General features: G+C 44.6%; 2 protein-coding genes and 1 non-coding gene across 3 annotated transcripts; all 3 read left to right on the forward strand.

Annotated features, from left to right (window-relative positions):
- The first annotated feature begins 6,357 nt into the window (after positions 1–6,357).
- LOC126106199 (speckle-type POZ protein-like) lies at positions 6,358–63,153 on the forward strand. The gene is made up of 4 exons (XM_049912433.1): positions 6,358–6,438; positions 49,622–49,791; positions 49,918–49,965; positions 62,624–63,153. Exons 2-4 carry the CDS (start codon positions 49,704–49,706, stop codon positions 63,151–63,153), a joined length of 666 nt encoding a protein of 221 aa, XP_049768390.1. The 5' UTR covers positions 6,358–6,438; positions 49,622–49,703.
- Positions 35,594–35,667, forward strand: Trnat-ugu (transfer RNA threonine (anticodon UGU)). The gene has a single exon. It is a non-coding gene; the product is annotated as a tRNA-Thr (tRNA).
- A 20,327-nt stretch (positions 63,154–83,480) lies between the features above and the next one.
- LOC126106707 (ankyrin repeat domain-containing protein 23-like) lies at positions 83,481–91,699 on the forward strand. The gene is made up of 2 exons (XM_049913087.1): positions 83,481–83,576; positions 91,189–91,699. Exon 2 carries the CDS (start codon positions 91,256–91,258, stop codon positions 91,685–91,687), a length of 432 nt encoding a protein of 143 aa, XP_049769044.1. The 5' UTR covers positions 83,481–83,576; positions 91,189–91,255; the 3' UTR covers positions 91,688–91,699.
- Positions 91,700–144,179: the final 52,480 nt, after the last annotated feature.

The raw sequence follows: 144,179 nt of genomic DNA on the forward strand, positions 1-144,179 counted from the left end.
GCAGGCGAGCAGACGCTCCACTCCGTGTCCTGCGCACCGCCTCAATCGAACTTATCACCCGTAGTTCCACCGCACCTAATCGTGTTTGTCATCACCGGCGCCACCGCTCCTTATTCGGTTCAGTATCCTCCACGTCTTCTACTTTGCGCTGATTCCACTGGGCACTTCCTGTGTAGTTGGGTAATCAGCTGGTGGTTCTTCTATTATCGTCGTCAAGAACCTTTTACGGGATTTCAGTTGCCCGGGTTTACACTCAGTGCCAAAGAGGGGATGACGATCGTCAATAGTTTGCCTGAGCCTCTCAGTGAATTCATGTGATGTTCTCCGAGAGTTGGGATTCGCAAACCCGGCAGCTCTATATAGTTTTGGTATGGAAGTAGGTTTAATGCATCCTGTTGGTAATCGACATGTTTCATTAAGACTTATGTCGACTCCTTTGCATGGGTTGATTTGGACCATACTGGGCAGGCATATTCGGCTGTAGAGAAGCACTGGGCTTGGGCGGTGGTTCTTAATATGGAAGGTTCAGCACCCCATTTACTTTCAGCTAGTTTCCGCAGAATGTTATTACTGGCAGTTAGCTTTTGTTGCATCTTTTCGCAATGGTACGCGTATGTCAGAGATCTGTCGAGCACCACACCCAGGTAAGTTGGTTCGTCGGTGTGATCCCGTGTGGTATTCTTCCAAGAGAAGTTAAGTTTGGGATTGATTAGCTTGCCACGATCGAAGATGGAAGGCGCTCAGTTTTGTTTTGTACGGATTTGGCTTAAGAAAGTTGTTTTTATAATACTCTGACATTTCTATAAGAGCTTTCTCCAGCTTCTGTTCTACATCCTCAAAGGCCTTCCCTGTGCTGTAATTGCCAGGTCATCCTCATACAGAAAATGTTTTGTGTGTTTAGGCGTCGGTTCGCCGTTGGTCTACAGATTAAATAGGGAGGGCGCCAAAACGCTTCCTTGGGCCAGGCCATTTTTCTGGTTTCACCATCTGCTCTTCTACCCATTGAAGACAGCATAAAATTGTCTATTTTCTAATTTTTTTTTTTTTGGTCATCAGTCTACTGACTGGTTTGATGCGGCCCGCCACGAATTCCTTTCCTGTGCTAACCTCTTCATCTCAGAGTAGCACTTGCAAACTACGTCCTCAGTTATTTGCTTGACGTATTCCAATCTCTGTCTTCCTCTACAGTTTTTGCCCTCTACAGCTCCCTCTAGTACCATGGAAGTCATTCCCTCATGTCTTAGCAGATGTCCTATCATCCTGTCCCTTCTCCTTATCAGTGTTTTCCACATATTCCTTTCCTCTCCGATTCTGCGTAGTACCTCCTCATTCCTTACCTTACCGGTCCACCTAATTTTCAACATTCGTCTATAGCACCACATCTCAAATGCTTCGATTCTCTTCTGTTCCGGTTTTCCCACAGTCCATGTTTCACTACCATACAATGCTGTACTCCAGACGTACATCCTCAGAAATTTCTTCCTCAAATTAAGGCCGGTATTTGATATTAGTAGACTTCTCTTGGCCAGAAATGCCTTTTTTGCCATAGCTAGTCTGCTTTTGATGTCCTCGTTGCTCCGTCCGTCATTGGTTATTTTACTGCCTAGGTAGCAGAATTCCTTAACTTCATTGACTTCGTGACCATCAATCCTGATGTTAAGTTTCTCGCTGTTCTCATTTCTACTACTTCTCATTACCTTCGTCTTTCTCCGATTTACTCTCAAATCATACTGTGTACTCATTAGACTGTTCATTCCGTTCAGCAGATCATTTAATTCTTCTTCACTTTCACTCTGGATAGCATTGTCACCAGCGAATCGTATCATTGATATCCTTTCACCTTGTATTTTAATTCCACTCCTGAACCTTTCTTTTATTTCCATCATTGCTTCCTCGATGTACAGATTGAAGAGTGGGGGCGAAAGGCTACAGCCTTGTCTTACACCCTTCTCGATACGAGCACTTCGTTCTTGATCGTCCACTCTTATTATTCCCTCTTGGTTGTTGTACATATTGTATATGACCCGTCTCTCCCTATAGCTTACCCCTACTTTTTTCAGAATCTCGAACAGCTTGCACCATTTTATATTGTCGAACGCTTTTTCCAGGTCGACAAATCCTATGAAAGTGTCTTTCTTTAGCCTTGCTTCCATTATTAGCCGTAACGTCAGAATTGCCTCTCTCGTCCCTTTACTTTTCCTAAAGCCAAACTGATCGTCACCTAGCGCATTCTCAATTTTCTTTTCCATTTTCTAATAGGGACTCGATAAACTTAACAAATCGACAGACTCTCAGTTCATTGTAGAGCTTCTGGAGCAGCAGGTTGTGGTTATTGTATGATACGCAGAGCTAAGGTCGACCAGTTATCTTTTTATTTTCGTATCCCTCTTCTATGTGTTCTGTTAAGCACAGAATTCGGCTAGCACATGATTTTCCAGATCTAAAACCAGCTTGTTAAGGAATAAGTTTCATCTCATACGATTTATAATAAGTATCTCATACAGTTTGTAAAGATGACACAGGAGAGATATTGGGCGATATTTCTTTGGTGAATCATGTGCCTTCCCGGGTTTCGAGAGTGCCACTATCCTCGCCTACCTCCACATCTTGGGGATCTTACATGTTTCGCGCCATTGATTGAAGGGTCGCAGGATCCAGTTCTTTGTACCTGGTCCAAACCGTTTGATCTGCTTCGTGCGCATGTCATACGTCCCGGCTGCTTTGCCGCTTTTCATTTTGCTGAGACCGTTGTTGAATTCCTTCACTGGAAAGGGTGTTAAAATCCTATTAGTTTCTGATTCTAATGTCCTGTTAATATTTACTTTCTGTTGTTTTGTATTAGCCTTTCCATTCAGGAGAAGTTGATGAGCCACTCGATTAGGTGTTACCGCTACAGACTGTTGGGACCATTTGGGTCTCCGTCAAGTTTTTTTTTTTTTTTAATAAGATTCCAGGCTATTTTGCTGCTATGTGTCATATCCATCCTCTCCAGGGTCTCCATCCATCTATTTTTCCGAGCTTCACTTAGCATTTCCATCAAAGCCGTACCACATGTTATTGTTTCTTGACTAAAGGGGTGCTTTTGGTGTAGTTCCTCGCACTTGGCTAGGAGATGCCTGGAGTCCTGTGAGAGACCTGGGATACACTGCTCTCGGCAGCCTCCCGTGATATATGTTGTCTGGAGATTTTCTGTAGCATTTGCACAGATGCCTGATAGTTCTCTGGGGTTAGCTTTACCCACTTCCCCTGCGAAAGTTTCCCAATTGGCCTTTTTAAAAGTAAATCTTCTGCGAAACGGTACTGTAGTGGTCTTGACTGCTGTATACACCTGGTCTATGCTGTCTTCGAGGTGTAGGTTGATATACTACTTTACTACAGCAGTGTTTTATGTTTGAGCTGGCAATGCAGTTGGCGGCCGCGGTGGCCGAGCGGTTCTAGGCGCTTCAGTCCGGAACCGCGTGACTGCTACGGTCGCAGCTTCGAATCCAGCCTCGGGCACGGATGTGTGTGCCGTCCTTAGGTTAGTTAGGTTTAAGTAGTTCTAAGTTCTAGGGGACTGATGACCTCAGATGTTAAGTCCCATAGTGCTCAGAGCCATTTGAACCATTTTTTTGGTAATGCAGTTGTCGGGGTTTATCCACATTTCCATATTTTCTTGTAAAGGAGGGGGGGGGAGTTTTTAATCGTGGAGGACACTGAGGTTTCTTGTTTCTGTCCATTCCTCCAACAGGTGTCCGTTCTCATCTATTCCACTGTGTCCATAAGTGTTGCAGTCGCAGTTAATATCTCCTGCAATGATTTTGGTGTTTTAGTTTGCGAAGTTTTTTGGGGGCGTGAAAGCAAACATTTTTCCTGGAGGTTTATACGCGGATATTACCGTAAAGTTTCCAATTTCAGCTGTTAGTATTTCGATATCATTGGCTGTAGACTTTGCGACAGAAGTCGCCGTCATCTCAGCTCTGACGAATACGGCACTGCCGTGATGAGGATGTGGTGCTTCCACAGCTAGTGGCATTCCTTGTATTTCAGATGTTTTTGCTTCTGCGGCTCTGTGCGTTCGTAGGATGCATGACACATCCCATTTATGAGTCTGGCAGTGTTCCGATAAGATGTCTTGTTTGTTGTTTGTAATACCCTCGACGTTTAGGCTTACAGTCGTCAGGATTGGCTCTGAGAAGTGCCTATTTGTTATCTTCTTCCAAGCTGCCGGTGACGGAAGGATTGGCCGTTCCAGGGGACGCCGGCATGCTATAATCTGATGCTGCTGCTGTAGCGTGCTCTCGCGAACGCTCCTTCCTTGTCCCCCTAATCTTCTGACGACTTTACTAGTAGGTAAACGACAGCATCATCTGCAAACGACGTAACACGGCTGCTCAGATTTGTCCCAAATCGTTTAGACAGATAAGGAAGAGGACAGGGCCTATAACACTACCTTGGGGAACGCCGGAAATCAATTCTGTTTTACTAGGTGACTTTCCGTCAGTTACTACGAACTGTGACCACTCTGATAGGAAATCACGAATGCAGTCACATAGCTAGGCGATATTCCATAACCACTTAATTTCACTACAAGCCGCTTGCGTGGTACAGTGTCAAAAGCTATCTGGAAATCTAGAAATAAGGAAACAATTTGTAATCCCTTGTCAATAGCTCTCAACACTTCGTGTGGGTAAATAGCTAGTTGTGTTTCACAAGAACGATGTCTTCTCAATCCGTGTTGGCTGTGTGTCAATAGACCGTTCTATTCGAGGAAATGCATTATGTTCGAATACGTGTTCCAAAAGTCCTGTTGCATATCGACCTTAATGATGTGCTCGCATTTATTACAGAGAGTAAAAATATTGTCCAATCTTTGTGAATTTCCTTACGGTCGTGCAGCGACGATACTTTCCCGTAGCCAATAACACCGTCAGAGTCTGATATCATACTGTATGTTGCCCGACCTGTCCGATAAATCGTATAGTATGACAAACGTGTGGTTCCTGAAGAGGGGCAGCAGCCTTTTCAGTAGTTGCAAGGGCAACAGTCTGGATGATTGACTGATCTGGCCTTGTAACAATAACCAAAACGGCCTTGCTGTGCTGGTACTGCGAACGGCTGAAAGCAAGGGGAAACTACGGCCGTAATTTTTCCCGAGGGCATGCAGCTTTACTGTATGATTAAATAAAAACGTTGAGGTTCGCCGATGACATTGTAATTCTGTCAGAGACAGCAAAGGACTTGGAAGAGCAGTTGAACGGAATGGACAGTGTCTTGAAGGGAGGATATAAGATGAACATCAACAAAAACAAAACGCGGATAATGGAATGTAGTCGAATGAAGTCGGGTGATGTTGAGGGTATTAGATTAGGAAATGAGACACTTAAAGTAGTAAAGGAGTTTTGCTATTTGGGGAGCAAAATAACTGATGATGGTCGAAGTAGAGAGGATATAAAATGTAGACTGGCAATGGCAAGGAAAGCGTTTCTGAAGAAGAGAAATTTGTTAACATCGAGTATAGATTTAAGTGTCAGGAAGACATTTCTGAAAGTATTTGTATGGAGTGTAGCCATGTATGGAAGTGAAACATGGACGGTAAATAGTTTGGATAAGAAGAGAATAGAAGCTTTCGAAATGTGGTGCTACAGAAGAATGCTGAAGATTAGATGGGTAGATCACATAACTAATGAGGAAGTATTGAATAGGATTGGGGAGAAGAGAAGTTTGTGGCACAACTTGACCAGAAGAAGGGATCAGTTGGTAGGACATGTTCTGAGGCATCAAGGGATCACCAATTTAGTATTGGAGGGCAGCGTGGAGGGTAAAAATCGTAGGGGAGACCAAGAGATGAATACACTAAGCAGATTCAGAAGGATGTAGGTTGCAGTAGGTACTGGGAGATGAAGAAGCTTGCACAGGAAGAGTAGCATGGAGAGCTGCATCAAACCAGTCTCAGGACTGAAGACCATAACAACAACAATATTCAGAAAGTTAGCGCCTGCATTAACCTCCATTTGGACATACTCACTGTACTCATAGAACCAGCCAGATGTTTGCGAAGACACTCCACGCGGCAGTTTCTCGTCTAGTATTCGACGGTGTTGCGGAGTCTGGGAGGCGCCCACTAAGTCCAGGAAGGCGGGCAATCACTAATCGTCCACCTGCACCTGTTGTCTGCAACAAGGCACGCGCTCACGGGGTCACGAATACTTGACTCGTAACGCAACGTTCTGTCGTGGGAAGTTCCCGTTCGGCTGAGCGCTGCGCGCTGCCAACTTTACGCCTCGCTCATTCGCTCATTTTCCTCCAGCATTCGCAGAACGGAAGTCGCGTGCGGCTGGATCTGCGGCCTCGCCCGTTGTAGAGCAGGCGTAGCAGGGACGAGACGTGCCACAGCAGTGGAGTGTAGTGCTGTGTGTTCCAGCGGCAGAGCGGGCCGGCCGTGCGAGTACACCGCAGGTAGGGGCGCAGTATGCCTTCCCCGTTGCTAAGCGCACGCTTTTCACGTGACAAAGAAATATGATCGAATATTCGTCAAATTTCTTTGACAAAGATCTTTGATGTGGCGCTTAAAAGGGGTATTACACTGTCGTCATATTTTTCGTCAAATGTCAAGATGGCGGACGGCAACTTGTTATAGTCTGTCTGTAAACTCAAGAGCGAGCAGCGCTTTTGGTGGGGGAAGTGGCCTTTCCCGGAACAACCCTGCCACTGGCCTACAGGGCAACCCAAAATCAGTTGCCCGTTACCTATCTAGTGGTGTAGTTCGGTGTGCAGTGATATACGTCGCTTCTGTTCGTGGGATCTTAGTTGCCAATCTCAGTCAGCTGACTTTGTGTATTCGCTGATATACTTCAGTATCCGGAAGTGATGGATAATCACCCTGCATTGCATGAAAATGTGCAGAATACGAAGGAGATATTTGCGCAGAACGATCGTTCGATCGTCTCTAACGTTATTACAGCTTGTGTTAAGGAGGCTACACAAAAAGAGCTGTTGGCTAATATTACCAGTCCCAATCAAAGGGCTGCAGTTTATGCAAACGTCAGCCTCGTCAAAATAGGACGCATAAGGAAGGAACGCGAAAACAAGGCGCATGGTTCACTGGAATTGCCGCGAAGAAAAACTAATAATTTAGGGAGGAAACCCATCGTTATAGACAGTTTCACAAAATCGGTCATTCGACAAACGATGGAGGACTTTTACATAAACCAAAAAATAATGGCCACATTGCGGAAATTACTCACTGGCGTGAAACAAAAAATACATTTTCCTTGCAGAAAGATGTTTTACACAAGACATTGCGTGAAATGGGATTTACCTGGAAATACTTTTCAGACATGTTTACGAAGACAATGACAAAAAAAAGCAGTGCGAAACGAACTAATACAACACACGTAATTATAAATTTCTGGTTACTTTTTAAACACTCTTCGTGTTGCAAGAATTGTTAAGTTTTAATGCTGCCCTTCAAAGAAAACTTCTACCATTCAGTAGAAACATAAAGTAAGAACAAGCCTTAAATCCTACAGACTGATTGCTCTATATCTGGTTCGTCTTACGAATAGAGGAACATACATTCATATGAATAGGCATTCGGTTCTATGTTTGTAGCAGAATCCTGACTTCCGTTCTTATGTTAATATTATTTATAATGTTTTGTTTCGAAGAAGCTATCGTCTTTTGTTTTCCTTATACTCTTAACGCATTTGTCTAAAAATAAACGCAGACGGGACGTATCTGTACACGGCTTCGTGACAGATTTAAAGCGCGCGCCGCGGCAGGGACTGTACTACGTCACAGCCTGTAGAAGCGCCCTGTGACGTAGCAGGGTAGGCAGAGTGGGGACTAGCGCGCTTGCCTTTACAGTTCACCGACAGACTATATTATGCGCTGTAGTTTCTAGTACCACAATGGCATTGTGTATGTATTTGGAAGAAAAGCGGCGGAAAAAAAGCAAACATCTTGGATTCCGTTGAGACAGTAAAAGCATTCAGCAAAATTTGTTACGACAGCTACAACTGGAGGACGTCAAGTCATTATATATATATATATATATATATATATATATATATATATATATATATATATACACTCCTGGAAATTGAAATAAGAACACCGTGAATTCATTGTCCCAGGAAGGGGAAACTTTATTGACACATTCCTGGGGTCAGATACATCACATGATCACACTGACAGAACCACAGGCACATAGACACAGGCAACAGAGCATGCACAATGTCGGCACTAGTACAGTGTATATCCACCTTTCGCAGCAATGCAGGCTGCTATTCTCCCATGGAGACGATCGTAGAGATGCTGGATGTAGTCCTGTGGAACGGCTTGCCATGCCATTTCCACCTGGCGCCTCAGTTGGACCAGCGTTCGTGCTGGACGTGCAGACCGCGTGAGACGACGCTTCATCCAGTCCCAAACATGCTCAATAGGGGACAGATCCGGAGATCTTGCTGGCCAGGGTAGTTGACTTACACCTTCTAGAGCACGTTGGGTGGCACGGGATACATGCGGACGTGCATTGTCCTGTTGGAACAGCAAGTTCCCTTGCCGGTCTAGGAATGGTAGAACGATGGGTTCGATGACGGTCTGGATGTACCGTGCACTATTCAGTGTCCCCTCGACGATCACCAGTGGTGTACGGCCAGTGTAGGAGATCGCTCCCCACACATGATGCCGGGTGTTGGCCCTGTGTGCCTCGGTCGTATGCAGTCCTAATTGTGGCGCTCACCTGCACGGCGCCAAACACGCATACGACCATCATTGGCACCAAGGCAGAAGCGACTCTCATCGCTGAAGACGACACGTCTCCATTCGTCCCTCCATTCACGCCTGTCGCGACACCACCGGAGGCGGGCTGCACGATGTTGGGGCGTGAGCGGAAGACGGCCTAACGGTGTGCGGGACCGTAGCCCAGCTTCATGGAGACGGTTGCGAATGGTCCTCGCCGATACCCCAGGAGCAACAGTGTCCCTAATTTGCTGGGAAGTGGCGGTGCGGTCCCCTACGGCACTGCGTAGGATCCTACGGTCTTGGCGTGCATCCGTGCGTCGCTGCGGTCCGGTCCCAGGTCGACGGGCACGTGCACCTTCCGCCGACCACTGGCGACAACATCGATGTACTGTGGAGACCTCACGCCCCACGTGTTGAGCAATTCGGCGGTACGTCCACCCGGCCTCCCGCATGCCCACTATACGCCCTCGCTCAAAGTCCGTCAACTGCACATACGGTTCACGTCCACGCTGTCGCGGCATGCTACCAGTGTTAAAGACTGCGATGGAGCTCCGTATGCCACGGCAAACTGGCTGACACTGACGGCGGCGGTGCACAAATGCTGCGCAGCTAGCGCCATTCGACGGCCAACACCGCGGTTCCTGGTGTGTCCGCTGTGCCGTGCATGTGATCATTGCTTGTACAGCCCTCTCGCAGTGTCCGGAGCAAGTATGGTGGGTCTGACACACCGGTGTTAATGTGTTCTTTTTTCCATTTCCAGGAGTGTATTTCGAAGAAAAGCGGCGGAAAAAAAGCAAACATACATGGATCAAGCCATAGGTATTCCGTCGAGACAGTAAAAGCATTCAGTAAAATTTGTTACGACAGCTGCAAGTGGAGGACGTCAAATTACTTACGAATGGATGAGAGTGCATTTCAGTATTTGCTCTATAAAGTGGCTTCTCATATTACAAAACAGAATTCTCTTTTCAGAAATGCTATATGTACAGCAGACAGGCAAATTGTGACTCTGTGATTTCTTGATACACTAGAGCACAGCACTCGAATATCACCTTGCACATTCACAAAAATAATTCCGGAAACATGTGATTTATAAAGCACTGAAGAGAGACTATGTGAAGGTAAATAAATGTTTCGTACATGATTCATTTTTGAATAATTTAATTAACAGAATTAGTCTTCCAATTTCAACGGCCTTACCGCAGTGGTAACACCGGTTGCCGTCAGATCACCGAAGTTGAGCGCTGTCGGGCTGGGCTAGCACTTGGATGGGTGACCCTGCGGTCTGCCCAGCGCTGTTGGCAAGCGGGGTGCTCTCAGCCCTTGTGAGGCAAACTGAGGAGCTACTCGGTTGAGCAGTAGCGGCTCCGGTCTCGTAAAATGACAGACGGCCGGGAGAGCGCTGGTCTGATCACATCCCCCTCCATATCCGCATCCAATGGCGGCTGTGTTTTGAGGATGACACGGCGGCCGGTCGGTACCCTTGGGCCTTCATGGCCTGTTCCGGTGGAGTTTAGTTGGTATTCCAACAACTACAAAATTAATAGAAGTACGAAACAGATGAAGCACTTTTCAACTTGTGGCATCCAGGGTTCAAAGATAGACAAAGTGGAATGGTAAGCTATGAAAGAATTTTTTATGTTAGAGTGTGACCACATCGTCTATTCTGGCCTGCTGAAAAGCTGGATGTTTCGAGATGTAGAGATGGATGGCTGTTGTGGTGTCACCGCCAGACACCACACTTGCTAGGTGGTAGCCTTTTAAATCGGCCGCGGTCCGCTAGTATACGACGGACCCGCGTGTCGCCACTGTCAGTGATTGCAGACCGAGCGCCGCCACACGGCAGGTCTAGAGAGACTTCCTAGCACTCGCCCCAGTTGTACAGCCGACTTTGCTAGCGAAGCTACACTGACAAATACGTTCTCATTTGCCGAGACGATAGTTAGCATAGCCTTCAGCTACGTCATTTGCTACGACCTAGCAAGGCGCCATTACCAGTGTATATCGAGATTGCACTTATGTATCAACAAGGGCGATGTTCTCCAATTATGGAATAAAGTTAAGTATTACTTCAACTACGTACTTTATTTGCTACTATAATTTCCGTTAACTGTTCCAGACCTCACGCCAGTCTGCGTGAGCTTAACGCGTGCCTTTCGGCATCCTCGCATAGTGACTTGGCTGTCTTGCCAAGTCACAACAGCTGTAACTAAGTAAGTGAAAAAAGAAAGGAGCCGAAGGAACACAGCAACTTTGAAGCTATGTTTACAAAGACACTACAGAGCCGTCAAATAGCTGTGGCGACGCGAGCGCGCCAGGTGGTTGCATTTCACAGTGAACAGAAGACTTATCATCAAATTTACAGCGCGGCCCTAGATTTGATCGCATTTACTTGACAACAGGCGTGATTTGAAAATGGTTCAAATGGCTCTGAGCACTACGGGACTTAACTGCTGTGGTCATCAGTCCCCCAGAACTTAGAACTACTTAAACCTAATTAACCTAAGGACATCACACACATCCATGCTCGAGGCAGGATTCGAACCTGCCCTCGTAGCGGTCGCGCGGTTCCAGACTGTAGCGCCTAGAACAGCTCGGCCACTCCGGCAGGCGCGATTTGACAAAGTTCCCTATTACACCATGAAATTTGTTTGACGTAAATATTTGACATATCAATTTTGACAAAGAAATATGATAGTGTAAGGCTAGGCGCAAATTGAGACGCGTATAGCCCGTATGACGTGACACGACACTACTGCGCGACACGCACGTGCCCCACAAGTCGCGCGGGTGCAGCGCATATTGCGACGCGTACGCCATACTTCGCACGCGCCGACTGGCGACGCTCTGCACTGACAGAACCGAAGCGCGCGCAACCTGTTATCTTTCTCAAACGATTTTACAGAAACTATTCACCGAAAATATTTGATTTTTGCGTTACTTGTAGCGTTATATGTCAACTTCGAGGCGGAGTGACCATCATCTCGCTAATGACGATTCTTATTGTGATGTACACATTTTAGTAAGATGCTACGCAAAACTCAAAAAGTTTGCAACGAAAATTAGGGGTCGCTATGATTTTGCGTTTGGTGCGTATTACACCATATGTTGCTGCGTATGAAATTTAGCTAACATGCTGAATTTTTGTTTAGTCTTGGGAGACGGTCTCTATCTGCCTCCGATCTCGAGAAATTGGATCCCATGTAGCGCGCTCACTTCCGATCTCACGCCCGCGAGAATGAAATACTCGCAACATCTCTCGTATCTCCTAAACCGCTCGAGACATCGAAACGAAAGTTTCGTGAATGATAGTGTTTTGCCAATTCTTAAACATACGGAACTTTCTTATCTATGGCGATATATCAGTACTTATGCTTCCCTTTTTATTTATTTCACTCCAGTGGCTGTACTTATTTGAGAGTTATCGACAGCTAGCGAAACAAGAGCTTCCTAGTATGAAAATAAACATGAAATTTCTTCTTTTATGTTACTGCAAACCGACACTACGAGGTTTTTCGTAAGCTATTGAGCTCTGTGATTGCCAATTACTTGTTTAATGAGGCACTCTATTTCAGAATTTTTTCGCAATAGCTGCTGTGAGATGAGTTTGGGCAAATTACACTGTGTTTTGACAAAGGAAGGACAATTAACCCAGCCACCAAGAGAAACGTGGCCGCTACTCACAAACGGCGATGCTTCTTCGAATGAGAAAAGGTTAACAACTCACACAAAAATAGATTGCCAATTCTGTTGGAATTTTGGTGGAATCCCCGTAACTCATAGTATTTTTAACACAGAGCGACTGGAAAGATTTTATTCCTTCTCTTGATCTGAGCCGTTATTAAAATAATGACGAGCGTTCCTTCAGGCGGAATGATAGGCACATGCCAGATAGTGGTTACCCACTCACGGCTTGCCAAACTGACAATGTATGATCGCGAATAAAGTAGTTGTTATTGAGAAAAATAAACAATTGATCTGTCGCACAACACAATGGTCAATGTATTGTCAGCAGCGGAGGATAATGCGCGCGACAGGAATGCACAAGCTAGCCGTGTGTGCCTTGTGAGTTGGGAGTTCGAAAAACGTTGTCATGAACGTAGATCTGCCTTTGTCAGCAGTACATTTCAACAAATTAAATATATCTAATCATAACACACCTTTAGGATATTCCTACTTTCGCAATAACACCTACCATTTTCTTCATTTGTGTAGCATGTTGTATAATTAGTTTATTAATGCTGATAATGTGCATGCAACAATTGATATGCTTTTTCTCATCACGATGAACCAATTAAAACATTGTTATTTATGACTGCTTTTCGACTGTTTCTAGCTTGCAGTGGAAATGTGATGTTCACATGCATGTAGTACAGTTGTTCGTATTACATTGCCCGCATCTCGTGGTCGTGCAGTAGCGTTCTCGCTTCCCACGCCCGGGTTCCCGGGTTCGATTCCCGGCGGGGTCAGGGATTTTCTCTGCCTCGTGATGGCTGGGTGTTGTGTGCTGTCCTTACGTTAGTTAGGTTTAAGTAGTTCTAGGGGACTGATGACCATAGATTTTAAGTCCCATAGTGCTCAGAGCCATTTTGTTCGTATTACATTATTACATCCATATCCAAGTAATCACAGTAAGACTTCTATACTTCAGATCTTGGACGCTTTTTACGAGGAGCACAAAGGGATCACACCTGTGGAGATTATCCCTTTTGTAAATTTTTGTAACAGATCGTACAGATACGCCAGCATACTAGGCAGCGAGAAGATAACCTTGTTTTACTTTCCTGCCTTGCTTCTTAAACACATGTTTTTATAATATTCCTTGCATCCTTATTCATTACCCTCTGTCCCTTCCTGCAATCTAACAACATCACGGGGGCATATGATACAATTCCAGCGGCCAATGGCTCACCAGTTATTGAAGTATGCATTTTTCTTGACAAGAAAAACAAAACAAAACTATACAGATATAAATAACAGAAAAGTATAATGTACTAACGAAGAAAGCTGGCCGGCCGAGTGGCCGAGCGGTTCTAGGCGCTACAGTCTGGAACCGCGCGACCGCTACGGTCGCAGGTTCGAATCCTGCCTCGGGCATGGATGTGTGTGATGTCCTTAGGTTAGTTAGGTTTAAGTAGTTCTAAGTTCTAGGGGACTTATGACCTAAGCAGTTGAGTCCCATAGTGCTCAGAGCCGTTTGAACCATACTACACTACCCAAAGGCAATAAAATTTAGTACACAGTAAGGCAAAATTTATCGTTTGGGTAATACTAAATGCCCGTTGGGCATTTTGATCACAACAGCCGTACATCAACACGATATCGACCTTTTCCGCAATTGGTAAACGGTCCGTTTTAACACGGGTAATGTATCAGGAAGCAAATACCGTCCGCACTGGCGGAATGTTACGTGATACCACGTAGTTATACGTTTGTGACTATATGCGCCGTTCCGATGTGAGCATATGGCCGGGCTACTTTTCCGCTCACCTCCTCAAATTTCCCACGGTGCTAGCGAGGCACGCGTGACGCGCGGCGCGAGAAACTGTGCCTCAACCACAACGCCGCGCAACCTGGCGCAGGCGCGTGTCGCGTCCCAGTCGCGTCGCGTCGCAATTTGCGCGGTCCTATTTGAACCATTGAAGTTACAAAAATGCGCGCTGCGCTGCGTCGCGCCACACGCGCTATACGCGTCTCTACCTGCACATTTGAATGAGGGAGTATCCTCGACTGGAAGTGAAGTGCTAGCGCACGAGGCGCTTCTCCTTCTGGCATGACGTTTTCGGTAGGGAAATACTTGACGTGTGGTTCTGCTTGACTTTTGGCTTTGTGCTTGCTTTTTTTTTTTTTTTTTTTTTTTTAAATGAAAAAAAGATGAAAGAATAGAGAGAGGGACAGTTAGAGGAATGGAAGACGAACGGCCTAAATGACTGGCCGGTGGTTATAGTGGGTCTCCGCTACGCCTATGGTTGCCTGGAGTGTGATCATTTCTGGACTTGGAGCTGTGATTTCATACTTTTCCTGACATATATGTCACCGGGAAGCTTCTTCCGTCTCCTACCCGACCGGGCCTCCTCCCACACCCACGATTCTATGACGTCAACCAGGTTGTCCCATTGGGACGGCGTGAATATTGGGTATGAGTTGATGATGGCTAACTCTTCGTCCGTGGCTGCTTCCGCTAGTATGGTACGCCATCTATATGACTGTAGGTCAAGCGGTTGATGGGGGAGGGGTGGCTTAGGCTGGCCGGGTGGGGAGTAGGGGTATGGGAGGTGTGATTTGGGGTACGACCCGCTCTTCAGTGACGAGGCAGTGTACTTGAGGATTTCCTGCACATCGTCGGTTCTTGGGAATGGAAGCCGCACCTTCCTCTTCTTCTTTGGTTGTTCGGCTTGCGAGCAGTCAGGAGGCGCGGTTGCACCCTTGCTTGTGGCTGCCCCCTGGGAGGGGGGCCGCCCAGGCGACACTTCCTCTGTTTCCATGGGCGCGACCTCCAGCATTGCTGCAGGAGGGGGAGCGGTGGTTTGCGTGGCCGCGTCGACCCCCATCGGACGTCTCACGGCGGGGATGACGGCGGGAACTGGCGACTTCTTCTTGACAGCCCGCAGCTCGTCGCTCAGCTGCTGGAGCTGGCGATGCACAGCTGCGAGCTCGTCCTTCAGTGCGGCCCTTTCGGCCGCGAAGGCGGCTTGGAAGCCGGCCAGAACTTCGTCGGTGGTAGCCTCACGTCGGCGCGGATCGCACCCCTCGCTGGAGCGGGGGGGCGGGGCGGCCGTCGAGGCGCTTGGCGTCACCGCAGGGCGTGGTGCGGCGAGTGGACGGCGTGATTCGCGGAGGTAGCCGCAGCTACGCGAGTTGGCGGCGTGTGGACCGCCGCAGTTCGCGCAGCTGCATGCCACCCCACGAGGTTTCGTGCAGCTGCGGGTGTCGTGAGCCGCCGCGCACTTTAAGCACGCGACGGCGTTCTTACACCCGCGCGCGGTGTGCCCCAGCTGCTGGCAGTTGTAGCACTGGAGCATCGTCTCGTCCCGCTGTGTTCTTCTACGCCTTGACTGCCGTTGGCGGCCGCCGGTGAAGCCCAACGCCTTGATCAGGACTTCTAATGCGGCGGCAATCTGCTTCACAGCCATGGCGTTGCGTGCGCTGAGACGATCTGCGTCGCAGCGAGTCCGGCAGCGGAATGCGCGGCCTATACGCGTCTCAATTTGCGCCTCGCCTTTTATACCGCCCCAAAGACCATGTAAAGAATAACTAGACTCACTGATGGCGCTGCAGTCGCGGGATAATTTGAACCTTCCGCTGGACGCCATTATAGTGGTTGTAGTCTGATGTGTTGTCTAGTATTGTTGTTTATGAAGACCCTGATTCAACGTTGTATATTTGTTGGGGCGTACACACAGTATCTGTTACTCGTAATTCGACTGTCTGTACGTTCCAATCAAAAGAAGTACAATGGTGAAGAGTTGTGCAGCGATTAATTGTACAATTAAATTCGAGAAAGGAACGAATATTACATTTCACCGGTATGTGAATATTGTAAGTTGTTTTGTATGTCAGTGCACTTGCTTAATAAATGTTTTTGGAACACGGTATTAGCATTATGGCTGTGCATCTATTTCCAGGTTTCCTTTCTCAAAACCACAGCTGTTACAAAAATGGTTACACGCTGTCAGGAGGCAAGATTTCCGACCGACAGAATACCATTTTATATGTTCTGATCATTTTGAAGAAAGTTCGCTGATCGATAGTGTTTTCATGGTCTAGATTAGGTTGAAACTTGATAATTTGGTCGTGAGTTGCCAAAGCACTATGCCATATATAACGCACTTCTCGTTATAAAATCTATGGCAAGGTAGAGTCAGAAAATATCTATTAATATAGTGGGCAAATCTTCGAGTATTTTGACGCATTTTGCGTACATCTATCGTAAATGAACTACGAAAAATGCTAGGGGTCCAGTACATAAGTTTTAGCTACGGCAGATTCCATATAGTACGTAAGATAAATTCATAAACAGTGACTAGTTGCTGTTTGTTCATAAATTAAAAAGTATATTGTAGTAACGTATTTAAATGAGGCATTATGTTTGCGACCTAACTCAAGGGAAGGCATTTTATAACCAAAAGCGATGTATAAACATTCGAACTCCGCGCGTCAGTTTACCACTCTAATGGCCGCCGGCCAGCTATTCAATTTGTCCGCTCTTCACTGTCGACCACTCGTGCCGGCCTTACTAACGGAGCAGGGTGGTTAGCTAGAAGCGGCGACTCAACGGCCCGTTACGCCTCACAAGGGAACCTCCCCATCGCACTCCCTTCAGATTTAGTTATAAATTGACACAGTGGATAGGCCTTGAAAAACTGAACGCAGATCAACCGAGAAAACAGGAAGAAGTTGTGTGGAACTATGAAAAAATAAGCAAAACATACAAACTGAGTAGTCCATGCGCAAGATAGGAAACATTAAGGACAGCGTAAGCTAAGGAGCGGCCTGGCCCCGTGGTTAGAGTGAGGAACTGAGGAACGAGAGGTCCATGGTTCGAGTCCTCCCTGGAGTGAAATTTTACTTTCTTTATTTTCACAAAGTTACGATCTGACCGTTCATTCATTGACGTCTCTGTTCACTGTAATAAGTTTAGTGTCTGTGTTTTGCGTCTCTGTTCACTGTAATAAGTTTAGTGTCTGTGTTTTGCGACCGCACCGCAAAACCGTGCGATTAGTAGACGAAAGGACGTGCCTCTCCAATAGGAACCGAAAACATTTGATCGCAAGTTCATAGGTCAACCGATTCCTCCACAGGAAAACACGTCTGATATAGAATGAGATTTTCACTCTGCAGCGGTGTGTGCGCTGATATGAAACTTCCTGGCAGATTAAAACTGTGTGCCCGACCGAGACTCGAACTCGGGACCTTTGCCTTTCGCGGGCAAGTGCTGGTAGAGCACTTTGCCCGCGAAAGGCAAAGGTCCCGAGTTCGGGTCTCGGTCGGGCACACAGTTTTAATCTGCCAGGAAGTTTCACGCCTGATATATTCTATACGACACTGGTGACGGCATGTGCGTCACATGACAGGAATATGTTGTCGACCCACCTGACTTGTACACTTGGCGAATGGGTAAAAAGATTCTTCTACCTTGCCCGATTTAGGTTTTCTTGATGTGATAATCACTCCCAAAAAAGTGATGAAAACATAAGAGTTTGTAACATAAACTGCAACAAATGAATGCAACACTTTTACAGTCGCACAGTTTTCCCTGTGCTCTGTCAAAACATATGTTTTTTTACGTTTTCAAATGTTTCCGTGTGTAGACCGTCAAATCCTGCATATGTCCAAGCAAATCTGAACATGTCCTGGAATTTTGGAGAGCGAAGTTTATTATGTGTGAGTGCCTGAACTTTGATAAGTGTCTGAAAATAAAAAATTAAACTTTTCACTCGAGAGAAAATTTGAACCAAGGACCTCTCGATCCGCACCTGCTCACGCTAACCACGGGACCACGGCGTTCGTAAGCCGACACGCTCCTTAATATTGCCTATGTTGCGCATGGACTACTCAGTTTGTATATTTTGCTTATTTTTTCATAGTTCCACACAACTTCTTCCTGTTTTCTCGATTGATCTGTGTTCAGTTTCTCATGGCCTATCCCTGTGAAAACTCAGAACTAAATCTGAGGGGGGTGCGATGGGGAGGTTCCCTTGTCAGAGCACGACAGGCAGCGAGCGAGTGCCTGTCGGCTCGTCTCCAGGGTCTGTGAGTGGCCGGCTGTACAGGTGTTAGCTTCCAGCTGTGTGTGTGTATGTGTGTGCTACCCTCCAGTCTCGCCTCATTACGTCATGTCTGTTCGGTCATTATACATTCGTGAAAATCAAACAACAGGACGTGCTTGGTTTTTTGGTTCTTTCAAAATGTGATCCCACTGCGAACGTGGATGCGAGGGTGAGACAGGTCGTCCGGTTCTGCAGAACTACAGCCATCTTTGGCGAGTAGCAGTGATGAACTTTTCTCAGTCATCTAATGCGTTCGTGCAAGTACAAGATGGCGAACAGAAAACGTGTCGAAACCTTGCTACGAATGTAAACATACAATGTATTACGCGACATACACTCCTGGAAATTGAAATAAGAACACCGTGAATTCATTGTCCCAGGAAGGGGAAACTTTATTGACACATTCCTTGGGTCAGATACATCACATGATCACACTGACAGAACCACAGGCACATAGACACAGGCAACAGAGCATGCACAATGTCGGCACTAGTACAGTGTATATCCACCTTTCGCAGCAATGCAGGCTGCTATTCTCCCATGGAGACGATCGTAGAGATGCTGGATGTAGTCCTGTGGAACGGCTTGCCATGCCATTTCCACCTGGCGCCTCAGTTGGACCAGCGTTCGTGCTGGACGTGCAGACCGCGTGAGACGACGCTTCATCCAGTCCCAAACAAGCTCAATGGGGGACAGATCCGGAGATCTTGCTGGCCAGGGTAGTTGACTTACACCTTCTAGAGCACGTTGGGTGGCACGGGATACATGCGGACGTGCATTGTCCTGTTGGAACAGCAAGTTCCCTTGCCGGTCTAGGAATGGTAGAACGATGGGTTCGATGACGGTTTGGATGTACCGTGCACTATTCAGTGTCCCCTCGATTATCACCAGTGGTGTACGGCCAGTGTAGGAGATCGCTCCCCATACATGATGCCGGGTGTTGGCCCTGTATGCCTCGGTCGTATGCAGTCCTGATTGTGGCGCTCACCTGCACGGCGCCAAACACGCATACGACCATCATTGGCACCAAGGCAGAAGCGACTCTCATCGCTGAAGACGACACGTCTCCATTCGTCCCTCCATTCACGCCTGTCGCGACACCACTGGAGGCGGGCTGCAAGATGTTGGGGCGTGAGCGGAAGACGGCCTAACGGTGTGCGGGACCGTAGCCCAGCTTCATGGAGACGGTTGCGAATGGTCCTCGCCGATACCCCAGGAGCAACAGTGTCCCTAATTTGCTGGGAAGTGGCGGTGCGGTGCCCTACGGCACTGCGTAGGATCCTACGGTCTTGGCGTGCATCCGTGCGTCGCTGCGGTCCGGTTCCAGGTCGACGGGCACGTGCACCTTCCGCCGACCACTGGCGACAACATCGATGTACTGTGGAGACCTCACGCCCCACGTGTTGAGCAATTCGGCGGTACGTCCACGCGGCCTCCCGCATGCCCACTATACGCCCTCGCTCAAAGTCCGTCAACTGCACATACGGTTCACGTCCACGCTGTCGCGGCATGCTACCAGTGTCAAAGACTGCGATGGAGCTCCGTATGCCACGGCAAACTGGCTGACACTGACGGCGGCGGTGCACAAATGCTGCGCAGCTAGCGCCATTCGACGGCCAACACCGCGGTTCCTGGTGTGTCCGCTGTGCCGTGCGTGTGATCATTGCTTGTACAGCCCTCTCGCAGTCTCCGGAGCAAGTATGGTGGGTCTGACACACCGGTGTCAATGTGTTCTTTTTTCCATTTCCAGGAGTTAGTTACTGTACTTAGAATTTATGTAGCGCATTTAAATTAATTTGTAGAGTTTCGATTTAATAAGGTACCCACTGACAGCTCTACATGTAGTACACCTTAGGCCGTAAACTGCTGCATAACTAATGCTGTCTGATACTGAAAATAATTCTGAATCTGAAAGGCCATTAAGCCCCGGTAAAAGTAAAAAGCCAGCAGCGAACATGGCATTCTAGAACACAAGAAGTCTTTTTGAAAATCTTTGTTGGAGGCACAGTACGTTCACAAATATCATTTATTAACTATTGGTAACTCCTTTCACCTGTGGCAAGTAATTCGAGGTGCTGTTTTCAGTCATTATTTTCTTCTCGCTTCTCGAGTAATTTTCACTAATGCATTCTGTTTTTTTGACATAATTTCATATTTTATAGTCCCACGTCGGTTTCCGATCACGAAGTTGTTATTTTTTCATTACTCATCATACTTATTATACTTCGAAATTTTGTAATGCGTCCAGCATAATTCGTGGAGTGTGCTTTTAAGAGTGTAGCCACTGACTGATGTAGGTCAGCTACACGTCAGGTCGTAAGGTGCTGAACAGAAAGTATCGCTCACATGTGGCAACAGTCTGTCGTCGGTAATGGTAAGGTAGCGGACTGTGATTCTTTAGTGCTTATCGAGTCACGATAATCTGTATTCCGCTTTCCAGTGCGTTTAACTAGATTGTTAATGGAACGTAAGTAATACCTAGTTATTGTGAAACTAATATAAAACCATTCTTTAATTTCTCATGCGTGTAAACATTTCTTAATGAGAAAATTTTCAACGTATTTGCAGCCTTTTGACACTGCTACCACGAAGTCTGCCGTCACAGTTATGGGGGAAGCTCTCAATATCGTGGCGGGCCTTCTTTCGCCCGGCGTAGTGCAGCAACTCTGCGTGGCATTCTCTCAACGAGTCGCTGGAAGTTCCCTTCAGAAACATTGTGCCACGCTGCCTCTATTGTTGTTGTTGTGGTCTTCAGTCCTGAGACTGGTTTGATGCAGCTCTCCATGCTACTCTATCCTGTGCAAGCTTCTTCATCTCCCAGTATCTACTGCAACCTATATCCTTCTGAATCTGCTTAGTGTATTCATCTCTTGGTCTCCCTCTGCGATTTTTACCCTCCACACTGCCCTCCAATGCTAAATTTGTGATCCCTTGATGCCTCAAAACATGTCCTACCAACCGATCCCTTCTTCTAGTCAAGTTGTGCCACAAACTTCTCTTCCCCCCAATCCTATTCAATACCTCCTCATTAGTTACGTGATCTACCCACCTTATCCTCAGCATTCTTCTGTAGCACCACATTTCGAAAGCTTCTATTCTCTTCTTGTCCAAACTAGTTATCATCCATGTTTCACTTCCATACATGGCTACACTCCATACAAATACTTTCAGAAACGACTTCCTGACACTTAAATCTATACTCGATGTTAACAAATTCCTCTTCTTCAGAAACGCTTTCCTTGCCATTGCCAGTCTTCATTTTATATCCTCTCTACTTCGACCATCATCGGTTATTTTATTCCCTAAATAGCAAAACTCCTTTACTACTTTAAGTGTCTCATTTCCTAATCTAATTCCCTCAGCATCACCCGACTTAATTTGACTACATTCCATTATCCTCGTTTTGCTTTTGTTGATGTTCATCTTATATCCTCCTTTCAAGACACTGTCCATTCCGTTCAACTGCTCTTCCAAGTCCTTTGCTGTCTCTGACAGAATTACAATGTCATCGGCGAACCTCAAAGTTTTTACTTCTTCTCCATGAATTTTAATACCTACTCCGAATTTTTCTTTTGTTTCCTTTACTACTTGCTCAATATACAGATTGAATAACATGCCTCTATAGCTGCCCATAATTGCGAAGGTGTTGCCGGCCCGGTTTTTGTATACGAACTGACCTCACGGTTGTGTGCTCTAAATGATCGACGGGATTCGTGTCGGGCGATCTGCGTGGCTAAATCATTCTCTCCAATTGTCCAGAATGTTCTCCAAACCAATCGCGAACAGTTGAGGCTAGGTGACGTGAATATGAAGTCAAATGACTGGGTGCAAATGGCCTCCAATTAGTCAAACAACCATTTTCAGTCAATAGGTGGTCATCTGGGCCACAGTATCCAGCCCAAGTAAACACAGCGCACACCATTACGGGAACACAAGCAGCTTGCACAGTGCCTTGTTGACAAGTTGGGTGCATGACTTCTTGGGGGGTCTGCACCACACTCGAACCCTACCATCAACTCTGAAAATCGGGACTCAGCTGAGCAGCCCACAGTTTTCCAGTCGTCTGGGATCCAACCGATACGGTCACGAGCCCAGGAGAGGCGTTGCAGGCAAAGGCACTCGCCACAGCCCATTAGGCTACAGCCACACTTGCGTTTTTTGAAGCTGGACGCTCAGCGTCAAAAGACGCCACAGTTGCAGGCAGGCTGGAGAAGGCCGGTAGTGGCCACACACTGCGTCTTTTTCTGCCAACATCCGACGGGAAGGCGCATCCTCAAGGTCAGACGCTAGTCGAATGGGCCGGGGCCCCTTCCCTGCGTCAAAAGATGCTTCTCACGCTGCGTTCCCACGTGAACTCAGTAGTAACTTTGCGGTGTGTCAACACAAAGTACTGTGTTTCATTACGGTTTTTTAGATGTGTGAGATGGAAATAATTGAACTTGATAGCGAACATGCACAGCCGTCCAGAATTACATCTGAAAGTGACCAGCAATCATCTCCACAAGCAGCATACCTACAATGATCTTCGAGAAAAAATCAGAAGATTCAATCCTGTCGTTTTATGCATTGTAAAGAAATAATACAATAAGTAATAAAACTTCACTTACCTCAGAGTAATTGGTAGTTTTTCTTCAGCTCTTACACAATCACATAGTCGAGTGTTTCTTACAGTAATAGCATTCGACACGTTAAACAGCAGAGTTTCGTATGACTTAACAGACATCCTGTAGCGCTCAAAAAAACTTTTTAGGGTTTTCTGTAAGTTTGTTGTGTAGCGGATTGAATGTTGCCCTCTTTTATCTGTCCTCAATTATTGGATCAGTCCAAAAACGTCTTTTATTTTTGTCTACGTCGTCTCCGTCGAATCAGTAACAATGCAGCACATATTACTGTTGCAGATTGTTTACTTAATCCATTAATTTCGCAATGCTGCGATGTCACTCAGGAAGGTCTGAAACGCTACTGCTCGCCATATATGGCCACTTTCACGTCTTTGGTCGCTAGGACGCGTTGCGCTGAAAGAAGCTATAGACACGGTCGAATGTGGCCACCACCAGGTGACTTTTGAAGGTGCTTTGTTTAGACGCTGAGCGTCCAGCTTCAAAAAACGCAAGTGTGGCCGTAGCCTTAACGCCAAGTTTCGCCGCACCCTCCTAACGGATACGTTCTACGCACGTTCCACATTGATTTGTGTGGTTACTTCACGCAGTGTTGCTTGTCTGTTAGCACTGACAACTCTGTGCAAACGCCGCTGCTCTCGGTCGTTAAGTTAAGGCCATCGGCCACTGTGTTGTCCGTCATGGGAGATCGTGCCTAAAATGTGGTAGTCTCGGCACATTCTTGTCACTCTGGATCTCGGAATATTGAATTTCCCAACTATTTCCGGAACGGAATTTCCTGTGCAACTAGCTCCAACTGCCAATCAGCGTTCGAAGCCTATTAACTCACGTTGTGCGGCTGTAATCACGTTGGGAATCTCTTTATATCAATCCCTTGCGTACACATGACAGCTTCGGCAGTCCGCAGCTCGTGGTCGTGCGGTAGCGTTCTCGCTTCCCGCGCCTGGGTTCCTGGGTTCGATTCCCGGCGGGGTCAGGGATTTTCTCTGCCTCGTGATGACTGGGTGTTGTGTGATGTCCTTAGGTTAGTTAGGTTTAAGTAGTTCTAAGTTCTAGGAGACTGATGGCCATGGATGTTAAGTCCCATAGTGCTCAGAGCCATTTGAACCATTTGAACAGCTTCGGCAACACCCCGCCCTCTTACGCAATGCGCACGCGAGACTACCGCCACCTGTGTGTGTGCATAGGGCTGTCCCGTGACTTTTCTGTAACGTAAAATGAATTGTGAAACCGGCAGTGTAGCTTATGCCGTTCTGAAAAGCGAACACCAACACTGCAAGTGCTTCAAGCAGCGTCATAAAACGCGGTGGCTGTAAGTACGGGAGCTGCGGGGAAATCTGCTGCCGTTGCGAAACATGGGTCTGCCAGCAGGAAGCGCAAGGCCTCCAGGAGACGTCCCTGCGTGTCGCCGCAGGCCGGGGCTTCCCCGTGGAGCTGACGCAGTGCGGCCAGCCAGACGAAACTGGCTGCCCGGATGTTAACAGGGGGGTGGGGTGGGGGGGGGGAGGCGATGAGCAGCAGTGAGGCTGGCGCAACAGCGGTGCGCACAGTGGACTCTGCCTGAAGTATCCTCCGCTACGTCCCGCAAAGTAGTCTGAGCAGTGGACATGTGCGTGCTTGTTTATTATTGGGACATGTACCACCACACTATTGATTGTTTTTGTTTACTTTTTATTTACACGTCAAGTTCCGTAGGACCAAATTGAGGAGCGAATCTCCAAGGTCATGGAACCTGTCAGTACACGAAATTGTAACATAAAAGTCATAAGAGATAAAAATAAAATGTTAATGAACCCAAAAAAAGTCGAGCCATAAGTTTACGTACACGCAATCAACAATACAACAAGAATCAGCTTAATTTTTCAGGGAACTCCTCAACGGAATAAAAGGAGTGGCCCATGGGGAAATTCTTCAGTTTCGATTTGGAAGCGCGTGCATTACTGCTAAGATTTTTCAATTCTTGTGGTAGCTTATTGAAAATGGATACAGCATTATACCGCACACCTTTCTCCACAAGAGTTAAGGAAGTCCGATCCAAATGCAGGTTTGATTTCTGACGAGTATTAGCTGAGTGAAAGCTGCTTATTCTTGGCAATAGACTGTTATTGTTAACAAGAAATGACAGTAAAGAATATATATATACGAGAGGCGAATGACAAAATACCCAGTCAAGTGAACAGGGGTCTACAAGAGGTTCGCGAACTTACACCACTTATTTCCCGAACCGTCCATTTCTGAGCCAAAAATGCCATTTTAGTATGGGAAGATTTACCCCAATATATATAATACCACACGACATAAGGGAATAAAAATAAGCAAAGTAGACTAATTTTCGTGTCGAACTATCACTTACTTTGAACTCTTTAGTTTCACTGATCATATGCCCATTCTGTGAAATTAAAACGTCAGGTTTTGTTAAACTGTGTGTTAGAAACTGTAAAAATGCGGTTCTGAGCTGCCGATGTCTAGAAGCCAGGCTTCGTCCACTCTTGTCTGGCGTCACCCATCTGCGCCTGCTTATGGGAATCGATTCTTAATCTCCAGCTACAACCTTTGCCCCCACGATTCCCCCCTCCATTACCAAATTGACGATTCCTCGCCGCGTGCTCTAAAGCGCCTTGCGCCTTGCCACTGTTCGCGCGACCCCCCCCCCCCCCCCCCCCGCGCCCCCACCCACTCCCCCAACCACCGGTTCGAGTCCTCCCTCGGGCGTTGCTGTGGTGTGTGTGTTGCGTGTAAGTCTAGGGAGCGATGACCTCAGCAGTTTCGTCCCATAGGAACTTACCACAAATTCCAGAAACGATTCCTCAGGATATGTCCTGTCAACAGATGCCTTCCTTTGGTCAAGTTGTGCCACAAATCACTTCTTTCCGCAGTATTACTCAGAACTTGCGCAGTTTTTTTTTTCGATCCACCCGTCCAATATTCGACGCTCTTCTGTAGCATCACGTTCTCTTCTTGTGTGGCCTGTTTCGTCATCCACGTCTCACTTCCATACAGTCGTACTTTCTATCCACGTTCCTTCGGAAAAGACTTCCTAACACTAATTTATATTCAGTGTTACTAAATTTCACATCTTTCCGAAATGCTTTCCTCCCTGTTGCCAGTCTGCCTTTTACGAGCTTTCCGCGTGGACTTGCGTCACTTATTTTGTAGCCCAAATAAAAAAGCCTCGTCCGCTACTTTTATTACCGCACTTTCTAATACAATGCTCTAAGCACTCCTTTATTTCACTCGACTACATTCCATAATCGTTGTTTTACGTTTGTTGTCGTTCACTTATAGCCGTTTCGCAATACTCTATGCATTTCATCCAATTAATCTTCCACGATCTTTGCTGTCTCTGAGAATAATTACAACGTCATAGGCAAACCGCAAAGTTTTATTGCTTCTATCTGAACTTTTATTCCCCTTCCAAATTTCTCCTAGGTTCCATCGCAGTTTCCTCACTGTACAGATGTAATAATATCGGCGATGGGCTACGACCTGCTCTCGCTCAGTTCCGTACTATCCGCTTCTCTTTCACATCCTCCAACATTTGTTAAGTGCACTCTGATTTCCGTACATGTTGTAGATAACATTTGACTCACTTCTTTTACCAGTAATGCCATTACAATTTTAAATGGTATGTTCCAATGACCTGGAAGGCGTCGCTCGTTCAGCGACCTACAGCACGCTACTGCAAATGCATTTGCTTACTGTGTGTACAATCGTAGTGCTATGACATCGCTAAGCGATTTCTGTTGCTTCTCTGTCCAGTAGCCACCTACTACATTACCAGCAATTAAGTCATCCGTGCGACGGTTTAAACGAGGAATCGCAATACGAAACTTCTGGCAGATTAAAACTGTGAGCCGGACCGAGACTCGAACTCGGGACCGTTGCCTTTCGCGGGCAAGTGCTCTACCAACTGAGATACCTAAGCACGACTCACGCCCCCTCCTCACAGCTTTACTTCTGCCAGTACCTCGTCTCCTACCTTCCAAACGTAGAAGCTCTCCTGCGAACCTTGCAGAACTAGCAGGCAATGGCAAAGGTCCCGAGTTCGAATCTCGGTCCGGCACACAGTTTTAATCTGCCAGGAAGTTTGATATTAGCGCTCACTCCGCTGCAGAGTGAAAATCTAATTCTGGCTGTGGCTAAGCCATGTCTCCGCAATATCCTTTCTTTCAGGAGTGCTAGTTCTGCAAGGTTCGCAGGAGAGCTTCTGTTAAGTTTGGAAGGTAGGAGACGAGGTACTGGCAGAAGTAAAGCTGTGAGGACGGGGCATGAGTCTTGCTTGGGTAGCTCAGTTGGTAGGGCTCTTGCCCGCGAAAGGCAAAGGTCGCGAGTTCGAGTCTCGGTCCGGCACACCGTTTTAATCTGCCAGGAAGTTTCATATCAGCGCACACTCCACTGTAGAGTGAAAATCTCATTCTGGTAATCGCAGTACGTATTTCTTCAATGAAACAACTTCGGGAAATCTTTTAGTATTTCGCCCATATCTCTGTCATTCTTCATTTCGCTGCACATATTGTCGCACAATGTCCGGAGAGATGGCTTGGCTCCGTTTACTGATTTGACATAAAACGAAACCATCTGAGGATTCTGCGTCCGAATTCGTTGAAACTGTAGAATCATACAGCTCCTTCTTTTTCTTCTTCTTCTTCTTCTTCATCTTCTTCTTTTTCTTCTTCTTCTTCTTGCTTTCAGCGATCACAGGCCCTGTAGAACACGCGTTGTATCAACGATCTGCTCGCACCTTCTTCTGTCTCTCGCTATTTCTCTCCACCCTGCGGAAGTTACTAATGCTGCGACGCCATTCTCTACGTCACCTTTCCACCGCGTGCGAGGTCGGCCCAGTGGTCTTGTTGCTTGGAAAATGCCCTCAAATGCCTTCTTAGGAATTCTGTTGGTTTCAGTTCTAGCCACACGCCCAGCCCATTGCAGTCTCCTACTTTTTAATTTCTGGACGCAGTGGGTTGCTTCATCAACTGATAAATTTCAGTTTTCTTTCGAACTCTCCAGATGTCGTTCTCAAACACAGGTCCCCAGATTTTTCTCAACACCATTCTTTTGGAAACATTCAGTTCTTATCTCTCTTTCTTGGTAATTGGTAAGCTTTGTATGTGTTCACCTTTGTCGTGATTGACAAAGCTTTACATTTGACTGAGCTGCTCACAACGTACAGACATCTCGATCCTGAGGCTAGTCTCTCCTTTTATCCAGTGTTGTGACATTTTTACTGCTGAAGTGCGATCCAAGATATTTATTTAATCCGATGAACTTTTCTGAATCTAGAATCGCGTTAAATTTCAAAGTCTGGATTAGGTTTACGACTCGACATATTTCCTTATATTCTCTTTTCTCTTGGTTTATCAAAAGTCCCATCTTGCTGGCACTGTGCCTCTGAGATCTGTACAGGTGCTTGACCTCTTCTTCTGTTTCTGAGTATGACTACATCATCTGTGTATTCCAGGAGTCGATTCATTTACTAAGTGGGATGCTAACAACTGCTTATCTGCTCTTTCTAGAAAGAATACTCTCCTAGCCTTCTTTACTGACTTTTTAACTTTCGTAACCATAGTCGTAATGACAACATCATGATCACTAATCCCTGTCTCAACACTGACACCGTCGATGAGGTCTGGTCTGTTGGTGGCTACCAGAGCTAAAATATTTCCATTACGCATCGGCTGTCTATTTAGCTGCTCAAGACAGTTTTCGGATAATGTGTTCAAAAGTAATTCACACGACAGCTTGTCTGTACCACCTGTAATGAAATTATAGACATCCCAGTCTATACTAGGTAGGTTGAAGTCGCCTCCGACTAATATAGCGTGATCCGGGTACTTCTGCGATACAGAGTGTAGACTCCCTTTGAGTGATTCTAGAAGTCACGGTGGAACCTGGTGGCCGGTAGTAACATCCAACAATTAACTTTATTTCTCCTAGCCCTGTTAAACGTGTCCAGATAACTTCACAGTCACACTTTTACTTCGGCCTCAGTAGACACAATATTTTTGTCAACTCCAATGAAGACATCATCTCCTACGGTGTCTAATCTGTCTTTCCGATACACGTTCCAACCCTCACTAAATATTTCAGAACTTCTTAGTTTTCAGCCAGGTCTCAGTCCCGAGAATAAATTGCGCACCACACGCTTCCTGGAGGGCAGTAAATTCAGGAACTTTATTCCGAACACTCTGAAAATGTACTGCTAATATCTTGATAGCTGAAGTGTCTTTACACTGAGCGCGTCCTGATTTCCCTGCCTGCATGTCGACTGGTGAGTGTTCATCAGGACACCTCGTACTACTGCCTAGCCTAAAAAAAACCCCATGTGCACGCCACAAGTACTCTGCTACCCGAGTAGCCGCTTCCTTTGTGTAGTGCGCCCCTGAGCTATCTAGGGGCGTCCTACAATTCCCCACCCAATAGCGCAAGTCTAGAAATCTGCAGCCAAGACCGTCACAGATTCGATGAAGCCTCTGGTTGAGACCCTCCACTCGGCTCCAAACCAATGGATCCCGATCCACTCTGAGAACGATGCTGCAAATAGAGAGCTCTGCTTGCACCCCGCGTGCGAGGCCAGCTGTCTTCAGCAAATCCGCCAGCCGCCTGTACGAACTGAGGATCGCCTCAGAATCCAAGCGACAGGCATCATTGGTGCCGACGTGAGCAACTACTTGCAGACGACTGCACCCCGTACACTCGATAGCCGCAGGCAAAGCCGCCTCCACATCTCGGATGAGGCCCCCCGGCAGACAAACCGAGTGCACGTTGGAATTCTTTCCAGCCCTGTACGCTATTTCCCTAAGGGGCTCCATCACCCGCCTAACGTTGGAGCTCCCAATAACCAGCAAGCCTTTGCCCCCGTGTGCCTGCTCGGGCCCTGCTGAAGGAGCGGCAACCTGCCCACTGACAGAACGAACGGGCGAGACCAGCCGGCCAGCCTCCACATTGACCCTCCTCCTCGAGCGACGCGAACGCGTTGCAGTCCGCCACTCACCCTGAGGTGAGGGCGGCCCCAACGCGCCGGGTACACTAGGAGGTGCCTCGGCGGCTGAGTCAGCGGACGCAGCATGCGACACCTGGGGTGTTTCAAGCGACGCACCAGACCCTCCGCCGTCGCTGCACCTCGAGGCAGCAGCCTGAAGGCGGCTGACCGTGGCCAACAGCACGCTCAGCTGCTCGCGAACCGCGGCCAGTTCCTCCTGCGCCCGCACACAGCACGCACACGCCCTATCCATCCTACTGCTAATATCTGGACGTATCTCTTGCGGCAAATAAAACAGCAATATGCGACTGCACAGTTGCGTCACCAGCGCCAGATTGAGCTGCGATATATGAACAATTACTTACGAACTAAGCAATCAAATGACCACGACTACGCCACTATACAGATATTACAATGCGATCGTACCCCTGTCTTAGTACAAATTGTGGTGTCACCGCCAGACACCACCCTTGCTAGGTGGTAGCCTTTAAATCGGCCGCGGTCCGTTAGTATACGTCGGACCCGCGTGTCGCCACTATCAGTGATTGCAGACCGAGCGCCGCCACACGGCAGGTCTAGAGACACTTCCTAGCACTCGCCCCAGTTGTACAGCCGACTTTGCTAGCGATGGTTCACTGACTACATACGCTCTCATTTGCCGAGACGATAGTTTAGCATTGCCTTCAGCTACGTCATTTGCTACGACCTAGCAGGGCGCCATATTCAGTTACTATTCTGAACAGATAATATTGTGACTCATGTACCGTCAAGAGCGACGTTCATCATTAATGGATTAAAGTTAAATATGAAACTAATTACGTCCGCTTTCTGAATTCTAATTCCTTGTCATGTTCCAGACCTCACGTCAGTATAGTTCTTCCCTCCTAACGCCAGCCTGTGTGAGCTAAGACTCGTGCATTTCGGCCTCCTCTAGTAACACGGTGTTGGCTCTTCTGCCAACACAACACAAATGACAACCGCCTACGCGATGTTACACTCTACCGTTATTAAAATTTGATACTATCCCTTTCTAATTCTAAAATACGCAAAGATCCGAAAAATTTCGCCACACAAGCACACAAACACACAAAGCAATTTGACTTAAACCCGCGGAACTAATACGAAAAACGGAATATACGACTAATTTTTGCTACTGCTGCTCGCACACGTCACTCTGCAAGCACAGATGAAACTGCACGGGCCTCTGTCTCTGCTAACTGACTCTACGAAATAAACAGAAAGCACTGGCTGTCCAAAACAAACAACTGACTAACGACTCCATGAATTTATGCTTTACAGCTATCAATAAGCAATATACCTCCTCTCAAATACGAGAATACGCAAGGATTTTATGTAATTAAATATGCAAGCGCACAAACACTCGGAAAGAACTTAAGACTCAAACTACAAAACAAATATGAAAGCTAAATATACGACTCGCTACTGCACTGCTGCTGCACTCAAGCAACATGTTGACAAATTGATTCAGGACGATCGTCGTATCACTCAGAAAGAAACTGCAAGCGCAATCGACATTTCACAAGAACGTGTGGCTCACATTATTGCTTTGCTTGGCTCTAGGAAGATCTGTGCATGATGAGTACCCCAGATGCTGCTGACTCCTGAAATGAAAGCGCACAGACCAGGAACTCCTCTCGCGTTACGAGAATGAAGGTGACGCCTTTCTCCATTCAATTGTGGCAGGAGATGAAACGTGGGTACACCATTACGACCCGGAGACGAAACGTAAGTCTATGGAATATCGACACAAAGAGTCGCCCTAGAAAAAGAAATTCAGGACGTGGACCTCAGCTGGAAAAATCATGGCCACAGTGTTCTGGGACGCAGATGGTGTTATCCATGTTGATTTCCTTGATAGTGAATCAACAATAAATTCAGAGCCGTACATCACAAGACTGGGAACTCTGAAACGGCGGCTAACAAGTGTCCGAAAGGAAAGGGGAAATGTTTTCCTGCAGCATGACAATGCAGTGCCAAACCACACACTTCACGCGCCACCACAGCAGAAATTCAGAGACTGAATCTCACCTACGTACGGCATCCTCCATACAGTCAAAATTTAGCACCGTCTGCCTTCCATCGGTTCCCCATAATGAAAGACGATCAGCGGGAACATCATTATGCTTCTGATGAAGACGTACAGAGGACCGTGAGACTGTGGTTGCGAAAACAGAGTGTCGACTTCTTCCGTGACAGCTTAAGAAAACTTGTTCATCGTTGGCAGAAATGTATCCAGTTTGCTAGTGATTATGTGGTAAAGTAAATATTTGTAACTAAAGATCACATTCTAAGAATTATTTCTACGTTTGATTTATTAAAATATTCCCATCCAAACCCAACTAACGAAAGTGGACGCATTACTTTTCATACAACAGTCGTACTGTTACTTGGGATGCTAGCGCGTGAATATCGATACGTGATACATTATACAGGGCCGCATCTGGACCGACACAAGTCACTCACCCAACGAAAGATAGGATTTAGAAAAGAAGCTTCCCTGACCCACATGAAAGGTCACAGGGTCATAGCGCGACTGCCTTTAACGGTCAATTTCACAGAACAATGTCCACTTCTAAAATTCCGTACAACTCAGTAATTTTCTAAATAAGTTTACTGTACAAGAATACATCTACTCAGTCACGAAAATGAGGCATTTCGAACATGAGAGGTGTTTACGGCAAACTGAAGCCTCAGGGTGTACACAGAAATACACGTGGTGCACCTAGGTACGGGCTACTAAGTCCGTGGGAATGAAACACAAATTGGATGGTAAATAAAATAAAATTTAGCTCAAGCATGCCACGAAGCAGACAAAACATTTATACATACTCCACTAAGCTAACTAAAGCTGTACATCACGTGGCGGCACCGCTCGTCCACGCCAAGTTACAGCGGCACAGTAGATCTCGCCGAATAAACGGAATACTACTGAAATTAACACCGTTCACTGATTGAATTACACTACTGGCCATTAAAAATGCTACACCACGAAGATGACGTGCTACAGACGCGAAATTTAACTGACAGGAAGAAGATGCTGTGATATGCAAATGTTTAGCTTTTCAGAGCATTCACACAAGGTTGGCGCCGGTGGCGACACGTACAACGTACTGACATGACGAAAGTTTCCAACCGATTTCTCATGAACATACACCAGTTGACCGACGTTGCCTGGTGAAACGTTGTTACGATGCTTCGTGTAAGGAGGAGAAATGCGTACCATCACGTTTCCGACTTTCATAAAGGTCGGATTGTAGCCTATCGCGAATGTGGCTTCTCGTATCGCGATATTGCTGCTCGCGTTGGTCGATATCCAATGAGTGTTAGCAGAATATGGAATAGGTGGGTTCAGGAGGGTAATACGGAACGCCGTGCTGGATCCCAACGGCCTCGTATCACTAGCAGTCGAGATGACAGGCATCTTATCCGCATGGCTGTAACGGATCGTGTAGCCACGTCTCGATCCCTGAGTCAACAGATGGGGACGTTTGCAAGACAACAAACATCTGCACCAACAGTTCGACGACGTTTGCACTAGTATGGACTATCAGCTCGGAGACTGTGGCTGCAGTTACCCTTGACGCTGCATCACAGACAGGAGCACCTGCGATGGTATACTCGACGACGAACCTGGGTGCACGAATGGCAAAACGTCATTTTTTCGGATGAATCCAGGTTCTGTTTACAGCATCATGATGGTCGCATCCGTGTTTGGCGACATCGCGGTCAACGCGCATTGGAAGCGTGTATTCGTCATCGCCATACTGGAGTATCACCGAACGTGATGGTATGGGGTGCCATTGGTTACACGTCTGCCACCTCTTGTTTGCATTGATGGCACTTTGAACAGTGGACGTTACATTTCAAATGTGTTACGACCCGTGGCTCTACCCTTCATTCGATCCCTGCGAAACCCTACATTTCAGCAGGATAATGCACGACCGCATGTTGCAGGTCCTGTACGGGCCTTTCTGGATACAGAAAATGTTCGACTGCTGCACTGGCCAGCACATTCTCCAGATCTCTCCCATTTGAAAACATCTGGTCGATGGTGGGCGAGCAACTGGCTCGTCACAATACGCCGGTCACTACTCTTGATGAACTGTGGTATCGTGTTGAAGCTGCATGGGCAGCTTTACATGTACAAGCCATCCAACCTCTGTTTGACTCAATGCCCAGGCGTATCAAGGCCATTATTACGGCCAGAAGTGGTTGTTCTGGGTACTGATTTCCCAGGATCTATGCACCCAAATTGCGTGAAAATGTAATCACATGTCAGTTCTAGTATAATATATTAGTCCAATGAATACCCGTTTATCATCTGCATTTCTCCTTGGTGTAGCAATTTTAATGGCCAGTAGTGTAGTTATCGCTGCACGATTATCAGTAGCACGCACCAGAGTGACTGCCGGGAACTCAAACAAAGCTCTCACACATTTCAACTCAGCAAAAAGAGATGCTGCTCAGAGCATCCGGGCTCACCGGCGTCCTGGGGAAGACAATGCCTCGTCGTCCCTCCCCTCCGAGGTCAGCCGGCAGACGTGGCCGAGCGGTTCTAGGCGCTTCAGTCTGGAACCGCGTGACCGCTACGTTCGCAGGTTCGAATCCTGCCTCGGGCATGGATGTGTGTGGTGTCCGTAGGTTAGTTAGGTTTAATTAGTTCTAAGTTCTAGGCGACTGATGACCTCAGAAGTTAAGTCGCATAGTGCTCAGAGCCATTTGAACCATTTTGAACCCTCAGAGGGTCGCACACGGTGGCCGGAGGGGCTCAGGCAGCGTAAGCGGTTTATGCCTGTACCAACCTCACAGTGGCCACTAATGCCCCTCTCACCCAACGTAACAGTACTCGAAACTCTAGACTGTGGTTGGCTACACTGCTCTTAATATTCTTAGAACCGTGTAGCGGCTCACACGGAGCCGTTACAATTCTTTCCATATGGCTAGAACATCTTCCACCTGTGTCAACATTTTTCGAATTTTGTCTTTTATGAATAGTTTTTCACTTTGATAACCTCTCTGACTATTCTTTGTACACTGAAACAGCTTCTTTGAGTCGCTGTTCCTGCTTTCCACTTTTAGATTCCCAAATTCCAGTTACATATTTCCTTTCCTCTGTACGTTGAACTCTTCTGTCTCTGTCCTCACTGTCGATGTTACGCAGCCACAGCATCCTGGCTCCTTTCCTCCTTTTCACAGTTCTCTGACACTTTTCGTTGAACCATTTCCGTTTCTTAAGTTTCCTTCTTTTTCCCAAAGTTTTCTCTGCTGCATCTGTTATTACTGTCTTTATTCTTTCCCAAGCCTTACCAACACTAATTTCCTCTTCGTAGTTCTCTTAAAGAAGCAGAAAGTTCTGTTAGATCGTGAAATACCTCTGTAGGGTACATTACATATGTGGAATAGTGGACAGTTGGGAATGTGAGTCTCACGGGAAGCGTGCAAGGGATAAGTCCCTGCAGTCGCGCTATTCATCTGTGTCCTCGGTGGTTCAGATGGATAGAGCGTCTGCCATGTAAGCAGGAGATCCCGGGTTCGAGTCCCGGTCGGGGCACACATTTTCAGCTGTCCACATCGAGGTATATCAACAACACCTGTCAGCAGCTGAGTGTTTCAGTTAGTCATCATTAATTCAGTTTTATACTGACGGTGTGTGAAATATCGTATTTACGTATAAAAAAGCAATGTGTTTTAAGTTCAGTCTGGCCGGCTGTATGGCCTTTGTGTGAGTAGGTGAGAGAGAGACGGGAGGGGGGGGGGGGGGTCGCGCACCAGTGCTTTCGTACTGCTGTATGCGCATGCCAAATGATCCACCGATCTAACAATTTCTAGGAAGATTAACAAATTATTTAGAAACGAACTGAATAAGTAAACCCCGTAGCATTAATCATGCTGACTAACACAACAGGATTATAATTCGAATCTCACAAATTTTTGTTGGTAGTACCCAAATCTCTACAAAGGTTCCCGTGAGATCACCGAAGTTAAGCACTGTCGGCCGTGGTCGGCACTTGGATGGGTGACCATCCAGGCCGCCATGCGCTGTCGCCATTTTTCGGGGTGCACTCAGCCTCGTGATGCCAATTGAGGAGCTACTGGACCCAATAGTAGCGGCTTCGGTCAAGCATACCATCATAACGACCGGGAGAGCGGTGTGCTGACCACACGCCGCTCCTATCCGCATCCTCCGCTGAGGACGACACGGCGGTCGGATCGTCCCAGTAGGCCACTCGTGGCCTGAAGACGGAGTACCCAAATCTCAGTGCCTTAAGGCCTCATCTCAGTGCGGATTCAGATGAAAGTTATTAAGAAATAATCACGAATAAGGTCAGCGATAGAGCTTAAAAGGGGAACACATACTTGTGGAGCTTTTTTCTCAAAGCTCTAACTAGGAAAACATAGGCGCAAACATTGCAAATTCAGATGCACAAGCCGACCGCTGTGGGCAAGTGGTTCTAGGGGTTTCAGTCTGGAACCACACGGCTGCTACGGTCGCAGGTTCGAATCCTGCCTCGGGCTTGGATGTGTGTCATGTTCATAGGTTAGTTAGGTTTACGTAGATGTGTGTCATGTTCATAGGTTAGTTAGGTTTACGTAGTTGTAAGTCTAGGGAACTGATGACCTCAGATGTTAAGATCCATAGTGCTTAGATCCATTTGAACCATTTGAATCAGATGCACTTTTCATTCACTACACATGAACACGAAAAACTGTTCATTCCTCTTTGTGACGAACAAACCCGGACATAAGCGCAAACATTGCAAATTCAGATGCACAAGCCGACCGCTGTGGGCGAGTGGTTCTAGGGGTCTCAGTCTGGAACCACACGGCTGCTACGGTCGCAGGTTCGAATCCTGCCTCGGGCATGGATGTGTGTGATGTTCATAGGTTAGTTAGGTTTACGTAGTTGTAAGTCTAGGGGACTGATGACCTCAGATATTAAGATCCATAGTGCTTAGAGCCATTTGAACCATTTGAATCAGATGCACTTTTCTTTCACTACACACGAACACGAAAAACTGTTCATTCCTCTTTGTGACGAACAAACCCGGACATCAGTTGCGGCAAAACGATTCAAATTCACTGGTTCCTCTGAAAGTGCGAGGCTGACCTACGTTAAATTACGCCAAGACACACGTCCTGCATCCGACAAACCTGTGCGTTAACTCGCGCGGCCACCTCGCCACCGACATAATTCCTTCATAATTACCTCTCGTGAGCTCACCGGAACGACTCACCAGGAAAGAATGCTATTCAAAACGCAACGACAAAACACCAAGGGCCGATAGAAGCAAAATACATAAACCCCACGCTCGCACCACTTTGCGTTCTTGAATGCTTTTCATGTTTAATACTAATCAACTTTCAGAATTCTCACATATACAGGCAGAAACACATAATTTTCACCACAAATACTACGGAAATGCCTAGTGCTATTGGTGTGCGGTTTTTACGGAACGGATTGGTCGTCAGGGACTAGTACTGTTAGCCAATAAGCAGATTGTAAGAATACTTAGAAAGTATATTACTTGTGCAAACATAGACTTTTGAAATGGAACAATGCTTACTGACGTTAACAAACTAGAAGTAGGATAAATTAGAATGTCATAAGGGCTGGTTACATCATTATAGTGCGTCTGCGTATTTTGAAAAGTTCCCGCACTGACCCTTGTTACTGCCATTCTATCTGTGTAGTTGCTGGGTACGATGTTGTTACGAAGTGCATTCAAGTTCTAAGGCCTCCGATTTTTTTTCTAATTAAGTACTCACCCGAAATCGATGAAACTGGCGTTACTTCTCGATGTAATCGCCCTGCAGACGTACACATTTTTCACAACGCTGACGCCATGATTCTATGGCAGCGGCGAAGCCTTCTTTAGGAGTCTGTTTTGACCACTGGAAAATTGATGACGCAATAGCAGCACGGCTGGTGAATGTGCGGCCACGGAGAGTGTCTTTCATTGTTGGAAAAAGCCAAAAGTCACTAGGAGCCAGGTCAGGTGAGTAGGGAGCATGAGGAATCACTTCAAAGTTGTTATCACGAAGAAACTGTTGCGTAACGTTAGCTCGATGTGCGGGTGCGTTGTCTTGGTGAAACAGCACACCCGCAGCCCTTCCCGGACGTTTTTGTTGCAGTGCAGGAAGGAATTTGTTCTTCAAAACATTTTCGTAGGCTGCACCTGTTACCGTAGTGCCCTTTGGAACGCAATGGGTAAGGATTACGCCCTCGCTGTCCCATAACATGGACACCATCATTTTTTCAGCACTGGCGGTTACCCGAAATATTTTTGGTGGCGGTGAATCTGTGTGCTTCCATTGAGCTGACTGGCGCTTTGTTTCTGGATTGAAAAATGGCATCCACGTCTCATCCATTGTCACAACCGACGAAAAGAAAGTCCCATTCGTGCTGTCGTTGCGCGTCAACGTTGCTCGGCAACATGCCACACGGGCAGCCATGTGGTCGTCCGTCAGCATTCGTGGCACCCACCTGGATGACACTTTTCGCATTTTCAGGTCGTCATGCAGGATTGTGTGCACAGAACCCACAGAAATGCCAACTCTGGAGGCGATCTGTGCGACAGTCATTCGGCGATCCCCCAAAACAATACTCTCCACTTTCTCGATCGTGTCGTCAGACCGGCTTGTGCGAGCCCGAGGTTGTTTCGGTTTGTTGACACACGATGTTCTGCCTTCATTAAACTGTCGCACCCACGAACGCACTTTCTACACATCCATAACTCCATCACCACATGTCTACTTCAACTGTCGATGAATTTCAATTGGTTTCACACCATGCAAAATCAGAAAACGAATGATTGCACACTGTTCAAGTAAGGAAAAGGTCGCCATTTTAAGTATTTAAAACAGTTCTCATTCTCGCCACTGGCGGTAAAATTCCATCTGCCGTACGGTGCTGCCATCTCTGGGACGTATTGACAATGAACGCGGCCACATTTTAAAACAATGTGCATGTTTCTATCTCTTTCCAGTCTGGAGAAAAAAAATCGGAGGCCTTAGAACTTGAATGCACCTCGTATGTTCGCTTACAGTGTGCTTGTGCAGTGCGAGTTGCTGGTCAGTGTGTGGCAGCCCAAGCAGTATGTCGCGAGTGGACGATGGTATTAACCGACGCAGAAAAATGATGACGATGTTTGGTTTGTGGGGAGCTCAGCGGCGTGATTATCAGCGCCCGTACAAAGTTCCAATCTTTAAACAGTCCAGTCTCGCCACTTCCACGAATGATGATGAAATGATGAAGACAACACAAACATCCAGTCCCCGGGCGGAGAAAATGCCCAACCCGGCCGCGAATGGAATCCGGGGCCCCGTGGTCCAGAGGCAGCATCGCTAGCCATTATACCACGAGCTGAGACATTGCAGGAAAAGCCGACATGCTCGTGGTGTATGGAGAGCGTAGGGAGAATGCACTTCGTTCTTGTACATTGTGTCCGACAAGGTATCCCAACAGGCGTCAGCCATCTCGGTGATTATTCATCAACATCTTCAGCCAGTTCAGTGAAAGTGTAACACAAAGAAAGCGTACCAAAAGCAAAGAAGCGTCTACAAAAGGGGGAGAAATGAATGCAGTTGATGCTGTAGCTGCAGCTGTGCCGTCGCACCAGCAAGTGGCGCGAGTCAGGCAGCTCTCCTACGGACTCTCCTCCATGGACACGTAGCTTTCATCCCTGTCATCTCTCTCGATCAAGAGCTGCATGGAAACGATTATGGAAAATGTGTTAACTTCTGTACAAGAGCATTAAGACAGAATACTGCAGATGTATCGTAGATCTTAAAACTTCCTGGCAGATTAAAACTGTGTGCCCGACCGAGACTCGAACTCGGGACCTTTGCCTTACGCGGGCAAGTGCTCTACCATCTGAGCTACCGAAGCACGACTCACGCCCGGTACTCACAGCATTACTTCTGCCAGTACCTCGTCTCCTACCTTCCAAACTTTACAGAAGCTCTCCTGCGAACTTTGCAGAACTAGCACTCCTGAAAGAAAGGATACTGTGGAGACATGGCTTAGCCACAGCCTGGGGGATGTTTCAAGAATGAGATTTTCACTCTGCAGCGGAGTGTGCGCTGATATGAAACTTCCTGGCAGATTAAAACTGTGTGCCCGAGCGAGACTCGAACTCGGGACCTTTGCCTCATTCTCATTATCGTAGATCTTGTTTAGAGCCGAAGTCACATCTACCAATCACGACCAGGTAAACCGCCGAAACATGCACTATTGGTCTGTAGACAATCCCTGTTGGCTTTGTCAGGTGGAACGTCAGCGTGGTGAGGGATATTGAAGCATCAACTCATCGGCCTGTTTTTCATAGAAAGAACACTGAACATCCACAAGCGTCGCAGCCTCCTAAAAGACCATATTCCGCAGATGCTAGAAGACGTACCTCTGCAGACTAGCATGAAACTGTGGTACCAACATGGTGGCTGTTCCGTGCACGGTGCACAGAGTACTACAGCATGTCTTCATGAATTGTTCCCAAATCGTTGTGAATGGTGGTGCTTGTGGTTGTCGGTTTTCTGAATATTGTGAAGTTGTGTGTGTTGTTTGTTTTATGTATTGTGAGATCTAGAAAGTGTAGTGTGTTGTTAGTTTCTGTTTCTGTTTCACAACCTATCAAACCACCCATTGGCACATAAGGATGCAAACTTCAGATTCATTCTCCACAGATTAAACAGAACACCCATGAACAAACAGAACTACACACAAGAACTAAACACAATAAAACAAATAGCAGTAGAAAATGGTTATACCACCTATATGGTAGACAGGTTAAATCAAAAAATATGCAAGCAGTACAAAAATGAACATACCACACACACACAAATCCTCACTCAGCATAGAACAACACAAAACACAAACAATGACCACATACAAGACACAACAGAGCAACAACACACACACAAAACGAAATGGCACATACTCACCTACAATAACAAGATTGTTCACAGAATAGGCAACATATTAAAGAAGCAGGGACTCCAAATAGGATACAGGACAGAGAACACAACACAGAAAAAAATCAGAACACAAGAAACACGCATGGATTAATTTAACAGATCAGGAATATATGAACTCACATGCAACACTTGCCAATCATCTTACATAGGACAAATGTGCAGAAAAATCAAAACAAGATACTCAGAACATCTCAGAGCTTTAAAAAGCAACAGCTCCCATAGCACATTTGCTGACCACCTGGTAGCCAACAATCACCACCCAACCACAATAGAATCAGGCTTAAGAATACTAAAACCCAGCCACAGCCTATGCAACAAATTCGCCATTGAGGAAAACTTCCATATACAGAAGGCAATAGCATAAGGAAAACAGGTCTTACACGAATACACTACACTCTGTAAGGGCACACTATTTAACACATTAAAGGAACATTACAAATAAAAACAGCACAAACAGATAAAACAAAAGGAATACCATATAAAAGACAACACGCACACACACACACACACACACACAAAGATAAAATGCAAACAAAATTCAAATTTCGCGCCGAACTCTCTGGTGAACAAATGAATACTGACTGGGCTGGGACACACAACACACCGCAATCACACTGTGTTTTGGTGAAGTGTAAAGTGTTGTTACTACGTTATTTGTGGAAAATACTTGTTATAGTTACGTTTGCATCACAACACCTCAGCATGATGAGGAGAATGGAAGCGCTTGCTACACGAAAACGTAAGTAAAAACGAATATAGGCGCGAAAACGTCGCGACAAACTAAATTGCATTCTAGAAGAAAGCTTAACACCCATCATAAAACTTTCTCATCAACATCGTTTGGTTGCAGATGACAACCTACCTGTAGTAATCAACACACACGTGATCCAGAAAATTCATACACACCTAATGTAAAGGTATTCACAAAAAGAAACGATCTGTTGTTTGAATTAAAGATGCACATAATTTTATAATCATTTAACAAAAATGTTGATATTGCAGAATAAATAAAAACGAAAACCCACTGATGATGGCACAGTGGTGCCGAAACATGTTTGGGTATTGAGAAAAAAACGGTGTTTTGCATAGCTAGCGGACCTCACATCCAACAATTTTAACTGCAAACATGGGCAATACAAGGAGCTGCAAAACAAAATTATGAATAAAAAGTGTATGTATTCAAGAAAAATACGCTTTGTAAGTCATATTACAATCCGTTTACTGGCTAATAATACGAGCCCCTGATTACCAATGCGTTCTGTGGAAATCGCACATCAATAGCACTTTCGACTTCCGCAATATTTTCGGTGCGAGTTTTACGTGATTCGCTCTGTATGCCTGTAATTACAACAGTCTTACATTCGTCACGGTCATTTTGTGACCCCTGAATACATAAACGATCCAATGTAACATGAGATATTAATAAGAATGTAAATCATGCTCACATAATTTATTCGTAAGAAAAGTTATGCGAATAAGAGCGGCAAGCTTAAAAGGAGTACCCTCCCGCCCAACGTGTGCTATATCTTCTAGAGTTTACATAGCGTACACCACTTTTTATTCAGCGTTTTTACAAGTGCCCATTAGCGTAACCAGCAACCTGCGGTTGACTGGTGCGGGTTTCAGGCAGCCGGACTGCTTTCATCAGCCTGGCCCGCGGGACGAGTCCATGGGAGGGTGATGGAGCGGAGTGGGTAGGTGGTGGCGGTGGGAGGAGGGGGGTGAACGAGGCCCCCACACTCTACTCCGCCCGCGACGCGTTTTCCAATGTTCGGCATTCCACTGTTCGCGTTATTCTAGTCTGGCCTCTGTGTAATCCAGTCAGTAGACGTCAAACTGAAGCGAATTAGACTTTTTAAAACGAGGAAAGACATGATGCCTTATTTAGCATTACACAAATACCCCGCGCGTATGCTATCAGCTACCAACAGAATTTTTGGATAAATATTTAAAAATGTCGATAATAGTGTTTGTGGATATTACCAAACTTAAATTGAAACACACCTAATGATTTGCCTACGGTCAGCAATCGCAAAGTTATTCCTAATAGATTGACAACTACGATACCTGTCTCATTGTCGTATTTTGTTTTTCCATCCTCTTTCGTATGAACATTGGTAAATAATTCTTGTTCAGCGTGGACGTATTAGAATACTGTGACTTCAGAAACTGAAGATAATGTAGGACGAATTAGCTGCAACCAGTTGCTTTTAGAAACATTTATTTTTGGTTATCACATTCACGATGCCTGTCGTCCAGTCTTTTTTTTTTTTTTTTCTTTATTGATTTTCAATTCCCCCCGAAGGAGGCGGGCCAGCAGCAGCTTACTACGCTGCTCTACAGCCTACAGACTATTTTTTAAATAAAGGAAGGAGAAAGAAACAAGAAAAAACAGGCGATAAAATGGCGATTAAAAGTGAAACATGGCGTAAAATTGCGGAAAGTTAAAACAGAAAGCAAAGGGGGTGGCAATGTAGATAAAAGACACAGGAATCAGACAAGTAACACAGTAGACACACAGTTAAAAAAAAACATGGCGACAGTCTGGTTTCTGTTCGCAAGTAATAAAAGCACACCCAGCGACAGTATGATGGCTGTTCGCTACACGTCCCAAACGACACAACACGGAGCACGCACTGGAAAAACACACTGTAAAACACTGTACGAAAAAGGCGGCACAAAGATGGCACTCCCGACCCAAGGCAGATGGGGGGGGGGGGACGTGGAGTAGGGGGAAAAACAAGGAGGCAGGAGAGGAAAAAACGAAAAGGGGGGGGAAACCAAGGAGGGAGAGGACTAATAAAGGGGGAGAAGGGCAGACGCGAGAGGGAATGAGAGGAGGCAGAGGAGGGAAATGTAAAAGGACGCGGGGGAGAGAAGGGGGCAAAGAGAGGGGAGGTGGGGAAGAAAGAGGATGGAAGGGGGGCGAGGGAGCCCGGGAAAAGGACAGAGGAAAGGAGGGGGAGTGAGGATCAGAGTTGATAGGAGGGATAAATGGAGGGAGAGAGGGCATCATCCAGGAGGGGGAGTTGATGGAAGCCACCTTGGGAAAGGAGATGTAGGGTGTAGAGATGGAGGGTAGGGGGGACACAACGGTGAAGACGTGGCAGGGGGCGGGGATGGGAGAGGAGAGGAGCAACCAGGGGGTGAGGGGGTTCAAGACGGCGGGAGGTGTAGAGGATGCGGATATGTCCGAGGAATAGGAGCAGATGGGGGAAAGGAATGAGATCATAGAGGATCCGCGTGGGGGACGGGAGGCGTATACGGAAGGCGAGGCGGAGTGCATGACGCTCAAGTATTTGGAGGGACTTAATCGTCCAGTCTTTAGATGTTCCCATTTATTTACGTGTCGTGCACAACGTTGCTATTGTAAATTGTCGTAAGGGAAGAAAGAATATCTGCGACGCACAAAGAAATGTAAGCACTGGAAGATGATGTGAACATAAACTGAATCTACCCTCAAAAACGCGTCGTTTGAGACAGTTTCTTGGCGAGGGGTGTAGGGAAAGGGGTGCCGTTCATATCGAGTGCTTTGCACCGTGAACATAAACGTCACAGGTGCCAAGATTTTGACATTATGCACTTGGAGCGCTGCCGTCGCGCCACGTGACGAGACGACCCTAACAAGGGGAACTCCCGATCGCAACCCGCTCCGGGTTAGTGGTAAGGGGGCCCCGTGGACAGCCCGGCAAAAACTAAACGCAGATCAAGCATGAAAAGAGGAATAAGGTGTACTACTGGACTGTGAAAAAAAAGCAAAATAGAAATAGTGAGCGGTACAAGAACAAGAAGTGCAACACAGGGAAGGGATGTGTTGTGGTAGCCAGTATGGCATTCCAGCGTGTTTGGTCAGAGGGTCAGCTGCGCTCCGTAATAAAATTCACTGAGTGAATGGCTCAACAATGGACTTCAGCGGGTGTCATGGGACGTCTGCCCTGAACAGCCGCAACGAACAATGACCAACAAACTCAGCTCAAGAAGAAAGAAAGTGGTCACAGTATTGGCCTGCGACGCGGCCGTGCCGTGTTGGAAATTTGTGGTAAGTTGCTGAGGTCATCGGTCCCTTGGCTTACACACTACTTAATCTAACTTAAACTGGCTTACACTAAGGACAAAACACAAACCAATGCTCGAGGGAGGACTCGAACCTCCGACGGGAGGAGACACACAGAGCGTGGCAAGGTGCCCTAGACCACTCGGCTACCCCGCGCGACGTGGAAGATGCTCATAAGAAAATAACGCTCTCTAATTTTATCATTCACGATTATAAACTAACTGCTAAGAAGGAACAATAAAAATTGTTCGTCAATAATAGAAATCTCACGTGTTGGCTCCATCATTAATGGAACTGTGTGATAGTTGATGATCAAAATTAATTAATTGCGAACATTTTAATTGAAAGTGTGACTTGATCAACATTGAGCATTGAAAGGAGTGTTTTGCCCAATAAAAATAGAAAATGCTTGCCGTGTTCAAACCTCCCTCATGTCAACTTTTTTTTTTTTTTTTTTCACAGTTCGCTTTATTCAGATTTGTGTCTTGGTCGTGGCGTAACATTCGTCTGCTGCAGCGGGGTGTAAGGCAGGGACCTATAATGACAGTTGATTCTGCACAACTACTCTATTAGAAGCCAAAAGGAAGTGGCTTTCGAATGGGGACCGCAGACGTTTGGTGATGAGCCGAAGAGTCAACCGAATCCTCCACCGGAAAACACGTCTGGTGTGTCATACACGGCATTAATGGCAGCACGTGTGTCATATAATAGCAGTCTCTTATCGAAGCACCTAATTTGTATGACTGGTAAGTGAGTGGGATAGCCGTCCTTGCCCGGCATAGGTGTTCATATCAATGTGAATGTGATCGCTCCCAAGCAAATGATGAAAAGATCGTAATTTGTCACATCAGCTGCAACAAATGAACGCAAGAGCTTCACAATCACACGTTTCCTTGTGCTCTGTCAAAATATATGTTTTTAAAGTTTTCGAAGTTGCGTTCCGTTTTGGAAGTCTCGAGTGTTTAATTGCTTTGTCGTAACGCAGTTCGCACCCGTTCATTTATTGTTTTCATTTCTGTGAGCCGTTTGTCTGGTATTTCGCCTGCTCTCACTATTCATCACATTTACTTGTGACGATAATGTATTCTTACCGTATGATTTATAGTCTATGTACAACCAACGTATAGTATGACAACTGCCAAGACTCCAGAACGAGAACAAACTTTTCAATGACTGGACGGAAAGATCATAATTTTGTGAAAAAAAAAAATTATGTGGCACAACGGAGGTAAGAACATGGTTCGTCTGCATAGTACTCCAACACAGTAACCACTACACTACAATGCTGTTCCTGTTTCTGGTACAGTTTGTTCACGCAGAGTAGGTTCATCCCCAGCTGAAGTCGAATACACTACAGACTACGCGTCCGTACAGACGAACTGAACGTACACGGAGTGTAAGTCGGGCGAACGGGGTGGGCAAGTAGTCGGTCCACCTCCACCCGTCCAGCACTCGGGAAAACATGTATCCAGGTGCCTGAATGTGCAGGAGCACGATTGTGCATAAAACACAGCGTTTATGTGGTAGCTCGCCTGCTCTCACTATTCATCACATTTACTTGTGACGGTAACGTATTCTTACCATATGATTTATAGTCTATGTACAACCAACGCATAGTATGACAACTGCCAAAACTACAGAAAGAGAACAAGCTTTTCAATGACTGGACAGAGAGATCATAATTTTTTGAAAAAAAATTATGTGGCACAACGGAGTTAAGAACATGATTCGTCTGCATAGTACTGCAAACAGTAACCACTACACTACGATGCTGTTCCTGTTTCTGGTACAGTTTGTTCTCGCAGAGTCGGTTCATCCCCAGTTGAAGTCGAATACACTACAGACTCTACGCGTCCGCACAGACGAACTGAACGTACACGGGGTGTAAGTCGGGCGAACGGGGTGGGCAAGTAGTCGGTCCACCTCCACCCGTCCAGCGCTCGGGAAAACGTGCGTCCAAGTGCCTGAATGTGCAGGAGCACGATTGTGCATAAAATACAGCCTTCTAAATGCTCAGTCACTGCAGTACGCAAGAAATCTGTCTTGTCCTGTCCAGTAAGGCCCGCATCTCGTGGTCGTGCGGTAGCGTTCTCGCTTCCCACGCCCGGGTTCCCGGGTTCGATTCCCGGCGGGGTCAGGGATTTTCTCTGCCTCGTGATGACTGGGTGTTGTGTGTTGTCCTTAGGTTAGTTAGGTTTAAGTAGTTCTAAGTTCCAGGGGACTGATGACCATAGATGTTAAGTCCCATAGTGCTCAGAGCCATTTGAACTATTTTGTCCAGTAAGTTTAACTGAAAGTATGTAGGGTCGCAACAAATAGTCGCCAACAATGACTGCACAGATCTTAATGAAGAGCCTCCGTCGGCGAGCCGATTGGGCAGCTGCGCGGCTGATTTGTGTCCACTCACAGTGTATTAGTTTCGCGGATTCTGGATTCCGGCCCTTGTGAGCGTCGCTTCATCTGTGAATGAAACAACAACTGCCAAGTTTCTGCGCCACAGCACATTGCTGAAGGAACCACCGCCAGATCGACGCTTTCGTGTTAACATCCTCTGGTACTGTACATATTGACTTGTCACTGCTGCCTGATGCACGTGTGAAAACTGCCGTGTTTACAGAGGTGGCGATCAAAAATGTCTTTAGGTCTCGTAATCTGCGCAGTGGGTACTGCTCGTGGTACGAGTGACGCGCCTCCAATGCATTGCCAGCCGACAAACGGTGAATGCCGTGCGTGGTCGCGAGTTGTCGGTTGTAGGTTTCCAGGCTGCAAACGACGGCAACAGGACTTCCAAACCACGCCGTACACACCTTCGCTAATGGCTACGGATATCTTTACGTTCCTGGTGCTAGTGTGCCACTTCAGAGCTGACCGCTCGCCACAGTGACTAACCACGGACATGCCGTCAGCTACGTACACGAAGGGCGAACACTGGCTGTATACTTCCTGTGTGCGTGCTGAAGGATGTCAGGGCCCGTAACAGCAACGTGCTCGAATAACTCACAAGGCAACATTCCCATCGCACCTCCCTCAGATTTAGTTATAAGTTGGCACAGTGGATAGGCCTTGAAAAACTGAACACAGATCGATCGAGAAAACAGGAAGAAGTTGTGTGGAACTATGAAAAAATAAGCAAAATATACAAAGTGGGTCGTTCATGCGTAAGATAGGCAATATTAAGGGGAATGTGAGGCGATGAGCTCCGTGGTCTCGTGGTTAGCGTGAACAGCTGTGGAATGAGAGGTCCTTGGTTCAAATCTTTCCTTGCTCGAATATTTTAACTTTTTATTTTCAGTTTATGTGAAAAACTCTTATGTTTTCATCACTTTTTTTGGAGTGATTATTACATCCACAAGAAAACCTAAATCGGGCAAGGTAGAATAAACTTTTCACCCATTCGCCAAGTGTACTAGTTAGGTGGGTCGACAACATATTCCTGTCATGTGACGCACATGCTGTCACCAGTGTCGTATACAAAATATCAGACGTGTTTTCCTGTGGAGGAATCGGTTCACCTATGACCTTGCGATCAAATGTTTTCGGTTCCCATTAGAGAGGCACGTCCTTTCGTCAACTAATCACACGGTTTTGCGGTGCGGTCGCAAAACACAGACACTAAACTTATTACAGTGAACAGAGACATCAATGAATGAACGGACAGATCATAACTTTGCGAAAATAAAGAAAGCAAAATTTTCAGTGGAGGGCAGATTTGAACCTAGGACCTCTCTTTCCGCAGCTGTTCACGCTAACCACAGGACCACGGCGCTCCTCCCCTGACATTGCCCTTAATATTGCCTATCTTACGCATGGACGACCCAGTTTGTATATTTTGCTTATTTTTTCATAGTTCCACACAACTTCTTCCTGTTTTCTCGATTGATCTGTGTTCAGTTTTTCAAGGCCTATCCATTGTGCGAACTTATAAGTAAATCTGAGGGGGGTGCGATGGGGATGTTCCCTTGTCAGTAACTGTGTGTTTGGAAACCCATGTTGATACAGCCTTTTTTTTTATGAGGAGTCCATTCCTGAAGGTCTGCCATCGAGTTTTGAAACATAAGTCTTGTTGCAACCCTTGTTCACAGTACGAGGAGCCCTTAGCGGCTCGCCATCTCACAAGTGTTCATGACGTCGCCTTTCCGGCTTAGATCTTTTTTACTATGTGGCTTGTAAGTACTGCATCTTTTCGAGTCAGTACAAACTTTAATTTTATTAATGTACTATATACCTAATGTTTTAGTACAGTTAGTCTCATTCTGAAGACGACGCTCATAGTAGCGTCGAAACCAGGTCAATTTTGACTTAATATTTGTGACCGAGGGCTTATTTGTTACAATATAACACCCTGTATATTGTGCGGAACAAAGTCGGATAAATCTCTTCAAAAGATGTAATCCAAAAAATTTTCACTAGCTAATTGGCAAGAAAGCTTGTTGATTGAAAATTAGTTTTCTAACTATATACGTTCATAAAATTACAGGTAGTGCAACAGTGTGCACATTTGGTGAAGATATTTTGAGGGAAACGTTCTTTACGTGGCGTGATACCTGTGTCCTCGCATTATGAGCTGCACAAGCGTTACTTGGTTCATCCGCATTTTTGTGGCATTAGTCACAGTTACCAGCTACAGTGACGCAGACTCAATTTCAGGTAAAAATATTAGTTTTTTTTAAGTTGATATAAGTTAGGGTGTGATACTGAATAACAAATTGTATACGAAGTAATAAAATAAGTGTTCAGATTTTTCTTTCACGTTTCTGTGAATTTCTTTTTTAGGATCTGATCCTGAAGTCACAGTCTACCGTTCAAGAGCCGACAATCAAGGTAATATTTGCTTCCGTTATTCCTATAGACATTTCATGGTTCAGAACTCCATTTGATGACAACTGCTTTGTGTCGCGTGGGAGTCAAGCGATTATTATGAACTATCCTTGTAACATTTCTGATGTTTAGTCTTTCATTGCTTTTGGTATTATAGGCTACCAGATAGAATGCTATTTATTTAAGTGTTGCACGCATGTTTCATAGAGTCTTACAGCGATATTCGTAGCCTCGATTAGAAAAGTGTAAGTATAGTTTTCACATAAGGTTTTTATAACGCATCGGTAGCCATCCCAAGTGGAACACGTGCTGTGTTGTGCATTACATTTTATGTCGTTGTTGTGAGATGGCGTTCATCTTTGGAAAGCTAGCATTAAAGGTGACAGGGAACCAACTAACAAGCGACGTCTTTTGGCTCGAACGGGAATTTGTGTTTAAACATTTCCACACTCACCCGTCTCACGTTTCTATCCACTCCTGCGCCGGCGTGTGATCGTGTCGGTCTCGGTTTGTACACAACAGCGCTGGCAGTCTTCGAGGAAGGGAGAGGTAACACGCCAGTCGGTCAGTAGTTGACGTGTTTAGTATACGTGTCAGTATTGTCATCCATGTATAGCGAAATGACCGAAGCCTTTAATGTTGGGAAGGTTTTAAATATTGAACGTCCATTTCGAGGAAAAAAGGCAAACAAAAAACTGAGATAAAACAACACATGCTGTCCCAATTTGACATAGCAACGAATGGACACTGCGCCCATCAGTGCAAAAAGCAAGACAAGTTTAAGTGTTCTTTTGCTTCCGTAGTACGTCTCAAGAGAGAATACATAATGTACGGCAGACACGTCACCTTTGTCATCTCAGCCAGAGACCTACAGAATGACCAAGAGAATCGCCAAGCTGGGACCCGTTTTGTTGAAGAAGTAAACCATAAAACTGCAAGTTTACCGATACAGCCACACTGCATTTGGAACACTGATCAAAGTGAATTTGATTATCGACTTATTTCTGATGCGACAGTACCTAAAAAGGGCGTTGGTCGAGTCTGAAAACGTTGAAACCCGTAGTAATACAGTGGTTGTTGGATTTTCAATGAGTGGGCGCCTTCTCTGGATGATCTGGAAAACTGCAACAGATACATGTCTGGGACATGTTTTATCAGATTCACCAGATCAATAACAACAAAATAAATGGAAATCGTGCTTTACTTTAACCTTGTACAGTTTTTGCGATGGCTTGATACTAGCGAAGTTGCTAAGTTTCAAGCAAAATCTTTTATTAACCGTGCCTCGGTAACTAAACATTTGCGGACCTATGTTTATATTTAAATATTAACATATCTTCAGGAATCACGCTGTGTAATGAGAATTATAACCATACATCTTACAATAATTACAAGAAACAATGAGACCAGACAACTGAGGCTATGATGCCATAGCCAAGTCACTACAAGTTATGCCTATTCTTGCCCAAAAGTTCATTCCATGTCCTAATGCAGCATAGATAAAACTACACCAGGATAAATACCGTAAAATATTCTTGCGATGTGTCCTGCTGTGACACAGTGATCATATGGCTGATACAAATTCCCAAGTCTGAAAATGAAACATACATATGTATATTTAATCATTGTCATGGCGCAAACTCCCATGAGATAAACATAAACCTCACTGTAGTGTATCAAACACAGCAAGCTTCCATATGGAATACAGCACATAATTTTACTATGTTCCGCAAAAAGAAAGTCACTGTACTTTCATGTAGCATTGACAGACTACTAACTTGCTAACATTGCTCCATTTGCTTGGTAACCCATTGTGTCACTAGAGAGCATGAACATAGTATAGAAACACAAGAAACAAAATTGGACGTACACAATGTACAATATGGTGTAAGGCGCTGCAGTCATGGTCTGTGTGGCTGGTCCCGGCGGAGGTTCGAGTCCTCCCTCGGGCATGGGTGTGTGTGTCTGACCTTAGGATAATTTAGCTTAAGTAGTGTGTAAGCTTAGGGACTGATGACCTTAGCAGTTAAGTCCCATAAGATTTCACACACTTTTGAACATTTTGTAATGTACAATAACAGGCGCTATATGGCGCCCTCGTCAAAGCTTAACGAAACTAGTCTCTAGTTGAAACATAAACGCAGACTGTACACTGGTATACAATCCAAAACATTGCTATACATTGTTTACAGCTTTGAAATTAGGTAGCTCAGCATACTCGATAACATATGATAACAAAGAAACGAAGTTTCGTCTCAGTACACCATTAAAACAACCAGAATATTGTTGTACATACATTACAAAATGCCAGTCCCACGCTTACCATTAAGCCAAAGCCCAAAACCACCTCTGTCTCCTTAAACTTCTCTCTGGCTGGACATGGGGGTTGAACTCCTCTACTGTCCTCCACACCCACAAATCCTTGATCCGTCCCATCCTCTGCTATGCCATTCCCGTCTGGATATCCGCCCCCCTCCCCCAATTCTAAAGTCCCTGCAGATCCTTCAGCGCCATGCACACCACCTCGCCTTCCCTATACACCTCCCGTCCCCCCTGTGGATCCTCTATGACCTGATTCCTTTCCCCCGTCTGCTCCTTTTCCTCAATCATATCCACACCCTCTACAACTCCCGCCGACTTGATCCCCCTCATGCCCTGGTAGCTCCTTTCCAATCCCCGCCTGCTGCCGTGGCTTCACCGTTGTGTCCCCCCTACCCTCCATCTCTACACCCCTCATCTCCTTTCCCAAGGTGGATTCCGTCAAGTCCCCCTCCTGGATGATGCCCTCTCTCCCTCCATTTATCCTTCATATCAACTCTGATCACCTCCCCCTCCCTCCCTCTGTTCTTTTCCTGGGCTCCCTCTCTCATCCAGTTTTTTCCTGCCTACCCTCTCTTTGACTCCATTCTCTCCCCCCGAGTCCTTTTGACTTCCTATATATCCTCTCCCTCCATAAGTTCCCCATTTTTTCTTTTCCTCTCCTCCCCCCTTTTTCCCCCCTCATCTGTCCGGGTCCTCCCCCCTCCCCTCCCCATCTGCTGTCATGTCTCCTCTATAGCGCAGTTTTAAGTGAGTGTTCAGTGTTGTGTATCCCCTTTCAGTGTTGCAAACAGACACCATACTACCGCTAGGTGTGTTTTTAAACTCTAGCAAACAGAAACCAAACTCTCGCCGTGTCTTTTAACTGTGCCTGTCTAATTACTGTGTATTTTAATCAGCATCACCCACCCTTTGTTTCTAACTTTTAAATTTTCAACTTTTCGCCATGTTCCAGTTTTCAACAGTCTGTGTTTTATGGCCTGTTTTTATTGTTTTGATGTCTCCTCATTATGTCTTTAACTCTTCTGTAAGCTGGAGAGCGGCATATTACGCTGCTTCCAGCCCGTCCCCCCTCCCCTTCTGGGAGGAAATCGAAATTCAATAAAGGAAAAAAAAACTTCCCATTGAAATGTTGTTTCTTTCAGTCTTTCACACAGACAACTACAAAACAAATTAAAATCCTATTTACTAGAGATAATAGGTGTATCATGTCGAAACACTATGTATCGCAAGTGTAAAGGGGTAGATGTGTTGTGCCCTCCTCTTCCATCCAGTTCTGAGCTTTCTGCCAATTTGAGCTTCCCTTGTTCGTAGCAACTCGCCACCACTATCACTTCATCGAAGGCAGAGTACAACCCATGTTCGCAAACTGCTCATCTCTTTCGTGTCAGCCTTTCCCGTTTCCTGACCCAGCGCCCACTACCCTGTTCAGGACCTTTGCCGTCTTGTCTCCTGACGTGTCCAGCCTGAAGACAGGGATTCCTGTTACCCTTCCCCCCCCCCCCCCCTAAAGGTCCTTTACTGCTCCGCAGCACTATATGTGGACTACAGTGTACATTGTGCTATGTTTATATCTAACAAACACAAAACCTCAAACATCCTCTTATGTCCTATGTCTTAACACTCACGGATTTCCTGTCCTTGGTTCGTCTGCAACCTCCCATCTGCAACATCCTTTTCGCTTTTTTCTTTTGTTTCAGCCCACAACTCCTGGAATAACGTGTGGACGCGTTGTAAACGGTTTCAGACGTCCCACATGTACAGACGTCCCAGATGCACAATCGTCATCCTTGTCGACAGATGGATTTTTTACTGGTGACATAGTTTCCACAGTTTGATATGGCCCCTGATATCTTGCAAGATATTTATTTGCTATCCACTTCAGAGGATAGGAAGTCGACAGACGTGTACTGCGGCGTTCTTAATGCATAGCTCACTGTTTCTTCTTGTTTTTCTAGTGCCTCGGTATTAGCTCCGCACACCATGTTCCGTATTTCGCTTACACTCTTGCAAACTCTTTAGGGATTCTACTGTTTTACCCTTCTCGGCTTTTAACATGTCAAACGGTGACGGCATCTCATATTCTACCTCATACGGTGACAATCCTGCACTCGTAAGCTGCTTCGAGTTCTATTCTGAGACCACACACCTTAAACAGACATCCCAATCGGTATGCCGTGCGCCCACATAGTATCCTAACATTTTCCCTATAGCTCTATGAACCCTTTCCATTCCTCCATTAGCTTCAAGATATACATGACTGTTTGTCAACACAGCCAGCACAATTCTGAAAAAACCCGACATCAATTTGGTTGCCTGATCTGTCTTATCATCTCAGGTACTCCGAATTTCAGTATCCACTTGCGCCACTGTTTCTTCATGTTGGTTGGGCGTCATGACCATTTCCATGTATCTCGAAAAATGGTCTGTAATCTATACTAGATACTTGTACTCTGCAGGTCTTACGTTGAAAAAATCCCTCAGTCCTGATCAATTCGAACTGTCCTAATACTTACGGTAACCTCTGGAATGGTACTCTTGTCCGACACAAATCCACTCTCTGTGCACACTATATGCTATTCGGCACATATTGATCCACGTCCACCTTCCTATTTTCCCACCAGTTCCTCTCCCAGTACTCTCTTGGCAGAGCCGCATCCCCCACGACTGGCTCACAAGTGATCAAGCGTTTCCTGTAACCCTTCAAATCCCAACTGTGCTGGTACCACCACTCTCGGTTTCAGCTTAGTTTATGCGCATAACAACCCATCCTGCACACAAAACTGTGACTGTTTACGGAACTTTTTGTATTTGTCATCCATCTCCTGTACTGTCTGCCATGATTTGAGCTCATTACCTCTTATTTTCAATACAGCTACTTTCCTACACAATCCACCTGAGTTTCCATGTCACTTTCCTGGTTTATGTATGACCCCGAATTCGCACTTTATCGTACTGCTCACCTTGTCAACCTACTGGATGGATTTTTCGACCTTAGCAACCATTTCAACGCTGCATGATCCATTATCACCGAAACTTGTATCCATTGAGATAACACTTGAAGTAGGTGATTCCATATACATGACATAACATTTCGTTTTCCGTCATGGAGTAATTATTCCCTGCAGAGTTCGTTTGCTTTGATGACCCACCACACAACAGAATGCATGTTAGGACACAACACATAACAGAATTAATTCGTTATTGAAATTTGGAATCAATAAGAATGGACTCGCCGTCAAAGTATCTTTCACTTTCTTAAGAGTACACCGGAAATCCTCTGACCATACACACTTTGAATATTTCTTGAGCAATAATTGCGTTAATAGTCTGGCAATATCTGCAAATCCTTTTAAAAACATTCTATAATAATTTCTGATGCCAAGTCCCTTCACTGTTTTGGGTACAGGAAATCCACGTATGGCTTTTACTTATCTTGAGCCCATCTTAATCCCCCCTTTTACTAATTTTGTGACAAGGGTGGGCCATCTCCTCTAACACAAAATTACACTTCTCTGTACTCAACGTTAAATTTACTGCCCCTATCTCAGGACTGCCCCCCTTGGCCACTGTATGCACTACATCACGTCACTCGCAAAGACGGTTATATTATAAGGGTACACCGTGCGCACACATGGTTTCAGTGCTGAGAGAGCCCCGTCAAGCAGACTCTGGAATGTTGCAGGCTCGTCGCGTTTTCCATCCAAAAGGCATCCTCCTGAATTGATAATGTCCCCAAAGACGAAGAAAATGCTGTTTTAGGTCGGTCTTCCAGAGCCATTTCTAACTGATGGTAGCCGGTATTTGAGTCCATCGTCGAAAAATACTTGCACTGTCGTAAATAGTCTAAGGTTTCTGCGATGTTCGGGAAAGGGTATCCATCACAATGTTGGTATTCAAAGAACGACAATCGCAACAAAACCTATAGTTTCGTGATCCAGCTGTTGATTATTTGGGTGCAACGACAATTCTGCGCTCCCTCCCCCTATGGGCTATTGCTTCCCTTAATAGTCCCTTCCTTCAGATGCAGATAGATGAGATGCTCCAGAACTGGCTGCAGGTACCTCGGTACCCTGTATGTTTGCTGCAAACTGGTGATTCATTGCAAATTAGTATTTTGTGCTGCGTTGTATGCGCTGCTGGCAACAGCCCTTTCGGAAAAAATAAATGCGTAAATTCCAAGAGTCTCTCTAGGTGCTTCCCTTCAGGTTGTAATGCAGTTTCAGTGGCGTTTTACGATTGTTTTTTGAGCATCGCCACTCCATGATACCACATTAGCCAGTAACAAACCCTTCGTTAACTTAAACTTCCTGGCACTGTATTTATCTACGAATACAGAACATTTTCCCCATTTAGCTTTTGTACACTCACTTCTCATTGAGGAACCTGCCTGATCCAGTACTTCATCAACTTCCAGTGGTCCCAGACCATACACAACGTCTGTACCGATAAGTTAGACATAACAGTGTAGTAGAGTGGTTTGCCAGTAGCCTTAGGTACACGATTGTGTAAATCGAGCCGTAATGTGATTGTTCACGGTTTGAATGGTTTTTCATATCTAATGGACTCCCCTACTCTCCCCCCATGAACCATGGACGTTGCCGTTGATGGGGAGGCTTGCGTGCCTCAACGATACAGATAGCCGTACCGTAGGTGCAACCACAACGGAGGGGCCAGACAAACGTGTGGTTCCTGAAGAGGGGCAGCAGCCTTTTCATTAGTTGCAGGGGCAACAGTCTGGATGATTGATTGATCTGGCCTTGTAACGTTAACCAAAATGGCCTTGCTGTTCTGGTACTGCGAACGGCTGAAAGCAAGGGGAAACCACAGCCGTAATTTTTCCCGAGGACATGCAGCTTTACTGTATGATTAAATGACGATGGCGTCCTCTTGGGTAAAATATTCCGGAGGTAAAATAGTCCCCCATTCGGATCTCCAGGCGCTGACTACTCAAGAGGACGTCGTTATCAGGAGAAAGAAAATTGGCGTTCTACGGATCAGAGCGTGGAATGTCAGATCCCTTAATCGGGCAGGTAGGTTAGGAAATTTAAAAAGGGTAATGGATAGGTTAAAGTTAGATATAGTGGGAATTAGTGTAGTTCGGTGGCAGGAGGAACAAGACTTTTGGTCAGGTGAATACAGGATTATAAATACAAAATCAAATAGGGGTAATGCAGGAGTAGGTTTAATAATGAATAAAGAAATAGGATTATGGGTAATCTACTACAAACAACATAGTGAATGCATTATTGTGGCCAAGATAGACACGAAGCCCACTCCTACTACAGTAGTACAAGTTTATATGCCAACTAGCTCTGCAGATGACGAAGAAATTGATGAAAAGTATGATGAGATAAAATAAATTATTCAGGTAGTGAAGGGAGACGAAAATTTAATAGTCGTGGGAATTCGGAGGAGGAAAAGGGAGAGAAGGAAACATAGTAGGTGAATATGGATTGGGGTTAAGAAATGAAAGAGGAAGCCGCCTGGTAGAATTTTGCGCAGAGCATAACTTAATCATAGCTAACACTTGGTTCAAGAGTCATGAAAGAAAGTTGTATACATGGAAGAACCCTAGAGATACTAGAAGAAATCAGATAGATTATATAATGGTAAGACAGCGATTTAGGAACCAGGTTTTAAATTGTACGACATTTCCAGGGGTAGATGTGGACTCTGACCACAATCTATTGGTTATGTAGATTAAAACTGAAGAAACTGCAAAAAGGTGGGAATGTAAGGAGATGGGACCCGGATAAACTGAAAGAACCAGAGGTTGTACAGGGTTTTAGGGAGAGCATAAGGAAACAATTGACAGGAATGGGAGAAAGAAATACAGAAGAAGAAGAATGGATAGCTTTGAGGTATGAAATAGTGAAGGCAGCAGAGGATCAAATAGGTAAAAAGACGAAGGTTAGTAGAAATCCTTGGGTAACAGAAGAAATAATGAATTTAATTGATGAAAGGAGAAATATAAAAATGCAGTAAATAAAGCAGGCAAAAGGAATACAAACATTTCAAAAACGAGATCGACAGAAAGTGAAAAATGGCTAAGGAGGGATGGCTAAAAGACAAATGTAAGGATGTAGAGGCTTATCTCACTAGGGTTAAGACAGATACTGCCTACAGGAAAATTAAAGAGACCTTTAGAGAAAGAAGAACCACTTGCAAGAATATCAAGAACGTTGATCGAAACCCAGTTCTAAGCAAAGAAGGGAAAGCAGAAAGGTAGAAGGAGTGTATAGAGGGTCCATACAAGGGCGATGTACTTGAAGACAATATTATGGAAATGGAAGAGGATGTGGATGAAGATGAAATGGGAGATATGATTCTGCGTGAAGAGTTTGACAGAGCACTGAACGACCTGAGTCGAAAAAAGGCCCCCGGGATAGACAACATTCCATTAGAACTACTGACAACCTTGAGAGAGCCAGTCCTGACAAAACTCTACCATCTGGTGAGCAAGATGTATGAGAGAGGCGAAATACCCTCAGACTTCCAGAAAATATAATAATTCCAATCCCAAAGAAATCACGTGTTGACAGATGTAAAAATTACCCAACTATCAGTTTAATAAGTCACAGCTGCAAAATACTATCACGAATTCTTTACAGACGAATGAAAGGGTAGCAGTGGTTAGGAAGTGAGACAGGGTTGTAGCCTATCCCCAATGTTATTCAATCTGTATATTGAGCAAGCAGTAAAGGAAACAAAAGAAAAGCTCGGAGTAGGTATTAAAATCCATGGAGAAGAAATAAAAACTTTGAGGTTCGCCGATGACATTGTAATTCTGTCAGAGACATCAAAGGACTTGGAAGAGCAGTTGAACGGAATGGACAGTGTCTTGAAAGCAGGGTATAAGATGAACATCAACAAAAGCAAAACGAGGATAATGGAATATAGTCTAATTAAGTCGGGTGATGCTGAGGGAATTAGATTAGGAAATGAGACACTTAAAGTAGTAAAGGAGTTTTGCTATGGTCGAAGTAGAGAGGATATAAAATGTAGACTGGCAATGGCAAGGAAAGCGTTTCTGAAGAAGAAAAATTTGTTAACATCGAATATAGATTTAAATGTCAGGAAGTCGTTTCTGAAAGTATTTGTATGGGGTCTAGCCATGTATGGAAGTATAACGTGGACGATAAATAGTTTAGACCAGAAGAGAATAGAAGCTTTCGAAATGTGGTGCTACAGATGAATGCTGAAGATTAGATGGGTAGATCACGTAACTAATGAAGGGGTATTGAATGGAATTGGGGAGAAGAGGAGTTTGTGGCACGACTAGAAGAAGGGATTGGTTGGTAGGACACGTTCTGAGACATCGGGGATCACCAATTTAGCGTGGAGGGTAAAAATCGAAGAGGGAGACCAAAAGATGAATACACTAAGCAGATTCAGAACGATGTAGGCTGCAGTAGGTACTGGGAGATGAAGAAGCTTGGACAGGATAGAGTAGCATGGAGAGCTGCATCAAACCAGTCTCAGGACTGAAGACCACAACAACAACAGACTCTCCTACACTGGCAACCCTTTCCTCAACTGAAAACGTTTTCCCATTAAGCTCCGCAATGCACTGTGCAAGTCGATTTTGGCACAATGCTGATGCAAGAAATCCGACTCCATAACCGTGTTATAGCCTTCGCCTGTGGCACACCTTCCACACACTGCCATGCCTGAGCAAACTCCACGTCCAGCAGTCCCAACGGTGACATCTTCATCCCTCACTCCATCCCATCTGTACTGTGGTGGCTGCCACCACCAGATTTCCACTGGCAACAGGTACATTCACCGTCCATCCAAAAACATCCAGCAATTCCTCTTCCCCACTTCTCACACCATCTGCATACAATCTTATAGCATCTAATTTTACTACGAATATCTGTAGGTGGATTTCAGGTTCCTTTTGGCGTTTAACGCCTGCTGCTTCTCTGGTCCTGTACCTCTGAAACTACCATTACCACCATTCTGACCTCTGCCCCTATTCCCACAGTTTCATGGCTATCAACATCACCTCCACATATGACCCATCAGTCCACAGTCGTAACATCTTATATTATCTGAAGACGATGCTCGTCCAACTTGCAACCAGATCGACATATAAGTTTCTTCTCATTCTAGTGCCAATCTAATAGCTGCACACAAACCAAATGGAACTGCTGTTCGCACTCTCCTCCACATTTCCGAAGGCAAACTTCTTAAAAATGCGAAAAGGGCATTCTGTACATCCTAACACAAAATAACTTTATTCAGCATAGTATTTTTCCTCTACTTATATATACAACCATTAACATTGCTCATCCTGTGCACAAATTCTTTTACCAGTTATTCATACCTCTTTGATACCATGTGCGACTGTTCTCTAAATGTCTGGTATTATTTTGCTTGCTATATCTTTGAACTAGCCCCCTTTTAAATTCTTCAAGTGTTTCAGCTCCCTTGAGAGCCTCCATATAATCCGCATAAGCTTTCTCTTCTCCAGTTACTTTTAATTTTGTTACCCTCAATAGTTCCATGTGAAAACATCCTACCATCTCTGCCAAATTTCTAAGACTACTGCAGTACCAGTTGTAGGTAAACTGGTGGAGACGGTTTGGGGCTACACCGCGTGGTGCCAGTTAAAGAGATCTGTACTCACCAACAGTTTATAATGACACCCCGCCATACCTCACTAGAGGAAGCAGCAGCTTGGCAGCGGCATTCGGCCACCTAGTGAGTGCTGCACCCCAAAATGCTTACAGAGCACAGCAAGGGCCAGGTGTTTGCTCGCGACACAAGTGCTTCCGTCAGTGGTGACTTTAACTTGGGGCGACCTCATCTGGCACTGACCGTCTGCATTGTGGCTCAGCTCGTGAATTCTGCACAGTCCAGAAGGCAGCAGGCTGGCGGTGTAATGGGACGGACCTACTTCACCCCTCCCCCCTCTGCACCCCCTACCCCAGTCTGTGGCTGGCCAACTTCTTCCCAGGGCTGATGCTGGCCTGTTTTGGCGATGGCTCCAGGTGCCACAGGACAGACTGCCCTTATGCGGAGTCGACCTGTAGCCTGCAAAGAGGAGTCCACAGGGTGTTCACACGATGCACTGCCGTGGCGTCAGAGCTATGACTTCATTACAAAGTGGCTAAGTACATATGTTGTTTGGGCTTTGCTATGCCTTACAGCAAAGGTGCTAAACATATTGGTGGCTGCTGGTGTAAAAAGACTTGTGTCATCTACCAAGTGGGTACTGGTCCCCCTGCTTATCCGGGTGGAAACATGCTTACCTGCCATGCAAGCGGTCCCTCGTACGATTCCTGGCCGGGTCGGACATTTTCTCCACTCAGGGACTGGATGTTGCATTATCCTCATCATCATTTCATCCTCATTATGATATCATTCTCATCACCGTCGTGCTAGTTGCCCAATGTGGTGTCGACTGAAATAAGCCTTGCACTTGGCAGCCAACCTTTTTTTTTTTTTTCCTTGGGTAGTACTGTGTCACATGTTTCCATCCCTGCTATCCTTGCTTGCCTTGCAGTACTGGGATGTATGCATTATACAGTGTAACACCCACACAAGCCTGCAGGTGGAGCTGTGACTACTCGCTTTCAACTTTGCTCATTTGTGACCAAATGTGGGCGGTATGCTGCAGTGTGCTGAGTTACCTCAAACAGAATGACCTCTCCCATGGAAACCATCACTGTTTACAAAAATATTGGTCATTAGAACTCAACCCGCACTTTTCTCACATGGCATCCTGAGACCATCGACGTTAAAAGTTTAATATTTACCTGTACGACAAAGTCTACTCAGACAAGCTTTGATGTTGTCTTAAGTGACATGTAATAGACAATATTTATGAACTTTTGCATGATACAAACCTGCCTGTGCCTCATACAAGTAAAAAATGTTCAAATGTGTGTGAATTCCTAAGGGACCAAACTGCTGAGATCATCGGGTCCTGCTGGCCGGTGTGGCCATGCGGTTCTAGGCGCTTCAGTCTGGTACCGCGTGACCGCTACGGTCGCAGGTTCGAATCCTGCCTCGGGCATGGATGTGTGTGATGTCCTTAGTTTAGTTAGGTTTAAGTAGCTCTAAGTTCTAGGGGGCTGATGACCACAGATGTTAAGTCCCATAGTGCTGAGAGCCATTTTGAGTCATCGAGTCCCTAGACTTACACACTACTTAAACTAACTTATGCTAAGAACAAGACACACGTCCGTGCCCGAGGGAGGACTCGAACCTCCAGTGGGAGGGGCCGCGCAATCCGTGACATGGCTCCTCTAACCACGCGGCCAGTCCGTGCGGCATACAGAGGTTCACTGTGTGGGAGGGGAAAGGCCTGCACAGGGATCCCGTGTTTTAGAACCGCCGACAGCGGACCTGGCCCCCCTGCTGGACTCCGGGGTCGGCGCCGTGGTGTGGCTGGTGGCGGGCGAAACGCGCCTGGTGGCGCACAGGGCCGTCCTGGCTGCCCGGAGCCCAGTGCTGGCCGCCATGTTGCGCGACGACACGCCGGAGGCCAGCAGCGGCCGGATCAGCATCTCGGACGTGGAGGGCCCGGTGCTGCGCCAGCTGGTGGCCTACATGTACACCCTCCAGGCCCCCCAGCTGCCCGACGTGACCCCACAGCTGGCGGCCGCCGCTGACAGGTACGGCCTGCCCGCCCTGAAGGCAGTGTGCGAGCAGCAGCTGGCCGCGCAGCTCTCTGCGGGGACTGCGGCGGCTGCAGCTGTGCTCGCGGTTAGGTGCACCTCTGACAGCCTCAGGCAGACCGTCGCCGACTTCGTGAAGGCTCATCTATTCCACATGATGCCACACACGGTGCGCGCCAAGCTCCGAGATGTGACTGAAGCGAGCCATCAACACTCTGATCCATTTGCTGAAACGAGATAAGTGACAGATGAGTCACTCGTCTCTGTCGTTTCCAAAGCTACAGTATTCACCACCGAGTATCCACAAATGCGTCTGTGATGTAAAATGTACTTTCAGTGAAGTTCATTTCCTGGTGTTTCATAATGCTTTTTTTGATTCCTCATAAAAGATATGTGGTGTGCAGACTGTAAGACCTTTGGTACACACACCATCAGATTATTTGACTTGTCGCTCTAACGAAGTAGGCGAGTGTCAGCAATATGTCTCATGGTCTTATCGTGGTGTGTTTATCTTCTGCCGTTAGGTCAGACGATAGAAATGCCACTTGCACGCTTAGAGTAGCAGATTGACGGTGACCAACTTTAAACAGAACTTGATTAATTTTCACACACATTTATTAAAATAATAACAAGCATAAAAATTACTTAACTTGGTTCAAAATGGTTCAAATGGCTCTGAGCACTATGGGACTCAACTGCTGTGGTCATAAGCCCCCTAGAACTTAGAACTACTTAAACCTAACTAACCTAAGGACAGCACACAACACCCAGCCATCACGAGGCAGAGAAAATCCCTGACCCCGCCGGGAATCGAACCCGGGAACCCGGGCGTGGGAAGCGAGAGCGCTACCGCACGACCACGAGATGCGGGCACTTAACTTGGTTCTGGATGCTATTTACAATTGGCAATCTGAAGTTCCTTTGGTCTTGGTACGTTAAGCTTATTCTCACATATCTCTGATACTTGACAAAGTGTCTATATATTTATCTTCATGGCTATGTACAGGAATATGATAATCTTCTTAGGTGCAGACTGAAACTTGACTATAGACTGGTACAGACTAATGCAGACTGATACAGACTGGTGCAGACAAATGCAGACTGACTAATCGGGGGTCTGTACACTCGTTATAATACCTTGCGTGTTCAGGTATCACTGCGCGAGTGTGATCCGTGAGGAGAAAAGGTTCTACGTTAGCAGCAATCTCATTGGCTGCGTTACATATTAATACGCGAATCGGCGGAAGCAGAATTTGGTCCGTCTCTAAGGCAGCGCCATCTCGTAGTGTTGAGATGGACGAGCGCTGCGCCTGTGCTGTTGTGCTTAGCAGGGCGCGCTCTAGTGGGAAAGTTGTGTACGCGCTGACTACGCGGAACTATGTACACAACAAGATTCATCTAATCTCTAAACTGAACTGCATGTATTAGGAGATATACTATGTGATTAAAAGTATCCAGACACCTGGCTGAAAATGACTTACAAGTTCGTGCCACAGGCAAACGTTCAATCAGCAGCTGGATGGCCGCCCATTCCTCACAGAGTGCTGCACCGAGGAGAGGTATCAATGTCGGTCGGTGAGGCCTGGCACGAAGTCGCCGTTCCAAAACATCGCTAAGGTGCTCTATAGGATTCAGGTCAGGACTCTGTGCAGGCCAGTCCATTACAGGAATGTTATTGTCATGTAACCACCGCACCACAGGCTTTGCATTATGAACAGGTGCTCGATCGTGTTGAAAGATGCAATCGTCATCCCTGAACTGCTCTTCAACAGTGGGAAGGAAGAATGTGCTTAAATGATCAATGTAGGCCTGTGCTGTGATAGTTCCACGCAAAACAACAAGGGGTGCAAGCACCCTCCATGAAAATCACGACCGCACCATAACACCACCGCCTCTGAATGTTACTGTTGGCATTACACACACTGGAAAATGACGTTTACCGGGCATTCGCCATACCCACACCTTGCCATCAGATTGCCGCATTGTGTACCGTGATTCGTCATTCTACACAACGTTTTTCCAGTGTTTAATCGTCCAATGTTTACGCCCCTTACACCGACTGAGGCGTCGTTTGGAATTTACCGACGTGGTGTGTGATTATGAGCAGCCCCTTGACCATGAAATGCAAGTTTTCATAGAACTTGCAGTTTGGAATTGCTGTGTGATGGCCTGGATAGATGTCTGCCTATTACACAGTACTACTCTCTTCAACTGTCGGCGGTCTGTGTCAGTCAACAGATGAGGTCGGCCTGTACGCTTTTGTGCTGTACGTGTCCCTTCACGTTTCCAATCCACTATCACATCGGAAACAGTGGACCTAGGGATGTGTGGAAATCTCGCGTACAGACGTAGAACTCAAGTAACACCCAATCACCTGACCATGTGCAAAGTCCACGAGTTCTGTGGAGAGCCCCATTCTGCTCTCTCACGATTTCTGATGACTACTGAGGTCGCTGATACGGAGTACCTGGCAATAGGTGGCAGTCCAATGCACCTAATATGAGAAACGTATGTTTTGGGAGGTGTCCGGATACTTTTGATCACATAGTGTAAGTTAGCTAAGAAAGATTACGGGAGAACCGAGTTGGTAGCTTCAAAATTATTTTGGCGTTCTTTGCTCTCACTAGTTCTATTAAATTGCATTTGCACAAGAAGCTCTTAGATTCTGACATGAAGCCTCTAAGCAAAAGATCAGGAGCCATTCTAGCAGTGGAGCCAATGATCTGCTGTTTACAACAGTTGAAATGTATAGTTTGTAGCCAGAGTACGAGAGTCTGGAATGTTTATTTTGTGTGTCGTTCACGTCACTGTAAACATGTTTATCGTTGTCTTCTGTCTCTGATACTACTAACAATGGGATATCTAGAATTAGCATAATCCTGCATACAGGAAAGATGCAGGTGTGTCACCCAATACTCGCACCAGGATCTCTGCAGCACACTGCAATATACTTCAGGGGTGTCTGCAACGTATTTAGAATTTCCCATTCCTTATGTTGCCATGCTGTAAATCCTGACCTATGGAAACATTAGGTGTAGTGAAGCGAATGGTCAGAGTAATTGCTATCCACATATCGGTTCTTCTGTTTGATTGTTGCGTATTTCTTTTCACTTTCTAGGTACATCTGTGCAATACATCTGCGGAGGAAGAGGAGATTAGGCTTTAACGTCCAGTCGAGAAAGAGGTCGTTAGAGACGGACCACAAGGTTGGATTAGGGAAGGGTGGGGAAGGAAATCGGCCGTGCCGTTTCAAAGGAACCATCGCGGCATTTGCCTGAAGCGATTTAGGGAAATCACGGAAAACCTTAATCTGGATGGGTGGGCGCGGGTTTGAACCGTCGTTCTCCCAGTACATGTGCAATTTCCATAGTAAAGTATACTTATTCTCCCTGATCATCACAGCGGAATTAAGCGGAACAATATCAACGATCCAACGTATTCCAGGCTGCTGTGCATAAGGATGGGTGATAGAAAAGGTGAAGGAGAGGGCAGATTCACGCCGGGCTGTGCAGCTGAACGTTGACCTTATTAACAGGTGTTTATCTGAGCAGCCTTGTACAGCACTCTCACTGTCTGCGTGCAAGCGCAGCTGACTGGGGAATGCACTGACGCTCTGATCTCACCAGTGTCGTCTGTTGTCCTGGGCTTTGAGCAGCAGCTGCCGAGGCAGCGCGTGCGTCGCCAGCAGGTGATGATGAGTACAGCCCACATGTACTCTCTGGTGTTGTGTCGGTTAGGCATGCCAGTGCGTACCCGTTGTCTCCATGTCATGTGCTTGGGTGTGGTAGCTGACACCCGATGTTCTGGTGCTGGGCAGCAATGCCACAGACCCCCCCCCCCCCCCCAGGCGTAGACGAGTAGAGCGGCCGATGATTCTAGGTGGCTAGGAGTCTCTGAAGGTGAGCACCCCCCCCCCCCCCCCACCTGAATCGTAGACAGCTCGCAATCCATTGCCACGAAAAGTCAGAGGTTGAATGGACACCAGTCGCCCATATCAGTGAGGTTTCCACAAAGTCCTACAATCTCCAGGGCACAGGTATGGTGGACCTCGTGCCAGAACAGGTAGCCAGCTGAGCTTCATCATCCTGTGATAGGCTATCGGCTGAATGGAGCCTTAAAGCCCTCCTGTGGGAGGGGGGAGGGGGAGGGAGGGAACAAACTCGAGCAGACTGACGGCCTAACGCGCAGACTCAAATGCAGGAAGTAAGCACTAGCACTCCGGACGACAGACAGACACTAACTGCCTCGCAAATTCGGACGAGAGACAGACTAGCAAGCTGGGGACGAGAGACTGGCCCAGACCGACTGGCTCAGACTGACTCCAGACTGACCACCTGACCGACTGGCGAGCTCATAGCGCCCCTTAAATGCACGTGAACAGGCAACCTTTCCCGTTTCCCACCATAGGGAGACACCAAAGCTGCGACTGCCACCGCCAGAAACGGAGAGCGACTGCTTCACACTACGCGCTGCGGCGCGCTCTTCAAAACATCCAATTTTACCACGGCTCAATATTCACTATTGGATATTTGTTGTACGTACCTACGAAAAATAACTGGTCCTCCTTTCACGTTCTTCTCTTTACATCCGTAGCAACAACAACACTGCACCGTGGGTGTTATTACTACTGAAACGTGTATGTAAAACAGGTGAGTACGTGTAATATTAAAGTTTTGCTGTCACCACAAATAGCAGACAAGCAGCGACGTCCCGCTACCACGTGAACAGCAAGCATGTAATTAGAAGGAAGTTTTACCGCAGGAAGCTGAACCTTGTCAAACAAATCAAATGATATAATTGCGTAGGCTTCCGCGGCCAGAGTCAGTCGACATAAAAGTTTTCTGGGTATAGTACTGCGTCATAATGTAAAAACTACTGCTACTGGAGAAAAACCAACGTTTCGGCCACGATTGCAGCGGCCTTCTTCTGGATCTAATGGTGCGTTCTAGCTATGCAGTATTCTTTATATTTTGTTGTTAGTGTTTACTATTACGTGCTATGCTATTACGTCATAATTTTAAAAAGATAGTTAGTTTCACTGGTCACTTAAGGAAGAAGGAGAGGGAACTTTATTTTAATAGGTTATTGCGGTGGAGGGAGAACGTGACCTCTGTTGTCTATTGGCTCTTGTGTTATGTGTCATGATTGGTGGTCACCGTCGAATGAGAAGTTGGCTGCTGTTTACCAACTGCTGGACGTCGGCCGCGCGGCGGCAGTTACTCGCAGGTAGTGCTCGTGCCTCGTGTTGACAGTGAGGTCTGTTGGGCTCTGATTGCTGGCAGCCGAGATGGGGCAAGCCTGAGTCCATCCCCCCTGTTCGTGTTGTTAGGGTGTTTAAGTATTTCGATGGCCTCTCTGATTTTGCGTGTCGTCATAATTGGCTGCATGGCCAACACACAGGCTTCGCTGAATTTTATTTCTTTTCCGCAGTCTTGCTGGTGTTCTGCCACTGCGCATTTGTTGTGTTGCCCTAGACGAATATAACGCTCGTGTTCCAGAATGCGCGTTGCTATTGGCCTACCAGACTCGCCGATGTATGCCTATCCACATTCGCATTCCGCCTTGTAAACGCCTGCAGTGTGTATTGCATCCACCTTGTCCTTAGTGGAGCCTACTATAGAAGACAGGCTGCACCCAACGCGCCGAAGGTGTTTGCCTATTCGGTCAAAAAAATGGTTCAAATGTCTCTGAGCACTATGGGACTTAACTACTGAGGTCATCAGTCCCCTAGAACTTAGAGCTACTTAAACCTAACTAACCTAAGGACATCACACACATCCATGCCCGAGGCGGGATTCGAACCTGCGACCGTAGCGGTCGCGCGGTTCCAGACTGTAGTGCCTAGAACCGCTCGGCCACAGCGGCCGGCCCTATTCGGTCGGTAACGTTTTTGAATATAAGGTAAGCGCACTGTTGGCTGCAGTTTGTCTATTTCTTGCTTATCTTGCTTAATTGTATTCGTAGACAAGGCTGTGTTTATCGACTTATGGCTGTAGCCATTGGCTAGAAACGTTGTGCGTATCCTTTTAAGCTCCGGTGTGATGTTTTGAGCCATCGAAATACTAAAACACCCTAACAACATGAACAGGGAGGATGGACTCAGGCTTGCCCCATCTTGGCTGCCAGCAGTCAGAGCCCAACAGACCGCACTGTCAACACGAGGCACGAGCACTACCGGCGAGTAACTGCCGACGTCCAGCAGTTGGTAAACAGCAGCCAACTTCTCATTCGACGGTGGCCACCAATCATGGCACATAACACAAGAGCCAATAGACAACAGAGGTCACGTTCTCCCTCCACCGCAATAACCTATTAAAATAAAGGTCCCTCTCCTTCTTCCTTAAGTGATCAATGAAACTAACTACCTTTTTAAAATTATGACGTAATGACATGCGCAGTGAACACTAACAACAAAATATAAAGGACACTGCATAGCTAGAACGCACCATTAGACCCAGAAGACGGCCGCTGCAATCGTGGCCGAAACGTTGGTTTTTCTCCAGTAGCAGTAGTTTTTACGTTTGACGCGGTACTATAACCAGAAAACTTTTATGTCGAAATCAAATGATGTTAAAGTAAGAAGATGATAACTGGTGAGAATCGGCTTCTCTCAGAGGTTCGCCCAGTTAATGAGAGTTACGCGTGTCGCTAGGCGCAAATTGAGACGCTTGTACCGCGTGTGGCTCACAAGGGAACCTCCCCATCGCACCCCCTCAGATTTAGTTATAAGTTGGCACAGTGGATAGGCCTTGAAAAACTGGACACAGATCAATCGAGAAAACAGGAAGGAGTTGTGTGGAACTATGAAAAAAATTAGTAAAATATACAAACTGAGTAGTCCATGTGCAACATATGCAACATCAAGGAGATTGTAGTACGAGGAGCGCCCAGGTTCCGTGGTTAGCGTGAGTAGCTGCGGAACGAGAGGTCCTTGGTTCAAGTCTTGCCTCGACTGTAAATTTTACTTTCTTTATTTTCACAAAGATATGATCTGTCCGTTCGTTCATTGACGTCTCTGTTCACTGTAAGAAGTTTAGTGTCTGTGTTTTGCGACCGCACCGCAAAACCATGCGATTAGTAGACGAAAGGACGTGCCTCTCCAATGGGAACCGAAAACATTTGATCGCAAGGTCATAGTTCAACCGATTCCTCCACAGGAAAACATCTGATATATTCTATACGACACTGGTGACGGCATGTGCGTCACATGACAGGAATATGTTGTCGACCCACCTAACTTGTACACTTAGCGAATGGGTAAAAAGATTCTTCTACCTTGCCCGATTTAGGTTTTCTTGTGGATGTGATAATCACTCCGAAAAAAGTGATGAAAACATAAGAGTTTGTCACATAAACTGAAAATAAAAATTTAAACTTTTCACTCGAGGGAAGATTTGAACCTAGGACCTCTCGTTTCGTAGCTGCTCTCGCTAACCACGGGACCACGGCGCTCCGTGACGCTCAATGTCCTTGATGTTGCTTATCTTCGCATGGACTACTCAGTTTGTATATTTTACTAATTTTTTTCATAGTTCCACACAACTTCTTCCGGTTTCCTCGATTGATCTGTGTTCAGTTTTTCAAGGCCTATCCACTGTGCCAACTTATAACTAAATCTGAGGGGGGTGCGATGGGGAGGTTCCCTTGTCAGTAACTTCACAGGTCCAAATGGGAACGCGCGAACTGGAACGCGACGCGACGGAGACGCTACTCGCGTCTGCGCCGGGTTGCGCGGCGTACTGGTTGCGGCAAAGTCCCTCGCGCCGAGCACCACGTGAGCTATACGGAAAGGCAGTCGTGCCGTATGCTCACTTCGGCATGGCGCATATAGGCAGTGAACCGCCAGAGCCTGCGCCATTCGTCAGTTCTCTGCAGGTCGTTCTGCAGATCGTTGCTATCTTGTGGCGTTGCTGCTTTGCTATAGACAACCGGACCAATTGCGAATAGCCTTAGTGCGTATCCGACGCTTTCTACTGGATCATTTATACACAGAGTGATTATAATCAAACTTTCAAACCGCTGTGGAAATAACACCACTGGTCACAATGACGTCAAATTGCAACGGAATATTATCGGAGAAGGGGGAAGACGTATGGCAGAAGGAAAATAAATAGTTACAAAATGTAGCAATAGATGGCGCTGTAAGCATCTTAATTTAATAGTGGTTCACTACAAACGACAAATGAATCATACAACAATGCCTATGTGGTGTGCGTACTGTAAGACCTTCGGTGCACACACCATCAGATTATTTGACTTGACGCTCTAACGAAGTAGGCGAGTGTCAGCAATATGTCTTATCGTGGCGTGTTCATCTTCTGCCGTTAGGTCAGACGATAGAAATGCCACTTGCACGCTTAGAGTAGCAGACTGACGGTGATCAACTTTAAACAGAATTTGATTAATTTTCACACACATTTATTAAAATAATAACAGGCATAAAAATTACTTAACTTGGTTCAAATGGCTCTGAGCACTATGGGACTCAACTGCTGTGGTCATAAGTCCCCTAGAACTTAGAACTACTTAAACCTAACTAACCTAAGGACATCACACATCCATGCCCGAGGCAGGATTCGAACCTGCGACCGTAGCGGTCGCGAGGTTCCAGACTGAAGCGCCTTTAACCGCGTGGCCACACTGGCCGGCACTTAACTTGGTTCTGGATGCTATTTACAATTGACAATCTGAAGTTCCTTTGGTATTGCTACGTTAATCTTATTCTCACATATATCTCTGATACTTGGCAAAAGTGTCTACACATTTATCTTCATGGCTATGTACAGGAATATGGTAATCTTATTAGGCGCAGACTGAAACTTGACTTTAGACTGGTACAGACAAATGTAGGACTCGTACAGACTGGTACAGACTAATGCAGACAGATGCAGACTGGTACAGACTGATGCTGACAAATGCAGACTGACTAATCGGAGGTCTGTACACTCGTTATAATACCTCACGCGGCCATGTATCACTGCGCGAGTGTGATCTGCTAGGAGAAAAGGTTCTACGTTAGCAGCAATCTCATTGGCCGACGGACAAGTTATCTTGTGTCTCAGTGCGCGACCGACCAACCGATCGACCCAACCGCCAATGACCATTGCCTGAACAAATTGGAGCAGACTGGCGGCCTAACGCGCAAATGCAGGAACTAAGCACTAGCACTCCGGACGACAGACAGACACTAACTGCCTCGCAAATTCGGACGAGAGACAGACTGGCAAGCTGGGGACGAGAGACCGACCCAGACCGACTGGCTCAGACTGACTCCAGACTGCCGGCCGGAGTGGCCGTGCGGTTCTAGGCGCTACAGTCTGGAGCCGAGCGACCGCTACGGTAGCAGGTTCGAATCCTGCCTCGGGCATGGATGTGTGTGATGTCCTTAGGTTAGTTAGGTTTAAGTAGTTCTAAGTTCTAGGGGACTGATGACCACAGCAGTTAAGTCCCATAGTGCTCAGAGCCATTTGGATCCAATAAACACAGACAAACATTTGATGTTTGTTCTGTGCGCCGATGAAGTTTCGAACCGTTCTGGCAGATAGCGGAGCCGTAGTACAGCGTCAAAATGGCGTCCACATACGACTCACGTTACAAGCAGCGTGCTCTTATTGAAATCTTGTGTGCAGAGAAAGAAACCGTGGTGAACATCTGTAAACATTTGTGTTCATTGTATGGCGACGCTGCAGTTGATAGGAGTACAGTTGGGCGATGGGTAGAGAAAGATACAGCCTCAGGAAACGCAGAAACAGAGCTGCACGATCAGCCACGCTCGGGACGTCCTGTCACAGCCACTGCTCCAGACATGCTGAATCGTGCGGATGCCATTATTCGCGCCGACCGGCGCGTCACAACTCGACAAATGGCTTTACAGTTGTCGGTCAGCACCGGAAGTGCGCCTGCAGTGATCGAGACTAGGATATTCATAGAGGTACTCACGATGGGTTCCACGAAAGCTCATAGCGACCACAAGATCCAAAGGAAGGCCATATCGTCTGAATTGTTGGAGCGTTTTGAGACCGACAAAGAGACCTTTCTGTCACGGATCGTTATGGGGGAAGAAAACTGGACACATAAAGGCAGTCCGTGAGGTGGCACTATCCTCATTCACCACAAAAGAAAAAATTTGAGACATCCCCCTCCGCCAGAAAAGTCACGGTGACATTCTGGGATTGTGATGGCGTCATTGTCATGGATGCGATGCCAAGAGGGTCAACCATCAATTCTGAGGCATACATGAAGACTCTGAGTAAACTCAAGAACTGTTTCCGACGTGTTCGAACGGACAAAAATACAGCAGAGAATCTTGCTCCAACACGATACAACACGTCCACACACAAGTTTGAGAACCCGGGAACACATCGCCAAATTGGGCTGGACATCACTGCCTCATCCACCCTACAGTCCAGACCTGGCACCCTCGGACGTCCATCTCTCTGGGCCGCTTTAAGATTATCTACGGGTCACACACACACTTTCAAGATGACGAGAGCGTCAGTTATGCAGTAAAAACATGGCTAGGCCTACAGGACAAGAGATTTTACCAGCAGGGAACACATTCTGGTGTACAGCCATAGAACGTGATGCAGATTACGTAAAAAAATAGGAGATGGACAAGACATGTTGATGTATATTGTCACCGAATTCTGACTCTTGACAATAAATGTTCTGAAAAAAAAGTGGGGCATTACTTATTGAGCGGCCCTCTGTGATGTATAATTTTATATACATACATTTTCGACCAGAAGCTAAGTTCTTTTGAAATGTGGTGCTATAGACGCATGCTCAAAATAAAATGGATCGACAAGGTCACAAACGAAGTGGTTCTGGAAAGAGCAGGTGAGAATAGAAGCTTCTGGAGTTTCATTGTTAAAAGAAGAGTGCAATTTACAGGCCATCTATTAAGACATAAAGGACTCCTGAGCACAATCATAGAGGGATATGTCGAGGGAAAAAGACCAAGAGGAAGACCACGACTGAGGTACATGGATCAAATTGTGAAATATGTGGGATGTAACACCTATAAAGAAATGAAGAGAAAAGCTGAAAGACGCACAGAATGGAGACAAGCTGCCATTGTAGCTGTTGCAAACCAATCCTTGGATTGACCACTACAGAAGAAGACATTTTCGGTGCCTACAGTGTCACGTCTTTCAGTGTCACACAAATTTTTATTTTTAAAGGGGATCACATAAGACTATTTCCATGGGTTCGCCCCTCAAATTTCTCCCTCATATCACAAAATTGTCGTCTGATGTAGCACAAACTGAAAAAATAAATTCCTTTTAAAGCACAGTTTCGTACATAATTTATATTCAAAACCTTACACCTGTGTCACAGAACAAATCCTACATCGAGAATACTTTACACAGGTTTAAGGGAAGAAATGCTTCCGATAATTATTACAGTATTTAAAGAACATCAAAATATGAACAGGCTGAAATGAACAAACAGTACATGAGACTACGTTAATCAATTCAACTGTAAAAAGCTAAGGAACATATTATTAGCAAAATGAGAAATATGCAAAAGTGAAATGCCAAAATGAGCACTTCTCAGTTGGGAGTAAATCAAAACAATCAGAATGGCTGAAAGAGAGCACAATAACATGAGCCATAAACGAATAAGAGCCAAGCAACTAAGCAAATAAGAGAATAGGCAAAAATGAGATGCCAACAAAATGAGAGCTGGCCGAACTCCGTCGGCACTTGTAAATACGGTTGCGCTCGTGGCGGCACCTCGCGGCCCGTACGCAACACGTGTGCCTGCAACAGGCCCCCATAACCGCACGAGTGGTCGACTGTGAAGAGCGGACAAATTGAATAGCTGGGCGGCGGCCATTAGAGTGGTAACCTGACGCGCGGAGGTCGAATGTTTATACATCGCTTTTGGTTATAAAATGCCTTCCCTTGAGTTAGGTCGCAAACATAATGCCTCATTTAATTACGTTACTACAATATACTTTTTAATTTATGAACAAACAGCAACTAGTCACTGTTTATGAATTTATCTTACGTACTACGTGGAATCTGCCGTAGCTAAAAGTTATGTACTGGACCCCTAGCATTTTTCGTAGTTCATTTTCAATAGATGTACGCAAAATGCATCAAAATACTCGAAGATTTGCCCACTATATTAATAGATATTTTCTGACTCTACCTTGCTTTAGATTTTATGACGAGAAGTGCGTTATATATGGCATAGTGCTTTGGCAACTTACGACCAAATTATCAAGTTTCAACCTAACCTAGACCATGAAAACACTACCAATCAGCCAACTTTCTTCAAAATGATCAGAACATATAAAATGGTATTCTGTCGGTCGGAAATCTTGCCTCCTGACAGCGTGTAACCATTTTTGTAACAGCTGTGGTTTTGAGAAAGGAAACCTGCAAATAGATGCACAGAGATTATGCTAATACCGTGTTACAAAAACATTTATTAAGCAAGTGAACTGACATACAAAACAACTTAAAATATTCACATACCTGTGAAACGTAATATTCGTTCCTTTCTCGAATGTATTTGTACAATTAATCGCTGCACAACTCTTCACCATTGTACTTCTTTTGACTGGAATGTACAGACAGTAGAATTACGAGTAACAAATACTGTATGTACGCCCCAACAAATATACAACGTAGAATCAGGGTATTCATAAACAACAATACTACACAACACATCAGACTACAACCACTACAATGGCGTCCAGCCGAAGGTTCAAATTATCCCGCGACTACAGCGCCATCAGTGAGTCTAGTTGTTTTTACAAGGTCTTTGGCCTGCAATCGCAATGCACTCTTAGCGCTCGCGGCGGCGTCTAGCGGCCCGTACGCAAGTTGTGCGATTGCTGTTGCAGGTCGACCCTTAATCTATGATGTTACACCTCGTATCTCATATGGTCCTGACGCCTTTCGGCTACTGTTTGATTATAAACTGGTGTCCAAAATTAAAGCAACAAACCGCTGTTTCCTCCTCCTGCGTCCAATTCACGATATAATCATAGAAATTGTCAACAGATGTCCATACGATCGTGTTCTGCACGGAAGACGGCATTCCGGTCAACTGACAACCGTCCCAACGTTGACGTTGGGGCACCTGTCAAAAGGGGTAGTGTTTGCCATGTAGTCGCACATCCACAATCGCTGCGTACACATTCACAGACGGTGCAGTATGGCACAGAGGAGAGCCCTAGCAGAGTCTCTATGGTGGAAGGCCATAGGAAGAATGGAAGCAGGACAGTCGCAAAATTATGTGGCCCAACGGCTTAAGGGGCTCCAGAAAGGCTCAAAATCATGAAAAGTTCAATTTTTACTTTTTTGCGTTTTCTGAATCTGCAGACTATTACCTTTTAATAGATATATAATTTATTCAATTCCGAAGACTACAACTATTTTTAAATTTTTTTTGAAATGTGTTCTACATGGGCGTGACCCACTGTGGCGCTGTTAAACTGCTGTCAAATGGTGTTATTATTAACGTCCGTGTTCATCAGGTACATTTTAGTGATGTGAGATAAAGTATGTGTTGTGGCTAACCTGTGATGGTTCAATATATATCGCTGGTGTGATTGTCGATTGTTTCATGTTTATTTACTCTGTCGTTATCTCGAAAATATTCGTAATTAATTCTGTTTCTTGAGTCTCTGTTTTGTTGAAGTATAATAATGAGTAAAAGTAAAGTTATTAGAAATCCTCTGAAGGCTTTTAAGAAAAGGAGAAATGTTGGAAAGTCAAATATGGGAATGAAGATAGGTTCTAACATGGTACGAGCGATGCTTGCTTTAGACAAGGAATGCCTTCGGACTGTAGACAGAGCTGTAAAGAGTCTAGAAATACAAGCAAGAGTAAACAGGAGGAGGAACAAGAGGAAGCTGGAGGAGGAGTTTGCAGAGGATGAAGATAATCCATCCTATGGACCTGGAATGCACTAAAAAGTTAATCCAATGTTTGTCGCTCGATTTCCAAAACTTTTATTTTCTCACACTAATTACATGTTTTCTAAGGATCTTCCAAACATATTTGTTTCAAACTTTCAGTAAATGTTACACAGTACCTTCTGCATAATTTAACACAGCCTTTTTCCAAAAAACTGTATATTTTTGAATATATAAATAAAAAATTGCAAAAAAATGTTGTGAATTTTCATTACAATTGAAAAAAAATCATCTATAATAACTGAACTAAAATTTTGTAAAATCCCTTTGTTAAGTTGTAGCCCATATTCCAATAAATAATCTGTAAAAAGTTCAACTTCCTACCTCAAATACTTTGTGAGGAAAGATGTAATTTATAAGCGTTATTTTAACATTGCAAGTATAGGGCGTTCCGGAGCCCCTTAATGTGAATCGTTTTGCTGTTTCACGAACGTGACGACCATTCGTAGAGACCGAAGCTGTACTCTGAAGACCAGGGCAGCGCCGACCACGTGTGACATCAGAAAGAGAGGACCGCTATTTGGCTGTAAGGGCACAACGGTACCGCCTTAGTACTGCTCGGCAACTGGCATCTGATCTCGCAGCATCCACTGGACGTGTTGTATCGAGTCAAACGGTGTACTGAAGGCTTCGGCAGAGTGCTCTTTTTTGTCGGAGACCTGCTGTATGTCTACCTCTGACGCGTCTTCACAGAAGGGAGCGTCTAGAGTGGAGTCGAATGGTGGGCCAATGTTCCTGATTTCGTCCGGAGAGTGATTCCCGACGGATTCGCATCTGGAGGGAACGTGGAACAGCATTTCGCGACCCAAACATTGTGGAAAGAGACCGATATCGAGTAGTATCCCTAATGGTTTGGGCAGCGATTATGCTGACCCTTCATGGAATTCTACAGGTGAATCTGAATGGTTTAACTGCTGTCAGGTATCGTGACGAGGTCTTGGGACCTGATGTACGGTTGTTGCGAGTTACTGTGGGCACAGACTTCGTATTCCTAGACGATAGTGCTCGACCTCATAGAGTATAGGTGGTTGATTTTTCCTTGGAAACGGAAGATACTGCACGTGTGGCGTGGCCTACTCGCTCTGTCAATTAGAATCCCATAGACCATGCGAGAATTAGTAGAAGTCCCTGGGTAACAGAAGATGTTGAATTTAATTGATGAAAGGAGAGAATATAAAAATGCAGTAAATGAAGCAGGCGAAAAGGAATACAAACGTATCAAAAAAGAGATCACGGGAAGTGAAAAATAGGCAGGGGTGGCTAGAGGACAAATGCAAGGATGTAGAGGTATATATCTCTGGGGGTAAGATAGATACTGTCTACAGTAAAATTAAAGAGACCTTTGGAGAAAAGAGAAACACTTGTATGAATATCAATGGCCGCAGATGGAAAACCAGTTCTAAGCAAGGAAGGGAAAGGAGAATGGTGGAAGGAGTATAGAGAGGGTCTATACAAGGACGATGTACTTGAGGACAATATTAATGAAATTGAAGAGGAGGTAGATGATGATGAAATGGGTGATATTATACCGGGTGAAGAATTTGACAGAGCACTGAAAGACCTAAGTCAAAACAAGGCCCCAGGAGTAGACCCCAGGAGTAGACAACATTCCATTAGAACTACTGACAGCGTCGGCAGAGCCAGCCATGACACATCTCTACCACCTGGTGAGCAAGATGTATGAGAAGGGCGAAATACCCTTAGACGTCAAGAAGAATATAATAATTACAACCCCAAAGAAATCAGGTGTTGACATGTTTGAAAATTACCGAACTATCACGCTAATGAGTTACAGCTGCAAAATAATAACACGAATTCTTTACAGACGAATGGAAGAACTGGTAGAAGCCGACCTCGGGGAAGATCAATTTGGATTTCGTAGAAATGTTGGAACACGTGAGGCAATACTGACCCTACGACTTCTCTTAGAAGATAGATTAAGGAAAGGCAAACCTACGTTTCTAGCATTTGTAGACTTGGAGAAAGCTTTTGATAATGTTGACTGGAATACTCTCCTTCAAATTCTGAAGGTGGCAGGGGTAAAATAGAGGGAGCGAAAGGTTATTTCAAATTTCTACAGAAACCAGATGGTAGTTATAAGAGTCGAGGGCTATGAAAGGGAAGCCTAGGTTGCGAAGGCAGTGAGACAGGGTTGTAGCCTATCCCTGATGTTATTCAATCTGGATATTGAGCAAGCAGTAAAGAAAACAAAAGAAAAATTTGGAGTACAAATTAAAATCCATGGAGAAGAAATAAAAACTTTGAGGTTTGCCGATGACATTGTAATTCTGTCAGAGACAGCAAAGGACCTGAAAGAGCAGTTGAACGGAATGGACAATGTCTTGAAAGGAGGATATAAGATTGATATCAACAAGAGTAAAACGAGGATAATGGAATGTAGTCAATTAAATCAAGTGAGTTTGAGGGAATTAGATTAGTAAATGAGACACTTAAAGTAGTAGACGAGTTTTGCTATTTGGGGAGCAAAGTAACTGACGATCGTCGAAGTGGAGAGGATATAAAATGTTGACAGGCCCTGGCAAGGAAAGCGTTTCTGAAGGAGATGAATTTGTTACCTTAAATGTTAATTTAAGTGCAAGGAACTCTTTTCTGAAAGTATTTGTATGGAGTGTAGCTCGGTTAAAGGCGCTACAGTCCGGAACCGCGCGACCGCTACGGTCGCAGGTTCGAATCCTGCCTCGGGCATGGATGTGTGTGATGTCCTTTGGTTAGTTCGGTTTAAGTAGTTCTAAGTTCTAGCGGACTGATGACCTTAGAAGTTAAGTCCCGTAGTGCTCAGAGCCATTTGAACAATTTTTTTTTTTATTTTTGGAGTGTAGCTATGTATGGAAGTGAAACATGGACGATAAATAGTTTGGACAAGAAGGGAATAGAAGCTTTCGAAATGTGGTGCTACAGAAGAATGCTGAAGATTAGATGGATAGATCATGTAACTAATGAGGAGGTACTGAACAGAACTGGGGAAAAGAGGAATTTGTGGCACAACTTGACTAGAAGAAGGGACCAGTTGATATGACGCGTTCTGGGGCATCAAGGGACCACCAATACAGTACTGGAGGAAAGCGTGGAGGGTAAAAAATGCAGAAGGAGACCAAGAGATGAATACACTATGCAGATTGAGAAGGATGGAGGTTGCTGTAGTTAGAAATGAAGAAACTTCCACAGGATAGAGTAGCATGGAGAGCTGCACCAAACCAGTCTCTGAACTGAAGACCACAACAACAACAAGAGCATGTCTGGGATGCACTAGGGATACGGATTGCATCACGTCAGCATCCACCAACCACTCTCAAAGACTTGAGAGCTGCTCTGCGGGAAGTATGGGTGTTATTCCGTCAGCATGAGACTGATGACACCCCGCCGTTGTCAGGCCTGTATTGCTGCCAGAGGCGGTCACACCCCATACTGAGCACACCGAGCAGTTGCCTGAATTTGCGTGCAAATCCGTTAAGTTGCAAAAACCAAGAACATTTTTGTCCACCGTAATGCATGTTACAGCTGTTTACGTTCTGTATTCTTTACATACTTTCTGCGTTACTATCGCTTGTTTTGTGACAAAATGAAGGAAACCTTGGAAAATTTTCGTTTGTTGCTTTAATTTTGGACACATGTGTAGATGATTTTCTATTTCTCGATCGGTTATCTCAATATCGTCCATTTCCAAGTTCGTACGACGATTGAAAGGAGGGACCGTCTTACAATTTCGGAAGACAGAATTCAGTATTTCGGCTTTCTCTCTGTTATCTTCCGTTTCAAAATGGGGTTCAAATGGCTCTGAGCACTATGGCACTTAACTTCTGAGGTCATCAGTCTCCTAGAACTTAGAACTACTTAAACCTAACTAACCTAAGGACATCACACACAAACACACCAATGCCCGAGGCAGGATTTGAACCTGCGACCGTAGCGGTCGCGCGGTTCCAGACTGTAGCGCCTAAAACCGCTCGTCCACACCGGCCGGCTCTTCCGTTTCGGTGCCAGTGTGGTCACTAAGTGAGTGAATAGATGATTTTGGCCCAATTACTGATTTTACATAGGACCAAAACCTCTTAGGGATTTTACTCAGATCGGTTGACAAAGTTTTACTTTCAAAGGAGCTGAACGCTTCCCTTAGTGCTCTTCTTACGCTCATTTTCGCTTGGTTCAGCTCTTGTTAGTCAATTAGGATTCTACTTCTCTTGAAATTGAGCCGAAGTTATCTTGTTTACGTAGCAGTTTTCTAGCACGGCCATTAAACCGTGGTGGGTCTTTCCCACTCCTTAGGACCTAACTCGGGACATACATGTCTAGGGCATACTGCACGATTTATTTGACTGTTTTTGCATTTTGTTTACGAAATATTCGTTCACATCACCGAATATATGTTGCTGACTGCTCAGAACACCTTTAAATATTTAGATATTTAATACTATAGTGGTTTTCTGCAACGTATAAGACCTCTTTATTTTTGAAGAATGAACAGCTGATTTCTCTGTTTCAGCTCATGTAAATCTGAGAGTACGAACAAATGACAAATGTGAAGCAGTTTTCGTAAGCGTATTCTGGTAGCGCAAGCTTGCTTACGGTACAAAAGTACTGAGTCTGGTCCGAGATGTCTGCATGGCACTGTGTACACCACAAACACCGTTTCCGACTACTGTTCTCTCACATTCTAGAATATTTCTCAAAATTTTTTATGGTAAGCTCTGTGTCAAAATTAATAAACGCTTTATCACTGTAATTGTCTTCTCAGGAGCTGTCAAATGCAGTTATAAGAAGTATACGGTTCCATTTAGATATTCCCAGAAAAAAATTAGTGCATCCTTTTATAGGTTTCCAACTCACTCAAACTTTATTGTAGCATTAGTACATAGGGAGTAAATGAAAATATTACATTTACAGAACAATAGCACAAGCGGTTGTGAGATAACTGGTATCGACCCATAGTGAAACAGCTGCCCGTATTAGTACACGCTGTAGCTTCCACAGGTGCCAAAGCAGGCGCTAATTCCAGCATGCAGTCAATCGTGCCAAGCGAGTACTGTCTTGGGATGCACTATTCCAAGGTTGCTCGACCTGTTCACATAATTCTGTTGGAGTTTGGTTGACGATTGTCAATAGCCACTTCTCGACCCATCTTATCGTGCATGTACTTGATTGGAGACAAATCTGCGCATCATGCAGGCCAGTGTCTGGACAACCATTATCCAGTAGGAACAATATAATACCTTCCTATTGCAAAAAGGAAAAATAACAGGTATAACAACATTGTGCACATACCGAGCGCTGGTTAGCGTCCCTTCCAGAAACACAAAATATGAACGGGAGTTATAGCTGATTGCATCCCATACTATAAGGACTACAGTGCGGCCGGTGTGTCCCAGACGAATGCACTCCATGAGACAGCACTCTCCAGGTGTACGTTGTACAAGCGAGCGACCGTCACTTGTGTTCGGGCTGTATCTGCTCTCATCGCTGAAGGCTGTGGCACCTCATTCTATTTTCCAAGTGATGCTCTGATGGCAACAGCCGAGCCATGCACATCGATGCTGCTGCACGGGTGGAAGATGGGTTACAGGTGCACATTGCTGTAGCTCCCCTACTAATAAGCTGCTTGCAAGAGTTCGAGTCGACGCGTCTGGGCCCACAAGCCCTCTTTTCAGTGCAGGGTAGCTCTACATCATGCCACTGCTGCCCTTAAAAAATATGGCGACCCTGGCAGGCGCCTGTGCTGGATGGATGTCCAGAACCTCGTCTACTGGTGTGAGAACGTTCACGTGACCACTGGTACAAGCACCGTTGCACAGCTGATTCAGCACACCCAACTCCTGTGGCAGTTCTCTGAAAGGACCATCCACAATTTGATCCCTTTCAAACTCACTCAGTTGGCTGTAGGAAGCACGAGTCCACCTTCGTGTCACGGTTGCCTGTGTGCTCCACACATATGCACACAGTGGGCCGTCCGGCTGTGAGCATTCCTTATTAAAGGGTAGACACATATGACATAGATCAGAATGATATTCAATGTCTTGCTTGTTGGGCAGTGTGAATCAAGTGGATGTACTGGGCAATGTTTCAGTTGCTGATACTTTTAGTGGAAGTTGATGTTTCACTGGAACAGCTTCACACTATCAAAATTCTGTGCCCCCTTCCTTCTCCGAATTCCTTTCCCCATTGAGTTCCAAACGTACTGTCCTCCTGGTTTATCGTCTGTGCATCCTAAAGTCTGGTCCCTGCACACTAGCTACAAACACCATCTCATGATCATAAAGCACATTGTGTTTATTTAAAGGTTATTCTCGTTTTAATTTCTGGTAATTGTTGTTACATGTTCAAATTATGCTCTCTGCTAGTTGTCGCTCAACTACAGCATAACCGTTGAAACTTGTACGTATTTTCTATTTGTGCTTTATTTTGTACAAACTGTTGTTTGATATGATAAAGTCAGGATCTGCAGTGTGTAAAATGATTAGTTAAATGAATAGTCATTCATATTAGCCGACCCACTACTGCCTTGGGCTGTGTGTGTTCTGTTATCTGTGTGTGGACGAACCCTCTGTAGTGAACTGCCCCCTGCTCTACACGTGAGTACACTCTCCCAAGCAGTGTGTATATCTGTCGTGCAGCCCCACCACTCTGCCCCACAGCGACCGCAGCCATCACGGTGGGACACCCTCGCCTGCCTGCCACACCCCCACACCAGATGACGCTGCTATCTCTCTCCTGCGGTGAGTTCCGCCACTACACGTGCACGTTTTCCTCATTCACATTACGTCTTATTGGGCTTTAACTAAGTGTTATGAACAAAAAGTTTAATGTCGCTTTACTGTATCTGTATCTTATAAGAATGTATCTTATAAGAATGTATCTTATAAGACTGCATCTCCTCCTAAACTATCGGATAAGACTCAAGAAAACTTCCTATCTGGAAAGAAATACTTTGGTGGTAACAACCACCCACCTCCCAAAGGGGTGAGGGTGGGGCAGAGAGCCGGCCGCGGTGGTCTCGCGGTTCTAGGCGCTCAGTCCGGAACCACACGACTGCTATGATCGCAGGTTCGAATCCTGTCTCGGGCATGGATGTATGTGATGTCCTTAGGTTAGTTAGCTTTAAGTAGTTCTAAGTTCTAGTGGACTGATGACCACGGATGTTAAGTCCCATAATGCTCAGAGCCATTTGAACCATTTTTTTTTTGGGGGGGGGGGGGCAGAGAAAGTAGCGTAAAGCACTCAGTGCAAATACCTAGTATCTATTCATACCATAATTTGGAGTGAGAGCATTTAGCGACTTTCAGCAAACTCCAGAAGATAATTTCCGATCTGTATGAAACGATTCCTCCTGCCCCCCCCCCCCCTCCTACAAAATGATAAAAAGAAATTAATGTAACAGCAGCCCTCGGTCGCAAAAAAGAAATCTTTTGACCTAGGTTTCGGCACTTCATCAGAAGTAAAACACTGAAACTGACATGTCACATATAAAACTAAATATTAAGCGATAAAACTTTAGTTACAAATTTTTTTAAAAAAATAATACATAGAATGAAAGCCACTATGGGCTGGTCACACATGTCGAGCTACATTTTCGTTGTTCTACCAGCACACTTTCTGCTTCAGACATAACGTTTTAATTTGTTACATCTTTACTAGTAACTCCATTCGCAACACTTTTGCAGACAGCATGCACATATGCCACTGCATGTACCAGCAAAATTATATCACTCTATGACCTATTACAGTAATATAGGTCAATATAGGTTTCTTGAAACTAAGCGGAAATTACCCTTAGTATACTCATCCAGTGCCTGATAACGATACTACTTATCCACTTTCTACAAACACCTAACGTAATTTCAAACCTTTTCTAAACCTTTTTCCGCTTAGATACTGATAATCAGATATTTAACACATTCATTCATTCGTAAAACAATCAGTAGGTTGATTGCTTTATACAGTGCAGTTCGATTGTCTGTAGAGTCAGGGACTGACTGATTACTTACTGTCTGGAAAGATTCACTGTGGGGTTGAGAATCAGCTACAGCCCAGGAAGGTGGGAAAGAAGGAGGTCGTGCTGAAGGATAACTCAGGATCACCTGGAGCAGTTTCAACCAAATTTGTTAGGACACGAGTTATTTATTGTCTGTATAGAAGTACCACCACTATCGCTATGAGTGGGGTGTAGATGAGTAGGCGTAAAATTGTTCGAAAACGACCTTTTGGTACATGTTTCCCGTATTTTATTGACTTCAAATACTTTTAAAAGTATGGAGTCCAATTTATCTCCAGTTTGTGCCATTCAGTGCGTCAATCAGGTCTCGCAAGTGAGCACTGCAGCGAGTCAATAGTCGTGTAACTGTGTGTCAGGACATAAGGTCAGGCCACATGGCTGAATACCATATGTAAATTTAACACCCCTGTGAATTCGTATGACTTGAAACAACAGAAAATCAGAGACATTACTGTGCAGCCTATACTTGTATGTTCAACACCTCTTCTTAAGCCCCTCTATCGATTTCTACCAATTTTTGTACACCCATTAGCTACTATCTGGAATGAAATACTGTGGCGGTAAAAACCACCATCCTCCCATTGGGGTGGGATGATAACTGGGCGATAGACAGAGAAGGGAGCTGCAGGTGATCAGAGAGAGGGAGGATGAGGAAATATAAAGCAGGGGAGGAAATGCACAGTGGGAAAGGAGGAGATGGACAGACAGAGGGTGTGGGCAAGATGGACAGAGCGCCAGGGACAAACAGAAGACTGGAGCAAATAACTATCTTGGCAACACCATGTTGATAAGCTACGGTTTTTTTTGTTTTTTTTGTTTTTTATAAAACACAGTTTACAGTTGCATGGAAAAGTATTTCCTTTCATAAATTTTTGTATTCGAGTAGCTATGTATCAGAGTGATTCTCTACAACAATCTCTGAGTTCAGTTCAGAACAGAAATAATTCAGTTAATGCAGTTATATGGAAAAGATGCTCCGTAGAACAGTCATTTTATGCAAATAAGTAGTTGTAATGGAAGTCTGTGATACTCAAAAGGAAATAATAAAGCAATAGTAAGCAGGAAAAGAGAAACAAAGTAATAGACAGCAATTGAATAAGGGTATGGCATGTTGGGTGTGTGTTTAAATTTCACATTGTGAGGTGGCGCAATAAATGTAGGTCAATTTCGACCCTTACATAAGAGTTTTATACATCGTAATGGGAAGGTGAATATGACACCTAACTCACTTCGGCGGTAATGAGCACATTTGCCTGTAAGTATGTAATGCAAAAGGGATGACACTCAATCGACAGTGTTAACACACCGCTCCTATATAATGCATGTCAATTAGCAGAAGGTGAAACAAACAGCGAAACGTTTTGTGTGGAAACCAGTGCTGGCAGATGCAGATGCCTCAGCATGGGAGGCACTACAGAAAGCTCTTAAGGCGGTGCGTCCCACAGTGGGAGTCAGTGACCGGACAGGTGACGCATACTGAAGAGCAATTAACGGACCACCAGAAGTAGGACAGAAAGAAGCTTTAGAAAACTGCGTTTCTGAATTCCAAATGGATACGAACAAAAGCAGTGACGCAGCTGATCACGTGAACAGCGAATGGTACACATGTGAGTGGGCACGAAACGTCCGATTGACGGAAACGAACTAGGAAAGAGGTAAGTGCCAAGATTTTGACACAGTTCAATGGTAGGGCCCTTGCGATTGGCAGAGAGAATTTCCACAAAATAAGAGGAACACTCCTATTGGTCGAAAAAAGCCATGACGTGGAGAACGAAAGAACCCAGGTGGGGAGAGAGTTTGTCTACGAGAAAGACGAGAGCGAAATTTTCGGGAACTCTTCTCTGAACTGGCGTTAAGTGCAGAATGGGCCCATAACTCTCTGTATGACGCAGAGGAGAAATTTGAGTGAACACTGCGTTCACTATTGTTGACATTCAGCTAGATATTAGCTGAAGCGTAGTTGAGCTCCCACTGTGGAGAAACAAACCAGCCAGTTAGTTAATTTTAATCTTCGTTGATCCATTAAGGATCGTGGGACCACGGCTGGCATGAACTTCTTGATGCAATAATTTACCAACAGCCGTGTGTATAGTAGAAATTTATTTTATTTTATGAACTTCTATGTGCTACCAGTTTCGGCATTACATTGATGCCATCTTCAGGCCCCACTCGTCATAGTCGTAAAATCGCTATACACGGAAGGAGCCATATAACTGGATCCGTGAATCAATCATCCTGCAACAGCTCTTGGTGGTCAGGCGACACAGTCATCGCGGCTAAGGTAAATACCGGGAGCAGAGGTGTAAACTTGTTGGTTCACCAGCTTGCGTCCACTGTAAACTCGAGCGACCTTGGATAATCTTTTGCTCAACTTGTCACAAAAATAACCATCCTCCATAGACTTGATTGCCATCCTAAATAGTACCGAACTTTGAAGCGGAATCGGATGATTTATAGTAGTACTGGCCAACATCATGTCGTAGTCGTAAGAATAGTTTTGTAAAGAAACTTCTTGTTAAAATTTACCATTGTTGTGTTAAGGATTATTTCACTTACTGGATATGAGACGCGTTCGTTTGACAACCAGTCGTAACATTGTCACATTTTAAACGGTGTAATTGCGTGTATTTCTGTGATAAAATTGCAACATTAGGCCAAAGTTATTTACAGCTTACACAAATGTTGTTCTGACCTCCAGAAACCTTACAACATGAATTTCGTGTATTTTTCTTTACATGACTTTTTCAGTTACTATGTACTTACCATTGAAAATTTGTACCATACTGTGTCTCGAATGCGGATTCCTTTATCACAAGCGTCAGCTTAACCATTGTACTACCTCTCACATGACAGACCTGCCTCAAACATCCGTCGTAGCTAATATTTCCACTTTTTTTCCAAACATTAGAATCTGAGATTTTCCCACAGAATATGTGGGAATAACTCCACTGGGTGAATGGAGTCTATGCGGTACAGTGGTTTACCCTGCTACAAGAGATGAACATGGGAACTTCGCATGGTAGTGTTTGGAAGTTATTCATCAGAACATCAGCCTCATTGGATGTGGCAGTCATATCTGTGGGCATGCTGAGAAGGCCTAACCTTTAAGGCGGTTGTCAAATCAAACACCTTTCAGCCATCTAATTTCCAAACTTATTTTACTTGGCTGTCAGTTTCGGCGATTTACTGCGCCATCTTTGGGCCCCTGACTGACTTGTAGGAAGATTCCGCCACGGTTCTGGTCAAAATGGAGGCCACCATTTAAATACTGGTATCTGGTGGCTATACCTATCACTTCAACCATCAGCTGAACAGTTGTAAGATGATGATTGAAGTCCACATCTGCAAAGCCTGAATTTACTTGTAGTACACAAAAGCTTTGTGGAATTGACTCTTGGGGAAATAGTTTTTATCATCAGAGTGACTTCCAAGGACACGGAATTGAAACACATTCTTCAAGTGAATTGAACCAGTCATCCTGACACTAGTTTCAAGGGATGGTAAGTTTAAATATACTCATTTTAATGTTTCTCAAAGTGAAAAACTTGAGGTGGCTGCTTATGCAAAGCAGGAAATGTCGATTATAATGCTCATCTGGCAAAGATTTTAAACTGTCACCACAGATACTCTATACTGCATCGTGATTGACTCTTTCATTCCTTTACAGTGCCGTTCATTTCACATTCATTGTGGTAGTGTTTGGAAATTATTCGTCAAAACATCAAAATGTCAGAAATACTCACCACAAGTGAGTGATGGTTTGGCATTAGCTTGTTGCTGCTGCCATCTATATTCAGATGCAATATCATTATTATATTTTACACCAGTGGAGACAGAAAAAAATGAAAGCTAAAAATTATAAATCAAAAATTAGTTACAAAAACCACAAAGTTAGAGGAAAATAATAGTAAATCCGTTTGTTTACAAAGTGTGCATGGCATTTTTGTGACTAAATGATAAGTTTCCCCAGGCTGCTGTTAGTATCCCTACATAAAAGCTAAACTAAACTCTGTACGAACAGACCTTGGAAGCTCAACGGCGCCGACCGTCCGCCGTGTCATCCCCTGTCCACAGGCGTCACTGGATGCAGATACTGAGGGCCACGTGGTCAGCACACTATTTTCCCAGCCATTGGCAGTTTTTCTGGCTGGAGCCGCTACTTCCCAATCGAATAGCTTCTCAATTGGCTTCACGAGTGCTGAGTGCACCCCAATTACCAACAGTGCTCGGAAGACGGTCACGAATCTGAGTGCTAACCGAGACCGACAGTGCTCATCTTTGGTGATCTGATGGGAACCGGATTACCACTCAGGCGATGCTCCTGGTGATGTTCTTACTTACACTAACCTAAATATGGTAGAGCAACCTGTAACAAGACGAAGCACATTGTTGGTAACATTGTAGTGTTTATGACTGAAACACTGTTATTAATGAGTTTGTGTGTGTATAGTAGTGGAAGAAAATTCCAGACAATTGCTGAGAATGCTTATGAGATGACAGTTTCGTTTTGATGCATGCAATTTTTCGTCAGGTTTACAAGTTATCCACCATATCCACTGACATCAGTGCCAGGAGCGCTACCCACCAGACTGGCTGGTGCTCTGTGCCCTGTCAGAGCTCACATGGGTGTAGGAGGGGGCTGTCCTAGGTTCACAGCTCGGGTGCACCCCCACCATTTGACGCCACTGCTGACCCCACTACCCAAGTGCAAAGCAGGATCTTCTCCCACTGTAGATGACATGCGTGGTTGCTTCAGCAACAGATTTAAAGTACAAAATTCTCCTTCTTTTAACAGGCAAAAGCAATGAGACGCAGAAGCATGCACATGAGTGGCCTAACAGAATATAGACTTCCAGTAATTTGGGCATCCAGAACATCTGTTAGATTGAAGGACGACGGGTCTTGTACTGGAAGTCAACCAGCTTAAAGTGCATGTTTCATAGTATGTACAGTAATGATTAGAAAATGTGGCAGACTAAATGTGGTACTCTGAATGTGGTTACAGCAGTAGTTGTAGAGATACGTCAGCAACAGAACTAGCCCAATATTAAGGTGCCCGATCCCGTAGTTAAGTGTTTTACTCACATTTGTAGAATTTTTGAATCTGTTTTAAAACTGAATAGCACCGTCGCTAGTATACCTATCAGAGCGGGGTCGATGTGAGCCGGCGCACTCACCAGGCGCGTGCAGAGGTGCGCCGCTTCCGCCAGCGACACGTCTAGTAAAGCACCGTGTTAGTCAGAACGCCTTCCAGGCTGTTCGCCACTGTACACTTATTCATAATTCACATTTTCTGCCTTGTCGCCCCACAAGAAAGATCTAGAAGCATTTCATACTGTTGCTGGAACACTAAGATAAAGTTTGAGCATATGATGTGTATTATTTTTAATTAAAACAGCGACATTATCATCTCCATGTGGACATTATATTTACAGAAAAAGAAAAAAAAAGTATTTTCTCATCATAGTAAAGTTGTTACATCGAAGTAACATCTTGCATTTCTCAGAAAAACTATCAGCGGTGTCGATCTACAGAGTGTTTGGGAACCTGGAGGTACTTGGAGCTATATGTAGGATGTTAATGAAGATAAGTGCATGCTGTATATACTCTCATAAGCAGAAGCTTTTGCTGTTCCTTTGAGACATCACAACAATAAAAATGTAGGTGAAATTGTGTGTGCGTGTGTGTGTTGTGTGTGTGTGTGTGTGTGTGTGTGTGTGTGTGTGTGTGTGTAACATGTCGTCAATGAAGTGTGCACGTGGAACTGCTCCAACAAGAGTCTGTGTAGCTGTATCAGCTATTTCGACTCTATGATTTTCTGGCAGAGTAGCTTTCTCTAATGCAGATTTGTGAAGCAGTTTGCAACTAAGTGGACTGACATTTTTGATGCCATATCAGGGAACTTCTTAAATACCTGGAGATGTGATTAGTTTTATGCATCACATTTCCGAGAGTTAGAAGCGATTGATACACACAGAAGATTGATTGTATTAAGAATTTCTTTCAATGGGGGACAACGACCGAGTAACAGTAGAATAAAGGAATGTAATGATGAGAAACAATTTGCCAGAATGTGACTACTGAATTTCTTGAGTGATGGAAGGTAGGAATTTTTATCTGAGAGTGGATGGTGGCTTTGAGAGGATGATACCGCCGTATATGTGTTCTTCAATGTAAACAGTCTCGATCAAAGAAGGGACACAGTTATAGATTTATAAGATGTCACCCGACAGATGTGTTTCTAGAAATGGTCTCAGCTCCACTTCTACGATAATTTTCTTCATCAGAAGTCTGTGTACGCAGAAATGTGTGAGAATTTTCTTTCTCTGTGGCAGGAATCTTTCTGCCGAGGAGAAAGACAGGAGGCTGATTTTGGCAGCTAAGAACGGAGCAGTGCAGCAGATGCAGGCACTGCTGGCCGCTGGGGCGGACGTTGGGGCCGAAGACAGTGACAGGAACACCGCCCTGCACTGGGCAGCCTGGGAGGGCCACTTGCAGGCAGTCGGGTGCCTTCTGGGGGCCGGCGCAGATGTGGACGCCGGCAACTGGGTGCGGAATACGCCGCTCCACTGGGCAGCGTGGGGCGGCCGGGAAGCTGTGGTGCGCCTGCTAGCCTCGTCTGGCGCCGACCTCGACGCCAGGAACCGGGACGGGATGAGGCCGCTGCACGAGGCGGCCAAGCACGGGCACGCGACGGCGGTGGCTGCGCTGCTCGATGCGGGGGCTGACAGGCGGGTCACCAATGGCGAGGGCCACACGCCGCTGGACCTCGCCAGGCAGCACAACCACGACAACCTGATAGACATACTCAGCAGTCCGACAGACTCCACCTGATCAAAAAGAAAACCTTCATTACATTACTTTTCAATAGTTTTGAAATAAAGAATACAGAAAGTTTATCCTGGAGTTATTCTTTCTACTCATATTTATATACGTCATACACTGAAGAGCCAAAGAAACTGGTGCACCTGACTAATATTATCTAGGACCCCCACGAGCTCGCAGAAGTGCCGCAACACGACGTGGCTCGTCTGAAGCAGTACTGGAGGGAACTGGCACCATGAATCCTGCAGTACTGTCCATAACCCTTAACAGTAGGCGGGGTTGGAGACCTCTTCTGAACAGCATGTTACAAGACATCCCAGATATGCTCAATAACTTTCATGCCTGGGGAGTTTGTGGACAGCGAAAGTGTTTGAAGTCAGAAGAGTGTTCTTGTAGCCACTCTGTATCAATTCTGGAAGCGTGGGGTCTCGCATTGTCCTGCTAGAATTGCCCAAGTCCGTTGGAATGCACAATGGACATAAATGGATGCAGCTAATCAGACAGGATGCTTACATACATGTCACATGTCAGAGTGTCACCTGTCAGAGTCGTACCTAGACGTATCTGGGGTCTCATATCACTCCAACTGAACATGCTCCACACTATAACAGAACCTCCACCAGCTTGAAGAGTCCCCTGGTGACATGCAGGGTCTACGGATTCATGAGGTTAACTACATACCCATACACGTCCATCCACTCGATACAATTTGAAACGAGACTTGTCCGGGCAGGTGACATGTTTCCAGTCTTCCAGTCATCAACAGTCCAATTTCGTGTCGTGAAGTCATCAAGGGTACACAAGCGGGCCTTTGGCTGCGAAAGCCCATATCGATGACGTTTTGTTGAATGGTTCGCACACTGACACTTCTTGATGGCCCAGTACTGAAATCTGCAGCAATTGGTGGAAAGGCTGCACTTCTGTCACGTTGAACGAATCTCTTCAGTCGTCATTGGCCCCGTTGCTGCAGGGTGTTTTTCCGGCCGCAGCGATCTCGGAGATTTGATGTTTTACCAGATTCCTAATATTCACAGTACACTGGTGAAATGGTCATACGGGAAAATCCTCACTTCATCACTACCTCGGAGATGCTTTGTCCGATCGCTCGTGCGCCGACTATAACACCACGTTCAGACTCACTTATATCTTGATAACTTGCCATTGTAGCAGCAGTAACTGATCTAACAGCTGCGCCACACACTTGTTGTCTTATATAAGCGCTGCTGGCTGCTGCGCCCTATTTTGTCTGTTTACATATCTCTGTGTTTGTATTCGCATGCCTATACCAGTTTCTCCGACTCTTAAGTGTGTAACTACTCAGGTAACATCATAACAAAAGCGACCAAGATAGAATTTATTTTCTAACATAAGTAAAAACAGCAAGTTTCCCTTTGCATAAAGTCAACAAAACTGTAAAAATACTCAATTAATAACAAAAACTAATTCAATATAATATTTCATTACAGAAAATTACTTAATGTTTAGCGCTATGAGAAACTACCATAAATTTCACCATACTTAGTTCACTACCATACAAGGTCAGTGGGTGCAATGCATCTTCTGTTGAAACTGAAGACTCAATGTACTACTGTACATATCCTCCAGACTTTGCAGTGATTTATGTCACTGTAGTTACACAAGTAAATTCAGTTTAGCAGAAGAACGTATAAGATGTGTGCTGTACTGAAGGCTCATGAGATACTGTCTATAATTATAACGCGACATTCCCAGCAATATTTACACCACACTATGTGCTTATCACCTGAGATCATACTGACAGTTTATTTTTATTTAAAATGATTGGAGAGGACCACCCAATCGTATGTTTTCCATAAACCTCTTATGTAATTACAAGATGCATTGCCATGTATCATGCATCATACTCTTGTAACAGGATGCTAAAGCAAATTTTTCTCTTTCCGCACTTTCATTCTCTGCATATTCCTCAGCCCCGCGTCACATGAGCAGAGTGTCTGCAGGGGCTGGCACGCAACCCGCCTTGCAGCAGCTCTGTCCCGACACCGCCCTCACCGTCCAGCTGACGGTCGGGCTGGACTGTGGAACTGAAATATGGATTTGTGTAGGAAAGTCGATCAGAAAGCGGTACACGTCACATGCCGTGTGAATGCTAGTCCATTCCTAATGGATATAGCCCAATGATGCTCATAATATTTCCCAAAATGGCTATAAATAACATTTACAATTTGGCAAAGTAGGTAACAATACATTTTGATTAGCAGTCTCAGATGTCCAATAAGTTATTTCCACTGACTTCCAGGTAATAGCTATAGCCTTTTGTACAAGCTATGATATAATGGAAATGATTACAGGGTGTATGGAAAAGAATCATCCGATTTCGTCTGTCTATATTTCTGAAACTAATAAAGATATTCAATGGATTTTGTTTTTTTGATGAATGGGAAACTCAAAAAGTTTGTTTTCTATCTTTTAAGGGCGGTAGGACGTCAAACGGGCCGACTTGGAGCAGGAGAGGCATCACAGGACATTTTAATTTCCAGTGTCTATACTTTTACAAATAAATTCATAAAACTTTGTCAGCATCACCAGGAAGGATTCAGGATTCACACTCATTGCAGTGGAAGTTCCAAAACATAACAAAATAATTTTTTTATGTGTGAAATTTCATCATTTTTTTCACTTACTAATGGCAGCATTTGTTGCTATAGGTACACTTTTCTTCATAAGTTAGAGAGATTCTTTGATGAATTTTGCACAGCATACATACCATACTTACAGGTGTATGAAACTCTAGAATTTATTTAATTTAGGAAAAAACGAATGATCTGTTGTATTTTAAACTTCATGTTTTAAAAAAACACAAATGTTGTAGTTAATTACCTCAATTTTTACCACAGTTTTTAATACATTTGAAAAATTCTAGAGTTTCATACACCTTTAAGTATGGTTTCTATGCTGTGCAAAATTCATCGAACCATCTCTCTTACTTATGAAGAAAAGTGTACCTATAGCAGCAAATGCTGCCATTAGTAAGTGAAAAAAATGATGAAATTTCACATGTAAAAAAAAATTACTTCGTTATGTTTTCGAACTTCCACTGCTATGAGTGTGAATTCTGAATCCTTCCTGGTCATGCTGGCAAAGTTTTTTGAATTTATTTGTAAAAGTATAGACAGTGGAAATTAAAATGTCCTGTGGTGCCTCTCCTGCTCCAAGTCGGTCCTTCTTACGTCCTACCCCCCTTAATAGGGTTCAATACGGCCCCCTTGAGATGCACAGCATATGTCAATGCGGTATTCATATTATTTCCACACTGCAGTGAGCTTGTCTCGAGTTACAGCTCTCACAGCTGCTGTTATGCGATGTTTCAGTTCATTCACTGTTGCTGGTAACGGAGGCACATAAACAGAGTCTTTTATAAACCTCCACAAGAAATAATCACATACAGTCAGGTCCGATGACCTTGGAGGCCAGGAATGTAACGGTGAATCATTTGATCCAGCGCGATCGATCCATAGTTCAGTAGTCCTTTGATGTAAAATTTCCCCCACTTCCAGATTCCCGTGTGGCGGTGCCCCATTATATTGGTAAGTGAACTTGTTCGAATCAGTCTCCAACTGTGGGAAAAGGAAGTTTTCAAGCATATCGAGATATGCGCTTCCTGTAACAGTGTTCTCAGGAGAGAAAAATGGACCGACACCTTTTCCTGTGAAACTTCACAGAACACATTAAATTTTGGAGATTGCCTCTCATGTTGTACAACTTCATGTGGTTGTTCCATGCCCCATATTCTCACATTATGACGGTTCACTTTTTCATTTAAATGGAATGTTGCCTCATCACTAAACACTAAGTGTGGAAGAAAACTGTCATCCTCCCTCTTGCCAAAGAACGAAATTACATAAATCCACGCTTCATTGCTTGTCACCTTCATGAAGAGCTCTCAGTAGCTGAATTTTGTGTGGTTTCATGTATAAACGTCGATGCAGCACACTCCAGACGGACATCGGGGGCATGTTGAGGTGTCGAGCTGCATGGCTAAGCGATTTCTGCGGACTCCTTGTGGAACTATGGCGGTTGCATTCGACGTCTTTGTCAGACACTCAGGGACGGCCCGGCTATTTGCCTTTACACAAGCAATCTATTTCTCGGAATTGTTCATGCCATCGTGTAATACTCTGTGCAGTAGGAGGATCCACACCATACCTAGAACAGTTATTAGTGATCCGCACTGCGCAAAACGTAACACACAAAACGCTTTCTGTTGTTCCATAACAGAAATGAAGTGGGCACACACTGCTGCTACCTAGCGGGAACCATGTAAAACTCGAGTTTGTGCTATTTCCAAAAGTACACTGTTCATGCACAATCTCAAATAATATAATACTTATGATTTTCCTTTTAAATCGGCTGATAGTTTTTGATACATCCTGTATTTTCGAAAATTGCCACACAGACTGAGAGAACTTTACAATTTGACAAAATAAATAATAATACAATTTGATTAGCAGTCTCAGTAATCCAGTAACTGATTTCCCGGTAATAGCTATAGCCTCTTGTACAAGCTGTGGTATAACGGATATCTAATATAATGCGATATGAGACAGACTGTCAAAAACAAAATGATCTTTGAAGAAATATATACCAATGTTCCGCTTTGATTAAAGTAAAAATGGCTGGCACGGTGACGAGATGCACTAACACACTCCGAAATGAGAGACAGCATAAGCAAGAAATAAAATTAATGCCCTGTCTGTAGTTTCGTCTCTGTGTTCCATCGTCACTATGAACATAAGACAGCAATAGCTACATCAGAATCGTGCAGACGAAAGATGACACACATCAGATCAAATGGTGCTATTGTGGTGGTAACCAAAATAACAAAATTCCCTACTTTGACCCATAAAACGAGTAAGTAATTCTAATTATATTATTGTTATGTTAATTAAATGGACTGTTGATATCGTTATTGATGGAAATTATGCAGTTTCCCTCACCTTCGTTGAATGTTAAAGCGAAATGTTTTTTTCAGAATTTTTGGAAAAATACGCAAATCAAAAAAAGATTGCATCAGCCTGGTTCCGAGAACTGCTGAACATAGACCTTGACTGTGGATATTGTATCACAGACACAGTCCCTCTTGACTGTTCAGATATGTCACGAAACCCGCCCAAAGATGTAAACAACCATGCTTGAGCATTAGTTGGAGGGGGCCGACAGACAATCAGTTCCAGTCATTCCAACAGGAAAGAGGTACACGGTTCGTGTTGTCTGTAGTTCAGCCATGCCTAGACAGTCAGTACCACGATTGGATCGCATCCGCGTTGTTACTTTGTGCCAGGAAGGACTCTCAACAAGGGAAGTGTCCAGACGTCTCGAATTGAACCAAAGTGATGTTGTTCGGACATGGAGGAGATAGAGAGAGAGACAGGAACTGTCGATGACACGCCTTGCTCAGGCCGCCCAAGGGCTACTACTGCAGTGGATGACCGCTACGTACGGATTATGGATGGGAGGAACCCTGACAGCAACGCCACCGTGTTGAATGATGTTTTAGTGCAGCCAAAGGACGTCGTGTTACAGATCAAACTGTGCGCAATAGGCTGCACGATGCGCAACTTCACTCCCGACGTCTAGGCGAGGTCCATCTTTGCAACCACGACACCATGCAGCGCAGTATAGATGGAGCCAACACCATGCCAAACGGACCGCTCAGAATTGTGCGGCGTTTCAAATTAAAATGAAAGATGTGATGGTGTGGCCCCCAACTACGTACCCTCCGACTCAAAGTTGAAATATTAAAAGTTTTGCCTGGTTTCGTTGTCCTGGGGCTGGGATATGTAGTTGCCGCATTACAGGCCAAATACTTCTGAGTCTACAGTATACGACATGAATCGAATGGTCGAAGGTTTCTATCACTCGCCAATTGCGAATTATGAAAGTAACATATAAATTTATAAATGAAAGATTGCAATTAAATAAAATCTGCACGTACTATCTTAACGACTTTAAATGATGAGTACGATAGCAGAAGTAGTTTTGAGAATGCGGTATATTTCTGCAAAACTCTTCTTGGTGACGATGGTCCAGCAGATAAAAAATATACAGGGTGTTTCAAAAATGACCGGTATATTTGAAACGGCAATAAAAACTAAACGAGCAGCGATAGAAATACACCGTTTGTTGCAATATGCTTGGGACAACAGTACATTTTCAGGCGGACAAACTTTCGAAATTACAGTAGTTACAATTTTCAACAACAGATGGCGCTGCAAGTGATGTGAAAGATATAGAAGACAACGCAGTCTGTGGGTGCGCCATTCTGTACGTCGTCTTTCTGCTGTAAGCGTGTGCTGTTCAAAACGTGCAAGTGTGCTGTAGACAACATGGTTTATTCCTTAGAACAGAGGATTTTTCTGGTGTTGAAATTCCACCGCCTAGAACACAGTGTTGTTGCAACAAGACGAAGTTTTCAACGGAGGTTTAATGTAACCAAAGGACCGAAAAGTGATACAATAAAGGATCTGTTTTAAAAATTTCAACGGACTGGGAACGTGACGGATGAACGTGCTGGAAAGGTAGAGCGACCGCGTACGGCAACCACAGAGGGCAACGCGCAGCAGGTGATCCAACAGCGGCCTCGGGTTTCCGTTCGCCGTGTTGCAGCTGCGGTCCAAATGACGCCAACGTCCACATATCGTCTCATGCGCCAGAGTTTACACCTCTATCCATACAAAATTCAAACGCGGCAACCCCTCAGCGCCTCTACCATTGCTGCACGAGAGACATTCGCTAACGATATAGTGTACAGGATTGATGACGGCGATATGCATGTGGGCAGCATTTGGTTTACTGACGAAGCTTATTTTTACCTGGACGGCTTCGTCAATAAACAGAACTGGCGCATATGGGGAACCGAAAAGCCCCATGTTGCAGTCCCATCGTCCCTGCATCCTCAAAAGGTACTGGTCTGGGCCGCCATTTCTTCCAAAGGAATCATTGGCCCATTTTTCAGATCCGAAACGATTACTGCATCACGCTATCTGGACATTCTTCGTGAATTTGTGGCGGAACAAACTGCCTTAGACGACACTGCGAACACCTCGTGGTTTATGCAAGATGGTGCCCGGCCACATCGCACGGCCGACGTCTTTAATTTCCAGAATGAATATTTCGATGATCGTGTGATTGCTTTGGGCTATCCGAAACATACAGGAGGCGGCGTGGATTGGCCTCCCTATTCGCCAGACATGATCCCCTGTGACTTCTTTCTGTGGGGACACTTGAAAGACCAGGTGTACCGCCAGAATCCAGAAACAATTGAACAGCTGAAGCAGTACATCTCATCTGCATGTGAAGCCATTCCGCCAGACACGTTGTCAAAGGTTTCGGGTAATTTCATTCAGAGACTATGCCATATTATTGCTACGCATGGTGGATATGTGGAAAATATCGTACTATAGAGTTTCCCAGACTGCAGCGCCATCTGTTGTTGAAAATTGTAACTACTGTAATTTCGAAAGTTTGTCTGCCTGAAAATGTACTGTTGTCCCAAGCATATTGCAACAAACGGTGTATTTCTATCGCTGCTCGTTTAGTTTTTATTGCCGTTTCAAATATACCGGTCATTTTTGAAACACCCTGTAAGTTGAATAACAGGGAAACAATAGATTCCTACAGCACGCAATTAGTTATGAACAACAACACAGTTCGTGGGGTATTCACTTCTAAATGCACACTCCGTCTTCACTGTAGAAGCCACGGAAATCTGTCAAGTGCACAAGTCGGCACTCCAAAGTATTTCTATCTGCCGCGACCACGCGCAAACTGCTCCGCACTCTCCAAGTCTCTGCCGCGACCGAGCGTCACGTCCAGCACTTGCCCTGTCCTGTCCCGAACTCCCGTCTCCTGTGCCGTCCTGTCCACAACTGCCGCACTGCCAGAACCACCCCTTCACGAGCGCTGTGATTGGCTAGAGCGCTCCCACCATGTCTTCAAGCCAATGCACACTCACAAACAAAAAACACTTTCGAAATACTGGATTTACATTTAAATACTTGAAATTAAATAAATATTCCTACGGCTGGAAAATAAACACGCTCTAACACGCATTGTTACAAACATAAACAAATTAAATAAACGTATATCAAAGGAACAGAACAAAAGGTAGGCCAGTAGCCTAATGTCTCTGTGTTTTCTAAAACACAGAAATAATTGACAAATTTCTTCATGAACAGCATATATCTGATATAAACAAAGACATAGATGAATAAATATATTTATAAGCATGTTGCTAACGTTGTTTTGTGTAACTGTGGAGTACTTATGGCCTGACGCGATCGATAGTAATCGGCCACTTTGACCTCCAATAACTCATGTACTATTTAAATTACATGCCTGTAATTCATACCAATTCAGGTTTACACTAATAGCTTTCTAAAGACACGTAGATCGACGAAATCAGATGAACCGGTTAGATTTTGGAAATTCGTAGCTGGGTGTTACTTGTATAATTTGTCGTCAGATACTAAACTTTAAACTAATAAAGATATTGAAAACCTGATTACACCATCAGAATCGTCGTGAAAATAATGGTAATTTACAGGTTTTTTTGAGGTATCACGATTCATTTGGCTACTATTAATTTCTATACGAAGTGTGAAATGCCTGCTATTAAGGTTTCACAAAATCCGCCATCTTTGGCCCCCCTGGCGCACAGCATCACGAAGGAATTCCCAGCTACGTGCTCGATGGACACGCAATGGGGCTACCCCTCTCCTCCGGCTAACGTTCGGCACCACGTGTTTGCTGCCGGGCCCCGGCTGGCCGAGCGGTCCGTGCGGTGGTTTCAGGTCACCACAACTCGCGCGTTACCTCACAATTGGCATCACGTTCTCTTCACTGATGTCGCATATGCCTTCAACCAGACAATCGTCCAACACGTGTTTGGAGACAACTCGGTCAGGATGAATGCCTTACATACACTGTCCAGTGAGTGCAACAAGATTTTTGGTGGCACTATGTGGGGACGACGTACGCCGCTGGTGGTCATGGAAGGCACCGTAACAGCTGTATGATACGTGAGTGCCATCCTCCGACCAATAGTGCAATGATATCGGCAGGATATTGGAGAGGCATTTGTCTTCATGAACGACAATTCGCGCCTCCATCGTACACATCTTGTGAATGAGTTCCTTCAGGATAACGACACTGCTGGACTAGAGTGCACAGCATGTTCTCTAGACATGAACCCTATCGAACATGCCTGGGATACACTAAAAAGGACTGTTTATGGACGACGTCACCCACCAACCACTCTATGGGATGTACGCCAAATCGCCATTAAGGAGTGGAAAATCTTGACCAACAGTGTCTTGATGAACTTCTGCATAGTATGCCTCGAATACAGGCATGCCTCAATGAAAGAGGGCGTGCTACAAACTGGTGTGGACAGAAATCTGGACCACCGGCTCTGAAGGTCTTGTTGTATGGTGGTACAACATGCAATGTGTGCTTTTCATGAGCAACAAAAAGGGCGGAAATGATGTTTATGTTGATCTCTACTCCAATTTTCTGTACAGGTTCCGGAACTCTCGGAATCGAAGCGACGTAAAACTTTTTTTCATGTGTGTACTAATGCAAGCAACAGCAGCTGCAGCCAATGAACCCTCCATACTCGTGTACAGTCGTGCTCAAAAGTATCTGAACGACCTGAACTGCATTTCGCCTGATTCGCATGCAACCAGCATAACGCAGCTGTCTAGCTCCTCAGTACAGTCGTTTGATTATTGAAAATAGTTCCAAGTCAACACTAGAAAACACTGCTCTGTATCGCAATAACTCAAGATGTAAAGTAATACCACAATATTACAAATATCAGAGAACACCTCATCACAGATAAGACTGTCCTTAAGGCTAGTGAGCTCACATTTATTACAATAAATGACATACATGAAATGTTCCACTCTCATTATTACGTCAGATAGGTAATGCACGTAGTAAGTTCGTCGTATTCATGATTTCCTCTATTATCGTACTTATTATTTAACACAAAATGACATTAAAAATTTAAATTAGTCACGAGCAGCTAGTTGAGAATATGTATGCACTTCAAATGACACGACGAACCGTCTCGTTCTGCATATGGATTCAAACCCAGGTCATTCAGACTAAGCAAAGTTTTCGTGACTGACGAAAACTAAGAGTCATTCCTGACTAGGCATACAGAGAGTGATATACCTCGATTTTAGACAGTATCAGTTAGCAAATATCAACTTTAAATAGCATAACGAAAACATTTTTAACAGATGCGAATTCCTACTCAGCATCTATTGTCCCTGTTAACGAACTAAGAGAGATGTTAAATATTGCTTCTTCACAAGTAACTTACTTGAAACGCAGTGAGGTAAAGCTTTGTGTTGGACAGGGACTCGAACCCAGAAACTAATCGGTTTGTTATCGAAGCACAATCAATTGTGTCATATCGGATTTTCTCGGCAGTAGCTAGGTGTTTTAACTGAAATGACGAGACGAAACATTAATTTTTTCCTTCCCTGGACTCCAGCCCGGCACCTCTAACCGTTATATTCTAGAGAAAACAAACGTTGAATGTGGGTTTGTTACACCATCAACGACATGTGAGCACGTTTGAACTAGAAATATATGACGAAGAGTTCAGTGCTGACTGGGAATAGAACCCCACACATATCGTTGTTGACTACACACAAAGAGACGTCAGATCCACCAGCAGCTCAGAATAACATCCTTGAACTTATAGTGATCTCGCAAATAGTTCTGTGTCGCACTGAGAGTAAAAACGTCAGATATCGTTAGTGTTGACAACAAATGAAAATACATTAAAAATCAAAATTATTATCTACCAGCAGGTAGGTGTTCTTATGCTAGAGCTTGATAATATATAATGAAAACTTAAGTGCCGGGCCAGAATTCGAAACCATTCACTCGCAATAAGTGGAGATGTTGAGGAATCTGCAGTTTTGAACAAACAATAAATTGTAGTCGAGCTGTATCGTCACGAAGGGATCAAATTCCGCATTAAGGGCGGTCTGAGTTGCACTCCCAGTTCAGAATAAATTTTATCGATATACAGAAGCTCAAATAAAAGATGGAATAAGAGTCCTGAGACCCTACATAACGTACATAACGTTTGTTTCCTCACTAGAAGTAAGTAACTAGTATAAGAAAGGTTACTGGTGATAGAGTTTCTACATGTCGCCACTACTGACTTTATTGTGGTTCAACCTAACGTCTACTTGGTAGAGAAGGATTACCATGTTTAATGTGAATTTCAAACCACAATGCCATTATACCTTTTACACTTGGCGTAGCCAGAAGAGAACAGAATCTATCTCTCCCCATCAAAAATCATCGGCAGAAGTTGGAATCGAACCCAGACCATAACCATATGAACCTATCATCAATCCAACAGACTCTTCTCTGTGACTCATTTTTCTATCGTAACGCCGTTGCGCCACATTGGATGAGAATTCTAAGACACAGGCTCCCTGTAGTGGTTTGCAGCATGTTCAGTACATTCATTTACTTGGTTGACCGAACGCCAAGAACTAGCTGCCTCAGCTACTCAGTGCATACATTCGACTCTGTTTTGCAATCACCGAAATAAAATCATGTAACTGCCACCTACACAGAACTGCCGACAGTGTAGGATGCAGAAATTTAAATATTAAATGTTTCTTTCCACTTGAACTACTGTATTGTGCTATCTGTTTGTTGAAAACGGCGTGCAGTGCAAAGGAAAAGCTGTAACTGTCTCTCTCTCAGAAGTCTAGATCTGGCCATATGCATTATCTCACAGCACTCAGGAGATCTAGAGAAGGAATGTAAAGTAAGAAACCGCCAATTTCAAGGTACGATTCAATTTTACGTTGGACTGCAAATTGCTGGTGATGAACCTGATAAAAATGATAATGTTCAAATCGAAGTAAAAGATGTTACATTTATTGTAAGAAATAGAGTGTATATGACATTTTGTAAGAGGAAAGGTAATGTAACGTTCTGAATAAACGTATTTGTTTACAGCTAATGTCCGCGTTAAAGTTTTCTTTATGCCAACTGGGACCATATCGGAAATTACCCGGACGATCTATGCCTCGCCTTCCTTGTTCCTAATAATCAGCAGAGGATGCAGAAATCTGGAGGAATTGTTGTTCACTTCTGGAGCTGCTGTAGCTGAATGTCAGCTAGTAGCGTAACACTAAGCGTCGCACACTGCAGATAACATGTCGCGAGTTCGAGTACATTCGCTGATACGTTTGTTAAAATGCAATTCTGCTGTCTGCTGAAGTTATCAATGTAATGGAACTTTGAAAATAATTCCCTTCACTTTTCAACCCAAAATAGTCTCATGTGGAAAAAGGGCTAACTTCTGCGACATTTTGTTCTTTTCAGGTTTAATAGACCGCCAGGCAGTAGATGCATCTCGAAACTTTTGTATTGTGTATGGGGAGAGAGCATCGTGCCAAAATACATCAGAAAGGTATTTTCTACATTAGCTGTCGTGTGGTAGTGGCATTTTATCCTACTTCAAACTTCGTTTGACAGGTTTAACTCAGAACAAGTTTTCTACATGCATGTGATCAATAAATTTATGTGTGTATGCAATGCATACGGATTGTAGAATTTAGTGGTGCTCTCTCTTCCAATTCTGTGTACAATATGCCTGACCTAAACGGGCCCTTTATCATTACAGGCCCTAGGCAGTGCAACATCATACTGACAACAGTAATGTGCTTATACTGTCAACCTCACTGTTCGTTATACTTGATTTTGTAATTATTTAAATAAAACATGACCTTCCAGTGGGAGACATTTCGTTCCCATTTTCCTTCTGTGAAATTTGTAAGTAAGCTTTTTGTCTTGCAACCAGAGAAATGCGGCAGAGTATGGACGGTAAACGATTCACAAACCACGACTTATTGCCTTTAAGACGATTTCTTTAAAGATTGTCGTAGCTGAGGCAATTTAGTTTCTTCTTAAATCATCCTATGCAGCAACGTTTACAGGTATCTCAAATAGGAAAAGCTCTTTATCCAGGTACGAAGGTTGTAAAACAAACTTCCCACAATTTGTGGCAGGTTGTCAGGTTGATCTTTTCGTCTGATAGCACTGCGTAAGTATTTTGTCTAATAGGTATCACAAGTAGTGTTCCTGTAGCTGTGGGGATCATCGGTTGAAAACGAGTTTAATACCAATAGATACAGTACTGCTAAATATTCAAAATGATTATCAGCCTAAGTCTGAGTTCATCCACAAACTGAGGCGTATTTATAATATTGAAGCTAGACTGTGTATCCTTGTCTTCATTGAGTGGGCATTGGAAGACGTTTACAAACACGTATACAATACTATGAATACTTCGAACGCTATAGTTAACGTTGCCCTTATAAACTAATTTTGCTTTTTGAATTCTTCTGGGTCCTCAGCGTGCAATATGTGTTGTAGATACAGTCTTAGACAAAAAAATTGACCGCTGAGTCTTTCACGTAAGGTGGACAATACTGTCGTGGTCCCCTCAGAATTCTATGTCCAGCAATATGCTCAATCTGGCAACATTTTAGACTGTGGGACTTCCCGGACGAAGTCTTGACAGCAGTCTGAGTAATCACTCTTGACTACGACCGTAGTCTTGAGGTAAAACGCGAGACTAGCTAATACGACGTCTGGCAACCAACAGCACATGTCAACAAAGTTTTTATTGCCCCTTTCCTCTCGGTGCTGAAGCTATGAGTGTAATTCAAGCGAATCTACAATATATTTCGCTTTCTGTCACATTGGTAATAACAGTTTGGTTCAACAATATTTTAGCGAGAGATTTCTTGGCCGCCCATCTGCCTCTGAACACCGCATGCATCTGAGTTCCCTAGGACCCGTTTGCTGCCTACCAGCAGGGGCTGAGGCACTGCACTTCCTCGCCTTCTGCCGACAATGTCTGCTCCACTCCTCACTCTCGACAGTGTAAAATGCTTTAATGTTGTTGAGTGGTGACCCATAAAATCTGTCTACGATTTGTGTTTCACACTCGGTAGCGACGAAGGCAGAAAACCGTTTTCATTTGATGAGTATTTTATTAAACTAGTATGCAATACATCAATGTAGCAAAGAATTAATTTCATTGTTTCTGATCACGTGCACTATAGTTAAAGCATCACATCCTGTTCTTTATCTTTCTCAGGAGATTCTTCAAATAATTTATTTTGTCATGGATTCATATGCATTAGTCAAAGCACAGAGAGTAAATGCAATGTAAGGTGTTAGGTTTCTTTCTTTGATTCCCTATGGTAAATGGACGTGAAAAATTGTGTCAGTACCTTTCAGAACCTGCTCTGTAGCTACTCAGGCAAATTGCTTGTTTTGAAGTCCATACATACAGAAGGGAATGCTGTTCAAAAGTGATATTTAAAATATTCAATTGGATTTAAGGCGACAGAATTGCCCTGTATTTGAGGCTACCCAGATAAAAAGTAAGTTGCTAGATCCACTGTTAGCAAATGTCTGCAGAGAGTTCCTAATTGCTACTGTGGAAATTTAGCATAGAAGCTCTATAGTAATCAAGAGGTTCATTTCCTTCATACTTATCACCCTGGCATGCGAGTCTTAAGTGAAGAACAATACTGAAATTCGTATCGTTGATGATCGATTCGAATTTCTTCAGAGATGCTTGTATTGTGAAGCAGCATGGCAGTCAGAAAGCCGAAATCTATGACCATTAACACAACTCACTGAGTCGAACTACCAGGAGAACTTGATGTGTAGAGGTTTTCTTCCGATTTCGTTACAGAATTTTTTCTGGAAATTCGCAGCTCCATAAAATAAATCAGGAAAATAAGCTCACACACGCTGGCCCCTACCACTGTTAGAACTGATGACTCAATGAGCCATTGCGACATGAGACACGGGCAGTGCCACGGGGCTGCGGACACACTGCTGCCAGCACGTCACTCTCATCATGGTATTGGTCACTCAGCCTCATAAAGCATCGTGAAAGATAAAAGTTGTCACTTATGTGAGGAATAGTATTTCTTTAGCCAAAAAATTGAATTTTCTGTCTCTGTGTCTTAGTTTATAGGTCTTAGTTTTAGGATTATATAGCAAGAGTCATTCAAATGGAAAGGGAATATAAAGTGAATTTAGCGAGTCAATTCAGTACCATACGCGGAAGTGATTGCACTGTCACAGTGTTGCAAAATGTTTGCAACGATGTTGCCATTTCTCAGCTGTGCTAGGAACAGCTCTGTATCAGTATGAGAGGCAAATCCCGTGCTCGTGTCACAGGAGGATACTGAGAGGAGGCGCGGGGTTTGGTTAATTTGAAGTGTTTTCTCCTACCAGTTGTGTCAAACATTCAGGTGTATAATCTTCCATCACGATTACAGTTTCACACAAAATACATACGAATAAAACACTTACCTTGTCACTTTTTGACAAAAGCTTATTTCAGTACAGTAAAAAGTCTTTGGAAATCAACTTTGGCCACATGTCACATAAAGTATGACTTTCATAAATTGCAAGAGAATGTAGATAAATGTTGGTATGCGAATGGAAGCTACAACAAACCAGTTAACTAATTATTCTGTGCCACATAATAATGAATTCATTTGAAAATTCAGAAGAGAAGAAACTAAAAATTATGCCCATTAAGACAGAAACTAAAGTTCAGATGCAGGTACTGTGCAGATCTGCACTTTTTCGTCTTTAGATCTATACAAATAGTGTATACTAAAAAGTGCATACATTGCATACACACATAAATTACTGTTACAGTGTACCTACGGAGCCCAATGGGTGAATTGCGTATTTTCCGGTGAGAAAGAGCACTGGCAAACTGTCTTCGCTACAGTAGGTTACTTAAACTGTTGTCACTCTGAGCTAGAATTTATGGTCAGCGACTAAGTGTAGGGTCAATGAGTCGGATGCGGGTTTTGCAACTGTGAAATACTTTCCGACATTATAGAAGCGAATATTAAATTTGAACTAATATAGCAAACATTTTGAACTTGGATAGCTTAGAATGAAAATCTTTCTGTTTATTGCAAAGGAAAACAATTGATTTTCTAAAACACTCTCTGTCATACACAACTTCAAACAAGTCACGTCGACCAAATCATATGGAAGAACTGACAGCGACGTATGTCAGAAGACAGTAAGATCCCTTGGCTTTTGGTTTGCCAGTATTCGACAGCCATTTCTAGGCGCAAGTAAATGAAGAAAGGCAGCGTGTTTTTGTTATCAAGTAACGTCTTCATCAATTACTTTAGTTTTAATGTAATCTACGAGTAATTGCTGTTGTTTGATATTAATATGCAAAGGATTCCGTAGGCAGGGAAAGAACCTGTTCTTGGGCAACTACTTCTATAATGACCAAACTGCATTAAATGAAATTAAAGCACATGTGTTCCAGCAGCGGTATGAAGAAAATGATAGTAATACTGACGGTAATAATCGAATTATCCGCTAACTTTACACTTCACTGTGGATTGTCTCGAACCAAGAAATTTGCTGAATTAGCGAAAATATCAAAATGGCTTTACATCGAGGCTATGATGGCTAGAAGAGTCTTTGTATCCTACTGACATGAGAATAGCATAATCTCCGCGTCAGATGCTTGCTTCTACGTAACCATTTAATAGACTCGCATTTTTTCCACCGTCACTAATTTTGTAAGCTAAGCACATCATCCGTTACAGCACACTCCTGGGGCTGGGAAATGTGGCCACAATGGTCTGGTGGAATGAAATGTCACAGGCGCAATGTCTGGGTTCAGGCATTTACTTTTAAGGCACAAACAGATTGACTTGACCTTTGGTAACCTCAAGAGAAAGACGTTATAATCCAGAATCCGCATTACCAACTGGCAGAGCCGCTTTACGTTGTGAAATGACATTCGTGGAAGTCATGGTAAACAGAAATACTGTTGCCAGTAAACTTAGTTACATTAGAAAATTTTATTTTATTTGATGAACCGATAGCCATTTAAAGGAACAGGGCTCTTATTTTACTTGTACTTGATTGAAGTAGAGATGTTGAAAAATTTGATGCTGGACTGTGATTCGAATTCGTATCTCCTCTTTCGAGGATCTGAATCTCTCGGAGCTGTATAGTTCAATCATTTCGTTCCTTTCCCCAAGACTGCAGTCTTCTCTAGGTCTCCTCCAAAGCTAAGTATGTGGGTCCGAATCCTGATCCAGTACTAAAATATTCATAATTTCATTTCAAGCCCTATCATGTACACACCGGCCTGCTAGTGAAAATTAGCGTGCATTTTCAATGTCTGCTCATGTGTTGCCAACAATCGCAATAGGTGTCGTTATTTCTGGTCAAACACGCACACATCTTACTGTTGGTGAGTAAGCAATTGATACTTAAGCTATATTCGTCGATGATAAACAAGAACGGTAGGTGTGCGGTGCTATTGTCGCTCAGGCACAAAAATTTGTATACTTTTTTTTTATTCAAGCATCTAGCAGCTGGTAAGAATAGCCGATACGTAACATTTGATTTTACTTAGTTAACAATCCGATTACATGTTGGGTTCATATCTCTGTCACCCAACTTCACATCATGCGCTTCATCTTTAAATGCATGCACAAGTTGTTCCTTCTGAATGGAGGTATATCAGACATCTTTCGTGGTTAGTTAACAAGAGCGAAAGGGTCTTAATAGGAGTCCCGGTTTATTACAAAGACTGTCGTCTTTTATTTTCAAGTTTAGATTTGGTTACTGATATTGTCGAAAATTTCGGTAATTCATGACTCTTCATGGCTAGTCAGCAAATATGATACGATTAGATTAGATTTGATTAGATTAATGCTTGCTCCGTAGATCATGAATACGACATTTCGTAATGATGTGAAGCGTGTCGTTTTAATGAAAGATTTCTTTACATACCATGATTCAATTTATTTACAATAATTTTTTACTCTCTCTCTCATTCATTTTTATTTTTGTCTCTCTCTCTCTCTCTCTCTCTCTCTCTTCTCTTCTCTCTCTCTAACACACACAAACACATACTTCTTTTTATGTTTATTTGTTTGTTGTGCTCGACTATAGGCGAGGCACGAAAACGTCCGTGAATGAGTTTCTTAGTTTTTAGTACACTTACGAGCCGGCCGCGGTGGTCTTGCGGTTAAGGCGCTCAGTCCGGAACCGCGCGACTGCTACGGTCGCAGGTTCGAATCCTGCCTCGGGCATGGACGTGTGTGATGTCCTTTAGGTTAGTTAGGTTTAAGTAGTTCTAAGTTCTATGGGACTGATGACCACAGGTGTTCAGTCCCATAGTGCTGAGAGCCATTTTGAAGTACACTTACGAAAGAAATATAAAAACAACTATGAGAGTTACTGATTTCTGATGCTTAGTTTGCAGTCAGTTCTAAATGCTATTAGTAACTACGCTCCAGTCCCAAAACCTAGTTACAGAAATGTGAATCAGATGCATTACGTATTCCAGGCTGTAGCAGGTGTGTCTTTGAGATGGTAGCTATGATCACTTCCCAGCCTGCTGTAGGATCACATCGGTTCGTCTTCTTCCTGCTGCTACTGTAACTGAGACTTGGCAACAAGGCAAGGTATGTTTGGCAACTCTGTGATCGATGAGTTACTTCCTGGTGTCAGTGGAATTAAGCCTCAATGTTCACTTGAACTTTCCTGTCATTTCCATTGAATAATCTGAGTTATTTTTGCTTGAGGTGTAAGAAAAGATTGTAAATTTACGGTTTTCAGCCCAGGAAAATCGTTGCAGGTGGAAATCGCGACTAATCTCGTCCTTTAAATAACGATTTACGAGTTCTATCCACTATTGGCCTCGTAACGGAAACTGACACTGTTTGATGATGATACGTGCATCATTATTAACCTGGTAAAACTCCAATTGAAAATGATGCAAATAAGGTCGTCAGGAAAGTTGAAAGGGGTTTCTTTCAATAATGATGATAATTAGGGACCCTACGCGGGTCAGCCAAATATCGGGGGGTTTTAACAAGAATGCTTTTACTTGTTGCCGGCCGCGGTGGACGTGCGGTTCTAGGCGCTGCAGTCCGGAACCGCGGGACTGCTACGGTCGCAGGTTCCAATCCTGCCTCGGGCATGGATGTGTGTGATGTCCTTAGGTTAGTTAGGTTTACGTAGTCCTAAGTTCTAGGGGACTGATGACCTAAGATGTTAAGTCCCATAGTGCTCAGAGCCATTTGAACCATTTTTTTTTTTTTTTTACTTGTTCACTTTGCCTACTGGATCGATAAAATTCCAGTCAGTTAGTCTTCCAAAGCGCAAGAGGCTAGACTTCCCAGAGTCTCTGCGCCCTGCTGGAAGAGAGGGAATGGAATAGGCCGGGTCCCTTGCCCCAAGTCTCTGCGCCGGCTCATGCCATGGCCAGGGATCGCGCCAAAAGGTCACACTGTAGCGGCTAAGCACTTCCGTCACGTTGGAAATAACCGTGGCCTCCCCGTTCCCATCCCCAGCGCATAGATACCCTTTGGCGTTGTATACGAACTGCTTCAGGAGATATTACATCTGACCTTGTACAATACTGTCACATACGTAACTTGAAGATATCACACGAAATAAATGTACCACTGCACTAAGAGAGAGAGAGAGCGAGAGAGAGCTTGCTTTGGAATGACTCCTTACCCTCTCCCTTAAAACCCACATCCTTTCGTCTTTCCCTCTGCTTCCCTCTTTCCTGACGAAGCAACCGTTGGTTGCGAAAGCTCGAATTTTGTGTGTATGTTTGTGTTTGTTTGTGTGTCTATCGACGTGCCAGCGCTTTCGTTTGGTAAGTCACATCATCTTTGTTTTTAGATATATTTTTCCCACGTGGAATGTTTCCCTCTATTATATTGATATCATTAATTTGAACTCAACAATTACGTTTGTTATTGTCACCGTTGCAATTCGAAATCTTTTCTGTCGTCTTATTTTCTCTTTTTGTTTTTGCCAGTAGTTTCACTTTGTATTCACCTTCTCCTTTTTACCGTAATCTGCTATACAATTTTATCCCGCCTATATATACTCAATAATACGTCACCCACTTCCAAACCATAACAAAAAAAAAATCCGCTTTCAACACTACCGCTGCTATAAAATCCACTGTTTCTAGTTCACAAACAGTTCCTTTCACCTATTAAACAACCATTTCGGCTAGTTCTGATAACTTTCGCTTTATTTCCATTTCCGTTTTTCCCACATCACTGATAATTTTTAGCCGCTTCCCACAGGCTTTAACGTCATTATTTCTTCGCCAGACAATTGGTCTGTATACGTATGGATGGATAGGTGTGTGTGTGCGAGTGTATACCCGTCCTTTTTTCCCCCTAAGGTAAGTCTTTCCGCTCCCGGGATTGGAATGACTCCTTACCCTCTCCCTTAAAACCCACATCCTTTCGTCTTTCCCTCTCCTTCCCTCTTTCCTGACGAAGCAACCGTTGGTTGCGAAAGCTCGAATTTTGTGTGTATGTTTGTGTTTGTTTGTGTGTCTATCGACGTGCCAGCGCTTTCGTTTGGTAAGTCACATCATCTTTGTTTTTAGATATATTTTTCCCACGTGGAATGTTTCCCTCTATTATATTGATATCATTAATTTGAACTCAACAATTACGTTTGTTATTGTCACCGTTGCAATTCGAAATCTTTTCTGTCGTCTTATTTTCTCTTTTTGTTTTTGCCAGTAGTTTCACTTTGTATTCACCTTCTCCTTTTTACCGTAATCTGCTATACAATTTTATCCCGCCTATATATACTCAATAATACGTCACCCACTTCCAAACCATAACAAAAAAAAAAATCCGCTTTCAACACTACCGCTGCTATAAAATCCACTGTTTCTAGTTCACAAACAGTTCCTTTCACCTATTAAACAACCATTTCGGCTAGTTCTGATAACTTTCGCTTTATTTCTATTTCCGTTTTTCCCACATCACTGATAATTTTTAGCCGCTTCCCACAGGCTTTAACGTCATTATTTCTTCGCCAGACAATTGGTCAGTATACGTATGGATGGATAGGTGTGTGTGTGCGAGTGTATACCCGTCCTTTTTTCCCCCTAAGGTAAGTCTTTCCGCTCCCGGGATTGGAATGACTCCTTACCCTCTCCCTTAAAACCCACATCCTTTCGTCTTTCCCTCTCCTTCCCTCTTTCCTGACGAAGCAACCGTTGGTTGCGAAAGCTCGAATTTTGTGTGTATGTTTGTGTTTGTTTGTGTGTCTATCGACGTGCCAGCGCTTTCGTTTGGTAAGTCACATCATCTTTGTTTTTAGATATATTTTTTCCACGTGGAATGTTTCCCTCTATTATATTGATATCATTAATTTGAACTCAACAATTACGTTTGTTATTGTCACCGTTGCAATTCGAAATCTTTTCTGTCGTCTTATTTTCTCTTTTTGTTTTTGCCAGTAGTTTCACTTTGTATTCACCTTCTCCTTTTTACCGTAATCTGCTATACAATTTTATCCCGCCTATATATACTCAATAATACGTCACCCACTTCCAAACCATAACAAAAAAAAAATCCGCTTTCAACACTACCGCTGCTATAAAATCCACTGTTTCTAGTTCACAAACAGTTCCTTTCACCTATTAAACAACCATTTCGGCTAGTTCTGATAACTTTCGCTTTATTTCCATTTCCGTTTTTCCCACATCACTGATAATTTTTAGCCGCTTCCCACAGGCTTTAACGTCATTATTTCTTCGCCAGACAATTGGTCTGTATACGTATGGATGGATAGGTGTGTGTGTGCGAGTGTATACCCGTCCTTTTTTCCCCCTAAGGTAAGTCTTTCCGCTCCCGGGATTGGAATGACTCCTTACCCTCTCCCTTAAAACCCACATCCTTTCGTCTTTCCCTCTCCTTCCCTCTTTCCTGACGAAGCAACCGTTGGTTGCGAAAGCTCGAATTTTGTGTGTATGTTTGTGTTTGTTTGTGTGTCTATCGACGTGCCAGCGCTTTTGTTTGGTAATTCACATCATCTTTGTTTTTAGATATATTTTTCCTACGTGGAATATTTCCCTCTATTATATATATATATATATATATATATATATATATATATATATATATATATATATATATATATGTACAGCGATGGCATTGGTCCACTCCTCAGTGATCAAAGTCGCTTCCGCAGACCAGTCTAAAGTGTCATCTCCTGTACGGTAGGAGGACCAGATCCCACAGACTATCAGTCGCAAGAGAGACTCCTGTATTTTTGATGCATTGTTTTTTTCTGCTATAATACCCTAAGTAGCGTATGGCACAGATTTGTACACTGCCACACTTTTTTTCACCTCGATTTCGAGGTCTGTGTCATATTCTTAAGTGACATAAACACGTTCTGATCCATTGGCCCTCACAGAAAACTGGACAACGCATAGTGTAAATCGTGTTGCTGCTGCTCCCACAACACACACACTGGATGATTGAAATAAAAGACGGTCACAAAATAAGGAAATTGGCAGAGTATTGCGGCATTGTGGAGTGTTTCCAAACTGCTATCCAAAGGTGACTGATGTCCTCTACATTTAAACTCGTCTTTCACAGTGATGGGATAGCTGATGGCTCAACATTCCATTTCGATTCATTCCTCGTATTGCAGTCATGCACGTGATCACTGTTTCGGTGCTAGCCATTCCCAGAGGATGTTTCTCTTCTACCAAGACTCTTTCTCCATCTGAAACAAGCGATGTCAGTCATTATGTGGTAATCAACACCGTACCAGTGGATGGATGGGATGGAAAAAGACACCGTCGATGTACTGTAATCATAAGCATTTGCTTTGATAGTGTGGTTAATTTTAGCAATTTTACAGTAATTTTTTCGACACCGACCAATGACGCGGGAGTGTGCTTCCCTATTTCTATGTCACTGCTAAAGCTCCCCTCTTCTACTTTGTGAATAGCATTAAAAATGTAGATAGATGACTGTCCAGCACGTCAATTCATTGCTAATGCTCGAACATACACACCAAAGTATACCAGGCAGTGATCTACGTATTTCTAGCATATCGATCATTGTGCGTAACTTACGATCTTTCCCTACACGGATGGAGGTGAAAGAGCAGTCTCACATTCTTAGGATAAAATTAGAGACTGAAAGCTCCCCTCGCATTGTCGTTAACGAACACATCCTGCAACACTGTCATCAATTTGATCTGCAGCTGACCAGAAGTAGACCGCTACATTCCACGTTTTGTGTAGGAAAAGATCGAGCCGAGTCCGTAATTGGTGTTGTTCACGGTACCGATCCAAGTGCACAAAATTTCCCCATATGCGCCCAAGTTGAGGAGATTACCACCGCTTATCGGTGTATAGCAGTAGATATGAAAGAGTTGTCATGTAATAGGAGATGGTTAAGAAAAAGAAGAAGAAGAAGACGAAATGGTGCTTTTTATGCATGATGGAGCTCCAGGCGGACGAAGTCTGAAGAATTTTACGTAAATCAAACCTGTTATCAATTGTAAAGTATTGTTATAGTGTCTGGGGTCAGTACCAAGAAGGTACTGGTAAGAGATAACATGAACACATACATTCTTAAGGGTACATGATTCTGGACTTAAACAAGCTACAATATTAGAGCGATGTGGAATGCAATGCTGTTAATATTCCAACGTAAGAAATATATTTTTAGCGCATGACATACATTCTCCTACGACAAACTATGGTGACAAACTGTTATATGAAAGAAAAACTATTTCCTTAAAACATCGATTCTTTGTGACACATGCACAAAATAGCTTTCCAGAGGTGTGTAGCGCCCACTATTCGCATGCGATCACTGTTCGGAAATTATACTATGCCCGCATCAGTCCTATATAAATTGATCGTCAGTAACGTCCGCCCCGACAGCTGAGTGGTCAGCGTGACGGATTGCCGTCCTACGGGTCCGGGTTCGATTCCCGGCTGGGTCGGAGATTTTCTCCGCTCAGGGACTGGGTGTTGTGTTGTCTTCATCATGATTTCATCCCCATCCGGCGCGCAGGTCGCCCATGTGGCGTCGAATGTAATGAGACCTGCACCGAGGCGGCCCGACCTGCCCCGCGAAGGGCCTCCCGGCCAATGACGCCAAACGCTCATTTCCATTTCCATAGTTAGTAACGCAGAATGCCTCTTACAGAGAAAGAGACAGGCGCATAGCAGCGGCGTTTCACATATTAAATTACACATCGTGCCGTCATAAACAGAGTACCTGTGCAGCAGGTGTATGCACGGGGATGCAGTACCTCACAAACACCTGTCGCTAACGTAGAATCGTTGTAGTTATGAAACCGAAGACTCGATTTTATGCGAAAGATGCGGCAGGGGAACGGAGTGCGTAGCATAAATCTTCCTTCGTCTAGGAAAACGGAAATAGAGGAAGGTGCCGAAACACGAGGGACATATTTCACCATCATCACACATGTGATGGAAGTCCTCTCACGACAGAGAAGTTTGGTGTTAACGATTGCGAGTAGATAGCGCTCTGAGATACACACAGAAGTCGCGGTTGTACGTGAGTCGAACGCAGGTTATGCTACACAACTAATGCATCACGACATTAAAACGGAAAAAAAGTCAATTGACCTGCAGCAACATGTCCCACTCTCTCTCTAGAATGCATCAGCAGTGCATTTGCGCTAGGTGTTGAAAAATGTACTGCTGCATTTACAAGAAATTTTAGAACACGTGGCGAGAAGTGAACTGTATAGCCGGCCTGTGTGTGTGTCCAGCCCCAACGGAGGTGTGTCTGTGGAGAGGCCAGGCTGGTCCCGCAGCCCTGCAGTGGGGCGGCAGGCCTTCCTCTGCACGGCTGACTGGTCCGGCCCCGGAACTTCGTCAAAACAGTCTCACTGTGCTGGTGCTGCGAACGGCCACAGACTGGGGGAAGCTGCAGCCGTGAAGAAAGGAGGCAGGATTACACCTCAGCATCCTGTCGACAATGAGCTCATTAGAGACGCAGCACACCCTGGCAGTGTTGCAGGGATGGGGAGGGAAGTCGGCAGTTCCCTTTCAAAGCAACCATCTTGGCATTTACCAGGAACGATTTAGGGAAATCGCGGGCAACGTATACGCTTGATGATTGGATGCGGATCCGAACCGTGTACCTCCCGACTGTGAGTCCAACCACTGCACCACCTCTCGCAGCAGTTTTCCTTGTTCCCGCAAAGGCACGCTTCTGTCCTGTACAGTTAAAATGATGGCACCCTCTCGGGTACAATATCCCAGAGGGAAAATAACCCACATGTTCGGATCAATGGATGTTAGCTCCTTTAATCTAGAAGCGGCATTAGAGAATTTAAATAGGTTAATGTATAGGTTGGTTGGCTATAGTGGGAATTAGTGAAATGCGATACGGTGACAACTTGTTTTGGTCATGTCAGAACAAGGTTATCAAAACACAATCTAAGCACTAAACTCCGTCCGAACAGGCATTGCAAGGTCGAACGGTACCGACCGGCCGTCGTGTCATCCTCAGCCCACAGGCGTCACCGGATGCGGATGTGGAGGGGCATGTGGTCAGCACACCACTCTCCCGGCCGTACGTCAGTTTACGAGACCGGAGCCGCTCGCTCCTTGTCACTCAAGCAGCTCCGAAGTTTGCCTCACAAGGGCTGAGTTTACCCCGGACAGCGCTTAACTTCGGTGATCTGATGGGAACCGGTTTTACCACTGCCGCAAGGCCGTTGGCATCAAAACAAAATCAGATAGAGGTAAAGCAGGAGTATGCCAACTAACGAATAAGAAACTGGGAACTCGAGTATTCTAATATGAAGAGCACAATGAAATCTATCGCAGCGAAGATAGACACAAAGCCAACAGGCACCACATTAATACGACTTTATATGCGAAGTATCTCTGCAGATGAAGAAGAGACTGACGGAATTTACGATGAGATAAGGCAATTCTTCAGATATTTAAAGGAGGTCCGTAGCTCGTGGTCCTGCGGTAGCATTCTTGCTTCCCGCGCACGGGGTCCCGGTTTCGATTCCCGGCGGGGTTAGGGATTTTTCCGTGCCTCGAGATGACTGGGTGTTGTGTCATCTTCATCATCATTCATCCCCATTACGGTCGGAGGAAGGCAATGGCAAACCTTGCCTAGTCGGCGGTGCGGGTCTCCCGCATTGTCCCCTACGCTCCTCTGAGTATGGGACCTCATCATCATCATCATCATCATCATTTAAAGGAGATAAAGACAGGTGTAGAAGTATGAAACCGGAATTTCCCAGTAGATGGTGCTAGCCAGTGTAGGGCCCGTGAGACGGCGTCGGCAGCCCCACCTGCTTCCTGTAACCGCTGAAGACGAATGTCAACACACAGTAACGCAAGTTCCGTACATCGCTATCTGTTTCAAACCCGTAAAAGTTTTGTCTTCGAACTACGATTTGCGGACAGCATTGGTTTTCTGTTATCATTTGAAGAAAACTGCTGCAGAATCGCATCGATTGCTTGTCCAAGCTCTCGGCGAACATGCTCTTGGGAAAACACAGTGTTTCGAATGCTTCAAAAATTCAGAAGTGATGATTTCGAAGTGAGAAACGACGAGCCCTGGAAACCACCGAAGAAGTTTGAGGACAACGAATTTCAGGCCTTACTGGATGAAGATGAGACTCAGACTCAACAGGAACTCGCAGAGCAATTGAATGTGACGCAGAGAGCTGTTTCTATTCGGTTGAAAGCTATGGGAAAGTTCCAGAAAGTGGAAAAATGGGTTCCGCACGAACTGAATGAAAGACAGCAAGCAAATAGGAAGACCACTTGCGAAATGCTGCTCGTCATATACAAAAGAAAGTCGTTTCTCCGTCGAATAGTGACCGGTGATGAAAAAATGATATATTTTGAGAATACTAAGCGTCGTAAACCATGGGTGAGTCCAGACAAACCATCGACATCTACTACGAGACCAACTCGCTTTGGGCCGGCCGGAGTGGCCGAGCGGTTCTAGGCGCTACACTCTGGACCCGCGAGACCGCTACGGCCGCAGGTTCGAATCCTGCCTCGGACATGGATGTGTGTGATGTCCTTAGGTTAGTTAGGTGTAAGTAGTTCTAAGTTCTAGGGGACTGATGACCTCAGCAGTTAAGTCCCATAGTGCTCAGAGCCATTTTTGAAATCGCTTTGGAAACAAAACAATGCTCCGTGTTTGGTGCGATCAGAAGGGTGTCATCTATTATGAGCTGCTGAAACCTGGTGAAACGGTTAACACTGATCGCTACCAGCAGCAAATCATCCATTTAAACCGAGCATTACGTGAAAAACGACAGAAATATGGAAAAATGCAACAGAAAGTCATATTGCTCCATGATAACGCCCCATCACACACAGCAAGACGGTGCAGCGAAACGATCGAGGAGTTCAGCTGGGCATGCGGGCTATTCTCAAGATTTGGTTTCGTCCGATTGCGATCTGTTTGCACCACTGGGACACGCTCTCGCTGAACAACGCTTCAATTCGTATGAAAATGTAGGAAAATGGCTCACTGACTGGTTCGCTTCAAAAGAAGAACTGTTTCTTTAGCGTGGCATTCATAGCCCTCCGGAGACATGGGAGTAATATATAAATAGCGATGGAGATTATTTGGAATAAAATATTGTTTATCAGTTTCAAACAACAGACGTGTAGTTATTGCAACTAAATTCCGGTGTCATACTTCTACATCTGGTATTCTGGTGTGCGACTAGAATTCAGTAGTAGGAAAAGGAAGACAAAGAAAAATAATTGGAGAATATAGGCCGGGGGAAAGGAATGAAAAACGAATCCGCCTGCAAGAATCGTTTAGTCATTGCCAACACTTGGTTTAATAATCATGGAAATGTGAAAGAGACCTGGTTACAGTGGAAAACTCAGTGGTCCTGTCGCTAAAGTCAAATTCACCTGCTGTGTCGTATTCGATGAACGAGACAGTTGAGTCTGACAGCCTGTTCTACCTACGTTTGATCTTAAGCGGTATCTTATCATGAAACTTCCTGGCAGATTAAAACTGTGTGCCGGACCGAGACTCGAACTCGGGACCTTTGCCTTTCGTGGGCAAGTGCTCTACCAACTGAGCTACCCAAGCACGACTCACGCCCCGTTCTCACAACTTTACTTCTGCCAGTACCTCGTCTCCTACCTTCCAAACTTTACTTGCCCGCGAAAGGCAAAGGTCCCGAGTTCGAGTCTCGGTCCGGCACACAGTTCTAATCTGCCAAGAAGTTTCATATCAGCGCACACTCCGCTGCAGAGTGGAAATCTCATTCAGGTATCTTATCATCTTTAATTTGCTGGAACTGCGTCGACGCGATGCAGCAGTCACGGGGATTGTCATAAATAATCTCAAACCTGTTTCGATGTTTGGATAAACATCTCATAACACATACTTTCAAAACAAAATTCATAATATCCAAATGCGACCCCGTGTCACTGCTGTTCATCGGCTCTTTATTCTGGAATTCGAAAGCCGATATCTTTAAAATGGTTCAAATGGCTCTGAGCACCGTGGGACTTAATTTATGAGGTCATCAGTCCCCTAGAACTTAGAACTACTTAAACCTAACTAACCTAAGGACAACACACACATCCACGCCCGAGGCAGGATTCGAACCGGCGACCGTAGCGGTAGCGCAGTTCCAGACTATAGCGTCTAGAGCCGCTCGGCCACCCCGGCCGGCTGATATCTTTAACCGGCTCAGCTGTATCGATGATTGTGGTTAATATGACACAAAAAACTGGTGCGTATAATAATCAAAATAAGTATTGCGTCGCTATCCCAGGCGCTTAGAAATCGCCAAGATATCTATAGCTGAGGTTCCTTAGGCTAGTATCACACTATCATGTTTCCTTGACAAAGGAATACAATCAAGTATTCGTCAAATTTGTTTCACAAAGATCTTTGACGTGGCGCTAGAAAGGTATATTATACTGTCGTCATATTTTTCGTCAAATTTCAAGATGGTGGACAACAACTTGTTATTACGCACTGCAGTTGCTTGTGCCACAACTGCATTGTGAGTGCATTTGTAAGAGAAGCGGAAAGAGAAAAAGGAAACGTACTTGAGTGAAGCCTTGGGTTTTACGTCGAGATAGTAACAGCATTCCGCAAAATTTGTTACGAGAGCTGCAAGTGTAGGACGCCAAGTCTTATATATATAAAATTTGGAAATTTGTGGTTAGTCCTATGGGACCAAACTGCTGAGTTCATCGGCTCCTACGCTTACACACTACTTAATCTAACTTAAACTAACTTACGCTAAAGACAACACACACGACCACGCCCGAGGGAGGACTCGAACGTCCGACGGGGCCAGCCGCACGAACCGTAACAAAGCGCCTCAGACGGCCCGGCAACCCCGCGCGGCTCTTATATATAAATTACTTACTAATGCATGAGAGTGGATTTCAGTATTTGCTCAGTAAGTGGCTTGTCATATTGTAAAATAGAATACTCGCTTGAAAAATGCTATACATGCAGAAGGCAAGCAAACTGTGAAACTGCGATTTATTGATACATGAGAGAGATATTGTACTTTACAGCACAGCACTCGAATACCATAGAACACTTTAATCAAAATAATTCCAGCATAATAAATAATTGCTGCAGCGTTACCAGCGGTTCCCGTCAGATCACGTAAGGTAAGCGCTGTCGGGGCGGGCTTGCACTTGGATGGGTGACCATTCGGTCTGAGGGAGCTGATGGCAAGCGGGGTGCACTCAGCCCTCGTGAGGCGAACTGAGGAGTTACTTGACTGGGAAGTAGCGGCTCCGGTATCGTGAACTGACATACGGCCTGTGGGCTGAGCGTGACACGGCGTCCGATCGGTACCGTTGGGCCTTCCAAGGCCTGTTCGGATGGAGTCATTGAAGCGATTTATAAAGCACTGCAGAAGGAATATCTGAAGGTAAATAAATGTTTAGTACACTATATGGGCGATAAGAACTATTTTTATTTTTGAATAATTTAATTAACTGAAGTACTGCTCTAACAACTACAAAGTTGTAAGTAGGCTGTTTATGTTTTCTTATTGGCAACGTTACGTAGCGCTCTGTATGAAAATCACTGGCTGTGCTGTGTGCAGTCTGTGGCTAGTTTGCATTGTTGTCTGCCATTGTAGTGTTGGGCAGCTGGATGTGAACAGCGCATAGCGTTGCGCAGTTGGAGGTGAGCCGCCAGCAGTGGTGGATGTGGGGAGAGAGATGGCGGAGTTTTGAAATTTGTAATTCTGGATGGCATGAACTGCTATATACACTCCTGGAAATTGAAATAAGAACACCGTGAATTCATTGTCCCAGGAAGGGGAAACTTTATTGACACATTCCTGGGGTCAGATACATCACATGATCACACTGACAGAACCACAGGCACATAGACACAGGCAACAGAGCATGCACAATGTCGGCACTAGTACAGTGTATATCCACCTTTCGCAGCAATGCAGGCTGCTATTCTCCCATGGAGACGATCGTAGAGATGCTGGATATAGTCCTGTGGAACGGCTTGCCATGCCATTTCCACCTGGCGCCTCAGTTGGACCAGCGTTCGTGCTGGTCGTGCAGACCGCGTGAGACGACGCTTCATCCAATCCCAAACATGCTCAATGGGGGACAGATCCGGAGATCTTGCTGGCCAGGGTAGTTGACTTACACCTTCTAGAGCACGTTGGGTGGCACGGGATACATGCGGACGTGCATTGTCCTGTTGGAACAGCAAGTTCCCTTGCCGGTCTAGGAATGGTAGAACGATGGGTTCGATGACGGTTTGGATGTACCGTGCACTATTCAGTGTCCCCTCGACGATCACCAGTGGTGTACGGCCAGTGTAGGAGATCGCTCCCCACACCATGATGCCGGGTGTTGGCCCTGTGTGCCTCGGTCGTATGCAGTCCTGATTGTGGCGCTCACCTGCACGGCGCCAAACACGCATACGACCATCATTGGCACCAAGGCAGAAGCGACTCTCATCGCTGAAGACGACACGTCTCCATTCGTCCCTCCATTCACGCCTGTCGCGACACCACTGGAGGCGGGCTGCACGATGTTGGGGCGTGAGCGGAAGACGGCCTAACGTTGTGCGGGACCGTAGCCCAGCTTCATGGAGACGGTTGCGAATGGTCCTCGCCCTAATTTGCTGGGAAGTGGCGGTGCGGTCCCCTACGGCACTGTGTAGGATCCTACGGTCTTGGCGTGCATCCGTGCGTCGCTGCGGTCCGGTCCCAGGTCGACGGGCACGTGCACCTTCCGCCGACCACTGGCGACAACATCGATGTACTGTGGAGACCTCACGCCCCACGTGTTGAGCAATTCGGCGGTACGTCCACCCGGCCTCCCGCATGCCCACTATACGCCCTCGCTCAAAGTCCGTCAACTGCACATACGGTTCACGTCCACGCTGTCGCGGCATGCTACCAGCGTTAAAGACTGCGATGGAGCTCCGTATGCCACGGCAAACTGGCTGACACTGACGGCGGCGGTGCACAAATGCTGCGCAGCTAGCGCCATTCGACGGCCAACACCGCGGTTCCTGGTGTGTCCGCTGTGCCGTGCGTGTGATCATTGCTTGTACAGCCCTCTCGCAGTGTCCGGAGCAAGTATGGTGGGTCTGACACACCGGTGTCAATGTGTTCTTTTTTCCATTTCCAGGAGTGTATATTATGATTATTAAGGTAAATACATTGTTTGTTCTCTATTAAAATCTTTCATTTGCTAACTATGCCTATCAGTAGTTAGTGCCTTCTGTAGTTTGAATCTTTTATTTAGCTGGCAGTAGTGGCGCTTGCTGTATTGCAGTAGCTTGAGTAACGAAGATTTTTGTGAGGTAAGTGATTTGTGAAAGGTACAGGTTAATGTTAGTCAGGTCCATTCCTTTGTAGGGATTCCTGAAAGTCAGATTGCGTTGCGCTAAAAAATATTGTGTGTCAGTTTAAGCACAGTCATGTATAATTGTTTAAAGGGGACGTTTCAAAGTTAATAAAAAATACGAAACAGATCAAGCACTTTTTAACTTGTAGCATCCTGAGTTCAAAAATACACAAAGTAGAATGGAAAGCTAAGAAAAGAAAGATGCCTGCATGTTTCCAGATGTAGAGGTGGATGGCTGCAGCTGTGAAGCCACCTGCTGCACATTCCTCCTGCCCACCAGCGCCCCATTAATGACATGCCGTGTGGCCATTGCTGACACCCCCCCCCCCCCCCCCCCCCGCCCCAGTCCAAACCAGGTTATTAAAAAAGAGTCGAAGGAGCACTTTGAATCCATGTTTACAAACACACTACAGGATCGTCAAATATCTGTAGCGATGACAGCGCTCCAAACGGTTACATTTCACATTGCAATGAACAGAAGACGAACGACTTTTATGATCGAAACTACGGCGAGGCTCTAGATTTCATCATATTTCTTTGACGAGAGGCGACATTTGACAAAGTTCCCTATTATACTGCCATATTTCTTTGACGGAAATATTTGACATATGAACTTTGACAAAGAAATATGATAGTGTAATACCGGTCTTATCAACTGAGGACGTCTGTGGAGACTGCCAGCTCTTCACATGCGCGAGCTGACAGCAGTAAACAAAACACTTGAGGAGGTGCCGACTGTCTTTATCAGGCCATCCATCAGATAGCCGAAGTACGTCTAAGAACTTCCCTGATGTCGCAATGCCACGGGTGCGAGTTCTAATTAGCCACACCTTGTACACGCGATAAACTTTGCGCTTTTGAAAGGTTGTTTATCCCTAGGATCCTCTGTTTACTAAAGGACTGAACGAAGTGCAGTTTTAAAGCAGATCAAATGAAACGAAAAAAGAAGAAATGTTTATTTTATGAAATGAGAAAATAAATTAAGTGGTCCTTCGAAGATGATACGTTTCCTACAGGTAACTGAAAGAAACAGGAACAAGTGTTACAAGGGAAGATAAGGACACAGTCGGATTCAAACTGGGGACCCCTCCGTCAGAGGATTCAATCCCGCGTCCGGCCATCCTGATTTAGATTTTCCGTGATTTCCCTAAATCACTCCAGGCCAATGCCGGGATGGTTCCTCTGAAAGGGCACGGCCGAATTCCTTCCCCATCCTTCCCTAATCCGATGAGACCGATGACCTCGCTGTCTGGTCTCCTTCCCCAAACAACCCAACACCCAACCCTCCGTCAGAAACACACTCGCCGCAGTCGTTTCACGAATGAAGTTTCTAGTGTCTTTTGATTTGATTTTTCGATTTATAGCATATTCCATTTCCCACGAACAGTTGTATCAAAGTTACAATCGTCTTTAGCTTCCGTTCAAGTAGATATCCTCGGTGTAGCAAAGCAGCTTAAATCCGTTAATAAGCACAGTCAGCAGCCGAGAACCGAGACGTGCACTCAGCGTCGGAGGCTGCCCAGTTGTGATGGTGGAATGGAATTTACGTAATTATCATTATTGTATAACAACAGCAGCATCTGCATTTGAACAACAAACCTCGGTTTTGTCGTGAACGCTCATGTTATTTTCAGTTACAAAGTATAATGGAAAGTAGAAGGGAATGGCGTCATTTGAACTGATAGCATCGCGTCACAAACTGATTTACCGTTCACGAAACTAAGGCCAGTCGTTTCGCGAATGAGGTTTCTAGTGTCTTTTGATTTAATTTTCGACATATAGCATATTCAATTTCCCGCGAACAGCTGTATCAAAGTTACAATCGTCTTTAGTTTCCGTTCCAGTAGATATCCTCGGTGTAGCAAAGCAGCTTAAATCGGTTAATAAAGGCAAGGCCTCTGGTGCAGATTGTATACCAGTCAGGTTCCTTTCAGAGTATGCTGACGCAATAGCTCCATATTTAGCAATTACATACAACCGCTCCCTCACTGAAAAACCTGTATTTAAAGACTGGAAAATTGCTGAAGTCACACCAATACCCAGAAAGGGAAATAGGAGTAAATCACTCAATTACGGGCCCATATCACTAACGCCGATTTGCAGTAGGGTTTTGGAACATATGCTGTGTTCGAACATTGTAAATTACGTAGAAGAAAATGATTTATTGACACATAGTCAGCACGAATTCAGAAAATATCGTTCTTGCGGAACACAACTAGCTCTTTATACACATGAAGTAATGAGTGCTAACGACAGGGGATGTCAAATTGATTCCATATTTTTAGGTTTCCAGAAGGCTTTCGACACCGTTCCTCAGAAGCATCTTCTAACCAAACTGTGTGCCTATGGAATATCGCCTCAGTTGTGCGACTGGATTCGCGATTTCCTGTCAGAAACGTCACAGTTCGTAGTAATAGACGGAAAGTCATCGAGTAAAACAGAAGTAATATCCGGCGTTCCCCAAGGAAGCGTTATAGGCCCTCTGTTGTTCCTGATCTATATTCACGACATAGGAGACAATCTGAGTAGCCCTATTAGATTGTTAGCAGATGATGCTGTCATTTACCGTCTTGTAAAGTCATGAGATGATTTAGATAAGGTATCTGTATGGAGCGAAAAGCGGCAAGTGACCCTGGATAAAGAAAAGTGTGAAGTTATTCACACGAGTACTGAAAGAAATCCGCTAAATTTCTATTACGCGATAAGTCACACGAATCTGAAGGCTGTAAATTCAACTAAATACTTAGGGATCACAATCACAAATGCCCGAAATTGGAGCGATCACATAGATAATGTTGTGGGTAGAGCAAACCAAAGACTGCGATTCACTGGCAGAACACTTTGAAGTTGCAACAGATGTACTAAAGAGACTACTTACACTTCGTTTGTATTCTGGAGTACTGCTGTGCTGTGTGGGATACGCATCAGGTGGGACTGACGGATTTCAGTGAAAGAGTTCAAAGAAGGGCGGCTCGTTTTGTATTATCGCGAAACAGGGGAGGTAGTGCCACAGACATAATACGTGAATTGGTGTGGCAACCATTAAAAAAAAGGCGTTTTTCGTTGCGATGGGATCTGCTCATGAAATATCAATTACCAGTTTTGTCCTCCGATTCCGAAAAAATTGTGTTCGCACCCACCTTTACAGGGAGAAATGATCATCACGATAAAATATGAGAAATCAGAGCTCGTACAGAAAAATTTAAGTGCTCGCTTTTCCGGCGCGCCGTTGGAGATGGAACAGCTCGAAGGTGGTTCATTGAACCCACTGCCAGGCACTTTATTGTGAGTAGCAGAGTAATCACGTAGATGTAGATGTAGAGGATGGTGAAGCTACACTTCTCCCGTGTTGGTGTAATCTGAATTCTAGGAATGTCTGAAAATTTTGACTGTCCTATGAAAGTAATAATTGTTCCTACTGTGGCCGTACACATCTTTTCGAAAATTGTTCACTTTTCCAGTATTTGCCTCGATTTCACTAAAGTAGTCGCAAAGAAAAATGGTGTCGGACGTCGCTACAATTATATTTCGGCCTCAGGAGCGGCCGATAAACCGCAGACCGCCTGACCCAGGTGGAAGCCTGCACTTGCTGGCTGACTAGGAGTCAGCTGAGAGCTGTTTGTAGGGTGTTTGCAGCTACCCTCGCTCTCTGCTGGAGGTCTGCCCACCACACTGCCCGCTCTGCTCCCTCCACACTCCGGACCCAGACCGCAGCTGCGCTAGAGAGAGCCAGTCCCCGTCTCACAAGTACTGGAGTCAGCTCCAGAAAGGAGGGGGCAGTTTCAGTAGCTAGTTCCGACCTCTCATGGCCGAAACTCGGTGACACCCTAGTTCACGTCTCTACGCCGTGACCTGCTTATACGATTTTCTAACGAAACTGATAAGATGAGGAAGGACAGCAATTTATGCCGTACGACAGTCTGAAATTTGCCTCTTGAACATTTAAAGGAACAAGTTTAAAGTTGTTACAAGTGTTACCAGAATACTTGCATTTCTTCACAAATCTGTCGCACCATAACGATTCGAAAAATCATATAAATTACAGTAACACCGAGTGTATTAAAAAAGTTACATTATTTACAGAAAAAGTGCATCCTGCGATTTTACATCAATCGAAATTCATCTCTACATCAGGACTGCAGCGACATCAGCTGTAGAGGGCACGCCTCATCTGACTGACGGAGTACGTATTCATGACACCGTCAGTCCGGGGGCGATATGCAGTGTGTGATAAATGAAGAAAACTTGGCAAGCCAACAGAACAAAAAACGCATTTAATTGTTTGACCGGTTTCGACACCGGTATGCTGGTATCATACGAGCGTAGGCTTTAAAATTTTTACAACATATTGTCCGTCACTGCATATCATATGTTGCAAAAGTAATGTAAAATATGTTGTAAAAATTTTAAAGATTGGATTCCATTATGACAGCATACTTTTTCAGTGATCTCGGCTTTTGAAACTTTTTTCACTTACCACACATGGCTCACTGATGGTGGTGTTATTCAGAGAGTGTTGGACTGTGCAGTCCCACAGTGCCCAGTTCAGAAAGGGCACAGAAAGAATTTCGACGTTTCGCATTTCTGACAATAAAAGGTGACTGAAGGCTACGACAGACTCTTATATGAGGTGCGTTCAAGTTCTAAGTCCTCTGATTTTTTTTCTCCGGACTGGAAAGAGATAGAAACATGTGCATTGTTTTAAAATGAGGCCGAGTTCATTGTCAATATGTCCCAGAGATGGCAGCACCGTACGGCAGATGGAATTTTACTGCCAGCAGCGAGAATGAGAACTGTTTTAAATACTTAAAATGGCGACGTTTTCCTTACTTGAACAGCGTGCAATCATTCGTTTTCTGAATTTGCGTGGTGTGAAACCAATTGAAATTCATCGACAGTTGGAGGAGACATGTGGTGATGGGAGTTATGGATATGTCGAAAGTGCGTTCGTGGGTGCGACAGTTTAATGAAAGCAGAACATCGTGTGACAACAAACTGAAACAACCTCGGGCTCGCACAAGCCGGTCTGACGACATGATCGAGAAAGTGGAGAGAATTGTTTTGGGGGATCGCCGAATGACTGTTGAACAGATCGCCTCCAGAGTTGGCATTTCTGTGGGTTCTGTGCACACAATCGTGCATGACGACCTGAAAATGCGAAAAGTGTCATGAACTTGAATGCACCTCGTACAATAGTAAAAATATAGATGTTGAAGTGAAAATAATCTACTTTATGTACACAAAAAGAAGTAGATGTTGTCCAAGTCGTGTGAGCCAGCACTCACGTTTAGTGGGCTTTATCTACAGACGGCGCACCCGGCAATCGGCAGTCGAAGTAAGAGATAAGCTGATACGCGGGAGCCCGTTATCGGAATTGCCCGCAGGTCAAAGCAGCGCCGGACGCTTCCATTCTGTGTCCACCAGGAGCAGTGACGGCGGAACTGAGGGTAGTGGGCGCCGTTTTGCCCTGTCTGGGAGGTGAGCGCCTGAGGGAGTAGCGGAGTAGGCAGCTGCTGGGGGCGCATGCGCGACCGTACCGACTGTGGGGGGGGAACAACACTGAACTCGAATGCAAACAAAGTCGTCCACGAAACGGTATCTCTCGCTCTGAGTAGGTTCTGGAAACATTACTCGAATGGCGGGCCTTCTGCCACACACGATATGTGTCAAATAGCAGACACGTATGAACAGGTACAGTAGATCCTCTCACATCACGAACATGTGTCGTGCACTGTACCTTGTTGTAGAGTGGTTGTTAAGAGAAACTCGTGTATTTTATCTTCTCAGACATCTGCATAGCTTAGTGAATGCTCTAATTACCATTACGTCGTACTGACGGCGAAAAGTCAATAGAAACTAAAACCTCCTTGTTTGCTCCACAGCCGGCTGGAGTGGCCGTGCGGTTCTAGGCGCTGCAGTCTGGAACCGAGCGACCGCTACGGTCGCAGGTTCGAATCCTGCCTCATGCATGGATGTGTGTGATGTCCTTAGGTTAGTTAGGCTTAATTAGTTCTGAGTTCTAGGCGACTCATGACCTCAGAAGTTAAGTCGCATAGTGCTCAGAGCCATTTTGCTCCACGAGAAGGAACAACAGGGCACTAATATTCTGAACATACACTGAAGAGCCAAAGAAACTGGTACACCTGTCTAACATCGTGTAGGGCCCACCCGAGCACGCAGAAGTGCTGCAACATGACGTCGCATGGACTCGACTAATGTCTAAAGTAGTGCTGGAGCGAACTGACACCATGAATCGTGCAGGGCTGTCCAGAAATCCGTAAGAGTACGACGGGAACAGCACTTCGCAAGGCATCCCAGATATGCTCAATAATGTTCATGTCTGGGGAGTTTGGTGGCCAATGGAAGTGTTTAAACTCAGAAGAGTGTTCCTGGAGCCACTCTGTAGCAATACTGGACGTGTGGGGTGTCGTATTGTCCTGCTGGGATTGTTCAAGTCCGTCGGTATGCACAATGGACATGAATGGAAGCAGATCAGACAAGATGCTTACGTACGTGTCACCTGTCGGAGTCGTATCTAGACGTATCAGGGGTGCTACATCACTCCAATTACACACACCCCACACCATTACAGAGCCTCCACCAGCTCGAGCCGTCCCCTGCTGACATGCAGGGTCCGTGAATTCATGAGGATGTCCGTATATCCGTACACGTCCATTCGCTCCATACAATTTGAAACGAGACTCGTCCGACCAGGCAATATATTTCCAGTTATCGACAGTCTAATGTCAGTGTTGACTGGTCCAAGCGAGGTGCAAAGCTTTGTGTCGTGCAGTCTTCAAGAGTGTGGGCCTTCGGCTCTGAATGCCCATATCGATGATGTTTCGTTGAACGGTTCGCATGCCGACACTTGTTGATGGCCCAGCATTGAAATCTGCTACAATTTACGGAAGCGTTGCACTTCTGTCACATTGAACGATTCTCTTCAGTTGTCGTCGGTGCCGTTCTTGCAGGATCTTTTCCCGGCCGCAGTGATGTCGGAGATTTGATCTTTTACCAGATTCATGATATTCACGGTACACCTGTTGAACCGTGATTTATTTTCAAAGAATATCCTTAAGAATTTATTTTATTTACTAGCGATTCATCACGAACATTAACACATTTAATCACACTATGTAAGCATGGAAGTACTTGCCAGGGAGTAACTGATGAAATCATAACCAAATTCCTTTTAACAAATGGGAATTTTTTTACTTTAATAGTGCCTAAAGCTTTTTTTTTAAACGAAACAGATTTAAAATTATAATCAGAAAGCACCCTCTAAATATCAAAGTTACAATTTATTCAGAGGCAGAAAGAAACAAGTTTTGACTGTATGAGCTTTCGGGCAGAGACCGCTCACAACAGCCTCTGGTGTAAATCTGCAACACACCAGATAACTTTAAACTAAGTTTAACAATTTTCACAAGCACACAAACTATAGACCCCCCCCCCCCCGTAGGAGGGATGGAAATGGTACAAAACACTAACAATTAAAATATTAACCTTTGCCACCGAAGGTGCAACTTGATTTTAACTTCTAAGAAAAGTCTTACAGTGAAAGGTTGGCAACTTTATATACTAAAATGATCATTTAAATAAAAGCCCATGAAATGCAATCTTATATAAAATTCTACAAGGTTGGCCAAACAATAGTTAAGATGCTCTACGGTACACAGATACCGCCTCTCAAGATCATAGGTAATAATATCAAAGTTTCCAAAGATCAAAACATATTTCAGGTACTAGGCCGTTACACTCCAAGCAATAAATTCGTTAACACCGAATACGACAAACATGACAGAGCCAGCTACTAACGTACGGTAGATTGATAGGGAGATTACCGAACAACCAGAACCGCAGGTTGCTTTAACCCGCCCCTACTCCACAAGAGAAAAACGGACCACCCAATTTATAAACAACCACCTTCCCGCGGGTGTGCAAACGGAGAAGAATGGTGGGACGGCCCCAAAGCAAAACGGCTGTTGACCTCACCAAGAAAACAAGTAGAATTTAACAAGAGTAAATCAAACAGCATGTCACCAATCACTTAACTTCTAATAAACTGCGATTTGTCGAGAAGACCTGGCGCAGAACCTCCAAATCGCTCTCCCGAATCGTCCGCTGCCAGCCGCTTCGATGGACACAGGAAGGCGCGCCGATCTCCCGTCTCACAGCGTCGCAGCTCGCACCGGCCAGACTGATGTCGTGGGTTGACTCCTGTTGCTCTCGTGTCGACCGCGAAGTCACTACCCCTCGCTACACGCCGCGACCCACTGGACTCACGTGGCGACCTCACATGCGCCGACGCTCAAGACGGACAAGTCACCTAGTGTCTCAGTGCGCGACCGACCAACCGATCGATCCAACCGCCGATGACCATTGCCTGAGGAAACTCGAGCAGACTGGTGGCCTCATGCGCAGACTCAGATGCAGGAACTAAACCCTGACCGGGCGACCACTTGCTGATTTCTCTTACTGTCGGAGTGGAAAGACGCTCATTTTGCTGGCCTTAAAGGTTGATCCGAACGACAGACATACTAGCACCCCGAACGACAGACACTAACAAAGATAGACCAGCAAGCTGGGGACAAGAGACTGACCCAGACTGACCGACTGGCGAGCTCATAGCGCCCCTTAAATGCACGTGAACAGGCAACCTTTCCCCTTTCCCACCAGAGGGAGACAACAAAGCTGCGATTGCCCCAGTGGCGCCACCGCCAGAAAAGTCTTCCCCCACCACTGTAAAGTGGCCCAGTGCAAACCCCGTCGAAAACTGAATACAGATCGATCATGAAAATAGGAAGAAGGTGTACCGAACTGTGGAAAAAGAAACAAAATAGAAATGGTGGACGGTCCATGCTCAAGATGTGCGACGTCGAACGACTTGTGAGAACAATGGCGTCGTGGCTATCTGGTCACGGAGTCGGACTACAATGCGGGAATTTCGCTGCCCATTATTATTACTATCATTTGTCACAAAATTATGAACTGCCCATCCAGTCATTGACGTGTCTGTTCTCCTTCCATAGTATTGGCAATTGTCACAGTACACATTGGTTATAGAATGTGTCATGTGGTAGGGCTATATTACCGTCGCAAATAAATGTGCTGATTAGTGAGGGCCGGCGACATGCTTCAAACACTGCTCACAAAATGAAAAAAAAAAAACAAATAAACGTAACAACAAGAAAATACGAGGGTCATTCTGTAATTAAAGAGACAGACTGGTCTGGAGAAAAAAGCGTTTATTTTTACAAAACAATACAGGGCTATTACAAATGATTGAAGCGATTTCATAAATTCGCTGTAGCTCCATTCATTGACATATGGTCACGACACACTACAGATACGTAGAAAAACTCATAAAGTTTTGTTCGGCTGAAGCCGCACTTCAGGTTTCTGCCGTCAGAGCGCTCGAGAGCGCAGTGAGACAAAATGGCGACAGGAGCCGAGAAAGCGTATGTCGTGCTTGAAATGCACTCACATCAGTCAGTCATAACATTGCAACGACACTTCAGGACGAAGTTCAACAAAGATCCACCAACTGCTAACTCCATTCGGCGATGGTATGCGCAGTTTAAAGCTTCTGGATGCCTCTGTAAGGGGAAATCAACGGGTCGGCCTGCAGTGAGCGAAGAAACGGTGGAACGCGTGCGGGCAAGTTTCATGCGTAGCCCGCGGAAAATTGGCTCATGCCAGAACTGGAGACCGACAGCGCCGACTTCATCTTTCAACAGAATGGTGCTCCACCGCACTTCCATCATGATGTTCGGCATTTCTTAAACAGGGGATTGGAAAACCGATGGATCGGTCGTGGTGGAGATCATGATCAGGAATTCATGTCATGGCCTCCACGCTCTCCCGACTTAACCCCATGCGATTTCTTTCTGTGGGGTTATGTGAAAGATTCAGTGTTTAAACCTCCTCTACCAAGAAACGTGCCAGAACTGCGAGCTCGCATCAACGATGCTTTGAACTCATTGATGGGGACATGCTGCGCCGAGTGTGGGAGGAACTTGATTATCGGCTTGATGTCTGCCGAATCACTAAAGGGGCACATATCGAACATTTGTGAATGCCTAAAAAAACTTTTTGAGTTTTTGTATGTGTGTGCAAAGCACTGTGAAAATATCTCCAATAATAAAGTTATTGTAGAGCTGTGAAATCGCTTCAATCATTTGTAATAACCCTGTACTTTTTCCACTCTTCAGCCCCTTGAACATTTACGCACTTGTTCCAGTGGGCTACAACCTTTTTTATTGCAGCTGCAAAGAACTCTTTATCTTTATGTTTGAACCAATTTCCCACAAACTTTTTCATGTCCTCGTTGTCCTGGACCCTCTTCCCACATAAAGCCCCCTTCAGTGAAAAAAAAAGGCATATCACTAGGTGCTAAATCAGAACTGTACGGGGCATGAGGCAGTACTTCCCAGCCAATTTTGTAGACGGTTTCACTGGTTAGTTGAGCAATTTGAGGATGTTGCTGGAAAATCACACCTCTCCTCTGAGATCCACAATGTCTCTCTCTTGTGGCTGTCTTCACCTTGTTTAAAATCAAACCCGAGTGGTATTCATTGTACAATGCTCTTCGAGATAGTCACTAAAATCTGGACCTTCAAAATCCAAAACACCATCAACATGACTTTTCCTGCTGAGGCTTGGGTTTTGAATTTTTTCTTGACAGGTGAGCTGGTGTGCTTTGTGGTGATTTTTTTCTTTTAAAAAAAATTATATTTTGATTAAATTTTAATTCTCTTGTGAAGATTCAGAAATCTGTTGTGAGTTTTGCACCACTTCTTGGCGGGAAGAGCAAAGACTTTTCAAAAACTTAAGTACTGTATGTGATAGTTTATATGTCACCTGAAATCGTTTGCAGAAGGCGTAGATCAAGAATAGAGTTTTCATTGCCACTTAATTTATTTGTGTCGTGATCATGTTCGATCACGACCAGATATGAGACATAGCAACTAGGAACAGAGAAACCTAAGGGACCAGACAGAGTTGGAAATTTTCTTTGCTATGCTACACCACACATTAAAAGAAATTGGATTTAAATCACAAACAAGGTAAATAGCAATGCGCCTTCTGCCTTAACTACGACGTTCGCCGACATGCAGTCGGCCCCTGGTAGCTGTATGAAAATTATAAAAACAGCGTTATTTCTGTTGCCATTAATAGGAGATGGATAGCACAGAAATACTTTAAGTAATAAGCAGGCTCTACAGCACTTGAGAGCATAATAACCAATTTAATTACCTTAGTCAGTATTGCTAACAACAGTGTCCGTACAGTTTTACTGACCAACACCGGTCAGTATGGCGCGCGCAATCGTAGATTGGGTGTGTGTTGTGTTGTCCGCCGACAACGTGCTGCGTTTAAAGCACATTGTTTGAGGATTGCTGCTGTTGCTTCACCGAGGAAGCCTGCACGAAGTCATCTCGACGTACCACTCAACTGTCCGTAAAGGACTCACAGGTAAGTGAAAAGAAGTTATTTTGCTGGCTTGCGAGGACTGCATGGCGAACGATACTTATTCACTGACCGCTGCACACGTCTTTCACTTGACTGTTTTTCATTCTCGTCGTATAAACTCAACTACCTTATTCTTTACCGTCAAATTCTTATTACATTTTTTAATTGTCTCAAATACAAACTAGTTGACTTCCTCTTTGAGAACATGCCTCTTTTTATTACTCTTTGCATTTATGTGTCCGTTAACTTGTGTTTACTGTGATATTTAAATTGAGGACAGCCTCCTTTTCCATGCGGAATACTATTCGCTTAAAAATATACGGGCGATGACTGACTAATCGCGCGTTACGAAGACTACAAACTCAATTGCATTCCAAACAAGTGATTTGACTCTAATTGGCTTCAACAAGCAAAATGTAACTGATCTCGTCGCGAACCTACACGCTTTTTATATGAGTTGCTTCGCCCAGACAGTACAAGTAAACCCGTACGAGCTGATCCTTGGAATAGTATGTTTGAAGGATTACCAGGGGTCGGTATTTTGGATAAGATTTTATAAAGAAACACAAAAATCAGCATTTGAATAATCTAGACATTATAAAAATTATCATACTAAACAAGAAACATTTGTATGCGAGCGCTTATGCTGCTGCAATTACTTTTTGCGTAGAAAATATAATTGGTTCGTTTACATGCCTCTATGCATGTGCTTGTTTGACCAATTATTTACTTGGTTACTTGACTCTGTAGCCTTCTACAAGAAGCTGTCATCCATTATTTTTTTGTTATTAATCGCTACATTTAGTCTTGCGGCTGGGATTTCTTAAGTATAATATTTCCATGGAACTTATAATATAGCGTTATCTCTATCCCTTCTTTTCAGAAATTTTCACTCTGCAACGGAGTGTGCGCTGATATGAAACTTCCTGGCAGATTAAAACTGTGTGCCCGACCGAGACTCGAACTCGGTACCTTTTGCCTTTCGCGGGCAAGTGCTCTACCATCTGAGCTACCAAACTGATATGAAACTTCCTGGCAGATTAAAACTGTGTGCCCGACCGAGACTCGAACTCGGTACCTTTTGCCTTTCGCGGGCAAGTGCTCTACCATCTGAGCTACCAAAGCACGACTCACGCCCGGTACTCACAGCTTTACTTCTGCCAGTATCTCGTCTCCTACCTTCCAAACTTTACAGAAGCTCTCCTGCGAACCCCTTCTTTTACTTGCTACACCTTCGAATTTGCGTCAGCATAACGTATCTGCCATAGAATTTAAAACTCTGTTCCTAATGAAGTTTTCCACATTACTTCTTCTAAGCATCGGATCTTACCCATTTTTCTTTAGCATATTATAATTTACTCATTTTTTTAAGGTAATGTGTATCTCTCATTACGATATCCTATGATATCTCTGATTCCAGTCACGAAAAGTTATGACCCTTAATCTTACACAGGACTACAACTTGTCCTCCGAGAGACTTTAGTTAAAAAAAAAAACCGAGCATGCATCATATACTTAAATACTAACTTAAAACTAGAACTAAGTTCTCTCTTTGACATTTTCCTTTACCTGTATTCAATTAACAGATCGGTACAAACATTCCCCATACAGTCAGTACTGTATGATGACCACCAGACATATTAACTGCTGGCTTGTCACTTTTCTTGAGTTATCATTCGACGTCGACGACTTACCTTGTTCTCTGATGATGCTTTGTAATTGCCTCGTACTACTAACACCTGTAAAATTCTTGTGTTACCATTGTGGAATTTTCTTAAGTAACTATGGTGGAACAGACCTTTAACCCTTCCAATTATGGGGTCTGCTAGCAAGTATCTCCCTGTGTGTGGCCTCCTGACAACAACATATGAGCCTTCATAAACGCGCTGCCACTTGCGATTTTTGTTTCGTAACTTTGATGGTTTAAAATGAGCCTTAGTAAGATTCTCTCACCTTCTCTATATTCAACAACCTTATTTACCTTTTTGTCAGATGCTTTCTTCAAATGGTTCAAATGGCTCTGAGCACTATGGGACTCAACTGCTGAGGTCATTAGTCCCCTAGAACTTAGAACTAGTTAAACCTAACTAACCTAAGGACATCACAAACATCCATGCCCGAGGCAGGATTCGAACCTGCGACCGTAGCGGTCTTGCGGTTCCAGACTGCAGCGCCTTTAACGGCACGGCCACTTCGGCCGGCTCAGATGCTTTCTCTCTACGGAGGTTTGCATACATTGTCAGTGAAATCAACACCTGCCTGATTTTGGTGTCAGCTTCTTGTGGAGGTTAAATAATGCTGTTCCTAGTTTTACTGATTGTGGTGGTTCTCCCTATCGGATATCGCCTTTAACGTCTCCTCCGTTTCGTGTTGGTGTTGTGACTGTGGTGTCACCGTCAGACACCACACTTGCTACGTGGTAGCCTTTAAATCGGCCGCGGTCCGTTAGTATACGTCGGACCCGCGTGTCGCCACTATCAGTGATTGCAGACCGAGCGCCGCCACACGGCAGGTCTAGAGAGACGTCCTAGCACTCGCCCTAGTTGTACAGCCGACTTTGCTAGAGATGGAACTGACAAATTACGCTCTCATTTGCCGAGACGATAGTTAGCATAGCCTTCAGCTACGTCATTTGCTACGACCTAGCAATATGTTAAGAAATGCTTCGGTACAGTCCTCGGAAACATTAACTAATGTCTCCCTTATAGATAAGGGCAATTTAGTTTTCTAAATCATGATCACGTCTTTATTTGTAATTAGCATGTCCCAGAATTTAATTTTTGCTAAATATTTTTCGAAATATCTTATGAGACTGCCGTGTTTCGAATTGAACATTTCGGCATTGAACACTTCTTTTCTTAAGCGCTGCTCAACACCATCACTCCAAAATTTGTTCAGAAACATCCGCTCGAATACATTATAGGTCCTGCTCTTGTCTGTCATTTCTATTCCCCCTAAGGCGGCATCTCCTGTTATATACCCTGTTACAAGCTGTATTCTTTGCTTGTCTGTCCAACTGTTCGGAAATACTCCAGAGAAGTTTCGCAAAAAATACGATCGGGTGTATGCCACGTATTTGCGGGTGAAAAGTTGGAAATTTTTTGTGTTTCAATACACTTTCTTCCTGTATTTGGGTTACGAGTGTTGGCGGGCTGTTCATTTCAGTGTGGTTATGCACTGTGTCTGTCGGACTGTGGTATGACGTGTGATCAAGTGGAGTGTTGTAATGAATTTTCCTATTGTCATTTCGGTATGGGCACTGATTCCATTCGCTACCCATCGGATGTAAGGGACTTAACACTTTGTTCTTTAGTGTCTGCACATCTTCAATGACCTGCTGCTTCCATTGAGGAAAGTCTTGTGCCAAAGTTCGCCTTATCTGCCCTAGCTCAGATAACACGGTGCCTCCCGGTTTTCCTGGTTTCGCCAAAAGATCGCAAGTAACTTCCCTTACTACTTCCTTCAGTTCTGTCTTTACCTTTTTTTCTATCAGATGGTCTTTGGTTTTTATCCACTCTGTGTAGTGGTCGGATAACACTTCGGCGTGAGCCTTTACCGCAATTTTTACCTGCTCCTCTATGTCAAGTGATTCTACTTGTTTCGTCAAATCATCTATCTCCTTTCCCATATTAGTGGCAACCAGTTTCACGGCGCTGACCTCCTTTGACATGGTATCACAATTACCCTTTAATGTTACAGCTGGGTCATTCCATGTCAGTTCAACAAGGGGCTCCAGCTCATAGTCTCAGATTTGACTGAAATTCAGTACACTAATTCTACCATGTGTGGAACACTCGCGTACAAAGTATTATTTTCCTCTGTTAATTAGTTCCAGAATTATGACTTGTGAAAGAAGGTGGCGTGACCTAGAAATTGCAACCCACATCTGGCAATCTATCTTCAGACCCAATTTCAGGTCTTAATAACTTTGGAACTATTCCACACAGTCCAGTGAAATTTTTAGAAGCCAGTAACATCCATTTAGAGAACACACTCCATGAATCAAAACACCAACAACATATTTCTGAGGGAAAATAAAAAATTACAAAATGTGAGTAAAAAATGTAATACATTAAAAGGTACATACTGTAGGTGCTCTCTATGCCAAATATAGTTGACTCAAAGAGGGTATAAATTTTTTTGTGGTAAGCTTAATGTGGCCTAAACACACACAGAACTCATCATGCCCATATCAGTTACAAAAACTGAGTTACATGCACATGAAAATACAAAAATTTGGAAAATTACCTGAAAAACATGGGTTTTCGAAGTGTGGTAGCACAAAAGGGACAAGTGATATCCAAGCCAAATTTCACACACAGCATAAGTAGACCATAATGATATATATCTCAAAATTTCAGCATGTTATTCCAAGTTGTGGCCATTGTTCCACAACACAATTTTGTAAAAACATATCGTAAACTGTTCTGCCTTTCTTATCCTCTTCCACAACTGTTTTATTACTAAGCAACAACATATAGGCAGATTAATACAACCTATCATTAATGTTTACTGCACCTTAACCGCTAAAAACCAGTCGCTTGTGCTTCGATCAGGAGTTCTCCCACACTTTAGCAACTGTACTCTGTACGTTTAGTAGCAAATTGTACTGTCTTCCTGACGCTGTGGTAGGAACTGGAACTGTCATAAGTGTGGTGTCACCGCCAGACACCACACTTGCTAGGTGGTAGCCTTTAAATCGGCCTCGGTCCGTTAGTATGCATCGGACCCGCATGTCGCCACTGTCAGTGATTGCAGACCGAGCGCCACCACACGGCAGGTCTAGAGAGACGTCCTAGCACTCGCCCTAGTTGTACAGCCGACTTTGCTAGAGATGGAACTGACAAATTACGCTCTCATTTGCCGAGACGATAGTTAGCATAGCCTTCAGCTACGTCATTTGCTACGAACTAGCAAGGCGCCATATCCTTTGCTATTTATCTTGTGAAGCGTGTACAGTCAAGAGAGATGTTCACCAATTGTGGATTAAAGTTAAGTATTCTACCAGTTACCTCCTGTTTTGCTAGTCTTATTTCTCTGACCTGTCCCAGACCTCACGGCCGCCTGCTTGAGCTTAAACACGTGCCTTTCGGCTTCCTCCAAACCCCGTGAATTGGCTCCTGCCAATTCACAACAACAAGAATATGTTCAAAAGGAATCCAACACCTGTCTGCCAAACGTGGCCAATGAAATGATCTTGCTGGTCCTGCTGGTGCCATGAATTTCACAAATACATCACCTTCTGCTTCACAGCATTCTGCAACACATCCGAAGTACAATTTGTCATCATAAACAGCAATAACATAGCAACCTGGTTGTATGTTGCTGCTTTTGCTTCTGAATCCTGAGTCAGACACACTGTGAAGACACATGTTGTGCATGAACCTATAGTTATAACCGGACAGTCTGCTCATCTGCACATTGTCAGAGTCCGCTGGAGAGAAGTGATGATGGCTCCTTGTGCCTGCAACAGTTTTAACGTGTCCTAGTCTGCTGTTTAGCAACTCTTCGACTGATTTCACCTCATCTTTTGAAACATAGAATGATTGTATGCCAGAGATATTTTTCTGTACCCAGGTAAATAATTGAAGAGGTGTTAGAATGTGACCTTCTGTAGGGTGCTGCAGACTAGCTCGTGATGCCATGCGCTTAATGGTAGCACCAATACCATCACATACATTTTCACCATGACTTGTAGCGAAAAAATTCCATTCTGCGTGAATCTGAAAATCATGGTAATGCATGCATAAATTTTTGAGATTTTTAGTTTTTGTACTGACTAGCTGCCCCATCACTGAAGTATTTCACAAAATGTATGTGTGGCAGCTTGTTTTTCACATATGCCATGACAGTGTGAATGTAGGCATGAACTGCGATGACATCATGAATTAAACAGTCACTAAAAACGCACAGGTTCGTGACAGACACATCACCTGATTCACCTCTATAGTAAATCGCAAATGGCTGGAGAGTTGCTTGACTGTTGTTCCATTGATATCCTTGGATGGCATCTTGAACTATAAATGCATAATTTTCAGAAAAGTCTAGTATTACTATAATTTCATCTTGTTTCAAATTATCCTTACAAATCTGGAGATAAGCTGATTGTGCTGTTGCTGTGAAGCTGTGTGTGGTCAGTTTGTCCGTTTTTTGACAACACATTTCAACAAAATCCTCCACTGTACTTTGCTTTGTTTCAAGACTTGTGCGATCCATGTGTATCCATTGTTTATAAGAAACAAGTTTGTCATCCATAAGGAGTTCACCACACACTTTATTATTCGTGTGTTCTGCAAGATTTGCCTTACCAGAACACTTTTCACACCTGTGTATCATGCACTGGTAGGAACAGATGTCACACACTAGCAGCTTAATTGCACCTTTGTAATCCAGACGAGAATCGTTTATAGCAGCAAACATCAGCTTAGCATTTTGATGGGTCTGACATACGCAAACATTTGTGTGTGCCCCTTGCACTTACAGGCACAACCGATTTTGGCCGAAGATTGAAAAAAGATGATAAACCTGCTTTGTTATTGGGATACTTTTCCTTGAACTCTACATATAATTTTGATATGTTGCATAGCAACAGTCTTTTTTTGCATCTGTACACGTACATTTCCCATTTTCACTGTTACATAGTCTTTTTTTCCAGGCATTATTCGGCTGTATTCTTTATTTTCATAAAACTCCGACACTAGCACCTTTATTTCTGAACTCAGTTCCTTACCCTGAGCCTGCTGAAGTTGTGGAAGCACTCCTTGGGTTGCTTTCATTTTCCTAGCTTGCTTTACCATATATGTAGAAACATTGAATTCATTTGCAGTGTAGTCAATAGACCAGTTGGAAGGTGCAAGGGTAAGAATAGCTACTTTTTTTCTGGCGTGTCGATATGGCACATTTTTCTTCCAAATCGTGCACAATTTTGTCCAAATCAGAACATTTCTGGCATGATTTCTGTTCCTTTGGGGCAGATAGTTCTTCCTCTTCCACCATTAGTGTGTCAGCTATGTTGTGTTTTAATTCAGTTAGAGCTTCTAGTAGTTTTCTTCTACTGTAGCTGGGCCTGTCTCTTTTCCTAACTTTGTGTGTCTTCATGGGAGACAAACCAAGAGCAGTCACTGAAGTATTTAATTGCTCATCCGCTGTGGTTGTAGGTGGCTGATACTCTTCATCACTGTCATGTAAATTATCAGAATATTCTTCATTTTTTAGCAGTGTAACACACCTGGAACATAACTTTTGTCCTGGTTTCATGTTAAGTCCCATGCAATGATTCACTTTCAATACCGATTTTATATCAATTTCTCTGAGGCTACACTTCTCTGTCTTCTTATGAATCCGAAATGGATCAAAACAACTTCTTTGTAGGAAAGAATGCTTATCCAGAAACACTTTCACATGATGATAACAAACACAAAAGTTTCCTGGAACTGTACTTCTTGTGCCCACAGGGTGTATCCTGGATCTCCATAGCAACAAATCTTGGTCCGATCCATCCAGATCATACAGAACAAAGCGAATGCCACATTTTGTTCCATATGTTGTTTTATGCCATTCAGATGCTTGTGCTCTACCAATACCGCAACTTGTTTGAACAAAAGTACCACTAGTACACTCTTCTGCCTCCATACTGACTTTCCACAACAGTACTGACCAGTCTGAAGTAGAATCTTAAAAACATGAGTAACCTGTAAATGTTGCTTGTTTCTTTTGTTGTTCCTGCCGAACGACGACTCATTCGGTCCCTGAAAACTACCATTGTTTAACTTTCTGTTGCCTAATGGTTCCCAACAATTGCTGCTTTATCTGAAATAAGCTGCCTGCATCATCACTATTATTTGCTAAATCGTGTTAAAAGAAACTTAAACAAATATATCTCTGTCAACTTTTATTGTACACAAATGCCTTGCAATGACAATTGAAATTCTGCCACATATATACGACGGTAGTATCTGTTCCCAAAAGAACAGTTACCGTTGATGACCATGCAGCTTTGCTAGAAATGAAATGATAAGATAATTAAATGGACACCCTAGCTGCAAACAGACGTTGATGTACTTAATTGGGGACATGTTGAAAATGTGTGCCCTGACTGGGACTCGATTCTGGGATCTCTTGCTTACATGGCAGACATTCTATCCATCTGAGCCACCGAGGGCACAGAGGATAGTGCGCCTGCAGGGACTTATCCCTTGCATGCTCCCCGTGAGACCCACATTCCCAACATGTCCACACCACTACATTTGTAGTGCGCCTAATAGATGTTTGCCCATCATACTCATTACTTTTGGCAGATTAATCTACCAAGTCCCGTACGAGTTCGGGCATAGCATGTGCATTCGCACAAGAAGATCAATGGCCGGGAAGCCATATTTTAACTATAGTGCTGAATGCAATTTTAGATTTCTCAGTACGTGCTTGTTCTTGAAATCATGTAGTTTGCATCTTTATAAAATCTTTTACTCTTTCAATCCTGAATTTGATGTTATGTTCTATAATACATACTTTATTAGTAATTATATGAATTTTTGTATAAAGACAGCTATAGGTAGTTGGTAAATAAACGTTTTGTCTTCAGTGAATGGCAGTGCTTTATTTTTTTCTTCCTTAGCTGGGATGACCACAGCTATTTTCCTGATCATATATGGTTTGGACTGTTACCTCAAGATGATTGTTGTCTTTTATTCTACAGAAAGAGAATTAACTCCAGTGCTATTTGTTTTGTTTTTCTTCTGTTGTGCCTCAATAAATCTAACCAGTCAACAATGGAGGGGGAGAGAGAGGAGAGAGAGAGAGAGAGAGAGAGAGAGAGAGAGAGAGAGATTGTAACTTGCAGTAAATGTATCCTTGCAGTGTATTCTTACTAACTTGCAGATACTATGTGAATTCCAATTTTAAAACATATTTCGTGTTAACAACGAGAACATCACAGCCCATACACAAAGAGATCCCAATACTGTGAATTTAAAATGTGTGACGCTATGTCATTGCCACCTTTCTGGTTGGTAGTGTTGTTTGGGCCCAAACTCTTTGCCTTTACAAATGTCTGCTTGTGTCTGTGTATGTGTGGATGGATATGTGTGTGTGTGCGAGTGTAAACCTGTCCTTTTTTCCCCCTAAGGTAAATCTTTCCGCTCCCGGGATTGGAATGACTCCTTACCCTCTCCCTTAAAACCCAATCCTTTTGTCTTTCCTTCTCCTTCC

The sequence above is a fragment of the Schistocerca cancellata genome, chromosome 10 (genome assembly GCF_023864275.1).
Source record: "Schistocerca cancellata isolate TAMUIC-IGC-003103 chromosome 10, iqSchCanc2.1, whole genome shotgun sequence".
Classification (NCBI taxonomy): domain Eukaryota; kingdom Metazoa; phylum Arthropoda; class Insecta; order Orthoptera; family Acrididae; genus Schistocerca; species Schistocerca cancellata.

Coding starts and splice junctions, on each gene's coding strand:
- LOC126106707 (XM_049913087.1), top strand. CDS start 91,256: ATGCAGGCACTGCTGGCCGCTGGGGCGGACGTTGGGGCCGAAGACAGT.
- LOC126106199 (XM_049912433.1), top strand. CDS start 49,704: ATGAGCTGCACAAGCGTTACTTGGTTCATCCGCATTTTTGTGGCATTA. Junction 49,792..49,917: donor TGACGCAGACTCAATTTCAG/GTAAAAATATTA, acceptor TTTCTTTTTTAG/GATCTGATCCTGAAGTCACA. Junction 49,966..62,623: donor TTCAAGAGCCGACAATCAAG/GTAATATTTGCT, acceptor CCCGTGTTTTAG/AACCGCCGACAGCGGACCTG.